The 144,179-nt window shown below is 37.0% G+C and overlaps 1 protein-coding gene across 2 annotated transcripts; it reads right to left on the reverse strand.

Annotated features, from left to right (window-relative positions):
- Positions 1 to 33,396: 33,396 nt before the first annotated feature.
- Positions 33,397 to 119,302, reverse strand: LOC149801051 (zwei Ig domain protein zig-8-like). 2 transcript variants are annotated; one of them, XM_089955087.1, is made up of 7 exons: positions 119,170 to 119,302; positions 56,076 to 56,197; positions 46,085 to 46,298; positions 44,521 to 44,541; positions 38,045 to 38,335; positions 37,242 to 37,265; positions 33,397 to 36,163 (listed from the first exon to the last, which is right to left on the reverse strand). In XM_089955087.1, the coding sequence occupies exons 1-7, from the start codon at positions 119,189 to 119,191 to the stop codon at positions 36,030 to 36,032; spliced, it is 828 nt and encodes a 275-aa protein (XP_089811213.1). In that variant the 5' UTR covers positions 119,192 to 119,302; the 3' UTR covers positions 33,397 to 36,029. The 2 variants fall into 2 exon arrangements, with proteins under 2 accessions (XP_089811213.1, XP_089811212.1); XM_089955086.1 differs by lacking the exon at positions 119,170 to 119,302 and adding an exon at positions 66,565 to 68,209.
- Positions 119,303 to 144,179: the final 24,877 nt, after the last annotated feature.

Here is a 144,179-nt window from a genome sequence, read left to right on the forward strand (position 1 = left end):
TGTTCTTTATTCTTATCGCAGTGACTTTACTGGCAATTGTATAATGTATATTCTGCAAACAGATTGGTACCTAATTAGGTCAGCCAGTCAAATCCTTTTCATGTTTTGCGAATAAAGATATTACACCGAGATTGTGAAAACTGTAAATTCTTCCACTTTTGGAAAATGAAGTTAAAGGCATCTATAAAATAATTTTTCAAGCAAGGCCAACATATTTTGAAAACCTCACATGCAATGCCGTCAGGGATTGGGCTTTTTTTTGGTATGCATATTTTGTAATGCTGTAATGTATTCGTTGATAATAGACCTTCCGCACCAAAGAGTCAGATACTCAGTTCAGTAACGAGTGTTCCAAACTCAAGACTGTTAAAGGATTGAAATTCCATCAATAATACAATGTCTCTAATTTGCTTCAGTTACAGATAGAATAAACTCTCAAAAGATTCTTTCTCCTAACATCTAACTTTCATTATCACCAATCCTGGCCAGCAAAACCCATATATGCTCTATTTTATCTTCAACCATTTCCTGACAGGTTCCCATTTTTGATGCAATTTGTACCTGTGTCCTGCAAACAAATAAGCTTAATATGTCCCAAAAATGGACGGGCTAGGTCAAGCGAAAGCGCGCCATGAGAATCTTCCATCCTAGGTTCTCTTCTAGTCTATGCAAGCAGAACGGTAGGAAATTGTGAATGAGAAACATTTGAAGTTGACGAATTCAGTCATGAACGATTTAAAAGTATTCATCGAGAGAGAAATCAAGCACCGTGTGCAAAATATATCCGAGCAGTATAATGGTTGTATCTTGAGAGTCAGTGTAAAAATCTGTCTGTCTATCTGTCTGTCTATTTGATCTCTTTGACAGTACATGTGCTTAGTCATCCACTCATATTTCTGTGCATCCATCGATTTTCTCTCGCTCAATCGCTTTATATATATATATATATATATATATATATATATATATATATATATATATATATATATATATATATATATATATATATATATATATATATATATATATACATACCTGTGTGTCCGTCTATTTTAGTCCAAGTGTCGTTAAGTAGGGATGCCATGATACGTTGTTGTATATCACTAGTCTGCCAGAAACCTATATTTGACATCATGCACTGGCAACAGACCTTGTCGATTAATTAGTACAATTACACGTTAATCTTGCAGATATGAAAGACGAACTGCATAGAAGCATTACATTTAAAAGATGATGGACAATTTTAATCATAAGCATTAGAAGGTATTTCCTTATTCTGAGCAGGTCAATTATAAAATAGTCTCATGTTCTTATTAATTTTCTCCATCTCTATCCTTCCAGGGAATCAAATTGCCATAGATTAGAAGCCAATTTAGATATTCCGCATTGAGATAATTTTTATTAAGTTCTACTTTAAGCCTCTTTTGATTCATTTTCATCTTGGATTGTCTGTCCCAACATACACGAATATGATGAGCGATGTGACCGTTTGGATTTTGATCCCTTAAGTGCCGAATGACGTGTCTGACCATTCAGCATAACAGCAGTAGAAGTTTGGAAAAGAAGAAACAAGGGTCATTTCGAAAAATCCAGACAGTGGGAATCTACGGGATTAACTTCATGAAGTAATGGACTTTCTATGTCTGTAACATATTTACTCTTGAACACAAGGAATAATTTCAATAAACATGAGAAGCTTGGGAAAGCTGTAAGATATAAATGAATTATTTAAGTCTAATTTAAAGAAGAACAACATCTAAATTAGGGCAACACACAAAATTGGTAGTCTCCTGCCTGATGAGATATATGAAAGTTTGCACAGACTTTTTACTGTTGTTAGGCCCTCCACACTTGTGTTGGCGTATTTGGTTATCGTTATCTAGAAGATGATCGATCACGTTGTTATTGCCGAGATAGAGTAATTAAGAACATAAATTATGAAAGTAATAGATGGAATAACAAGGATCTGAGCAAATATATCGAATAGAATAACACGAGTCTACGTATGCAAATTATAACAATTTGATAAAATGCATACAAAATTAAATTAAATATGACATTTAAATGTTCCACTTTCTCTTAGAATATTATTGCAAAATTACATTATCAAATGTTCTATCGTATATATATATATATATATATATATATATATATATATATATATATATATATATATATATATATATATATATATATATATATATATATATATATATAGTTTAGTAATGATTTTAATTTATTTATTCGTTTGCTATTGGAAATAATTCAATAAGTAACGAATCCACTATTTTTTTTTTTATTCTATGTATTTAATTGCATTTCCTTTTTGTCTTAAAAGCTTCAGAAAATGGAGGAATAAAATAATGTCATCATCATCTCTCTCCACTCTTCATGGTCATCAACCGTAACCTGGCTGTCTGCACTCTTTTCCCACTTGGGTACACATATGGAGCTATTTTTCCTACGACTTTCAGACACCCATCCCTTAGAAAATTTAACGAGAAAAACGTAATTTGCTGATCACAGACTCAACTTCTTGGCTTCCTAAAGAAACTTAGACTGACTTATTTCGCGATGGAAATTACTTATAACCTTGAATTGCGTCTGGGAAACACCCCTCGCCCCCCATTTAGCTTAGCCAGTCCGGATAAACGTTCCCTAACAACCAAAGTTTTATATGCTCGTCGAAGCTACAATAATTCTTTCTTGTCCGCCTTCATTAATACCTGTTTTTGGTAAATTTTATTTTTTAGCACTTATTTCTAAATGTCACTAACTGTCTCTGGACTGTATTTTGTCGTTTTCCTCTATTTAACCCAATGTTGTTATCTCCTCTTCTATATTTCTAACCGTTATGATAGCATGTCCTAATTAAAATCGAATTATGCCCTCAAACAGAGCATATTCCATCTTGCGAAGGCAGTAATTTATTGCGGGCCGCGCCCATACATCACACTTAATTGTTACATGTCTTGCTGACCACGTCAAAATGTGGTACGAGAGCATCTACAAATTTGTAGCACCCTTACAGATGTAAAGAAGCCAGTGACCAGACCGTACAACAGAGTGGATGTTCTAAAGGAATAAAAGAAGACAATGACCAGATTGTACAACAGAATGTATGTGTTAATGGAATTAAAGAAGCCAATGACCAGACGGTACAACAGGGTGGATGTGTTAATGGAATAATGAAGCCAATGACCATATTGTACAACAGCGTGGATGTGGTAATGGAATGATACTAACAATTCTTCTTGAGCAGGATACCTCACTAAAAACAGGGATCATTTTATATTCAATTACTCATTTTTCACGTTTTTCTATTTGGAGCGTGTACATCAGTATCCTCGAACATCATTTTGGGTGAACAGACCAATTTTGGTGCAAGTCTTCTTTCAAAAAAGTTTCATCCAAAAAAAATGAAAATGCATGGTCAATAACGCCAAACCTAAGCCTTTAATCGACCGAGATTTTCTCTAATTGAGTTAGCTCATTTTGTTACTCTATCTTTGCTGCTTGCGTTTTCAAATTTGTATGTGTGTTTTGCTTACCTTTCGAACACTCAATTTTGGTGGCACCATCCCTGCAGCTGTAGTGTGTGCGCAATTAAATCATGAATAATATAACATAATAATGAGTAATTGTACGCCAGCTATGGAATCTCGCACAGCTAGAATAGCTCGAGAGCGATTAGAGGCAATTAATAAATATATTCCAGTCCGTGATTCGGTCAGTCAAAAATTACAAGCGCGTCAGGAATCTAAGGTGGAATTTGCAGAAGGTGCAGAACAATTATTTAAACCAATTGTCTAACCAGGAAAAAAAAATTGTTACAGCAACTGAGGCGACCCAAAAAGCTCTTGAGGCATTGCCTGTTGATATTGCTGGACGTCTTCAAGCATCTAAACCTCCACCACAGCAACTTCCTCAGCCACAACCTCCTCAACCACAACCTCTGCCAGGAGTCAAAACTAACTAAAATTATTGATAAATTTACGCCTATCAACGACCCAAACCAAGTAAATGATATTGCCGCGGATGGATATCTTTATAGAGATAATTATGTAAAACCCGAATATAGGAAAACTATGAGATCTGCCGATTGGATTAGGTATATATATGGCATCTCTACTGATACTCAGCAGATCAGATCTGACGAATATGTTAATAATTTTATCATTTTTAACCAGACAGTAGATGAGCGTATTAGACGATCAGTTCTGGAAAGGAGACAAAAAGAAGAAGAAACGAAGTTGCAACTTGAAAACGCAAAATCAGAAAGGAAAGGAATCCATGAATTTGAAGAAATTAGACGATGGAGGAAATTATGTTCTTCACCAAGTAAAGAAGAAGAAAAAGAAACAACTGGAAGTGGTATTGTTACTCCTGGAAGCGGTCCTATTACTTCATGCCCCAATAACGTTCTTGCCGATGTTGATCGACTAGAAATTTTCATTGGCGGAAAATGAGTCGGTAATAATTCCGCAGAAATCATTAATGAAGCAGCTGATATTTGTCAACGATTATTTACAGGCGGTATTATGGACATTAATGTTTATCATTCTCTCATCGATGAAATCGTTGATAATTATCACAGTGATCAAGGGTATGTAATTAGATCAGTGACAATAAAAATGATGATTATACATAATGCTCAACATGGACCTGTAATGGTCTGGGTGATAAATTCACGATTACCAACCTATAAAGCGATCTACGGTGATGGACTCGGTGATGCTGTTCACGGTCTATTTGGAAGGATAGCCCCAAACGCAATACCAAATGCAAAACAATTATCAATGAAAGCCATTGACGTTGTTCGTGATAAAGGTATTGGGCTGTTGGTGATGTTGCTAGTAAAGCATTCTCAGCAATCAAGGATAGACCTGCACAATTAATACGACGAAAACATCAGCCAGTAAAATTACCCAGTACCGAAGTTATGCCTGCAATTGTTAGTAAAATAAATCAAGCTGCAATTTTTTTTAGAAGAGTTAGCTGGTGTACCACTATCAGAAAAAGAAAAAAAATATAACTGCTAGCCTGATAGCAGTAAGTGGTCTTCGTGGTAGACGATAATAATTATAATAAAATGTTTAAACGCGAATCTGATCCAGCATTTGACATGGATGCGCCAGTTCTCAAAGATGAGTATATGCGCGATTATCAATATTATTCTTATGAAGCACGAGAACTGCGTGGACGAATCGAACTAAAGTTCAGGATACAAGCAGATATTTCTCACCAGCTGAAGCATTTTACTGAAGTTCAGGGTAGACATGTAAAAACAGATGGTAATCCTTACTGTGATGGGCAGGGTGGGTTTGTTAATAACCGAATTATGGCATTATTTAACAGTGAACGATATATTAGGTTTGCCATATTGATGTTGATGTTGCTACGAAGATTTTGGGGTTATCGCGATACAGCGTTGATTATGCATGGTCTGCTGGTGCGTCAAAGATGTTTGCGAAAGATACTGTTGATCGCGCTGAGGGCAGATCTTATTCTTTTCGGAGACCAAAAAATCACACTGCAGCTGCAGACGTCGACGTTGAAGATTTATACTTAATAAATGCAAATTGTAATCTGGGATTCGCAGCACGTAAAAATCAAATTGATGCTCAGGGAAGATTTAGTTGTGCAATACCATTGTCACCTATCTATGCTTTCTGCTGAAATGTTAGAACGGTTATGTTCGGGGCAAAACATACAATTATTTTCGTTCGAAAATCCACGGACGACGAGGCTACCTGACACGCTGAAGGAGTTGATCCAGCTGCAAACGTGGCACTTCATGGAAATGTGGCACTGACAAAACTTTCGTTGTGGATGCCAGTAATGTCACCATCACTCGCTGAAGGACAACAGTTCCCTCTCTTTTATGAACACCACGACATGTATTTATAGCATTTCAAGATATCCGACGACGGGGTTCTCAAATACAAAATCATATATAGTATCTGACCCACTTGGGGTTAGTGAAGTTTCTTTAAAGATAAATAGACATCATGAACCGTCTGAATGAGTGTTACTAGATTTTGGAAATAATCACGTTTCATGTGCTTATCATCATATGATGATATCTCTGGGCGTGGTCAAAATGTGGATTCTGGTTTGCAAATATCTCATCGGGATTTATCAACGTTGTATCAGAACCAAACAGAACTAGCACAATTACGAGTATATCATATTTGGCCAAATATTAGATCAAAATCATTCGGGGAGTTGCAAGCAAACAATTCACTAGTATTTGCACATAAAATTAAACCAGATGGAACCTCCGATTAGCAAGTTGTTGATATTCCCACAGGTAGTTAGCACACCAACGACGACTTCCAACGCAGAATTAAATCTAAAAACGAATCTAAGATAGCTATCACTGTTCGCGAACTAACATTATCATCAGCGATAGAAATAAACTCCCTAGATTATGCCGTTGATATATATCAGTCATCGATCCGAAGTGTGCTAGGACGGCCTGATATACCACCTGTTTATGAAGGACCGCAATAAACTAAACGAGCTGATTTTTTGCAACAGATAAAAAGAGTATTATGAAGTAACTCACATAGAATATAGCCTCCCCCCACAATGCTGAAATATGGTTGTTTATAAGAAAAGATCTAGCTTCTTAAACCGTATATATATATATATATATATATATATATATATATATATATATATATATATATATATATATATATATATATATATATATATATATATATATATATATATATATATATATATATATATATATATATATATATATATATATATATATATATATATATATATATATATATATATATATATATATATATATATATATATATATATATATATATATATATATATATATATATATATATATATATATATATACAAGATAAAGGCTAGAATTTTCGATTTGATCATTACAAAACATACATATAATTATATATAATTTCGATATGATTAAAGATATATATCTATATAAAGACATAGGCTGGAATTTTCAATTTGATCATTACAAACATACACATAATTTCGATATGATTAAAGACATTTTTAACAAAATTAATTCTTTTATAATATGAGTATACATAAACTGCACAATAATTTTTAAATTACGTAATAGAATATCCCAATGTAAGACGTCGAGAAGAAATTATTTCACAGATAGCGCATATAAATAAAATCGAAAATGATCTTAAATTTTCCAATAATAAACTAATGCTGTCTACTATTGATTTGACATAAAACAAGCAAGAGTTTTTCAAGAAAATGGCAGTATCTGAGGTTGATTTACCATAATTCAAATTGTATAGAGATCTTGACAAAATCAGCGATATCGTCTATAAAAACTACCCAAAATCGTTGTCGCATGGAGCAAAATAAATCCACTGGCTGGTATTCTCAAACATAACAATGATCCATACGGTGGATCATTTCACCAGGGATTGTAAATATAACATCAACGATTGCAGTCAATCTTGTATGTGATGCAATTGATGGCAGCTATCAAGTAGCTCTTGAACAATCCAGTCAGGTCCAGCAGGGATATATTGTATAAACATTTACACCTCAAATACCTCCTGGATATTTGATCGTACAAAAACCCATTAATGCGGTTTATCTGCGATGTCATAGTCCTCTTTTATTAAGGATAAATTTCAAACTTACTGACAAGACCGGACACTTTCTTGGCTTGAGATATGAAGTTTTGAATTTAAATCTGTGTATAAGATCATATCTCCTTTCGTTCAGATTTCAGGTAAATGATACTCAAATCAACGAAAATTAGTTAGATTATATAATTTGATGGGATAAGCGACACTCAAAAGGACGACAATTAGATTGTATAATTTGATGGGGTAAATGATACTCTAAATTGTAAAAATCGTACTCAAAACAGAAGAAAAAAACTACAGTTTCATAAATATATTATAACAATTTATTATTTTACTGATGATCAGTCAGATTTTAGGTAATTGGTACCCAAAGTCGTTAAAATCAGTCAGATTGAATAACTTGGTGTCTATATTACCCATAATTTTTCACATTATGAAATAATTTCGTCAAATTGATGAGTATATTACTCAAATTAAATCAAATTATTAGTCAAATTCATTAACAATCTCATATTCAATGATTTCATCATGGATTATAAAATGATTATATCGTTCTTAATATCATATCAGATTAATGGTTAATTTCACAGATTACACGGGTATATTACCCAAATTAAATCAGATTATAAAACAATATCATCAAATTGACGGGTATATTACCCAAATTAAATCAGATTATAAAACAATATCATCAAATTGACGGGTATATTACCCAAATTAAATCAGATTATAAAACAATATCATCAAATTGACGGGTATATTACCCAAATTAAATCTGATTATAAAACAATGTCATCAAATTGATGGGGTAAATGAAACTCAAAATAACAAAAATCTCATCGAGAAAAGAACAATTAAAAAACTACATAATACTAATAATTTCATTGTTGACTTTTGTCGAGGAACAAATAAATATATTACAACATAATTTGTTTTCCTGAATCTCGTTCAGATTTCAGGTAAATGGTACTAACAAATATGAAAATTAGTCAGATTTTATAATTTGTTGGGGTAAATGCTACTCAAAAATGTAAAAATCAGTCAGATTTTATAATTTAATGGGGTAAATGATACTCAATATTGTGAAAACCTACTGAAAATAGAACATTATATAATAAATAGTATTATCAGAATAAAAAATAATGTATTCTGAATAAATGTTGTAATCTTAAAAATTAATATAGTCAAAGAAATATTATAATCTGAAAACATCTTGTAATCTAAAAAAATATTATGAACGTATTCTTCTCTGATTATCGAATTTGATGGTGTGAATGGTACTCAAAATTGTTCAAATCAGATTTTATAACTAGATGGGGTAAATGGTAATGGTACTCAAGGTAATAATTAATGGACTAATTTTATAGTTTTTCGGGGTAAATACAAATTCAAAATTGTTAAAATCAGATTCTATAATTTGATGGGGTAAACAATACTCAAAGTAATGAAAATCCTACTGGAAACAGAAAATTTCATAAGAATGATAATTTTACAAAATAAAGCTAAAAATATTTCTGAATAAAAATAATTTTTGATTGGTTGTTGACAAATTATAATGCTGTGATTATGTGTAGTGATGATGGTCAACCGCAACCTTATGTTGGATTGTCTCTGCATGAATGGCTGAAAAAGTTTGTGGATTATTATGAGGAAATAACTGATGATGATAGAGCGCTTGATCCAGAATTAAGAGAGCTTAAGAAATTAATCAGACTACATCCAAATAAAATTCACTAAGAAATAATGCGTGAGATAATTTCAGAAAGTTTTGGAATATTTGAAATTCAGATGATTTAATAGTTGCAAATAGAAAGATAGTTTGTGATACACTTCAACACCATTTATTTCTGTATCGTAAAGAAAAAATTTCAAATTTGCCCGTACCATTATGTTATCGCTCAGCAGATACTCGACGGCAAAATATTGACGTTGAAATTCCAGGTTGTGGTGGTAAACAAAATATTGTGTTAAATGATATTGTTTTAGTTCCTGTTCGTGTTGCTGAGAGCGCGTTAGAGATGGACAAATCTACATGGACGCTATGATATGCTATAACGATTCATTCGTCACAAAAATTAACTCTTTCTGATACAAATATTTGGATTGTTGATGATCGGATCAAATGGTCAAGTTTGTTTATCTCGCAGTGTCTCAAGTCAGAAGAATATCTCAGCTGCGGTGGGTTATCGTAGACTTCGCAAAGAGAATAAGCAAAATCAGGAAACCATTGCTGGCAATAGCGATGATGTAGTAAGAAAAAAATTAGTTATAAACATTGTGATAAAAAAATAAACGCGACTTAGATCTCGATGCTGAATTTATCGCGACATTGAAACAATAACAATATAATCATTGTGCGAGCTGTAATACATTAATGCTGTGACAGTATTCAAATAATACTCCAAGAGAGTTTACCGTAGATAGACTTAATGTTAATCTTGATCACACACGCGAAAATGTGATGCTGGCCTGTCTTGAGTGTAATCGACGTCGAGGTGTAAGTATACAGAAGTGAATGCGGCGGTAATTGTGTGTCTCAAGGAATTACTTGTAATTGTTCACGTAGAAATCCACGTTAAGGAGCAGTTGAATCTAGTTTTTAGGTTGCAGGTCAACCCGTGGATCTTACCACGCAGGAAACTGTATGTGTCGTCACACGCCAAATAGGATTACTTGTTATTTTTATACCACCTTCAAGTTCACCAGGTTCATATAAAATATCTTACAGTCACATTACCTAGTACTGGTTGTTTTGAAAAAGGGTCATGAAGTTGTATTGTTAAATGTATTTTTTGTGATCGGATTGATAGGTTTCATAGAAATTGCACGAGTAATATCATTATTTTACGCAGCTATTACACGTTGTAGTCTTGCAACCCATTCACGAGATATCCGAACTTTCTGAACTTTGTTCCGGGATATTTACTGCACATACTGATATCCAAAAACCGCACAGCGTTCGATTAAATCGCTCAACGAATTCCTGATCGCGATGAGTTGCGGCATGTCCTCGTCTGATATTGATGTTATGTTTTTTCATCAGAGATGAAACTGCACCAATAAATTTCTAGCCAGGATCAACCTGTAGCAACTGTGAACATCGCAAGGGTCCTCGTTGATAAATTCGTTCAAGCGCAGATGTAATTTCAGTTGCTCTTTTAGTCATAGTGGTTCTGCTTCTTTATATCTACTTTCAAATCAGTTAACGCGTACTTGTATGTGCGTGATTGACGTCTACAAGTTTTAACGGTATCATGTGGTAAAAACAAAATATCTGCTTGATTAACATCATTGGGAGTACTGACATCAAAATGTGAGCACTGAATTATTTTAAGTGGTGGTATTTAATTTGACATATTGCCTGTCGTGTTAACCATTTTGCAGCAACAGAACGTGTGACATTTGCTGCATCGGCAAGTTTAATAACTGGTGCTCTACCACTCCAATGTCCTCTTCGGCTATAATAAATTGATTACATTATTTTAATAATCGGTTGATTAATTACCGGCCCCTAGCACTAGTTTACCTTTCATCGCAGATTTTACTAGGAAGCTAGCAAGTTTTTCTCTGAGAGATTTATTTTTATGGAATTTAACGAGTGAATCAACTTCACATCTTCAATATGTCGTTGTTGTAAATCCTTATTTTTATACGCTACATCACGAACGTGACGTGCTTGATCAATCACATTTATTGGATACTCTCCAGGTTTTGGTTGATCTCGCAGGTCAAGTCGAATATCAAGTCGGGTTCCAGGACCACACTAATTATATCCAGAAATATGTTTTTTCTCCCGGATACTTAGCCCATATAGCTCCTGGTAATTTTCCTAATGGAGAAGCGATATCACCATCAGCCTTCATACAAGACGAAATAAATGTGCATTTTTTTACCACATTTTACACTTACCTGTAAATGCACGCTTTCTATTTTTTTATATTACTTTTGTTAATCGACTTGCGGGGGTGCATGCTCTGCATCGAACACAATACAAATCCATATTATATATTGTATTTGTATAACATGGATGTCATTGACTTTTCAGCGACACGAAAACAAGAGCCAGTCAAACATCATCCAGCGCTACCAAATTCTATTAGAGCAATTATCATAGGTCCATCTGGGTCTGGTAAGACGCAATTATTACTTAATCTGATAATGAGATGGCTCAAGTGGGATAAATTATATTTAGTGGCACCATCCGTAGATGATAAGAGATGCAACGATGTGCTTAAAGATTTTAATGAAAATGCAAAAGTGTTGTCGAGGACGGCAATTATATTATTGATTTTATCACCGATATTGTTGAAGCCCCATCTGTAGATGGCTTCGATGAATGTATTAATAATATCGTAGTGTACGATGACGTGATGCTGGATAAACAATCAAATCCAGCTCGGATATTTTTTAGAGGCAGACACAAAAAACAGACGTGATTTATGTTACTCAGCGATATACACAAATACCTAAAGTGATGAGAGATAACTGTAACATTTTAGTTGAGTTTAATGGAGTTGACTCACATAGTCTGTGAAATATTTATCAAACTTGGTGTTCAGGAGAGATGGGCATGATTAAATTTAAAAATATCTTCTCAAACGCGCAATCTACCACACACCGATTTATCACAATAAATTTACATGATCATCGGTCACGATATCGTGTAGGTCTTGATAAAAGTTTTGGTTAAGAAACAGTAGCAGGGAGGGTGCGAATGAAAAGGAGTGTCTGAAAGGTAAACAAAACACACAAATTTGGAAACACAAGCAACGAAGATAAAGTAACAAAATGAGCTAATCCAACTAACCAAGTGAATGGAAAATTACTTACAGAACTTGGGAAGTCATTCGTGGAAGATAAATGAAATGTAAGAACTATATTATTTATTAAGCAAAATTTATTTCGTCAACTTAATATCAGATCACATGTCTCTACATTTCATATCTGTATTTTTACATCTAAACATTTTTAATAAATATCACATGGACAGTTTTCTTTATCCATTGCACCCATGACCATGTAAGTACTGGCAAAACTATCATGTCAAACGGATACAAAGTTTAGACAGTTTTCTTACGTACATTTTCAAATCATTTGTGGCAAGGTTTAATATATTTGTGCTACATTAAGTTTGCAGAGTACAATATAAGTATGGCAACTTATTTACCAAAGATAAAAGTTTATCGCCGTGAAAATGATTAATCTGGACACTAATATTCTTATCTAATAAAAATTACAAAGACCTACCATAAAATAGATTCAAAACGATTGATTTGGAAGAGTTTGTACACCACATGGATACAATTAAGTCCAGTAAACTATTTACGGCATGTACAAATATTGATTTTGAAGATGAAATCTTATTTGACAGACTTTAATTTGGCACCTAATAAAATAATAAAATACATAGGGCTAATAATCTTTTTGTTGTTGTTGTTGGGTTTAACGCCATTTTCACCACATAAACGGTCTGTACATGGCAACTGAGGAAGAACCGGGGAAAACCCCGGAAAGAACGACTGATCCACGGGAAGCTTCTGGCGAGCTTTCCCATATACCCACGTTGGCCGAGCCGGAGCATCAAACCTACGCAGATAGAGGTGAGATGGCAGTGATCCGTAACGGTAAGCGCTTTATTGAATCTTGAACATAGAATTACCTGTACAATGTTGTAGATACAAACGATACAAAAATGATGGAGGAATTGTAAAAACAAAATACAAAACACCATGGATGTAGAGACTGTCTTAAAACTCAGAAGAAATGGAACATCAAAATATAAAATACCAGAGATGTAAATGGTGTGCAAAAACGAACGGGATTATAGTGATATTACAGTGCTAGAAAAGAAAATATTAAAGAGAACAATGAACATAAAATAGCATGCGAATGTGAATACGCAGTAAATATAGAATCAATAATTTGGCACAAAAAGCATTCCGTTATTTTTATCTTCTTAAACTTCTGTAATGGACTTAGCTAGGATGTTACATGTGCAGACACGATACTGGTTTTGTAGACCCTATTGAAACGGTGGGGGAAAAAAGTCATACTACACGGGAACTCAATTGATCGCATGCAAACTATTATACAATTTGGGTAATTACGTTTAAAAAGTCAACGATGATTTAACTCCATGAACAAAGACCGTGTCGCAGAATAGAAACCAAGTGGGTCTTTGGACCAAATGAATAAGACAAACACAATGTGAGAAAGATGGAAATTTATGAAATGAATTAATAAAGAAAAATATATGATGTAAAAATACAATGATTCTCTCACGCTCTCAACATACGATTGAGTCAAATCACTCTACACAACATTCACACATTGAAAATAAACCAAAACTATGAAATCAATATGAAGTACAGATCCAAGAAACTTCATGGACTGCAAATACGTTTCAAACAGTATTCTACTCTACAAGAGAGATTCACATATCTCAAATATGAACTCCGATTAAGATTCAAAATTATCTTATGAACACAACTAAGATTCAAAATAACCTTATGAACACAACTAAGATTCAAAATAATCGTATGAACACAACTAAGATTCAAAATAATCGTATGAACACAAATAAGATTCAAAATAATCGTATGAACACAACTAAGATTCAAAATAATCGTATGAACATAAAAATGCAATTGGAACAATAATTGAACCACACGTATGCTTCTAGACCCCTTGTACAGTCGCATGATTCCTTGGGTTGGCCAACACTCTTATCGGCCGCTCGCACCCTTTATGGATCCACCACATGTACAGTCATACGTATACACACGTACAGACAGCATACAGCACCCTTTTGAATTTGCTACGTCTACGTCCGTGGCACAGACATACGTACATACATACGTACGTATCGACAGTACGCAGCCTTAAATACTCTGGAAACTCCAGACAGCTCTAAACAACTTTAGACAGCTTCAGACATCTCTAGTAAACTATAGTCAGCTCTAGTCATAGTCACAGTCACAATCCCAGTGACAGTCACAGTCCCAGCGACAGTCACAATCCCAGCGACAGTCACAATCAGCTACAATAAAACCAAACTGGTCATAATAATAGTTTCTGTATAATCTCTAGATATATGCTAATACATTAACCTCTAATAGTGACTTGTAATTCAAAGTTCAAATCCGCGTTGTAATACATGCATTATTACGCGATAAGACATTACAAACTGAATAAGCTTCGCATATCAAATGAAATGTAAATTTAACACTTACCCCTATGGCTGGAGAACAATGGAGAGGGTACACTCCTTGACGTGATCCAAAACGACCACGTCGGTTTAGAAATCGATCTTACTTAAATCCATTGGAGAGTGAGCAAAAGTCAGGATAAAATAGCCGTGCATATCATGTTATTAATGTTCCTTTGTCACAAGTAATTTCTGCCGAGGTACATGTTAATACAGTCGCTTACCTGGAAAAACACGTATTCACCCTAGATAACGTTGTACGCATGTACAACGAGAAATGGTCAAATAGTTCTAAGGCAAAACCAAGTTATTTTTTTTTGTGCCTAATTCTGACATGAGAGTTTGAAAGAATAAACTAAATTGGGTAATGTGGATGGCAACACCGGATTGTTGCTTTTCTTACTGACATTTAGATGACACATTTGTAACAGAATGATTCAAGTCAATATTATACACATTCAATGTTTATTTCCAGAAAACTGCTGCATGAAGGAAAGATACATTTCCTTGATAATAAAACAATATCATAGATATGAAGCAATAATATAAAACTATTCCACCAAAATATGAGAAGGAAGAAACGAAACAAAATCAAACAAATACTTGATCAATACTGGGCCATAGGAGTATATAAATGTATAAGGTGATTTTGCGGAGCCTACTCTTTCTGAATTAAACCTTACAAACATCATTACAGCTACGGAACTGGTACTGTTGAATACTGCATGACACAGGCAGCCGATAAAATTAATTATATGGCAGGCAAAATGATTCTCCTGGCAGGACTGACTTTTTTCGGAAAAAAAATTGGCAGAAGAGGGAAATGCTAGATTGGATCGAAGCATACGGACTTATGTAATCCTCGTATCAGATACTGAACATGCGGACTTATTTAATCCTCTTATCAGATACTAGATATACGGACATATGTAGTCCTCATATCAGATACTAGATATACGGACCTATGTAGTCCTCATATTAAATGCCCAGGTATAAAACAAAAACGTGTTACACAGCCTATTTATTATGACACCGTTAAAAGGTTAGGTCCCCTTTGTAGTTATCAAATTTCGGACACCCAAGCTAAACTTATATGACGAAATTTCAGGAATATATATATATATATATATATATATATATATATATATATATATATATATATATATATATATATATATATATATATATATATATATATATATATATATATATATATATATATATATATATATATATATATATATATATATGTATGTATATATGTATATATATGTATATATATATATATATATATATATATATATATATATATATATATATATATATATATATATATATATATATATATATATATCACGTTTACTAAGCCTCAGCTATAAGTCATCTATAAGCTATAATCTACTTGTCTTGGGAATATTATTGTGGCCATGTGTTTGATGTCATAAGATTGTCGCGGGATAGTAAATCTCTTATGCAAGATTACCTGACCGGCCTGAGACCAGAACATGAATCGGCAAAGGCGATAGATGGCACCATCGAAACAAATGCTTGTAATGATTATACCTCTGTGTTACAGCTTAGTCCTAAAATCAGAGGGAAGCCGTAGAGTGAGCGGGGCGTGTTATCATTCGTCCCCATGTTGACAGACATCGAGAGGGACATTGTCCGCTAAGTTTGATTGGATCGGTTGACAGCGACATGCAATCGGAATTGAAATAGAGGTTGTGCTTACGATTCCGGTCCGAAGAATAACTTTCCGAACTTGTAAATGAAAAGTTAGTATTCGCCTTTGAAGATTGCTAAGCAATAGGGTTAATCCGAGAGAACCACTCGTAATTTGGCGACAAAACCTAGAAGTAGATTCTAAGGAAAGAAAAAGCTTCGAAAGGTTCATTACGTTATTGCTCCATTTTTGTTGAATATTACGGCATCATAATTGTAATTATTTGTAGTATGTATACTTAATTACTAGCATCGTTTAGTACGTAGAATTGCCTTTGCAGTGTTTCATTTACATGTGTATTTGAGAAATGGGCTCGAGCCTACGTAGAAAATTTTTATATGTAAGGCGGAATTATGTAGATTGTTAGCTTGTGGTCAGGAATACATTTTGTAATTCGCTATTAGGTTACTTCGTGGTAAACCAGTGCATTTATGAATGCGTTATGTTAGAATTTACACATGCTTGAATTGTGAATTTGGAAAATGGTTGAAGTATGTAAGATTAGTTACTATGGACGCATGCATATATCAGAGCATGGATATTAGAATATTTATGTACTTTGCATGAGTGTAAGGTAAAGGAATGCGTCTGATTATTGTGATATTGTTTAGTATAACGGGATTAAGAATATATACTTTTGTGACGGAATTTCTTGATGTATGTAAAAGAAGAAATTGATGCCGTGCTGTAGTATGACGTTAGTTTTACCATACAAGAACGTATGGGCATCTCGATGTGAATGAATGTATGACCAAAGGAATTTAATAGCCGTTATCTGATGATAGGCTGTGTGAAATGTGAGATGAGAGAGCTAAGGGAAAAGACTGTACCGTCCTTGTGTTTTCCCATGAAGCTTTTTAGGGGACACAGAACTTCGAATTCGATTAAGTCCCGAGTCTTCAAAAGTTGGAGACGGAAGTGAGACTAGCTGAAACAGTCGAAGTCGACGGAAGTCTAATGGGTGGAGAGAAGGTGGAGGAGGAGGAAAAGGAGTCTGGAGGAGAAAGTGGATGTGAAGGAGAAGGATTATAGAGGTGTTGGGCAGGAGAATAATGAATTTGGAGAAAGTCGGGGAGGAAGAGGAGAAGGAATTGGGAGAAATAGGAGAGAGAAAAATACCACAGATGAGTAGAATACAAGGACAGGTAGAAGTTGATCTCACACTGGTAATCAAGTGATCCAATAGGCTATTAAAGGTATATATAAAAAAAGTATGTGTTTCATCGTTAACGTCTACCTTTGACCTTTTACGTGTTATTCTTGTTCCGTTTCCTTGAAAGTCATAGATGCTGTTACTTACTCTGTAAGTTAATTCTCAGCTTAGATATAACATTATTGACTGTTGCTCATAGTTTGCAGGGCCGCGGACAGAACTGTGAGCCCGATGACAAATTCTTCAGTAGGCACCTATGAATTACAAACTGTGACGGCGGTAGGTCCCCTGACCGTTGTGGCCCCCGGAATTTTGTCATGGTTGTCCTGCCATATCCGCGTTCCTCATAGTTTGTATTCACTTCGTATCTTTAATAACTGTCAAAAGGTAATGATGCTAAGTATTAATAATTCTATATCATCTTTAAAAAAGAAGTTTATTGGGTTTACTGTACAGATGCTAATGCCGCAATGTGATTATCAATTGGCTGCTGAATAAATTTGCATTTTGACCCCGGGAACAGAGGTCAATGGAAAAGAAGAATGAAATGGAAAATGAGAAAAGTATGATACTTACAGTGCTATTTGATAAAAATAAATCTGTCAATTGGACAAATGCATTTTGCTTGAACGGATATAAATTCAATTACAAAGGTGCAGAAGTTATTAGGCGTGTATTTGCTACACGCTGTGGGTAACGGATCATCTAAGATTTACGACTCATTGACATCAAAGTATGCACGCCACGCGTGAGACCTATCTCTGGTTTTTCAAGCAGCTATGATGAGCCGTTAATTCTGAAATAAATTTGATATTAAACTCTAGACTATATTCACTACAAAAAGGATTGATTGAGGAACCCAGTTTAATTAGATTATTTGTATTAAGGGCATTTCTCTGGAGTAGAAGGTTTAATATATATTCCCGTCCATAATAATCCTAATATCCATCAATATATTCTTAGATCAACACCTTACCCTCACACAAACATATATATTTTTAAAATCACTACCTCACCCACTAGCAAGTTTTTAACAAATATTTCCTCGCCAAGAACTCTTTGGCTAATGAACCGTGTTAAATATTCGTTTACAAATATAGCATCATTTGCTTATTGCAACCAACACTAAAATTTTACACGCTCTCCGAACACAACACCACACACTTCAAATCTTCGAACCTTGCGTGATGCAGCTTTAATTCAAATCTGAGTGCAAAGCGCGAGAACCAGAGCGCAGGCTCTGACAAATTTGCACTGATAAGCTCAAACGAAAAAGAAAAACATCTAAAAATTGACATATAAAACACTTATAAAATGTTTGTTAAAATTAAAGTTAAATCAGACATAATTATAACAAGTTTCCAGCATTTCCCCACGAACTATATGCTACTGCACCCGTAAAATAACAGTGTGAAAACACCAACATCATATGCTACAGCACCCTTAAAATAAAAGTACGAAAAGCCAAATCTTATGCAACAACAATCACAATTGCAAATTTTTAAATCAACGTCCTGCTCTCAAAGAAAATGTCACAACCAGAAATACAAGTTTTGACTAAAGAGCCGTGACGAGGACGCCATCATATGGAGATAGCTCTATCTAAGACAAAATTATAGTGATTATTCAAGATACTAACATTATTGTCTACAACACATGAAAATTTGGATATTGGTTTTATTTTGCTGCTGTTTGTTTTTTCCTTGCAGCAAATGAATACGAGTGTGTTACCAATCTTTATATTATTTAACGATACCTAGATAATTCATAGAATGCCGTATTTGCGCACCTATATGTATATTGTATTATTCATAAAGGGTTTTTGTTTTTGCTATCGTTCAACTGCATGGTAATTACTGTATTTTCTATTATAGCGAAGCCCCATCAACCCCAAACCCGTGGCATCCCGAAATTCCCTTAAGATCGAAACTTTTATTCCTCTCTAATTTTACTTCATTAAAATCATCTTTTATTCCCAGCAAACCGAAATACCTCTGTTCTGAAAACCGAAAACAAACAAAAATTCTGTCTCTGATTACTATTTTACACTAAAAGTAAATCCCTTAAAACCGAAACACACTTTAAATTTGGAAATGTAGTTTACCTGCTAAATTCCATAAGACGTTGATATTAATAAATCCAAAATAGACAGTGGTTTTGAGTTGACAAATACACACACCTGAAAAACACAGTGGGTCAGATTAGTTAGGGTTAGTAAATATTATAGTAGGCTTATTGGTGTATTATTCACACAAAAAAAAAAACCAACAGTAAAACTAATATTCACCGCAAGCGCCTAGACGGAATAGGGCCAATTATAAGTTAACCAGAGACAAGAGCCAATATATCTGGCCAATTGCTAATAACTAATCGCTTAAAAAAGATTTTATTTATCTGCCCATAATCAAACTCTGCTTGATATTATTTAGTTCTATAAATTATCAATAAAGCAATTTGTCTTAAATTAAGTACCCAAGCTTTCATAGCCAAACATCCAGCCTTGCTTATCAAACCGACACAATACTATACAAAGTAAGGTTTGTTGTTTAGCTAATTTTTTTAAATGTTGATAAACAAAGAGTTTTCTTAAATGTCACCCACCCCACCATGTGCTCTTTCATAGTTACATCTTTTCTCTCTATATAAATAATTGTTTTCCTTACACATATGTACATAGAAAAAATTGTCGCACTGCCTCTCCAATCACATTAGGGGCCCGGGGAGGCATAGTGGCGTTCTTTTATACAGATCACTCACACCCCACTTCTGTTCGAGTGGGTTTGAGTCTCGGGCTCGGTCAACTTTGGTGTGTGAGAAAGATTGCCATAAACTTCCCGTGGGTCAGTAGTTCTTCCCTGGGGGTTCTCGGGTTCATCCTCCACATGATACACTGGCCGCCATGTATAGCCTATCTGGAACTAAGATGAATTATGTAGTTTCATGGCAGTATTGTGTAATAAACATGAAAATGACCTAACTTTATTGGTTCATTTTAATGATCAAGACTCAAAGTTCATACGTCTGTTAAAAGTCTTTAACTATGATGGTGATGTAAATGTGATGGATTTATGATCATAAACTAAGCCATCAGTGTTTCTTTGTGACCATTTATAAATGTAAATGATTTTTTATATATATTTAAGTCGACATATCGGTCCTGTCTCGTCGATTTCTTATAAATATGACACCAAACTGATAACAATGCTATGGGTAAGAATTGATTCAACGATGCACTTCAGTACCAATATGGAAAAGATCACTGCACTAAAGCCTGACTGACATCTGAAATGTTTAGTCTTACGATTCTCATAAGCCCCCCATGGGATTATAGTTATGTGTGTAATCGACTCAAATAAAGTGACATCATGGTAAATTTGACACGAAAAGAAGAAAAAAGAAAAAAAGAAAAAAAAGAACAATATAAATGAAAAGTGGACCCGAGGACGGCTGCACGCACTATAATCCCATGAGCTGGTTGCCCTCGGAATTAACTAACAAGAGTGTTCGCGGAAGGGGTTTTGCCAACAAATTAATTCATTGCCAAATGTCATAAAACGAAGCAAAATAGAAAATAGTATTACTTTGAACTACTTAAAATACTAAATAAAAATGACTAATAAAGCGGTCTATTTGGGAAATGTATATTACGACTAGAATGTCCAGTTACTTACACCCATATTGATACAATCTGGGAACGTATTAAACTGGACAGAATATATAATACTTCGAATTAAATGAATGGCCAGTCGAGCATACTACCATGACCTTCACAAACAAGAGAAAAAAATATTTGTTGAAAAGAGTCTACGCTAGCCATCTAGGTGACAAGTAGAAATGGGATATGGTTTGAGTGCAGTCAAATGAAAATATAAACGGAGGATATAAGTGCGCTGTAAAAGTGATTCTAGAAATAAGCTCCGGCGAAGAAGGTTAAAACCAAAACGTGTATGAAATATTACAGGCTGTTTTGGAGCGAAAATCGGAAAAGATATAGTTTTGACCAAGAGATATACTATTATAACAACATGGTTACAAAGTTATTGAAGAAAGAAAATATCAAATACTGTATATAAATTATTATTATTTGAAGTATCTGTAATACAAAGGATTAATAGAACTCATATGACAATAACGTAGAAAATTTTACTCTAAAATGAAATTTGAAAATGAGTTGGTGCATTCTCTGGAGTTGATGAGGATAAAATAATAGCTGAAATAGAATAACTGATATAACGCCAATGATTGCCGGATTGCCTAAAATCAGGTCAAAAGTAGATATTAATTTATTAGTTTACAGAACAAATGATTCCTAAGTAACTCCATAATATAGGACATGTCAGATGGTTATGATTGTACAATATAAACTATATTTGCAAAAGGCCATCTGCCTAACTTTATGAGAAAAAAATATTAAAATCAGGAAAGAGATTTGTAAACTGGAAAACAAACGTAAAGTATGTCGATGGAATATTTTACGAAGAAGAGTTGTCTTCTAGGTCAAGCAAGATGACGTAAATAGATAATAACCAACTCGGAACACCAGACATGTAAATGCAACACATATGTGTTAATGACATGGAAAGTATTTATGATGATTCTGTAAGTAATTAAAGTCAAAGGAAAATATTGTGTCACTAAAATAATTGCTTTCAATATTAATATGCAAAACGGTTTGGTGGTAAAAATAAAAAGATGTTACAATTGTGGAACAAATATACCCGTTGACCAGACGGAACGTTGAAAAATGTAAATCATGTGCATCGATCCATAACTCTTTTGATAGGGCTTAAAGAATATAGATTTTTATTGGAAATAATCATATTATCGAGAATTGAATTCATCAGGACATGCTCTTGCTATTTAATAAGACCAACCGTACTTCAAGAAGATATCAGGTAGAGCAAATGATCAGTTTGGTTCGGTTAAAGAAGAACTTGACTTATGGACACTTTGAATGCGAAATTAGGTAACAATCTACACATCGATCAATACCAATCATATAATCCTTATAATTCCAATTTACTTTCTTTCTGTCATCATATCAGAAGATTTCATTATCAACGCGTTCTTTTATAGGTAGCTCTAAGTTTTCTTTAATAAGCCTCTACACTGCCCCATCTTCATTAGCCAAGAGTGTTCGATTTTTATGTAGTAATATGAGGTAGAGTGTCACAGCGGGTCATGCCAGTTATCTAATCAGCTTGGTATGATCATTGCATTATTGAAAAGAAAATGGCTGATTCGTTTATATCATGTTATTCCTGTTTTTAACATAACGCTTGCATATTGCATCTGTTGTTATAGCATACGTTGTTTTTACTTTCTGCGCATTTCGATCTTTCAAAAGCAAACTCGTCCATGTTTAGTGAGATTCGTTGTTCGTCAAATGACCCTGACCTTTAGTAACAGCTGCTAGAACATGTTATCGATGCGAAATGCAATAAATTCTAAAGATTAGCTTGTAAAGCCTGCCATATGCCATCCTCGGCAAATGGAGTGAGAGTTGTAGAACAGGAAGGTCTGTGGAATTACAATGTTATAATTGATAATAGACGATTTTAATCTGGGGGTTTTAAATTTTGATCATAAATCACGAGGGGGGGGGGTGTGCTTGTTGTTGTTATTATGAGTATGGTCTAAAGCGTTGGTATAGATAAAACTTCGCATAAAATGACATGGAAACAGGAAACCACCAAAAGTAGTCTACAAAATTTATCGATCTGTAAAACGTTCGATATCAGGATCACGTGATCGTTTACACGTGCATGAAAATGTTATATGAACATGTTCTTTTCAGTTGAATTTTGAATTTTGGTAAGGAAATAATGTACATTGGCATCTGACCATAATAATGATACTAATATTTTCAATGGTTTTAGAGTTACAGCAAAGGACGTAACCTTGAGATGACTAAACTGAACGTTATAGACAGGATTTTGATAAGGCCAAACATCTAAAATGTTACATAGTCGTTACTTAAACCGCTTCTAAGCTACAACCCAGCAATGAAATTTGAATTTGAAAAATGGATCATAAAAATGTACGATGTGCCAAGACCTCAGGTCAAGATGCATAACTATATCCTCTCATTTTGATTGGAATTTGGAATTTCTGAGCGAGAGACGTGACACAAAAATAATGTTGATCAATGATCCAATCCTTTGTGGACATACCACGAAAATTAAATGACATATTCGGAAGTTATGATGTAAACATAAGTTTCATTACACTACCATCAGTGGCTTAACATCTATGGTAATAACACAAAAGGTTAATCAGCTTAACATGTGACTTTGATCTTGCTAATAAGATCATAGCGCTGGTACACATAATCGGTACAAGATACCTCCTCAGGCTATCACCTTAATGAGTTAAACGTTCGATTTCGTTATATGTAACAACTTAATAACTTCTAGGTGACAATCTGGACACACCGAAATGATATTTACCTGAGACCTTACCTGACATATTGGTGAGTAAAAGTTCTAAGTAAGAACGTCAATTCATGATGTATAGATATATCAGTTTTATGTAGATTACTTTGCTTAAACGTTTACTAGTTACGGAATCAAACGCAAATAGCAATGTTCACATTTGACCTTGAGATAAGAGCCATGAAAGTAGTAAATGCGATATACTTGTCTTACATTAATTAACAGTTTATTAATAGTCAAGCCGCTAATTCTATCAGTTTCAGAAGCGCAATCAGCTCTAAAAGTTAATTTTTTGATTTAATTCATAATACTGAAATTTTTATACATGACATTGACCTTCAACATACGATATCAACGCGTCTTTTAGTTCGAACGGGCAGCTGACAAAATGTCATCCAGCTAATACGCTTCCATTAAACCATCCCATACGCTTTCATTAAACCACCCAATCAGAACGATTTAGAAGATTTTGTACACAATTTTGCTAATAACTTTGTATAAGGATTCCAGATTTTCCTCAAGAAACATTTGAGCAGTGTTACTCGTGTGGTTTTCACATTTGATAGTTGCTTCCGTAAGCATGATATTCGCTGCAATCCAAAATGATTTATGTATATTTAATTTTATATTGTTTGCTTGACCTATGCCTGCGAATGATGGAGATTTTTCCCTACCTGACTTTTGTCATGTCTTTCAAGATGGTTTTTTTTTACAAACTGAGTTAAAGTCCCAAACTTGTTTACGAGTTTGATGTGTTCGTTAATGTAATACAATATCTTTTTGATCGTTTGATTTACAATCTCTGTTATCGTTTAGATTTGTAGAATAGATTGCTTTCCGAGGATGACCTTCTATAGTAACTTTCCATTCATATAAAGTAAATGAAATTAGTTAACATTCAAAAAGTCATTATACACAGATTTTCTATACATGTTGTATTCTGAAACTCTGTTCTAATTTTAGGCTTCTATAAAAATTTAGTTCGCCTTATTTTCTTTCTCTCCAGTTACACGTTAAGTTTAGCTGTTAGTATCTTCACTTTCTGTGTTGCCAACTGTCTTTCGTGTTACCTTTCTTATCTCTGTGTATCTCTTGCGCTTAGGAATATATCAGATTAAATTCATAATGAATTTGTTATGCTTGTGCTTTACAATGTCATCACTGGTGTTCAATTTACACATGTCGAGTTTACAATATCATAGTGTTTGAACATTTTCATGTGTATCGACCTTTTTAATGCTTTACCTACATAACATAGAAAATTTCCACCAAATCCTCCAAAAGTCAAAAGAGTAATAAATTTCAAAGATATTCTTGCGATTCTCGGATCAGCAGCTGCAACAGTATTCTTTTCCACTTTCAATCGTCAAAATTTCAAGTGTTTAAATCTTGTCTCTATGGTAATATTGATCCAAATGATAGCAAGGAGAATTGTTACTCCTTGTATTAGTATTCGTGCATTCGAGAACGATTTGGGCAGTTTTGCTGATCTTGCATTTTCCAGAAATATTATGTTTTCGTAAGGCGTTTCCTTTCCATTGTTTCCCGTAAATTGTTTGTCAAAAGGTTTAACCAGTTCTTTTCTTCCATGTCCCATTTGCTTTAAAAAAAATTTAATTCATGTTCCCATTTATCTTCTTCATCGCTTCTCGCACTATTACTTTTATCTGCTTAAAGTACCAAGAACATTCCGTTTGTGATTTTGTTTTCACCCATTCAGATTTGACAAAATGGCAAAACATGCTTGAAGGATATTTAAAGATGTTGATGGTCTTTATCGTAATGATTACTCACGAATTGTTTATAAATACACTTATTGAAGAATAAATGTCAAACCTATAGTGATATAATGGTTTAAGAACATCTTGATTTCTTTACTAGTACAACACCTTTATCAAAAGCCTTTGGTGTCGAATAAAACTACTAAGCATGAGGCTTATTAGTCTTATTTATACATTAGGGAGGGAATATTTCATTACATTGATAGAAGTAATGGCATAATACAAAATGTCTAAAACGGATATTTCAGAAACTATGTATTCAACTGAATGTATATCTTCACAAACAGTTTCAAGTGATTTTCTTAAGACTTCAGAAGATAACGTATGGAAATATTTTTCAGGGCACATATTTATCAACTCTGCACGTAAAACCAATGTTTCCTGCACTAAAAGTCAGAGACTAAACACTATACATACACAGGATCAACATCCACCGTCAGACGGCTAACAAAACCTTATGGTGATACGGAGTTGGAAGAAATTTTAAATGATGCAAACGAAATGCATAAAAATTTTAAAAAAGAAAATATTGATTTTATAACTGAACTTCACACACTAGAAAAAGTATTAAACAGAGAAAGCAAGCTATTTTAGAAAATTAGCGTCTACGGAAGAGGAAAGGAATTAAGGTGGCACGTTAATGATGTTGAAGTAGTACATAATTTGAATATGAAATAAATGCAATCATAGACTGAAAAGTGTGACAAAAATAAGAAGGAAATTTTAAGAAAAATATATCATTAAATATGAAGATCCAAATCACCAATCTAAAATATAAGAAATATTGCAAATTTATGAAAATGAAGACCACATCTAGTTGGCCATTTAACAGTTTTAGAGGATAGCGGTGTTAGAGAATAGTGGTATTATAGAATAGCGGTGTTAGAGAAAAGTGGTATTATAGAATAGCGGTGTTAGAGAATAGTGGTATTATAGAATAGCGGTGTTAGAGAATAGTGGTATTATAGAATAGCGGTGTTAGAGAAAATATAATTCGCTTTTATTCAAATGGTAGAGAACAGTTACCATTTGGCGAAACGTTAAAACATCTGTTTATAGGAAAAGATATTGCCATGGCTATAATTTTTACAACTATAAGCATGACGGCAGCAACTACTGGTCAACCCACACAGCAATGTATTAAATGTTTAACAGGAGGTAGAAGAACAGGTGGTGGTAGTAGCGATAGCTGTAGCGGTGATACAGGGGTACATTCGTTGAAAAGTAAACCGAGGTATAAAGAAAAAGATTGCCAAATATTTGTTTGAGTTAGCTAAAGAAGTCAAATCACATGACCCATGCCATTTGTAGCCTTCTTGTCTACTTTATTCTAATTCAAGTTTGTTCTTTTTCTTTTATTGATCCATCTTTCGACAAACTTTTACCAACCGCGTATCAGCTGTTGGTATAATATTCTTTACCATTTTGGTATTTACATCGTTTTTTATTCCATGATTAAATGTGTCAGATGTCTTTTTAAAAATTGTTGTTGTATCGAACAATTTTAATTACCATAGCACCAGGTAGCAATAATATATCATCAACACAAAATATCATACTTTATTCCAACGTTTGAATCTGAAATGTATTGCTGAAATCTATCAACCCCCTTTTCATCTGATTAATAGCCTTGATCACCCTAAAACCATATTTCAAAAAACTTTTTACAGTGTCTCGAACTGTAGAAATTAACCACTTAAGAATTGTTCTACTGTCTACCTCAGCACTTAAAAGCAAAAATCGCATACTTTGATTTCATTTGAATATTTCTTTCTGTTATTCCATTTCTATCTTTTAGATTTTTTTTAGCTCGTCCTCTTTCTGATCTCTTATTATTAATGAATCATTTCTTCAGCTGACATGTTTCTGCAGTATTCAACTCATTCACTTTCATCTCTCGAATCAGCTGTTATTATACTTCCATGAGACTCCGATGGATAGTTTTATATTCTTCATTATCAATAAGACGCTTTATCTTCCATTAGTAGATCTATGAACTATAATGGCGACGAACATTAAAGTTTGATATCTATCATTTAATTTTGAAAGTTATTTATACATAAACTGAAGCATGAACTTCTTAAATTTTACTTTGAATACTATTATACTTGACAATTTAACAATGTAATGTAAAGCATCTTAGAACTAATGACGTTTGATATTTTTGAGAGTGCAATGGCATTTGATTAATTGTAGGGAAACATTTAGAAACGTTTGTGTAATAGCACAAGGTGCTTATACAATAAAAACTATGTTGTATGTTGGGTGCTGTTGCCTAGGGCGTTGTTCAAAACACGAATAATTATACTGGCTTAGAAATGTTAAAAAAGTAGTATTGTATTTTGATTTTAAAACAAATGTCAAGAGAAAAACTGCTCAAGTTAGTGGATACGTAACGAAAATCCGTTTACCTACTTTTACTTATTGTTTATAAAAAACATAATTTAGGAAAACGTTTTAAGATGTATAATCTTCATCTGTTATTTCTAAGGCATTTCATTTTTGTTCCTTTACATTACACTGCAAGTGTGTCAGAGATCCTGATCAGGTTTGAGCGCAAACAACAAAGTTTATAATTTGGAGAATAGGCTTTTGTGACCGGGAAAGTTTCTAAACGTTGTTTGGTGGTTGTAATAGCATAAGGTGTTATTGTTGAAGGTGGGGATTAGTTGTTGATCTAAAAAATAAAATTCGTGGATAATAGGGTTACAGTGACATGTAATATTTATTTCCCAGCTAAACTTACAATGTTCATTTATAATTTCAATAATGCAAGCTATAGCTTAAACATTAGGAAGCGATTGTCTTTAATGTTGTTCTTACAAAATACTGCTTTACATTTTTATGCTGCCTTAGACCTTTTTAACTTGAATTTGCATTGGCAAAGTTAGATTTTACTTAATAATGTGACAGCTAAATTGTTACTATCATCGCATTTCAGTAATCTTAATGGGACTCTGTGTAATGGATTCGAACTGCAGGGATGCGCGTCAATAGGAATAAATTAGAGGGATTAAATAGCAAACTTTCCAACCTAAATCCATTTATCAGATAACTCGCTTGGAATTATATACTTTCTCGCATACTCTTTCATCCACTGAATCATGCGTTCATTCTCAATAAACGATTGAACTAGGTCTAAGGAACAGGTTCCAGGTGCAATTATCAGCATACAGCTAGGTGCACAGACCCGTTATATTTCTACATAGAAATGCAATGTACACATGAAGTTATAATAACAAAACGGCATCTTTATATCAGCAATTATTACGCCTGTTACAACTCCACGCGTTACACCTGTACACACGCTTACCGTCATTTGTCAGCCAACAACTTGGACTCTGATGTTATATTATATACTGTCTTCATTTAAATATTCGCCAATCGATTTGCGTCTTGATTAAAGGCGATAAAAATGCCGCAGAAAACTACCATAGTGTTAAACGCATGGGGTCTCTCTACTGAACGAATTAAACATATGCGTGAGTATGCCTTGAAGTCCATTCATTGTTTTTACACTTTATTAGGACCTCAAGATAACAGTAGCTGGCAACTGAAAGGCTCTTAAACGTGTGAATAGTAGAATACATTTCTCTGACCATCTTATGTTCACACATCAAGAAACTCAAATTTCACATTTGCATGTTCATTTCAAGATTCACATTGAATATTTAAACAGTACGCCTTTCCAAGCCAAATATTAGTATTCAACTCCATTCAGAGGTAAAACATCTTCAGAACTACTTAAATGTTATCGAAATAAACTTAGGCTAAAGGCAAAACTTTAGGTAAAGGAAGAGAATAAGGAAATAGGATCAAAAGCAGCCTACTTTTCTCTTGATAACGAGTAGATGACAGATCACTTAATCATCGAAATACTCTAATACACCCATTCTGTGATATGATTAGTATCTTGTGTGATTAACTTATAACTCCAAAAGTTCTGATACAAGTGCCTGATTTTCCATTTGTTCGTCTATAAAACTGCTTTGCACTTTCGAAAGTATATACATTTTCACCTAAAACACCAACATTGACATCCGAAATTATTATATTAAAGTTAGTGAGCTGGTCATCCAAAAGTGAACTTTCAGACAGCTACCGTTGTCCATGGCTACGCTAAGTTCTGGTGTAGATGCAATTAAACAAAGAGTAGTTCATGCGCTTGTTAGAAAATTGAACAATGAGCACTGCTGTAGGTGTGAGTCATAATCTTAGGCAAACGAGAACCATTAAAATGCGACACATGACTACGTATACGTTCTCTCAAGAATGGTCCTTCAAAACAGATGCCTTCCTCTCGACATATCTCTATTAAATAAATTTAACAATTAAAGACATTTTATAATGGAGTACTAGTAACGCGTTTAAATATTCCAAAGCCGATTATTTAAACTGCCAATTTTGTCTCCGACAGAAAGGATGATTAGCAGTTGCTTTTGCATAATGGTCATGCAAACTGCGTAACACAGAGATGGTGAAAGAAAAGAGACATTGAGAGAAACGGTAATTACTTATTTGCCGATGTTCAGGACGGCAATGATAAATCGGCAAGCAAGTCAACACTGTATATGAGAGAGAGAGAGAGAGAGAGAGAGAGAGAGAGAGAAAAGAATTACAAAATGCAAAAAAAAGCTAATGATTTGTAACATATATCAATTTTTTAGAGTTAATATAAGAACGATTGATACATGGATAGATGAATGAATTGAATAATGAACGGACGAATGAATGGATGGCTAGACAAATAAATGAATGAATTAATAGATGGAATGAACACATACATAGATGGACAGATATGTAGATAGTTATGTATATCTGTATTTTGTACTTGATTTTTGTTCTACATCAAGTTGATGGTGTACCTAACCAGTGACATGTATTTTGTAAACAATTAATACATAGTTATTATTTATCTATGATTGCTGATTAAATATTCAAATCAGTATCAATGGAATTGGGCATGTTTACTTCCATCTGAATGTATGATATGGGATTTTCACTTGGAAATTCCTACATTTGTCGACAACATTTAATGTATCGGGAGCGAAACTGACCTACATCATGGTTTTATTATTGTGTCTTAGCTCTATAATAAATGTTGTCTACTTGAAAAATGAATCTTTCTTGCCTTAACATCTGAAGCACAAGCAGGTAAAGAATATTTTCTTTATCGTATACTAAAACTTTGAACATTACATTCACGCTCCAGCACACAACCCATATCGCACTTTGGTACGTTCATCTCAGTTCCGATGTTGGCTGATAAATAAAGAGATAAAACAAAACTCAGCTATTTGAGAGAACGGTAGGTTTCCGATGACTTAATATGTTCATTTTTACTCAACTATTTTACCCTGTCTGATCAGCATAAGTAAGTGCAATTGAGTAATACAGCATACAAGATGTATTACATTGTTCTGACGGTTTTTAAGGGGATATCACTTCTTAAAGAAGAAAACGGTGTCGGGTCAAATATCTTCGGCAAAAACGTAATTTCATTGTATGATAGGCTATTGAGTTTCTCTTTCTTGCTCATGTTCAATAAAATGCTTGTTTTTCTTCAAGTATAACATCAATAAGCATGCACAATCAAGCGTCGCATGGCATGATTGGAATTCTTGTGTTTTTTGCATTTGAAAATATAAAGATATGTGAAAATGGAAGAATGATAAACTATGAAAGACATTTCACCATAACTGTCTATATTTTACATTTGAGTACATAATATGCATGTTTTACTGTTGTGTGCGTGAATTCGCTCGGAAATATTAGTTGTAGCCTCTCTTTTTCTTAGTAAAGGCAAAATCCACATTAAAAACAACAACAAAAATCTAAGAGTCCCTGGAAGGGAATGACGCTGTACTGGGCGAAAGAAGACTTTCAAATTAGCTGCTGTGCAGACATGTTAGAGTTCAGTCTGGCAGCATTTTAATTAAGGACAAAGTAGAGATTATTATAAATCTTGTGGCGACAACCGTATGTCATCATGATCATCCATTCAGGGACAATAATGACAACATGATATTTAATAAGTCGTCCTGGTAGTCATATTAGACGTACGACTGGTGCCATTTTCACTTAGGAAAATCTTTTTAAAATACAATGTCTATAGGTAAAAACCTTATGTTGATCAACCATCGATTTAAAGAGGACTAGGACAAACACTATTTTTAAGATATCACTATCAATTCAGAAGGAGTAGCAATAAAAAGTGTTTCAAGAAGGCTGCTTTGGCTGCCATACTCGATGTGAGATCGGTGCCATTTATTTTACTTAAGACCATCAGAACATCATCATGAGTTTTCTAGTGAAACATGCGCGTCAAGATGACTTTCTGTTCAAGTAGAATATTGATAACAAGGTTTTTAAGATGGCTTCCATGGGGGCCTAATTGTTGTCAGATCGACACAAGTGTCATTTGAAACAAGTTAAACATCAAAATGAATTTCAGAGCAAACCCCATGTTGATACGCCGTCCATTAAGGAGAAGTAACGATAATAAGATTTTCAAAATAGCTGCCATGGCGGCCATATTGGATTTTAAATCGGCAAGTGAAAACTGATATGACCATCCATTCAGTAGGAGTGGTAATAACTACTTAACCAATATGGCTGCTCTGGCGGAATTATTGACATCTTGATTTAGGACCAGCTGGAATCGTACAAAGTCTTTGAGTGAAAATTTCAAACTGATATGACCTTCCATTCAGGAAGAGTAGCGATAAAAAAGATAAAGGTTCTCTTGTGGACAGATGATCATACTTCCAACTAGACCGAGCCAGTAATCAGATGTTATCGTCATAAGGTTGTCGATTGGTATCGAGTGAGAAGAAAAAAATACTTTTTCATGATTCACTCCAGTGAATCATCACAAATATTTCTATTGGAGAATCTATTAACAGACTCATATATTTTCAAAACTAACTTAGTAGGTGTTGCTCGATCAACTAAGCTATCGATTGATCAATCAAAAGAGAGAGACTGATTAGCAGTCTTATCCAGCTTGTTGTTCAGTCTTTGCCATGTGTGCCTTTAATTGTTTCTGCTGCAAGGGCCTTTGGCAGTAATTGTCTCCGAAATACCCCACAGTGTATTGATGTGTCTATGTAAACTGAACAATGTAATTGCCTTCTTGAACTTCAAGTTCAATGGACAAAATAAATTGTATGTGATGAAATATCTGGAATGAGCCTAAACTTGCCACTATGACAGCATACATGCACGCGACTCAATACGAATTGGACTGGCAATGACAGGGTGAGTCAAGGCTTAGGAATCGTATTATGTATAAAATTATTTCCGTTGCAGCTGAGACGGAGAACAATAGTACTTGAGGGTTTTCATGATTTGTAAGAATCTGAAGTACTTCACAGATAAAAGAAAATCACATTTTTGTGCCATGACAATTGAGATATATTATTATAAGACTCGGTATAATTAAATGCAAGTTGAGACATCAACTGAAGAATGCAAGCAAAATAACATTTGTTATATTGTTTTTATTTTTCAAAATTGTCTTTGTTATTATCAAAAAATGAATTTCAGAGTGTGAAAACGTGTGAGAATGCGACCTTTTGTTACATATGAAGACTTAAATAAACTGATTCCAAATAATGTAAACGATTTGTCAAAGCAAACACGCAACATTATGCTGTGTGTGTAGTACAATGTAAACCTTTTTCTCTCAAATAAAATGATGATTTTCATGCTATCTGTGTAATAAGCTCAATTAGCCTACCACATTTTAGTATACCACGTCATTTTTCTTCGGACTGACATATCTGGCAGTCAAACTGTATAGCTGATTGAACCGATAAATTGTTATCAAAACAGGAACGATGTAAATATGTGCAATGAATAAATGAATAAAAAATTATCATGCTAATACAATATCTGACATTTATTATATGCTCATTTTTTTCTCCGTTAACTTTACATTGTCAGAATCGTTCAGTATTTTACGATATTGCACACCTTCATATTGCACTCACGCGCAGGATGCGTGTGCCCAATAGTGTATCAGGAACTACTTTGTAAACAAATCATGTACTCTAGTGTAGCAGACGCTTTACGTTTTGGTTGATTAAATTTGTTTCTGAATGAACTACAGCAGATATTTTGTGGACTGCAACATACCAGCTGCTTTGCTACATTCCGCGTTAACTTTTTTGATACAATGTCTCCTTTAGCTGGTAATAAGAATGGCAAAAGATATACTTACAGTTTTACATTTTGAATTTCCTCAAAATGTACATTCTTAGTTCTGTAAATCCGAATTACATGAGCCATGTCATGCGTTCTCAAGCTTGATTACACATTCAAAATTGTACTGTAATTTCGACTATATTCCAAGTGCAAATACATCCTCCTTACTGCAATCAAACTGAAATAAACACTAAATTCAATAGCGTCTTTCTGATAAATGCAATTAAAACACTTCATATTTTCCCCACATTATGATTTCAAATGATCAATGACAGAAAAAAACACACTTGCAGATATAAACACGCTTCTCCAGGGCTGCTTCAATCCCAGTATTTCATGTACAATTTGCACAGATGAATCCAGTCCATAATCACGACATTTCGTAGAATCGACAAATATATCAAAATCTATTCATTCCAGATCAAATGGAAAACTTGTTGCGATGCGTATTCATACACAATATGACTCCAAATTTCAATTTTAAGTAGACAAAAACGCCTTTTTCTTTCTCCCGACAATTATGTCTAGCGTGCGACAAGTTCATATTTATCTGGGCGGAGTTATGTGCGCATTAATAATGTTGTGTAATGATGAATCTGCGCTTGTGTATTTAGTTTGGAATACGGCATACATTCATTTACATTGTTTCTTGTATTGTATTTTGTTTACATAATTAAGCCTTGTGTAGAATAAGAAAATGAGCATATAATAAAAATGTTACTGCTTTTGTATGGGAAAATATGAACTCGTTTTGTCGGATGGATATATTGCACTCACAAGGTCGTGCAGTATTCTATCCAAGAAACTCGTTCATATTTTCCCATACAAATGCAGTAACCTATAAATCTAGCACAATGAATGCCGTTAACTGATTCAAAGATGTTTTTTCATGCATGTCGTGTGATATCTCTCATACAAAATGAATTTTCAACTGATTTCATACTTTCGCCTTTGATCCTAAAATAACAAAACAAACTTGTTTTAATAAAATATGGGGTGTTATAACACAAGCAATAGCACTTACAAAAGTTGATAAAAGAATCATATTTGTCATAAGTTATATGTTGACTGTTTCAGAATCTACTATTTCTTCCCAACATCGGTCATCACATGTACGCAATAAGGTTTGACGGCTTTTTAATCAAAAGTATGCTACACGGTCAAAATGAAATATGTACAAGTGCGGCGCTGGCTATTGGCCACCACACATATGTAATGGTATTGTATATCTTTTTCAAAACAGTTTACGGTACAAGGTAACTACCTATACAAAGTGTCTCCAACCGCCAGCACTATCACGTATTAAACGACATTCCCTAGCGAGATTTGACATTTGTCTGTTTTATCGCATATCGTAAAAGGTAAAACATGCAAAAGTGTCGTACTCCGCCATCTGCCATCACAAATTCGTTTCAGTATTTATCAGCAAGATTTGACATATGAATGACTCTTCCATCACATAGTGTGCACCACACGGTCAAAATATCTTCAAGTGTCGTCTTATGTTAATGCTCATGGCTAAATATCCATCTAACACCTAAACTGTAACTACCCAGGCTCAGCGAATAAAACTGCATCGATATTTAAGCGATTAAAATTAATAATGACAACCAATGATACCTTAATCTAGACTGGGCATTACTATATCCAGTCCAAATCCATTATAGGTCTTCTTGGTTTTTTAAGCATATTTCTGTTATATGAAACACGGTTGAAACGTCCAAAACCATTTATCAACTGCGTAGTCAATCCCACTTTGGGACATATTTATCGGAGGGGAATTATGTTACATAATTAGCCCGTAAGATCTCAATAAACTGCACGCGAACATCATATGCAGTGTATACCCTGATTTATGAAAGGAAAGGCACAGATGGTGGTGGAATTCGCACATGGTACTGGATGGATCAGTACGATGACGTCACTCCTATACAGACTGAAGCTGCAGTCAGCGAGAGCAGGAAGAACATCCCCAAGTACACACTTTGATTGGACTCAGTAGAACTAGAAAGGGATTGGGACGATTTGCCATCATTTGCGTCTGAAAATGTGAAATATAATGTATTATTGTTATTTTTAGCATATTATATTGCCAAGAAGATCACACGTATGGGTAAAGGACATAAGGGATGGAAACAATTTTTTCAACTTACAAGTTCCTATCTACAATGTCTATTTGTATGTGTAAGCCTTTGATGAAAGTATACATAATAGCCAAATCACTAATATGCAGCTCTAATCATACATACATACAATGCCTAAAATGATTTTTACTATGCAATACGGGTGTGATTATCTTTATTATACGAAAAATGAGAAGTAAAAATTGGAACAAGCAAACCAGCAAAGTAAGCAATCGTCTGCAGTATATCTAGAAAACTTAGAGGCGTATAATTATAACTATCTCATATCAGTTTGCCACCCAAACGACATTCCATATAAATCTCTTTCTTTAGGAAGTGTTTCCTCCTTCATTCACTTTTCTAATCAAACTATGCCCTTACAGTCAAAGAATGTTCAAAAAAAATTATACTGTGCAATAAACGTTTATTCCAATCACAATATATAATATATCGTTAGACAGATGGGTTCCAATCACATAACCATATATACATTTAAAAAGGTGGGAAACAGAGGTAACAGCATTTAGAGAGATAAAAATGTAAAACATTTATATACAATTGGAAACGAAAGGACATAAGCAGAAACAGAAGGAACATGACATCTCTGGTGATTATACTTTCTGTTTTATTTGAAGGATATGATCCGATATTTTTCCAAGGCGTTGGGACTAAATGAGAAAAGAATCGAATACCGTCATCTTGTTAAATCGATAAAAACTAAAATGATGTAAATAGATTATGATCACTTTTTTATTTTCGCCACATTTGCTATTTATCTCACTTCGAGAAAATAAAAGTCGCGAAAAAGGGATCAAAAAGTTTAAAGACAAAAAAAGAAAGAAAACAAAAGTAAGACTCGAAGGGTATAATTTTGGCATCTCGAAATAAACGGGTACACTTTATGATATGTTGTGTCGTACACCAGTTAACCATTTACGAAATAAAACAGATTATCATTGTTTAAAGCGGCAGTAAACCGACTAATATTCGATATACCTCTTTTTACGTTGTAGGTACCAGCTGCAATAAAGAAAATAGAAAGTAATTAGTATAAAGTCATTAAAATAAATAATAAGATGAAAAGTCATGAATTATTAAACATTATATTGAAACGTTCTCTTCGTACCATAATCCAGATGTATCACTATAACAAATTCCTTCTAAAGAATTTTAACATTTTTACCTATTATCTTGTTTAACTATTATTTTAGGTTTGTTTGAAAGGGTTCTTCTTGCTAAACATTTTGCATTTTTCTCTTTGCATTTTTGGAACACAATATTTAATTGAATTTATTGTGGCCACGATTGTAGTTAAATGCCTTTAAAACACATCCATCCATCCATCCATCCATCCATCCATACATACATACATACATACATACATACATACAAACATACATACATACACACACACACACAAACACACACATACATACATACATACATACATACATACATACATACATACATACATACATACATACATACATACATAATTTCATTCAAGAAAGATTAAAGGTTATGTCGCAGTAAATATTTGTCGTATGAATTATCAAATGAGTGCGAAAAATTGAACAGTAAAATTAACTGATCCTAAAGAAGCCACTATGTTTTATAATTGGATACTCGAGGACTCAGTAAATATGTGTGATTGAATATTGTCAAAGAGTAGGGAAAATAATTCAATTAAAACGTATGGCTGTTATTTTCTCTCTCAAAGATTTTTTATTTCAAATGATTATAAAATTGAAAATCGGACCTGAAAATAAGACTCAATAATTGTGTCACGGAAAGCATACCATTCAAAACGATGAGTCTTTTGCTTGTAAGTTGCAAATCTGAAGACCGACAGACATACATGCCGTCATCTTCCGGGGTGGCTCTTTCAATTTCCAGGGTACTGGTTATTATTTTTAAAGAGATAGATACCCTTTCATAAATATATATCCCATTTTCAACGTCAGATGACACCTTCTGGCCATTCCTGAACCAGTCTATCTCCTCCGGTGGGTAGTTAATGCCGGAAGCATTGCATGTAAAAGTAATCGTGTCTCCTTTCTCTACATAATCAGGACCGCTGATATGTATGTCTGCAAATTAAATATAGAAAAGAAAATACTGTCCACTATCCAGTTGATGTTAAAAGGGGGAGTCCAGCATATACTGTAGAGTACAAATGAGACAATAAGAGCCTTGCATCAAATAAATACTTTCATAGAAAAACTTACTGCATTTAATAATATTCACTATAATTCAATTCTAATGTTACAGCATTTTATGTGTCGCATTGTAAGTATAAAATCGTGCCATCATGATATGGGTCACTACTTATGTAGTTATCTACATATAGTCATACAGATCTTCACAAGTGGGTCACTACTTATGTAGTTATATACATATGGTCATCCACATCTTCACAAGTTTTTATCTCTCTTCATAAATACAGATTAATACCAACAAAAAAAAAACACATTCAGAAAAAGATGTCGGTATACATACGTGTACACATATAATTATTACTGAAGAGGATTTAAATATGCACTTGTCCCTGGGGACGAGTTAGAAACAATTGTTTGTATTAATGACAAATATACACAATAAAAGATCATGTGAATATTATTTGATTCAATAATAATTTATTTAAGTTCAAAATAATAAATGTCTCGAGATCAAAAGGTTCAACTTCGGGTTTTTGTATAAATTACTGAAGAACAAATTGGTATATTCTAAAATATCTTCTTGAGTTTCGGTTACCGATCCATTATGTTGAACAAGTGGAATCATCATTTGAATAACGTGGTTTCTGTTTTACAGAATACAGGATGATTTACCAACTTATCGAATTTTGTTCTTAAAAAATGAACTGGTATTATATATGTTTGTGAGTCCCGAGAGGCCGAGTGCTCTGTCTCTTTGAATTCGAGTCTCTGCTCGACCAACGTTGGTATGAGAGAAAGCTTGATAGTAGCTTGCTTTGGGTCAGTGATTCATTTCAGGGTATTCCAGGGTTCTTCCTCCTCCAAAATATACCGAGCCCCCACATATAGCTTATAATGTGCTTATAATTTCGTTAAACCTCACAAACCATAGACGCATATGTTGGAGGGTTTCGTTAACTTTCTTTATGTCTACTGGGTCTTTGAGCAGTGAATGAGTAAATTATAAAATTTCCAGGTATGTGTACTTTGATACACATTTTGTTTGCTTCAGTCAAGAAGGGTATAACCAGAAGACGAATAAAAATTAAAAACATGTTAATTTCATCAATCTGACCATAATTCAACAATTCAACTTCTCTAGAATGCGGATCTCTCTCTCTCTCTCTCTCTCTCTCTCTCTCTCTCTCTCTCTCTGTTTTTCTTCTTCCAGACATCTAGTTTCTTTTCATTGTTGATGGGAACTTGCAAATATTCGACCCACTGGAGCCTTCGTTGAATCTACCGAACCAGTGGGAGATAGTGATATCGCTGTGTGTAACTGTTACATCCAAAATACTTTTAAAAAATCCCGTCACTTTCTCAATGCAGTGCTCATTGCTTTCTATCTTTTCTCAATCGTTCTGACCATATATCCTTACTGAGTCCTTGCCAAAATATTGTTGCAAATAATTAATTTTGTTCTTCATTATATTATCTATACCGTGTTAGAAACTAGATGTTAGCCTGTGATTAATTTCTCTTTCGAGGGCCTTGATTCTACTTGATATCTATTTAGGTTTGTGCTGCGGTGATATAATCTCTAACGTTAGGCCTATAATCTCCTCCCATCTTTAAAATCCATTCTCTTCGACCCGCCAGAATTATTGCGTAATGTTCTGTGATCTATTCAAAATCTGCATAATCACACGTTGATTTACATTGGATTCATTTTACTGTCATGAGACTGGTTTTTTTTTTAATTTTCAGGAAAATTATAAATATTGTGCCTCAACTAACTCCATTTTCTTATCTTCAATCCGTTAACGTCTGAAATGACACACTGCGAATTGCCTGATAGATATCTGTGATGGGGATGAAAGAACCTCATCACCCCTTTATACCTTTATTTAAGGAGTTGCACCCGCAGGTTCCAGCTTCTCTCTACCATTCTGGATTCAACTACTTGTTCTTGCATGACATATTTCCATCATGAACTCAAAATACACACTACTATTATTCAGAAACCTGATTAAATTGTTGCTGTGTTGAGACAGGTTAATTTTGCCCTTTCCTAAATTAGACCCAATTAGTCAGGGGTATCAGAACGCACCTGATAGAAAGTGTGTCAAGAACATGTATATGAACATTGACTCAAACAAAGTAACACTTTTTAATACGAATATTATTATTACAAAACGACTTTATTTGTAGGTGCCTACTGAATTGAATTATCTGTTCATCATCGCCTCTGCTCTTTAAACATTTTGTGGACGATCTCAATTAATTTACCAGGTCTGCTAAATTCAGTTTATACCGGAGATTTCAAGCTGTTATGGATGATGGCAAGTCGCAAGCGATCTTGATTTTCTGGAATCACAATTATCGTTTAAACTCAAACAAATAATTAAACAAGTTAGTGAAAAGCGCGGACAATTTCTCTCAGGTAACGTCGGATTTACCATTCTTGAATCTGGTAGTGATAGTAAGTGTATTACTTGGAGACTGTATCCTAGTCATCTCGCTCACAAGTTGATTATGAAAATTAATCCTGGATACTAGAATGTGATATCCCGGATACCAGAATGTGATATCCCGGATACTAATATGTGACATCCCGGATACTATAATGTGACATCCCGGATACAAGATTGCAACATCCCTTATATCAGAATATCACATCCTGGATACCAGAATGTGATATACCGGACACTAGAATGTGACATCCGGGATACCAAAATGTGATATCACGGACACTAGAATGTGACATCCTGTATACTAGAATGTGACATCCCAGACACTATAATGTGATATCCAGGATACTAGAATGTGACATCCCGGACACTAGAGTGTGATATCCAGGATACTAGAATGTGACATCCCAGACACTATAATGTGATATCCAGGATACTAGAATGTGACATCCCAGACACTAGAGTGTGATATCCAGGATACTAGAATGTGACATCCCAGACACTATAATGTGATATCCCGGATACAAGAATGTGACATCCCTGATATCAAAATATGACATCCAGGATACTAGAATGTGACATCCCTGATATCAAAATATGACATCCAGGATACTAGAATGTGACATCCTGAAGACCTGAATGTGGCATCCCTGACGATCTTGAGCCTCTAGTTGATGGTGTTGTGGTGGTGGTGATGCATATGAATTGATCATCTCATCTCGTTTCTTACTAAACCTCCATCATATCTGCTCTCATTACATATATACCAGAAATAAAAAGGATACACTGTTCCGAGAAACATGTGGTTTGTAAGAGCGAGTAGTTGTTTCCAGTGTGTGTGTGTGTGTGTGTGTGTGTGTGTGTGTGTGTGTGTTAGGGGTTATACTGTGTATTCATTTTTTATGCATTTATTCACCAGTATATGAACAGCGATTGTGTGGGCAACATATACCTTCATTTTTTCCCAACTATGGAAAAGAAAAACATCCAATTAGTTTAGAAGTACAAACATTAAATGTTCAATGCCTATCAGAAATGACACTTTAGTTTTGCTACTTTAGAAAAAATAGAACTATAACTTTGCAACAGATATAAAAGTACACAAAACCACACGCCAAATCTAGAACTGGTGACCTTCTCCATTAGCCACGAAAAAGCATCACAGGATCGAACAGTAATATGCAATTTTATCTTACATTAAATTTAGAAGCATAGCCTTACGTATTGTAGGCTTATTGTATGTTTTGGATGTAACTATACTTGAAGGTAAACACAAGTCAGATATTGTTGGCTTAAATATGCTAAACCACGATAATATTTGACTTGTGACTGAATATAATGTGGTAATTTGGCTATGTTATCATTGGCGCATTCTTTTATTGTTATATTTTTTTCAGTTTATTTGTTTCTTAATTAAATGAGTGTCACAGGTGCGAATCCAAATATTAATAAATAAATAAAAACAGTTTAAATACACGACCGTCACAAACGAATATTTTTATACTTAAGAATTCCTTCGCTGCCATACCTAAAAATCCTCGTTAATGGATTGCATTTCGCTTATATATATATATATATATATATATATATATATATATATATATATATATATATATATATATATATATATATATATATATATATATATATATATATATATATATATATATATGCACATGTGAAAATATGCCTTGACACCATCTGCAGTTGTATATGAATGGATAGTGAAATAGTTGAGTTACGTTACATAAACATGAATGGGACATGACAAATCAGTACTTTCACATACAGTCCTTAAGAAGTATATACTGAAAACTACAAGCATGTAACGGAAATATTGAGAAAGAAAAGTCCTTCAGTGGGATCGACGCTCTAGGGAGCGAGAAGAATTTGCAGGATTTCAAAATAAAACCATTTCTTCTTTTCAACTGTCGAGTGTTGAAACCATTTCAGACATTCTTCGGCGATTTCAAATTAGATGATATGCTTTGGTATACATATTGGAAGTCAGCTTGGCACCATTTTCATTTAGGACAAAGTAGACAAGTAGACATCATTAGAAGCCTTTTCGTGAAACTCCCTGTCATAATGACCAACCATTCATTTTTTAAGAGAGTCGTCATGGCAGACATTTAACACTTGGTAAAAAAAAAACCATCTCATACTTATCATCCATTGACCTTTAAATTAAAGTGGACATGATAAGAAATCCCAACATTATTACAACTTTCTGTTCAAGAACAGTTGTGAGAACAAGACTGTAATGGTGCGAATTTTTATTAGATGTTTTGTCGCAAACCATTTGGTCCTGGTCAGCGTGACATGTAACCAATAACCTTTACGTATGGGCTAGGCTCGCAATTAACTGCTGCCAGAGATGGAATGGATATGCTCTGTTTGAGGGCACGATTTGATTTTAATTAGGAGCCGATATGATGGCGGTCCGACGGATATGTTAACGTAGGGTCAAGTAGAGAAACGACAAAGTAGATACAATCCAGTGACATTTTTTGGCCGTTTAAAATAAGTGCCATAAAATGAAATTTTCCACGCTAGTTATTAATATAGGTGGAATAGAGAGAATTATTGTAGTTTCGATATTAGTGTTAAAATTTTGGCGCTTGATGGAAGTTAATCCTGATTGGCTAAGCTAAGCGTGGGGTGTGTTTCCCATACGAAATTCAAGGTTTAAGTAATTTCCCTCGCGCAATTAAGCAGGATTAGGAAAGCACGGGAAGCAACCAGGTTATGCTGACATGCCAACAATTTGAGTTGGATAAGTCATTCGATTCTGTGATGAACTTCGTTTAATCGTTATAATAGAACGGCTTATTACATTTCGCATAAATTTTGTAATTCTTTTTTCTGCGAGAAAACGTTTCATTTTCAATTTTATTTTGTTTATGTAATCGATTCAATTGTTATATTTTCCATATGGGGGCTCATGTTGTTCTATTCTGTATCATTTCTCAGATCTCTTTGTTCCATCCATTAATTTTATATTTTATTTTACCGTTTGCTCGATCGGTACAATAAAACAGAGGTCGAATATCTACTAGATAACGATAACCAAAACACCACAACAGGTACGGTATGATAACTCCGCCCTAACAAAGGTTTTCAAATGGCTGCCGTTGAATTTTATGATGTCTACCGTATTGTACGGTCAGATCTTCAACATTTTCATTCAGATCAACAATACACCATAATAAGTCTTTTAATGAGATCCCCATGTTGAAAACACCATCCATTCAGGAGGAGTAACGATAACAATATGGTTAAAATGGCTGCCATGATTGCCATGTTCTATGTGAGATCAGCACCATTTTTATTTAGAACCAAAAAGACAACATCATAAGTCTTCAAGCGAAAACCACATGTTGATATGATCATCAGGAGTAGCGATAACAAGATTTTCAAAATGGCCTCTATGGCGGTTATACTGGGTGCCTGAACAGCACCATTTTCACGTAGGACCAAGTAGATCATAAGACACCTGTGTGTAAAGTTTCAAGTAGTTTAGAAGGTGTCGCGATAACAATCGGATATACAGACGACTGACCACTGACAAACAACGGACAACAGACCACCCATAAGCTTTACTAGTTTATGACCAGTTATGCTGAACATGAATATCACACGAGCAAATTTTGTATTGATACTCACGTGGTGAACGGCTTTTCCAGTCTGAAAGATTATTTAAAAAAGACATAGCAGGTTTAGTATAAATACAAGAAAGAAAATTCTGATTTACATGATGTATATTAATTTGTTACATATACATACTCATTTGAAAGTCACACATCTTTTATTCTACAATTATTCTGTTCATGAATGAGCGATTGCTAACTCATAAAAACAGAATACTCTGTCCCCGTACATCAGTGAAGAGCGGGGATATTGTCGTTGTGTCAGATGGCACGAGATATAAAAACATACGAAGACAGAACTCATTCTTGGGGCGTATGAATACGTGTCGATCCTACGGTCTCGATATTCAAACTCCATATAAAACCTGCTCTTTCTTGCGACTCAAAGAAATAACCCAAAACACGTATGTAGTTTTGTGTATATTCGATTGCCTACGGTCTACTGGAGATTTATTAGCTCAGTCCTAATGAGCTTCATTACATAATTTGGAGTGTTGACGTATGGGACTATCTCTTACAAACAGAACTGAAATATATGTAAAATGATGAATCGAAATATTAACTGTTAAATAAATAACCAAGAAGTTATTATTTAGACTTTAGTCGTATCTGAAGATTTATTCTCATTTATTTTAAGCAACAAGTCTCACGACTTGTGATAAATTAGATAACATTTTAATATGCATATAAATTTAATCAAGTGTATTGCCCAAGTACAAACTTCCTTAGCACAGGATTCAAACTTCTGGTCACATGTCTGTGTTAATCACTGTACCACCGCAGCTGATGTCATCAAGAAACAAATAAGCTTCGTGTGAATTAGTCATCCATTGATATATATTTCCCTTACTTACATCATCATCATGACTTTTCAGATAATAAAAAAAACATTCATGTATGGTATTTACTTCTTATCCGATACAAAAGTACAGTTATCATAGAGAATTGAAAAATGAGGAACCTGTCGAGTGAACCATATTTCTAATATCATGTAAACTAATGCTAACTTGAACTGTATTTTGAGGTAGTCGGTAGGATGGTTCCCCGACGTATTGCTACCTATATACGGGGAATACAAAACATACCCAAAATTAAAAAATAAAATAAAATATAAAAAATTATTTCTAAAATTATGTTTAGGATAAAATGACAGTATGAAATGGAAAGAAACCGTCGTACATATCATAGCTGGATGTCACTGCTCGAATGCCAAAGGAAGTCTTAGGAATTTATCTTTTTCTTCCCAAGTTTGGAATGGCGTCTGTACAAGTTATCAAAAGAAATATTCTAAACAGCCTAATATAAAATACATATCTTTCTTGCATCATATAGTCCTATTTGAGGACAAGATTGACACCGATGGGTATATAATGACCAGCATATTATATATATGCGCATAAATATGTGTTTGATTGATATGGAACGGTGTACGTATAATTTATATTAGAAATTTGTTTTCGCTATTTTCAGATTTAAACAGAAGATGGTAAGGATGACACATAATATAACCTACAAAGCTACTCATCTATAATTATCAAGATCGTCTGCTGATGATGACTATGAATGATCCTAGTGTTTACCTTCTACTGTCAGAGTAAGCAATCTTCGACTAGTCCTGTCTTTTGAGCTGACCTGACATTCGTATATTCCCTCGTCTTTAGGCTGGACATTTTTGATGAGCAAATCCCATTGACCTTTGTAGGGCACGTGATTTACCAAAAATCGATCGTCAGGAATGTATGTCATCTCAGCTATTGTGATAGGCCCCTGGTCATTTGCTCGTCGCCATACCACCTGAAAAGGGACAATGCTTGTTCATTGTAAAACATAATATGTATTGTAAATCAAATAAACAAAGGGGCGGAGGCAGTTGGTAGCTATGGCGAAAAATGCGAATACTATATGTCTGTCTCATTTATGTCCTTTGATCTTTCTAAACATGACATCATCAGTAGAGACTGCTAACTTTGCATTTGTTTGTGGATGCTACTTATTTTGTCTGGCTTTTTTTTTTTTTTTTTTTGGCTGTTTTTTTTTCTTCTTCTTTTGTTGTCAGGTCCATTATGGGATACAAATAATAAAACTGTGTCATTATCATAATATCTCTTCTCGAAAAGATTGTTTGTTTGGCAGAACAATAAAGACACGCTAATACATTACATCGTCAGCTCATGTAACCCGTAAAACACATGTATTGTTTTAATGACCTTACTTTCACCCATCCCACCCTACGCTGTCCATCAAGCCAAGCTGCAAATCTCCTTGTTGAGCTAAAGACTACTGTTATGACTTGGCTAATTGGTCGGTTGGTTTCTTCACGGCACTGTGAACAAATTACAGACCACATACATCGTGCCGAGCAATAGAGAGCTTAGTGCCTTGACCAACATTTCATTGAGGCAGCCACCCAGGCTGGCCTATGAGAGAGGAGGAGGAGACTGAACCTGCGACTCTTGGATTACTCTCCACTAACTAAACTAAAGTAGTTCTCTAAATGGATACATTTTGTCAAAGTCTTTGTTATCTTTTTACTTTACTTTAAAATTATTATCCGTAACGGAACAGTTTGAGGAAGCGAGGATGACAGCTGTGTCATTCGTTTTGTTTGAGTCATGCTCGGGTCAACTTTGCAAAGTTCATTCTCTGAACCTATGCTACTTAACAGTTGATCTGTTACAAGTGTGTTCAAATAAGTATATGTTATGTGCAGTGCTAAAAGTTGCAGTAACATCAAACCATGATTTATAGACAGAAGGTCCAGAATAAGCGGTGTGTAGGTGGAAGTCGTTTTCTATTTATTATTGTCCTTATTTATCTAGATAAGTGACCTCAAAAGACCCTAAACCTCACCATCGAAACAGACACTGATAAAACAAAAAGAAGAAAACCAGTGAATAACGAATAATTTATTATACCATCACAGTTAAATTAAATATAAGATATTATTGAATACAAAACGTTATGTTGGTAAGGTTTTTGATTGTGACTGTTCGCAGAAATAACAATTTATGGAATCAATATTTATTTTTAACATAGCAGCTACATGTCAGACTGATAGTAACAGAATTTGCAATATGAACATAAACAGATGCCTGCTAAAGAGAAGCAAGAGTTCCTTGAGGCGACTGACACTCTAATGGGCGAAAAGAACTTCCAAAAATTTCACGAAAATACCCTTTCTTCCTTTTTGCTGTGTCAAAACTATCTCTGATATTCTCCAATCATAATATGATCTTCAAATTAGACGCTGTGGTACACATATTGTACATCAGTTTGGCATCATTTTCATTTAGAACAAAGACGACATGATAAGAAGTGTTTCGTGAAAAACCCTGGCATAATGATCATTCATCTAGTGAGATTAGTGACAACACGATTTTGAAGATAGTCGTCATGGCAGCCATATTGGATGTACGAAAAGCACCATTTTCATTTAGGACGAACAAGTTACCAGAAGACGTCTATTGTCGAAAACCGTATGTCGATATACCATCCATTAGGGTTGATTAGAGGTACACAGTTTTCAAGATAGGGCTTTACAATTTAGCACTTAGAGCAATAACACTATTTTCACAAGATAAGCCTTAGTGGAAACTCCATGCTAATATAGTCATTCTTATAGGAGTAGCGATAAAAAGATTTTAACGATGGTCACTGTGGGGGTCATATTGGAAGTCCAAGCAGCACCATTTTCATTTAAGACCAACTAGAACACGGAACGAATGCTTGTTTAAAGTTTCGTAGTAAACCGTCGAGTAGTTGAGAAGGCGTAACGATAACAACCTTGTACTAACAGAAGGACGGACAACGTACAACAGACATCTCATAAGCTCTTCTGGTTTATGACCAGTACAGATGAAGAAAATATCCACCTTGGAATTCAGATTGTTATGGTAATAACAACTGATATTCACACAACATTATACACTACAGCCGCAAAATTGATAATTTAGCTGGTGCATCCGTTGTAATCTTGGCTAATTATCTCAATTAAGCGATCAATGCCATTGTTGATGCAATTTACGCTGAAAATGAAGCTTCCTGGTCTCGGGATCTCATTTACAAGAACAACCGCATTGCAGCGATTTAGGTAATTAACATCGTTACCCAGTCAATCTGAATGTTCTCTGTTCCGTGGATCGATGTCACAATTACAACCCAATTTTCTAGTCTTAATTAGTGCAGTCTATTCCTAAAGGCTAGTGAGTTATTTCGTCATACTATGCGAGAGGATCTACTGTTATGAAACGGTGATTTTGATCAGGACAATCCCAAAATGTACGTATATGGTATATTTAATTTTAGGGTTTAACGGCACATCGGCACAATCCTGGCTATAGTGCCTATTTAAAATTTAGTTCTTTAAATATCAAGGAAACAGTGTGATTAACTTAGAAATATAAACGGTACTAGGACAAAATGGTAGCGGACAAATTGGTACGGACAAAATGGTATGGACAAAATGTTAAGTGGACATAATGGTATTGGACAAATTGGTATGGATAAAATGGTGCGGACAAAATACTACGGACAAAATGATATGGGACAAAATGGTACTAGGATTAAATGGTACAGACAAAATGGTACGACTACAATTTTATTAATACGAAATGTAAAAAAAACAGACAAGTATTTAATGAATAACATTAATAGACTGCTGTTGTGAACTGACCATGCATGATTTATAATAATTACCTATACTACCTATACAAACAATTTTTTTTTAATTTTAAAATAAAATAGCAAATCAAGAAAAATAAAGCGCAAACTATAAAGCTACATGACAAAAGACAAGAACAAAACCTCTGACTACTATAAAATATTTTAGAAATAGAAAAAATAAACTAAAAAATGTCACAATTGCTGCAATATATTGTCGGCGCGTTTTTGACATGCGCGCAAACGACGGGATACCAAAAATTAAGTGTAGTTAGAAGAACTTTTAAAGGCAAGGAAGAGCATGGAAGTGTGACACAAACACTAGATCAAGTTATTCCTAGGCTTCATGGTAAATGCTTAATTTCAATGCCAGAAAGCCAGGATGCTGAAGGTCATCATAAAGTTATTTTTAGTTGTCTGATTTAATAATGAGACCAACATAAACTATATCTCAGATGATATGAATAACCATTGTCCATTAGTCTATGTCTGGGTTGATTGCTAAGGTATATTGACATAAATTGCTTTTTTAATTGTTGCGATTTTTTTCAGTCTTTAAAATTGCATTGAATTACTATTTGATATCGTTGCATTTTGTAAATTCGACATAAGTTATTTGCAGTTTCACTTGATTTTTTAAAAATAAAATAAGATTAACATTTCCAAAGTTACACGAATTTAATAAAAATCATTTGTATTGGTATCTTTTAGGGTTAGTTTATGATGCATGAATATTTTAATATGTGCATAAAAATTAAATTTTATTACGATTTTAGGTAATTATTATTTTCATTAGCAAGCGAAATTCTAATATATGTACCATTTTATTCTGTTTTGTCCCATACCGTTTTGTCTGCAACATTTTATCCATACCATTTTGTCTATACCATTTAATCCTAGTACCATTTTGTCCCATACCATTTTCTCCGTAGTATTCTGTCCGCACCATTTTATTCATACCAATTTGTCCAATACCATTATGTCCACTTAACATTTTGTCCATACCATTTTGTCCGTACCATTTTGTCCGCTACCATTTTGTCCGGCCACCATATAAACCCTTCCAAAGACATGTAAGTATATATTCCATCAAGATCAAAGGCAAAAGTCTTAAAAATGTAAAGATTTGAAATTGCTAAAATGTTTTTTAGGAACATAAAGCCTTCCCATCGTGTGAAACATGCTTGCCAGTAAAATAATTTGCATAATTAATCTAAACAGATGGTAGTATATGACTGACCTAATTATCAAATGTATTTGCATAAACAATCCATAGTTAACACTATGCTCGATTCTAATCTAATTTAGTGCTTTTGGAGCTTTTATGCTAAAACGTTTCCACCTAGATATAGAAAACCAAAGTAAATCAAATGCACAAAATAGCAACAGATCAAACAGTTTTACCCAATCATGACAAAACCTAAACTGAGAGAGAATACAATTTCCAAATTATTTTGCTCAATAGAAAATGTCTCAAATGTCAAACGCAGCAATATTTCCTTTATTCTAACTTATTGTGTCTCTCATCCACACAAGAATAACAACAAATCCAGACGTTTAGAAATAATTATACACAAACTAGCCTATATAGATATAATAGGGCCTTACATCTGGTTCATCTCAATATCTGCTCCAGAAACTTCAAAAAGTTCAAAACACAGCTGCTCGGATCATACTTAGAGTACCACGATCAGAGCACACCTCCTTGCTGCTCTGTACCCTATACTGGCTATCCATTCGATCCTGAATCAAACACAAAATTTGTTCTCTGTTCTACTATTCACTGTCGAACTCATGTCCAACATACCTATCCGACCTCACCCATGTGTACATACCAACAAGATACTTGCGCTCCTCTTCTGACAATCGTATACTCATTATTCCCACTATGGAAACAACGTCATATGGACAGCGTTCTTTTGCATACCAGGGCACAGCAACGTGGAATGAATTGCCCACTGAACTTAGACACAAAGACACAGTGATCACATTCAAGAGTGCTCTCAAAACTCACTTATTTCGACTGCAAGAACAAACTTAAAGACCTAATATTGTTTCCTACCTAAAATATTCTCAGCATATTTTTTATGTTTTCTAATTCCATGGTGTTTGTTTTTGTAATCATATCATTATATATTTTTTATCTTATAGGTGTTGTCTAAAGTTGTAAAGCGCTTAGAGCTTGTAAGATTATGCGCTCTACAAAGTCCTCATTATTATTATTATTATTAGTATTATTAAGTTCACAATGAAGTGCATGGACATGACGGACAACATAAGCTATAGTCTAACTCATATAATTTAGTAATGGGAGAACACTGTACACGAAAACTATTTCACAAACGTTTGTGCATCATTATCCAGTTGGAAAAAATTTATCAACACTTCAGGAAAAAAATTCTTTGCTTATAGTCATCATAAGTGACTTTTGATTACCCGTTTTTTTGATGAGGGAGAATGTTTTTGATTGGCTTATTTTCAATGAAGACTTACCTTTAAGAACAATGTTTTTCAAATAAAGATATCGGTAGACGATAAGAAATTAGTTGTTATGAATCTAAACTTTCTCAAAGTTACCTATCTAAAATTACAATGACGTAACTTAGCTGTTTTGTGTTCATGCTTTTAAATTTGGTATTCATGAACACTGTATCAAATGAATCATGAACTTTACAGCTAAATTTTTAATTACAGTTGAGAACATCTACTCTTTCAGCTATAAAGACATAGGTGTTTGTCTAAGTCTACATATATACAGGCTATACCCTTAACGTCTTACTTTCAAGGCTACTTTTCTGGCTACGTACAGGGATGATTTTTTTCTCGATAGGTTTATATCCGAGGTAGGTTCAGTTTCGAATTGATATGTGATCTTGTTATTTTGAAGAAAAAAAGGACCTCGCTCAATTTGAAAGATAAAAGTTCGAAATATCTTCAGATATGAAAATATCGAAATATCTTCAGATATGAAAATATCAAAACGTAATTTTAGGGTTGCAATTTAATTGTTTCAAGAACCGACCCATGTTAATAAGGAATGGGTTATATCAAATTATATAACCACGTTACCTTAATTTAATTAACTTAAGTTTGTACTTGCAAATACAATATACGACACTAGAAGAGGTCAGTCTGTTTTGTTATATCGTACGTTTTGATACAAAAAGCAGCGTTACTAACAAAACGCTTTTGATTCTGGCACTGCATATCTAAATGTGCACGGGTCTGCTATAGCGAAATGATACCATATGTCTTTCTTCTATCTGAAATACCATGCTCACCCTTGAATGGCTCTAATCAAACTGCGAAGAACGTAGACCAAGATATGCTGCCATGTTCTGTGTTGGATGCATGAAATCATTAGGATAACTAATGGCAAACACCGTTATCTGCCGATGCGTAGGATGTGACACCAAAAGTAGTTCCGCGCGCTGTTCATTTTGGGGGCACGTTATTTACGAGCACGTAAAACTGGAATCCGAAACCTACAAGTAGCGATACAGTTTTAACCTTATATGTGAATCTGATTTGAATTTCTAAAGTAGCTTTAAAAATGTTTCAGTCATATCTCTACGATGTCTGCTGTGTGGCTGTTTATAGTGATGTTTTACACTGGGGCATCATGCCGCAGACATGTGGCATTATGTCCCACCCTATCACATTATCCTAACACCAGGACGACCATTCCCAACACTACCCTTTAATGCTGTGAGCCTAGCGAGGCAGCTGTTAGTACCATTTTAATAAGTCTTTGGTAAGTCTTTCGAAACCTCGACCTCCCCCATCCGAGACCTTTAATCTTATATAAATTTCTATTTCATATCACTACTCATCATTAAAACAATGATGTAAATAAAATTATCGAGTATTGAAATTTAAGTGGAAGAGGAAGCGAAGCAAAATGGATTTAATACAAGTGCCTTGCAGTTCGTTTGAGCTGGGCACAATGGTTTTAATACAACTGGCTGGCAGTCCATTTTAGTTGGGAGTATCGAGTATGCTATTAATAGTTAGCGTGTCATCCGCAATAGATGTACAATATATTTGTGCCCATTGACGAGTATACATGTATGCGGAATTGACAAATATACATGTATGCAGCACTGACAAGTATACATGTATGCAGCACTGACAAATATACATGTATGCAGCACTGACAAGTATACATATATGCAGCATTGACAAGTTTACATGTATGCAGCATTGACAAGTATACATGTATGTAACAAGAATACTGCACACAGCACTGGCAAGTATATATGTATGCAGCATTGACAAGTAAAGATGTATACAGCATTGACAAGTATGTATAGAGCGAACACATAACTAAATATATGTTACATTATTAGTTATAATAAGCACAGGATTGGATAGTTGGTTTGTCTTCTTGAACAGTTTCTAACTGCGTTCATAGTTTAAATATTCAATTTGTTATCCCACATATTTGTTTACCTGTATTTTATATATTCATTTGGCTTGCACCCAAAATAATGAAGTGACCATCATATAAGCTTCGAGTATTAAACTTTATTATTACTCCTGATTTATGTTTAAAGTCAAATTAGTTGATTCAAAATAAACTGATGTGTAAAGTGTTAAATATGTACGAATGTAGTTTGATTTGCAAGTCTAAATATTAGTTACCGATCAACAACGATTGCCTTTAGTTTCTGTCTATATTGCGTTTATATTTGTTCTGCATATCCTGTGTTTATATTCAGCATATTCTGCACACGTTGTGTTTATATTTTTCATATAATGTGTTTATATTCAGCACATACTGTGTTTATATGCTGGATATATTGTGCTTATATTTTGCATATATTGCGTTTATATTTTGAATATATTGTGTTTATATTTTGCACATATTGTATTTATATGCTGGATATATAGTGTTTATATTTTCAATATATTGTGTTCATATTCTGCATATATTGTGTTTATATTCTGGATATACTGTGTTTATATGCTGGATATATTGTATTTATATTTTAAATATATAGTGTTTATATTTTCAATATATTGTGTTCATATTCTGCATATATTATGTTTATATTCTGGATATACTGTGTTTATATGCTGGATATATTGTGTTTATATTTTAAATATATTGTGTTTATATTTTAAATATATTGTGTTTATATTTTGCACATATTGTATTTATATGCTGGATATACCGTGTTTATATGCTGGATATATTGTGTTTATATTTTAAATATATTGTGTTTATATTTTAAATATATTGTGTTTATATTTTATTACTAGTATAGACTAACCTTTTAAATTTTACACACTGATATGAAAAAAATATATACTGCAATAAATATATTTTATAAATGATATTTTAAAGCATGACAAATTTGTTTCTGTAAATTTTTAATACAATAAATCATAACAGCCAGTAAAGTATTTAATACGAAGAAGAAGAAAAAAACGAATGACGGGTGTCTAATCCTTTAGATAGCATTCCCTTAACGTCAACGCACTGAAGCTGGGGACAATAACCTCAACAAAATATTTTAAAGCTCAGATTATTCAAGCCATCTTTTATATATTTATCTTATTTACACGTTTCCCATAATTCTGTCTTCATTTGGTTTTGTAAGTTATACAGCAAAAGGGCTCTCTCATCTTTAGAAGAGTTCCACATATAAGGGCAAACGGTCAAAAACTGAGCGTTCTTCTCAGCCAATATCACGACATTTAAAAGTTTCATTTAAGCTTTGTGTTTGTTGTAAACCTAAGAGTTTTATACAAATTGTTAGAACTTAAGTCAGATTGTCAGTATTCGTTGATAGTGGACAGTTTGGTTCCTCCAGTTAGCCATGACCGTGCCATGATTTTGAACTTTGCTAGCTTTCCTCTTACGATCATTGACGAGTAAGTACATTATAGGTAGCCATGATAATGGGGTGTAACGCACTACTTACGCTTGCAGATGGTAGATAGCATAATGACATTCATGGTAACTATCCTCTTCTATCAAGATAGGAAAACTTACTATAACCCTAAAATTAATACATATAAGGTGGTCCAAACCCTAAGGACTATCAGGCCCAGCTGCACAAAGCGGCGGACCATTAAGCCTAGGAAAGTTTAAATAACCATACGCAAAAGGGTGAACCCAAACCAAGAAAAAACCCACCCAAATCAGACTCAGTAGATAAAGTTTAAATAACCCTATAGACTATCACTATTCGGTCACTGGTGCAGTATTATATTTAAAAATAACGGCACAGAATATATCTCCAAAAATCGACCAAGACGTCAATTCATTAACCTTTTGGCAAGGGAGTCAAAAAAATATATACCCCGGATAAACCAAGGTGCCTTCCTAGTGAGCAGGCTCCTCCCTGACCGAACTTTCCTCCTCGACACTGTAGGCCATTAAATTGATAAACGTGCATAGCACATATTAAATACATGAATGGAGAGGTACGTTTTCCTCTCTTCATGAACAATTAATTAACCCTCCACATGGGAATAAAAACCTAGGTGTCAAGATGTGACGTCATAGTGGCGACCAATCGCTACTGGCATCACATACTGCATGGTTGACAATTAGCGAAGCTAATGCAGACTGAATTGCTACCTTTAACTCGAGTGTGTGCTGGGTCTATCCCCACTCGAGTATCGCCTTACATTCAGGTCGCTAGGGTCTATGAAGCCCGTCATATTGACCCAAGACCTGACGGTTCAATTAAATAGTGCCTTTTATGTACAGTAATGCCTGGGGGATGAGGCTGTAATTCCTTCCCCCGGGATCAATTAAAAAGTCCGCCTATGGACATTAACCAGACGTACATGCCCGTATGGGCGAAGACGTCTATAATTTAAAATTTAAACGATGATGATGATGATGATGATGATGATGATGATGATAGACTAGTATATTAACATTACTGGACGTACCGTTTTCGTGCCGAGGTTATGAATAGAACAATATAGAACCGCTAGCTCCCCAGTTCTGTAGGTCACGTTCACAGGAGTATCCAAAAAATCGGGTGTTTCGGTACTTCGTATCTGTCTTATTCCTGAAAATGTAAGGGTAAACAAATTGTACGAATCAAATACAGATTGAAATAACCTTCTTCTTTGTATAATCAATTTTGTTTCAATTGCAGTAAAGAAAAATATTAAAATCAAACATTGCAAAATATTCTATGCCAACAATTTTGACTAATTATGACTAATAATATGAGTTCATTATGTTATTGAATAATAATAAAACAATATCAAACAAAAGCGGAACATCTAATAGGACATAAAGAAAAACATATCATTGCAAATTGGTCTTTCTGGTTATTCGGCTAAGTTGGTGAGGAGGTAATAAAAAGAGTATGTCATAAGCTATCATGTCTAAGCTTGCGCAAAGCTATCCCTAGCTAAGTCAAGTTATTACAACTTTAATATTTAACAGTATATTAAAATGTAACCGTTCGGACGCAGAGAAAGGGAATCGAGGAAGCATACTTAGCTAAGAGGAAAGGTACTTTATATGATCGCTCATAAAAGAGGTCCAACTGCACACTGCACAGACCTAGATCTGCTTAATGCGCGGGCAGATACAGGTCTGTGCGGTCTGTTAGGACTCATCACTAAAACAAATAACACAGACGCAATGTGAGATGGCAGATCGGTATCTATGAAATTTGCAATTAGACTCATCGTATAAGCGAGTCCATAAGGCATACATATTGCATTATATTCAAGTGTCAAATGGTTACACGTGTGAGTTGTTTGAGTACAACACCATATTTTAACTCCCGTTCAATAAATATTTATATTCAAATGTCAAATGCTTACACGTGTGAGTTGTTTAAGTACAACACCATATTTTTAACACCCGTTCAATAAATATTTATATTCATGTGAAAAATGCTTACACGTGTGAGTTGTTTACAACACCATATTTTTAACTCACGTTCAATAAATAATTCTATTTAAGTGTCAAATGCTTACACGTGTGAGTTGTTTTGAGTGCAACACCATATTTTAACACCCGTTCAATAAATATATCCAGTCAAAAACCTTACCCAAATTTTGACTTTAAAGTATGGAGTCAAATGGCAGTTGGAACTTAAAGGGCGTATGAAATAATCCACGTTCCAAAACTTCCGCAAAGAATATTAGATTTAGTCTGTTGAAATGGCTTATGTTAAAACTTAGTCTTCGTGTTATAAATTATATTATTTTACACGAGGCATATAACTTCCTATCTAACAATAAACAAATAAGTTACTGAATACAGCAGTGTGACATGGATATACCACATATCGGAAGGATCGGAAACTGTGTATTAAATTAAATAATATTTTTTGCTAGTTAGTAAATCTCCTTTAAAATAAATTTGAAATCTTTTCTTATGAAAAACAATAGGATGCAATAACAGCTCATTGACTCAACAGTTGTGTGACACCTTGAAGAGATGACAAACTTTGCAGCAGTTTTATAAATCTTCTTTCTCTTTATATGTGGAAACATAGCAGCATGAGCGTAAACGTTTAATTGCATTTTTACCAACGTAGTTTGCACTAGTGAGCAATTTATCTCACAATACAGCGCTGTAAATGAGGTGTCACTTTATTCTATCGCTGAGAAATATAAGACACAAACACAAGGATTTGCTTGCCAAACATATGAAAATTTGAAGCCTTTTGATAGGTCTGTTTACTTTTGTTGGCGCTGATGGCCTTTTGAACACACTAATGGCTGTGTCATGCCAAGGAAATGAGGGCTGTATCCAATCAAAAATTGAGATAGAGGGCGTGATTACAATTCAGATCCAAATGATACCTTTTGAAATCGTAAAGAGTAATTTATTATTTGCCTGGAAGGATCGCAGATCTATCGGCTTTACTCAGAGAAAGAAACCACTCGTAATCTGTTAGAATCAACACCAAATTGCCCTTTTGCTTATTGTACTAAAAGCTATGTAATCACACAATGCGAAAAAAGGAAAGACTAAATAATACAATTAATTATAGAAATCTGCAAAAGAGAACGGTACTGAAGGTATCACGTACTTTTCCTAGATGAAGATTTTGACAAAAGCACAATTTTTAAGGTCATTGAATACATAATTGAGATCATGATGGCATGCGGGCAAATAATACAAATAAACAAGTAAGCTCAATAAATCTATGTATAACTTGTATGGAGATGGTGTGAGACACCATGAGGGCGTGGGTGGGAGAGGGAGTTTTGGTTTGCTCCCCATTAGGATTGTGCTACTGCCAGTGTGCGGACCAGAGACCCCACCTCATCCCTCAACTCAGACAAGTGTTCTCACTCTCTTTAAGCATCCAAATGATCAAATTAAGAGCCAATTTAAATCCCGTCGGTAATATCTCAAATTTTAAAATTACTGAAAGAAAGAAAAGGAATGGGATGGGGGATGGGAGGGGAGCTTCGGTTTGCTACCCATTAGGGGTGTGCCATCGCCAGTGTACGGGCTAGAGCCCTCACCGGACCAAAATTAAAATGTACTTAAGTTTTATTAGGGTTAAGAAAAAGAAACCAGTGGATGGGACAGGGAATCTATGTGGAGGAAAGTACGAGGCAATGACGTCATGGGGCTATGTCACATGGCGCTACGCGAAGTGAACAGGCCCAGGAAATAGTCTAGGAAAAAACACCCCACGTAGAAAACTAGCAGACCATACAGAAAAACAGGGGAATAGGCGTGTTGGCAACTAATAATCTTCTATAACCCTTTCCTGTCTAACTATACAGCTCTCTTACTGTATAGTTCTTTTCCCTCCTATGGAAATTTCTTTAAACCCTTTTGGTTAATGGGTTAAATAATAAAGAGGAGGCCAACTCGAGTCGGGAGAAATACAGTTAAATAAAGAAAGTATGGACCCCCACTCAAGCACAGCCGGCATCATTCTAGAATTTAACTAATGCGAGGAAAGACACATACCAACACACATATAAAACAATAGGTTTATTTTTTAATGATAAACCTGTAGTACACCGTTCACTCGCCAGAATTCAAAAATATTAATTAAAATTTTATATATCAGAATTTTATCAAAATTATCAAATGGATCTGTGATACCCAAATAAAAACGTATATTAAGACAACTGGGATGAATTGAAAAAGTCGTGCTGTCCCGACACGAAAACTATATAGCACACACACAATATAGCATATATACACAGCACACACGGGACGAAGGAGACCTCTAGCCAAGGTCAACTAAGAACTCAGGGGAGGGATTTCGAGTAATTACTAGGATAGTTTAGTATGTGGAATTACCTCTGAAGTGTTTCATTTACATGCGTATTTGTGATATTGGGGTTGAGCCTTACATAGAGAATTATTTGATGCGAGGCGGATTGTTAGCCTTGAGGTCAGAATTAACCTTGTAATTCGCTATTAGGTTACTTTGTAGTAAACCAGTGCATGTATTAATGCTTTCAGTACTGAAACTACTCTTCTACAAGTAGTTAATGACATTCACTCCGCTTTGGATAGCGGAAAGATTACAGTCCTCACCCTCCTTGATTTGTCTGCAGCATTTGAGACAATATACCATGATATATTACTTCACCGTCTCCAGCACGTATTTGGCATTCATGATACAGCCTTATTGTGGTTCAAGTCCTACTTGGTCAACAGGACACAAATTGTGTCTGAAAATGAAATTCACTCCATCCTAGTTCATCTATGTTTTGGTGTTCCACAGGGGTCTGTTCTTGGACCTGTTCTCTTCATTCTATACAATCAGCCGCTCTCAAGCGTCATAGATCATCATCCAGTGTCTCACCAATTGTACGCTGATGACATCCAAATATACAAATCTAGCCACCCTACTGAAGTTGATGCTACCATCCAAGGTGTAGAGAGGTGCATTTCTGATGTGAAATCATGGAGGACATGTAACAAGCTGCAGATGAATGATCATAAAACTGAGGCCATTCTGATTAAAACACAACGACTTTCTCATTCACAGTCTTTACCTCAAACAATGAATATCAGCAACACCAACATTAAATTCACACAATCAGTACGAAACCTAGGTGTTACTCTGGACAGTACTCTCACACTGCACCAACATGTCATGAACATATGCAAGGCTGCATATCTTGAGCTGAGACGCATCAGCTCCATTCGCAAATATCTTTCAGTTGATGCCACTAAAACACTTGTGTGTTCGTTAGTATTTTCAAGACTGGACTATTGTAACTCACTTCTGTCTGGTTCATCTCAATATCTACTCCAGAAACTTCAAGAAGTTAAAAACACAGCAGCTCGGATTATACTTAGAGTACCACGATCAGAGCACACCTCCCCGCTGCTCTGTACTCTACAATGGCTATCCATTCTATCCAGAATCAAACACAAAATTTGTTCTCTGTGCTACGTTTCACTGACGGACTCCAGTCCAACATACATATCCGACCTAATCCATGTGTACATACCAGCAAGATACTTATGCTCCTCTTCTGACAATTGTATTCTCATTATTCCCACTATGAAAACAAAATCATATGGACAGCGTTCTTTAGCATACCAGGGCACAGCAACGTGGAATGAATTGCCCACTTAACTTAGACACAAAGACACAGTGATCTCATTCAAGAGGGCTCTTAAAACTCACTTATTTCGACTGCATGAACCAACTAAAAGACCTAATAATGTTTCCTACCTTAAATATTTTCAGTATGTTTTTCATGCTTTCTTATTGCATGGTGTTTGTTTTTGTGATCATATCATTATATATGCATTTATGTTATAAGTGTTGTCTAATGTTGTAAAACGTTTAAAGCTTCTAAAGATTAGGCGCTAGACAAAGTCCTCATTATTATTATTATTATTATTATTATTATTATTATCATGTTAGAATTTACACATGTTTGAATTGTGAATCTGGAAACATGATTGAAGCGTGTAAGATTAGGTACTATGGACGTATGCATATATCAGAGCATGGATATTTGAATATTTGTGTATTTTTTATGAGTTGTAAGGTAAAGAAATGTGTTTGATTATTGTGATATTGTTTAGTATAACGAGATTAGAAATATGTACTAATGTGACGGAATTTATTGATGTATGTATAAGAAGTAATTGATACCATGCTGTATTATGACGTTTTCTTTACCATACAAGAACGTATGGTTATCTCCATGTGAACGAATGCGTGACCAAAGAAATTTAATAGCCGTTATCTGGTGATAGGCTGTGTGTAGTGTGAAATGAGAGGGCTAAGAAAAAAAGATTGTACCGTCCTTGTGTTTTCACAGGAAGCTTTTAAGGGGACAGAGAACTTCCGGTTCCATTAGGTCCCAAGCCTTCAAGAGTTGGAGGCGAAATTCAGACTGTAGCTGAGACAGTCGAAGTCGACATAAGTGTAGGAGGAGGAGAAGGTCTCTAGAGAAAGTCGAGGAGAAGGAGGAGAAGGAATTGGGAGAAACAAGAGAGAAAAAGGATACAACAGATGAGTAGAAATACAAGGACAGGTGGAAGTCAATCTCACACTGCTAATCAAGCGATGCAATATGCTTATTAAAGGGTCGAGCGGAAGGAGTGTAATTCGAAGTTTGAATTATTTGATTACTGAATTGTTATTAAATTGTTATTCATTGAATTTCAACCGTTTTTGTATATTTAATCATCTAACCGTCGGCATTGCTGACTGGGGGCTTGGAGCTTTTCATCTATCTTTCACAAAATATAACTTCCAACAAAATAGAGCCTGGGTGGGACTTCTATAATAGTTTAAATAAAATACTGAGATCACCCCACACCAACCATATAGTTCGTCACAACGTTTATGCAAATAAACCATCATTTTACTTTTCAAGACCATGTTACGCAATTTGGATATACCTTTTAATAATTAATTGTCAAAAATTAATAACCTCAAGTTTTATCTACGATTTCCAACAAAAGTTGTTACTTTGCAAGTTAGACACCACCACTACCCACCTACCTTGTTACAAAAAAAATAAAAATAAAAAATAACAAGTCAAGAACAAAAAGAAAAAGATTAACAATTAGAATGGTACCTCTAATCTCTCAATAAATATTTCTGGAGAAAATGTATTACTTGTGTGAACCTATAGCAAAAACTTAGAAGCTTTGAGATCCATTCATCATTTCCGGAATACAAAACTGCAGAGATATTACTGCCCTTAACACTGTCATACATCATACACTGTAATCTAAAATACTATCATATAAGCATTAGCATATTGATTCCACTTGTCATACTATACTTAAAATGCTGCAAATGGTGAATTTTACGAATTGATCTGTTCAAAGCCGTAATAGTTGTATATTCCTCAAAACTGACAAGAGCGGTAACTCTTATGTACCGTATGTACTCGTTTATAAGTTCAGTCCGTTTGCAAACTGCATAGACCCAGATCTGCCGGCGCATAATGCGCCTGCAGATCTGGGTCTGTGCAGTTTGTTAGGAGTAATCAGTAGAACAAACAACATAGACCATGATCTGCAGACATATTATGCTGCGGCAGATCAGGATCTTTGTTGTTTGCAGTTTGACTCGACTTGTAGGCAACTACTGATGGTATACCTTATCATGGCTCTGTGTCATCTTGAATGAAGAATAAAAACGTTTTTGTTATAGAAAATGGTCAAGATACAACTGAGTCCATTATTCTTTTAAAGACGGGCAAAGTGTTATACCGGTTATTGCATTAGGCTCATGGACGATTTTTTTTGTTCTCACAGTAAATTCAATATAACAGATTCACGGCATTATCACTGGCAAATACATTTTCCGAGCCGGAGATCCTAACCCACGCGGATAGAAGTGAGAAGACAGTGATTGGTAAAGGCGAACGCTTCAGTACACTCGGCCACCCGGGGTCCCAATAAGTACATATATAAAAAAATATACTACACATATGTGTACATATTTCAGCGTGTCAGAATTAATATACACATAAACAGAATTGTTGTTGTTGTTCTTGTTGTAGGGTTTAACGCCATTTTTCAGCACACGATATGGCTATACATGGCGGCCAGTATTAATGGTGGAGGAAGAACCCGGGAAAACCCCAGAAAGAACCACCGACCCACGAGACATAAACAGAATAAAACATGTTCAGATTATCTCTGAATACAATGATACAATTCTGCATTGCAATGCTTCAGTATATCATTCTAGGTGGTCAAGAAAGAATTTATTTAATGAAGTTTTAAACGAAGCAAAGAAATGTTAATTATGTATCCTCGGGCGTGTGGGATTCCAAATAGAAGATAACAATACTGTAAAAGAGCTTTGGCAATAATTGGTTCTTGACTCCCGTTGTTAGATGCTGATCGGCGATTACGCTCGGTATTTGATGATCACAGTTCAATTAGATTAGAGGTATAATCTGTAAAATGATTGCTTACAGAGCTATGTGTAATTATTCCTTTAAAACAAAAAGAAATACTTTTTAATACAGATACCTGTTGTAGACGTGAATATATTACATTCGATTGATTCGTAATAGATTTCAGAATTAACTGCGCGGCCCATTGTCTGGAGTTTCTCAAGATTACGATTGAACATGTTTCTATATATCCAGAAAACTAAAGTTAAAGAAGCAGAAACTTCGACATTTGAGAAGACTACTGTGCAATCTCATTTTGTTTGCATCCAAATCAATATTTAAATAAATTAAAATCTACGTTACCATGAGAGAAAATCAAGCGCAACAGGTGAATATGTAAGAAAGGAATCTTATGTTCTAAGCTGAAGCTGCTAACCTATAAACATGAAAACGATTTATATTTCAGCATCTCATAACTGATGCATTAAATTATGTCATTTAAATGCACACAATAATTAAATATAGCTGCATCTATGAGGATCAGTTATTAAACCAAGGAGTTCGCCAGCAGTTATCCTTTGCATGTTAATTAATTAGGTTGGACTTTTCCGCGCGTGCATATAAGGTTTCTATATCGTGGCGAATACTTAACTGTCAGCATAATTTACCTACGCACCTTTTGGCACATCATATTTATATAACTTTGTCGAAAACTATCGATTATGTTGAGTGCCTTTGCAACATTCTACAAATGTTTATTGCCAATCATACAAGTCCATTAATCCAAGGAACAGCAACGACAAAAACTCCCTTCCAGTGGGAATCACTATCTGCGTATGCTAGAACGTTATTGATATGGCGATAAAGTTTCCATCTAACCGGTAATTGTAAATCGGCAATTTGTCTTCTTGGTCCATAATTATCTTAAAACGTCAAATCATATCGACTGTACGACAAAATAATGTGAACAATTTATTTGAAGAAACAAAACAATCGGTCTGTTATAAATTTCTGTCATCAAGAGGCATCAAAGAGTATTTTCTGACAATATATAATGAAAAGTGAATCATCGATCATAGAAAAGCTTAACAAAATGTGAAACTCTTCTGATTTTAAATTCAGCTTGATGCAAATATTCATAACGCTTTTAAAATTCAACCTTAATTAACAATTAGAAAATCAAATTCATTAACTAAAATATTTAACTATACTGGTCTTTTTTGCGCCTAATTCACAGACAGGGGGAGATAATCGTGGCCACTACAACCGAGGACGGCTGACACTTGCTCGAAGTGTTGAGTAATAGACGATGACATTTTTTTCCTGTTGTCTGTTACATTGTCAAGCATTCAACAGCTTATGCTCAATAAATGCACAACCTTTGTAACCCTGCTGTGTATATGCAACTTCATCAAAGGAATATTTGTTGTTGTATATATGTATGTATGTATGTATGTATGTATGTATGTATGTATGTATGTATTACATCATATCACAAATAATTATTATTACACATAAGTAGCTTCATTATTGACAATATGCCTTAACAATGAGGGGGTGTGAGGTTATGTACTTAATGCAGTATTAAATTTTCTTATATTTTGTGTACGATATGAGGAGCCCCGGATGGCCGAGTAGTCAAAGGCCCCGGATGGACCCAGTGGTCTTAAAGCGCTCGCTTTTACAGCTCACATCTCACCTTTGTCAGCATGTGATCGAGTTTCAGCTCTTCGAACATGTGCACGTAAGAAAGCTTTGCCTGTAGCTTCCCGAAAGTTTGAAGTTCTTCTTTAGGTTTTCTTATGTTCTTCGTCCACAAAAAATACTGACAGCCATGTATAGCCTATCATGCACCAAAAATGACATCGAACCCACAAAACCAAACCAAACCCTATACTACAAGAACATAACACTTTTCTGCTCATAATTCTTGCATACTCTTGGTAAACAGTAAAACGGTTTGTTGACAATAAAAGACCACATATTGTAATGTACATGTGACGTAGTTAACGCATTTCTTCCTAGTTTAATTTTCTTGATACAGCAAGCCAGCCTATACTTACGAGAAACAAATGTCCCGCGCATAAATGTGATGGAAATAGGAAACGCAAGATAAATATAATTAACTTGATTGCCAATGTTTTATGGGACAATATTTCAATAATTAGTTGTAATAGCAGTATCACCAGCGTCTGTTGTTACAAATATTACTACTGCTACCACCACAACTATCAACAAAACCAACACAACTACTAATACTGCAATTAGTACTGATACTGCTGCTGTTATCATGTTGGTGTTTTTCCTTTTTTGTCTGTAACGTTTTAATAAGTAGATGTACCTTTACGCCATTGTAAAATGAGACTCCAAAAGCATATTGTAAAGTCAGCATAAATCTCGTACACGTTTTATAGACAATTTGCCTCGTATATCGGTCCATCTACTGAAGTCAGTTTACCAAACGACTTGCCGTTCTTGAAACCCATCCCCGTGTCAAATCTTTGTTCTTATTCCTGTTGGATAGCAGGCATAAAACAAACAGTTGTTTAAATTCTAAATTCATTTAATTTCTATCCCGTCTGATTCTCGAACAAACTAATATACTTGTACCACTTTCTTTGAAACCTTCGTCTATTACTGTGTCGTTCTTTGTTATGATACCGTGCTATGAATTAAGAAAAACATAAAACTAAAAGTAAATTCGTAGAAATTATTCGGCTGCCATGTTGTACGCTGTTGTATTGCCAATGTATTGAAAAAGGCTTGCAGGTATCTATGAACAGTTTTAACAAAGGCATGTTCCCGTATCGTCTTAAAAGTGGTAAAAATATATAGCAACAGAGTAAACCAAAGGTTTTATCATTTAAATTCTGGTTATGAGAACAGACGACATTGATTTGGTATGTATCAATTAAGTATCGAGATTTATCATTTCATATAATTGTTAGTTGCCTCTAAATGAACCATTATGATGTATAACCTGACACTTTTTGATTGCTGTTGTGATAGGTTCTGTGAGAGTAATTAAAACAAAATTAGTATCAGCGACAAAGCGTTGTGAGATGATTCAGAGAGAGTGAGTCACAATGCCAGCTTCACCTACCTGACGCATGTCCCAAGCTGATGAAGAGAAAAGATGTGATCCAACACTGGGAATACAAAAATATCCCCACCATACAATGTATCCAGGTGGTCACGGGGATGATATTGTCTAAAGAATTCATCTTGAAAATATTTTCCAGTTCTCACCTTCACACTAGGGTCATCTTACAAGTATTCTATTAATATGTTATAAGTCTCCAATTAGTCGGGAATGAAAACAACACTTTGATAATACATCTCAGACAAGATCACACAACTAAAGAGAAAAACAACTCCGGTTTACTTTCTCCTGTGCAAGAACTAATGTTCATGAAAAATGACATATCCCACGCGCCACAAAATTGGCGTCTTCTCCACTCAGTGTTATAATAATATTATCGATATCACCGATTTATACAAATGAACATCGAATTAAAATATTAGTAATATATTATTGGTTATGAAAAGTTGAGCGCACTAGCCAAACTGTAATAATCTTCAAGCACATCATGTATATTTTTCAGAAATATTCCCGCTTTTCCTGTGAAAAACGCAAGAGTTGACTATGTGGCCGGTTACGGGTTTACCCATGTAATAAATATTACTTCAGAAATCTATTCTATTCTGCACCATCGCTGCTTGCTTAGCGCCTCTGATAAGGCCAGCCACTATACAATCATCTATATTATCCCTACGCCGCGCAGTCAAGCTGACATATGTAGGTTAAGAGTCTAACAAAATAGTTCCACACTTTGGACCCATTTAATTATTTTATTTTTGTTTGTGTTGTTGCTACTGTGATGACTTGCTAAAATCATTCTAATTTATGTCATTATTGCAAATGTAACTAACTAAATTCCTCACAAATATGTGCTAACATGCTTTTCTGTTAAACTTCATATTTTCTATGCTCATTGGAGCACTTCCGATTTCAAATTCGTACGTTTCGTAGGTGAGTAGTTCTACCAAGATGTTAAGCTTTTCAAGTTCGGAATAAGCCTTAGATGCATATAGTTCACAATCCCATACTCAGTCTGAATGGAAGTGATCGGTTTTGAAAACCACTGGAGTTTTTCAAGATTTGAATCCATTATAGACGATTTGAATCATGGAGCGTCAAGATTAAACAGTGTTATTCCAAGAATAAAGCGTGTATTAAAACTCTCTTTTTCTGTAGTTTACATATAACACGAAGAAGATTGTCCATCACGTTCTTAGAAGTGACAGTCATGAATAGAAACAGGAAAATGCAGTTCTTGTTATATTAAGCATTCGGATCATGTAGATATTACTGCCAGAACAGCGGATATAAAACATGGAGTGTTGAGAGGAACCACGCGAAATTTATAAACCGTCTCCGGGTTTTCTGTTCTCGTCCCAACTATTCCTAATAACACGTAACAACACAATTAAGGAGCCAACAAGATCCTTTTGCACAAATGGACACCCTTAACTCTGTGGTCCAAAGAAGTAATCACCACACAGTATAATGTATTGCAAACAGTTAATTAGTACTGTGGAATACCCAACGCATAAAACTGTTTTTCCTTAATTTCTGTTAGCGGCCAGTGTAACTTCATACACATTTATCAGATATCATTTCAAGCCTCTCCCAAAATTTTGCATTTCTTCAATCGAACCTGCCTGTTTCCATTCTTTGCTGTTGTTCGGAGTCGTAGGTCATGCACATATCAACCAGAAGCAGCGCTCACTCCATTCAAATTTAGATAGTTTAAGACAAAATCCTTTGTTTCTATATCAATGTAATACTGTTTCTTTGTTATCACCACATCGCTCAGTCGACTGAGCGGCTAACTAAGATAGGGTCGGGATACAGTACGATATCAATGCGAAATGTTAACAAAAGGAAAATCTATAACATATTTTCATGTTAGCATGCGCATACGTCTCTCTCTCTCTCTCTCTCTCTCTCTCTCTGTCCCTCTCTCTCTCTCTCTCTCTCTCTCTCTCTCTCACACACACACACACACATCATATGTTTTGTTCATATGTTTTGGTTTTACATTATCGATTGAAGGCCTGAAATATTGAATAATAAATTCGTCATATCCCTAAACAATATCGTTTCCTCCAATTTCTTCCATAAATGTCCTTTTATGGCCTATTTTACGGATCTGAGGAACACAATGGCAGTAAACCAACATTCTAATATACGTCTATAACAGTAAACCAACTGTCTAATATACGTCTATAACAGTAAACCAACAGTCTAATATACGTCTATAACAGTAAACCAACTGTCTAATATACGTCTATAACAGTAAATCAACTGTCTAACATACGTCTATAACAGTAAACCAACTGTCTAATATACGTCTATAACAGTAAACCAACTAATATACGTCTGTAATAGACTGGCAAAAAAACACTATCGTTATTAAATGCAATAGTAAATACATTTATAAGTCGCCAATAAAGAAAAAAAGTATGAATTAATGTAACACCTGTGCCTTCCCAGAGTACCTGTTACCTGTAGTAAAAATTTAAGAAAAGGTACCATGAACGCAATGTATATAGGTATATTTCCACACTTGTTATAACATTTAATATAATTTCCAAACTTAAATGGCTCTGAAATGAAGAGTAATTTCAAACTCTTTAGTGTGTGTGTGTGTGTGTGTGTGTGTGTGTGTGTATATATATATATATATATATATATATATATATATATATATATATATATATATATATATATATATATATATATATGCAGTGTGTATGTGTATCGTGAACATGTACGCTACTCTGTGTAAGAAAGACCGTTTTTCAATTTGTTCTTTTTTCCCACTTTTTACGTACTGCTTGCATATTCCTTATTCAAACATGTAATAGTCCATGACTTCTGTAAGCCTTTGTGTATAGTGCTTGTCCTGTAAATGTAAGTTGATTCTTCCCCTGACAAACAGCTTGATTAGCTCGAAACGTGCTGAACATGTTTTATGGTTGCGTCGTTATCAATTTATGTCTCGATTATACCTACGATTTTAACCAATAAGAAATAGAACGAATGTACGTTTCGTACCCTGTGAATCCCATTCCCCGACCAACCGTATATTCTTTCTGATCACAATTTTCTTCTTGCAAGCAATTCTGATATGAAAGAGAGAATCTGTATTCATTCCGATATCCCCAAAGGAACTCTGTGGATAAATTTTCAGTTAACAAAATTGAACGGTGGATATTACAATGAACAGCAAATTATCAGCATTATTAGTAAACACTACAGCACACCACAGCACACCACACAACACCACACCGCACCGCACCGCACCTCACCACACCACATTACACCACACTACACTATATTACACTACACTACGCTACACTACACTACAATACAATACAATACATTACACTCACAACATAGAAACGATACTGCACCAACAAGACAAAGATATGTACATTCTTAAGGCTATTAATACGAGGCTAAACTCAGATGTCATGTAACTGAAATTCATATCTAAGCAATGGTCAGTTAAAATTCTTTACAAGATAGCTGAATATAGGATGGTATTATTTACCGTAAAGCTTTATAAATGCAAGTAGCCAGACTTTTAACAAAAAACTCTAATATTCTGAGTATTCATAAGTTCTATAAATTTAAATATATTTTTATCGATATATTTGACTCTAAGATCTGTATAAAACGAGCTTTCGATTGCTAAATGATATAAATCATCCTTTTGATTGTAAATAAAACTAAGCCATATATGAACTGGTTTACACGGCCTCACCTAGCTACCAGCTTCAACTTCAAGCCTTTGAATGTATACCCCAAGTTTAGAAATCGCATTTCCATATATCAAAGAATGTAAAAGTGAAATTTTATGCCGAAATTTTCAATATTGAAATCTGAAGATAAACTATCAGTTTTTTCACTTGCCTAGCTAATGTTGTCTTGTGTTTTATTAAAGGAACAGCCTAACGTTATAACAAGTCCAAGATATGTAAACATGTTTGCATTTTCAAGTTTTTCACTCAAGTTTAACTAATCTACGGTCTTACACTAAGTAACACAGCGAAGCTAACTAAACAAAGTTTTCTAAAATCAACAAATAAATGTATTTCTTTAAGTTACAAAGTGAAAATTCAAGAGGAACTTACAAGCATTACAGGTATTGTGCATTAAATCCCAGATAATCACAATGTTTATATCACAAGCTTAAATGTATAGAGTGTTCCAAGCGAATTCCAATATTGAATGTGCTGGCGTATCAGCAGCCTTGAATAGTTTGATGTGCCAACCGTCTTGATGTATCACAATCATATAATCCAAAAGGTCCTTAAATTAATTTACAATAATGCCAAAATAGTGATTTAGTTCAAAATGTAAATGATCACTTTCCAATTCCAATCATTAGCTTCTTTTTTAATTATAAAATATGGTTTCACTATGATTATATAGGAACAAAACAGTAACTAATTCAACAGACTGAACTTAAAGGAGGAATGAATAATTTTTTTGACCACAACCTTACATAAAAACCTCAGACGAAATAAAATGACCAAAATGTGGGTCAGATGTTCTGTTCCAGAACATTCTAAGTTTCTAAAATATCAAGATCTTGAATCATATCGTAGTAAATGGCCTATTTATAAGTTACAAATATGACCAAAAACATTAGTCAGGTATGCCAAACTTCTACCTTCAACTACTGAGAATGGTCATGAGTAAAATACAAATTAAATGTACATAAAAGTAAGTGAATTCCATATTTTTTACGTAAATCTTTTCTAAACATTATAGCTTGTGATCTAGAGGTGTTCACCACTTTTCCTTCCTGGCGAACATAAGTGGTTTTTAGGATCTCTACATTTAAAATTGCAATTGTATCCTTTTACAGCGAATCCCCTCCCTCATCCCGTTAAACCTCTTCGTCTACGCCATAAAGCTAGTACATGTAGTAATTTAGCCGAGTAATTATGTCACGGATACCCTGTAATTGGTTTTCAATTTAGTGTGTCAGGTTACTGAAAAGCGTGAGTAACACGTGCTGCTTACGACATTGAAAATGTTTGTACTGAAAAGGCGGGAATCATATAAAGGACAATCGACTTTGATTACAATAGTGATTAGATTACAGCCGACAAAACACAAATTGCAAGTGAAAATTTAGTGTTTCTAGAATAATGAAAATTATCATCTCATACATAAAGAAAACAAAAAATATCCATTTTTATTATGCCATACAAAAAGTGAAACTCATTATCTGAAAGAAACGTCTTTTTGAGCTGGTTGTGTGTATAAGATTACCAACAAATAAAAACAACAAAACGGAAAAAAACAAAACACATAGGTCTAAACGGTCTATTCACCAATGGGGTGTATATGATTCCATCTGTAATGTATGTATTTATTGTAAAATGATACACAAGTATGCGTTAATGCAAGCACTACTGTATTAATTGCATGCATGTTTGTAATATGTGTTATTGCATGAACATTTCTAATGCCATTATAATTACTAATTGCAAACAGTAACACCTCACTGGCATTTGAGTTTAGCATGTTTTAAGCATATGCACAGACATGAAATAAATCTGACTTGACTGATGTTAAGTTATATCAGAATATAAATACATATAGTATTCCTATCTGAGAAGACTGGCTGAGAAAATGTACTAATCCCTGTGATTACACAGATTTTTTAATGCTCTGATTGAGTACCATTAGCTTAAGTCATGTATATTGTGTATTCAAAGGATTGCACACGTTTCTTATGCTGCTTTTTATGACGCGCGCGCTCGCGCGCGCGTGTGTGTGTGTATTTTTAACGTAGCTTTAGCAATGTTTCAGTCATATCAATACGATGTCTGCATTGTGGCAGTTTAAAGTGATGTCTAGCACTGGGATATCATGCCGCAGACATGTAGCATGATGTCCCACTCAGTCACATTATCCTGACACCAGGCCGACCAATCCTAACACTAACCTCTTAATGCTGAGCGCAAAGCGATGCAGCTGCTAGTACCATTATTGTAATGACATTAAACGAGCTATAAATATATGTCTACCTATGTTGTTTTTTTTTTTTTTTTGTTATTCATAGACAACTGTCTTACTTTCCAGACGAGTGTAATTAAAACACTTCCAATATTCTGCAGTATTACTATTTGAGTAAAACGTATACCTTAGCATTTTTTGTGTTACTATTTATTTCATTTTTAAATCACAAATGGAGTCTGTGTTACCGTTTATTTCATTTTTTAAATCAGAAATGAATTATACCACCTTTCGTCCTCCTATAAAACATATGTCGAAAAATAGTAGTTTAACAAGTTCTGCGTGTAGAAATATCCATCTTTTAAGAATTGCAATAAAAAAGAAATCAGAGTTGTTTATTTATTCACATTTGATTGAGGATATGTGGTCTAATTGTGCTTTTATTTAATCGTCAATGAATTGAATGGTATGTTGAATATCGACAATCTTCATTGTGGTAATATCGGTAATTCAGTATTTTGCAATTCAACCTCCATGTATACAGTTACGTCACAGTTGTAAGTCTAATGAGCAAACCTCTCCTTTCTTCATTTTAAATTGTGTAATATATGGTATCCTGATTACTTATTTAATATGCAAAATGGTTGGAGATACTTTGTTAAACAGACTTAAGGAAGCTTCATATTTGGATGACGAATAGTCACTGTAATACATGCTCGATGTATCACCTTTCTGAGTATGTTTTATCGAGTGATCCATAATTAATTTCATTTTGAGATCTCCCGATCTAGCACATATTTAATTCATTTATCGGCAACTTTGCGATTTACCATCCTTACTCGCTTGTAATTCGACTCAAACGGCAAACAACAAAGATACCGATCTGCCTTAGCATAATGCACCTGCAGATCAGGGTCTGTGTTGTTTCTCTTTTGATTACTCCCCTCAAACTGCACAGACCAAGATCTGCTGGCACATTTTGGGACGGCAGATCTAGGTCTCTGCAGTGTGCAGTTGGACTCGACTTCAAAGCGAGTATAGACGGCATGATGCCAAAGAAGCACGCGCTGTTTCATGTCAGGTATGGCCTAGTATTAGGAGCCAGGCGGAATTGTTTGATAACCTTGGATGTTCTAGAGCAAGCTGACTGTGACCCCAAAGGTTTTCCAGGATCTGTCCAATTAACTAGTACTTCCATTTTGGGCTATAGTACATCAAAGATGTTGCTTAAATCTTCTTCAGGAAGATCAGCACCATTGTTCAATGAGGTACCGCCTCCCTGGATTTGTAATTTCCTGTTACATGGTCACCTTTTATGGTTATTGACACCGAGATTCTTTGCGTCGTTGTTTTACAACTTGTACTAGTCACATCACTATGGGTAGTTTGAGTTAACTGTGTTCTTTCTTACAATTGGCCGGATACCTGACACAATAAACCTGGGACATAGCACTGTTAATTTTTCTTAAGTGTGTACACCTTTTTCAAAATTACACAGGTGCTTCGAATTTTGATTGGCAAATTAGTGTCAGCTATCGCGCCTCATTGCCCCTGAACGAAATGCTGTATGCGGCATGGACCCATCCTACAGCTTGGCTAAAATATTATTCAATGGTCAACTTTACTGTCTGAAATTTGGTGGCTTCATTTTTTAAATCTATTATGAACATTTAATTTATACGGTTAAAAAGTAGCTGAAAATTGACAATTTTAGTTTTAATTCTATGAACAGTACATGTATCAGTTTTCTGACACTTAAAACAAATTTTCAGCTATAAATTATGATACTTCAGAATTAATTTATTTGACAGACTTGAAAAAAAAGTTAACGAAGGAAGATGCGGTAAATTTGGTTTTTGGGTCTCAGAAGGATCTGAACACCAACACTACCCACTCTTCCTACCAGCTGTGAAACTCCGAGGTTCCCTCGACAGTTAATTAAATTTGCTGAGTAAAGGTGAATTATATGTGGCATGCATTATATCAGTTTGATTAAAAAATACTTTCCACATACACAAAAATGCATACGTGTTTTGCTCTGTGTCGGCGGAAAGAAGACGTTTGATTCGGCGGAAGGATGAATCTGGGCCGTCAGACCGAGCCGTATTTATATGCCATATCAAACGCGTTTCCCCCCCCCCCACCTCAGACTCAATTTAAAATACGAAAGTGTGTTTTTTTGTATTTACTACAAACCACCGTTTTACACTTTCTATATTTTTTTTACCTTACTGCATGAATGAAATTCAAAAGAAATTGAGATTCACAAATGTGTGAAAGACTTAAATTTATTTCGTCTTCGGCTATATAGACACGTAAGATGTAATCACTTCAAAGAGAGCTACTTAGTTTTTCGTCGGGTGGTTAGCAAGCAACTACCTCCAACCCCCACTTTATTAATTTTGTCGGGAGGTGGGAATGGAGCCTCACACCTGACGAAACCCCAGTGCAATGAGTGGGAATAGAACCACGCACTTCGATTTGATGTGCGGAGGTGGTCAAAGAGGGGATGGACAGTCCATGGCAGCAATGTCACAGGTTGGTTTTACTCGATCCAGGGATCGTTGCGTCTAAATGTGTTGTCTTGCATTTGTTTGGAAGCTAGCATAACTGCTTTTGGTTGTTAAGACTCAGGAAACAGAGGGTTGACATAATACCGGTTCGTGCCCTAACTTTTTGAGATTTTATCCGCACCTTCTTTAGTTATTTATTTATGGATATGTTCAATCGTTTTTTACTTTGTGTGACTGGGCCTGATGGTTAAGGGTTTTAACCACCATCAAATTTATTTCAATTAGCTCAGATGACTCGGATAAGACTGTGCTTCGGCGAATATTATATATTTATAGGATTTACCTCCTTGGGAGGTTGGGTTGGTGGGTTGGGATTATACGACCATATATTTTCTAATTTAAGAGATCAGTTTTATTGGACCCTATAATAGTATAGTAATTCCCTTATGAAGCTAACCTAAATATGCCGCTTCTTGGCCTGATGGGATTGGATTGTAGTATTAATTTTGGGGGGTTCAGTTAACGTATCTCAAATAGGGGTAATATTATTTGTTAAATTTGTTGCCAGTTTGTGTCGCTGGACCTGATGGTCTGGGCTTAGGATCTTTTATGCTGAATTACGGATGCTTAAGGAAGTGGATTACATGGGCCATTATCGGGCACTACACTGATACCAGTGTAAGGAGGTTTTAAATTAGTGTGGTTAAGAACAGAATAGCAGAATATTTAAGCAGTTTTAATTCCTAATTTTGCAAAACGTATTGAATGTATGTATTCAGTGTCTGCGGGGATATTAAGTTGATATTATATTGTTGAATTTTTTAGTGTTAGTAATCTAGTCATTTCTTTAATTTTGTTTTAGTAATATTGACAGGGCGTGGAGGGAGATATTATATGTCATGATATGACATATGATCCCCGACCGCTATGGTGCTTTCGTTATCGTTTTCTAGGAGATGATCGACCACAGTGTTTGTTTCCCGAATCGAGCAAACAATAAATTATATACGAAATTAATGGATGGTTTGACAGAGATCTGAACAAAGATATAGAATAGAACAACACAATCCCCCGACTGTAAAATATAATAATGCAATTTATTACATAAACGAAATACAACTGAACATGACATTTGAATGAAACACATTCTCTTAGAAATAAAATTACAAAATGTATGCGAAATACAATTAGCCGCCGTTCTATTATGATATTAAAACAAATTTATCATAGAATCGAGTGACTGATCGAACTCAAATTGCCGGCATGTCATTATAACCTGATTGCTTCCATCCTTTCCAAATCACTGTTGGTGACATGTCATCGTCTCTCTCTCTCTCTCTCTCTCTCTCTCTCTGCCCAACTTTTTTGGGTGCTCAGCTGAAATATATGGAAATAGTTGTACCTTTTTTTTTTTTAGCTTCTCTCTTTGTATGCAGCCTCAGGGTCTCCCAATTTCCTCCAGACCCACGTCCTCTGGACGATTTACTCAACGACAAAAATTACTTATTAATTTCCTCGGAGTCCCTCAGATTTCCCTTTCGGCAGAAAAACTTAGACTGCTATTTTCGCGAGGGACATTACAAAAAACGTTCTTCTGGGTATACACACCTCTCGTTGAGCTTAGCCATTCATGATTAACTGTCACTAACAGTCAAAATTGTAACACTCTCATCGAAGTCAGAATAATTCTCTCTAGTCCGCCTTTGTTAAAAACTAGTATGGAAAATATCATTTTACGACACCTATTCCAACTGGTTCAAGATTTCCCCAAAATTTGTCTCTACTTTGTCAGTTCTTCTACTTAACCCTTTATTGATATATCTATCGGACAGTTATCCTAGAGGGTTCTAATTAAAATCCAATCGTGCCCCAAAACAGAGCATCTATTAACCATCGCAAGCTATCAATTTATTGCGAGCCTAGCCCATAACCCAATCTTAATGTTTCGTGTCACGCTGACCACCACATAATGATGTGCGAAAATATCATCACAATTGTGCATCATTACAAATATAACATATCATTTTATTGTAAATTTATCTTTAGAGGCGTACCTTGATAGTCTAAGTTACGGGATTCGATGGTTTCCTTTTCCACCAGAGTTAGGAACGTACGCACTTGCACTGCTACGCCCTAGCGGCCAGCCTCATTATCTTCCCCGAAGGATTGGTTCCCCCAGCCCCGCCTAGACTGATCATGATTGTATCTATTAATAAGCTGTATGTTACGTTAATCTGATTAAAATTGGGTTTTAAGCTTTTTCTTTGAGCATATTAATTAATGTTTTGTTACTTTACTTGATATGATATTAAATGCATGAAAATTAATTATTCCGTTTTCTCTATCTTTGAAATATACTCTAGAACATTTTGGTATATTTTATTGATATTTTTGTTTTATAGTCAAAGGAATTCAAGATGGCTTGGTGGGGCTTTGAGTTTTATGTTTTAATTGGAATTTTATTTCCTCTGTATTAATTAGTTTGGGCATTCATTAAACAAATGCTTAATGTTTCAAGGATGGGACAGTGAGGGCATTCGGTGCTTGCTATTTTGATTATTGGCAAGAACACTGCTTGCAATTTTTTTCCAAGTTCTTAGTCTTACAAAAGTTCGATTCAGTGCGTTTAAAAATATCTACTCGTGAATATCATAGAGGACACCTAAGTAGTTGGAATCTGGGTGTGTGACACGGAAATACGGATTGACGAGAGTTGTAAGAATCATTGGGTATGTAGTTAAAAACTACTTATCTGATGACTCAGAACGCACATTACTATTTCATTCTCATTATCCTGGAATATGGCCACCATATATTTTTAGAGGTATTTTTCTCTCATTTGTAGGTGGTGACCATGGGTTCATACCGAGGCTTCCTTCGTACAACTGTAATGTCAGCTGTTTGTTTTTTTTTCAGAGTACAAGTAATAGAGTGTAATTCTCTGCCTGCGATTTGGCTATAGTGCACAGCGAGTAATCGGACATGAGGCAGCCCAGGAAGCGAAATACTTGACAGGTAGAACCTTACTTTATTTACATTTCTGCCTCTCCAAAAATGAAAAGTACCCGGTTAGTTATGAAAATAAATTTACTGTACTTTCGTCCTGGAAGACACTTTGTCGTAAATTATTATTACTTTTATTCATCTTTTTGGGGCGGGGAGCGGGGTTAGATGCACAAAAAGGTTCAATACTAGAATAAAAATAAATATAATATATAGGGTAAGTTACGTTTGCTGAGTCTGCGTTGCACATTACTTAGTCCACCCTATCCCACCTCACCCCTTGGCAAACCGTGTAAACGCTAATTTACTTAGTTTTATTGTGTCATAATGGAAGTAATCTGTAGATAAAAGTTCATTTTAGTATGTACATTATACCTGTTTTAACTGAAGAAATTATTTTTCACACTACACGCAAGCGTAATGAAAACTTTGAACATTTAAACATGTATTTATCAAGTGTAATATATACCGCTGTTGCATTTTAATTATGTTAATTATATTATATGTCAAACGACGGTCACAGTTAAAAAAAACACGAATAATCCAATTAAATCTTACATCCTGTCACCGCTTGATTACGACAAATGAGTTGAAAACCAGTCTATATCAATGAAGAAGAATTTGCTTGTTTCCAACTCGTGTACATTCGTGTAGGTGTACAAACACTCGGGAATGAATATTGAATTGTGTATGAGAAGTTATATACTGATGCAAACTCTGTTATGGTCATGTATATATCATTGTGTGATGAAAATTAATTTAAAAATGGCTACACACCTTACTTTAGAACGAATATGACTACATATTTACTGAACTACATGAAAGTCTACGTATATTTTCTAGTTCTCATTAAAAACGAATGGCTGTATAAAATAATAGAATCCAAAAGTTAGGTGAATACCATACCAGCAGATCTCAGACCAATTTCGAATGCGATTCATCACACACACACACAACCATACGCTTGCTCAAGAGAGAATGGGGCGGGGGGATGGGAAGCACACAAAACTGACAGCTCTCTAGAAACCAAAACACTATTTTAATCTCTTACGTCCTATTTCTCTGTCCTTGTGGCCAAGCATTCTACGAGTTGCTTTTCGTGACAACTATGACCATCAAAATCTCTCATCCCTCCACCCCAAAAAATAAAAACAACAGAAGGTTCAGGATGTGTTGAGCCATTCCAACAATAAAGAGGACAACAGCCCAATTCACTTAGCACATCCTCCATGTATGATTACCTCAGGGTCATACAACAGAACAGACATTACCCGATCTGTGTCTCTTTAACCTTGCACGTTCCTATTGTTTGTGAAGACACTTCACAGCAGGTAGCCGCTTTGGATTACAGTGCATGTGATTTCGTTTTTCAAGTAGAAAGGTGGCAGTAAGTGAACAAGATTGATTTCAAAATTAACGTTTGTTCCATTTCTAATTTCCATTTATCCAAACCGAGTTTATTGCTTTAATGGAACTATTTTTGAGCCACGTGAATTCATTTCAACAAACTAAACTGTAACCAAGCTGTTGTTATGTATTACTCCCTATCAGAATGACAATGGCATACTCAACTGTGCGAATAAAACTTCAAAGTTAACTTAAATTTGGTCATGACTAATGGCATAAATGTTTTTGTGTTCATAAGAAAATTTAATTTTTGGTGAAATAATACTAATACGTTTCTGAAGGTTATTAACGATGTTTAAATTTGTTGATTAAAACAAACACGCACGCACGCACGCACACACACACACACGCGCACACACACACACACACACACGCACACACAACTGTATCAAATTGTAGCATGATAGCAATAGCGTGTTGACATCAATGATCCACTGACCATCTATCATTTCTCGTCGACATTTATAACTCTGATGGTGCTTCAAGGTGATGGCTATCGTATATACTCGCGTACAAGTGGACTCCAGCTGCAAACAAAACGCACTGCTCTGTTGTTTGTACTACTGTTCTCTCATAACAAACTGCAAAGTCCCAGATATGCGGGCCCATTATGTGACTGGTCTTTGAAGTTTCCAGTTGGACTTATCTGATAAGCGAATATACACGGTATGCAGTCCGATAGGCTTTTGATAGTAATATCGTTTATCAGGGAATGATGCCAATAATTGCAATGATGACTGCAAGAGGGAATTTTCACAATAGCTATTGCACTGATAATTAAATCGATGACAATATTGATGAAATATGAAATATCGATGACCATATTTCATCAGGAAAATCATAAGATGGTGTTTTGAAGGCGTTACTGGGACTGTGTAAAACAAATATCAAAATATATATATTTTATACTTGAAAAGCAACAACATGGAAAGGCATTTAAGTACTTGCAACATGTTTTTCACAGTGTACACGCTTCGAACAAGAGAATCAAGACATATTCGAACAACTTCTGTAATTGTTTACTAATTTCCCCATATTGTGTCCATACCAAATGAACTTACAATGTAATCTTTTCAGCTGTTAGTTATGCAATTGATTTTTATGCTGTATTTGGCCACATATTTTTCCGTGTGGGATAAATGTGTTTTACAAGCATCATGCTAGATTAATTCAAAATCATACTTTATTTCCGATAAAACTAATTGCTCACGCATGTTTCTGACTCATTTGCAACACACGAGCTCTAACGCCTTTGTTTACCATTTTCCTTGATGTATGATTTCATACATTTTTTTAATAAAATGGCGCCAGCTATTTTAGCATCAAAGCCGACAGAAACAGATGTTCAGAGTTTTCCTTCTAGCCTTTCGCATGCCATTTTCTTTCACTTTCAGTTCCATGTCAGCAGAAGTTGCTTTTCTCTATTCTTTATGTCACCATCCCATCTAACAAAAATACATTTTAACAATACACAGTGTTGAAAACAAGACCTCTTCTTGTTTTTGTCATAATTTTATAGAACCGTCTAGTTACAGTTAATGCTAATTGACGCGAAATCCAACAAACGATATCAACAAAATATACTATCTGCTTAACGAGTAACATAAAGACAATCGATCGATTAGGTATTAAATTTGCAAGATGTAGCATCCACATTTAGACTAATATAAATTTAGCCAATACTTGAATAGAGAAATAAAAGGAGTATATATGGTATATTTAGTTTACATACACTTACATTTCTATGTAAAAAAAACATATTAAGGAGGGATACAGAAAAACAGATATTCCAAAAAATTCAACTCAATAGATTTCAAATCATCAGACTTCACGTACACTTTCTAGGTTGATGTCTTTGTGATAAATCAACTTATCTACTTGCAAAATTTAAATTAAAACTAGGAGATACACCCGTCAGACAAAACACACCATGTGCAAATCAGTTGTTTCCATGCGATATTCTAAGAGATTTTCCTGAAGGTAAAAGGTACACGAAACCAAATCGAAACGGATGTTACACTATATGCACAACAACGCCACTCCCACCCCCACTCAACCCCACCCCACCCCACCCCCGTATTACAGAGGGAATGGTCTGGAGAATTCCACCGAAGGGAACATAAATTACGTTCTATAAAACAAATACTTGTAATTTTGCAAATATAAAAGCGTTTACTGGACAATGTTAAGGCTCTTTTCACAGTATTCATGCGATTTGGAAGACATAGGCTCTTCATGCTCCATACTTTTTCAAAGATTAATCTGAATGCAGGGCAACTCAACAACGATAACTGGGTGTTTGGAGAAGTGGCGGACGTTTTACACTAAGTCCTTGACTGGGTTAAGGACTTTGTAATTGATGAGGTTGATTTTGTTGTGGCTAACATAAAGACCTCGTTGTGAATAAATATGTCTGGCTCTCTTCACAGAAAATCAAATTAGAAATGTATGCCAGTCCAAGGGAGTGGCAGATATAAAAACCAATTCTTCCTATAGGAGCAAAGACAGGTCGTGAATAACAATTCATCAGCTTATCATCTCAGAAGTAGCTTGAATTTGAGATGGAGTCGGCCGGAAAAGTGAAATTACACACACTGATAAGGATAGAAAATGAGGAACCCAAACGAAACTCAACTGTTTCACGGACCATGCGTGCTTTAAAAAACAGTCAGAATAGATCCATGGGTAAATTGATGCCTGTATAATATTATAAATAAATTTACACATGGAACTATTCTGACTTTTTGAAAGCAAAGTTCTATATCATGCACACATGGGCCGTGAAACAGTCGCGTTTTCTTTTTCTGGCAAGCTTTCTCATACACACCCTGGCCGGGCCGAGACTTGAACCTATATGGACAGAAGTGAGATGTCAGTGATATGTACAGGCGATCGCCTTATATTACTGGACCATCTCTGGCCTTACTAAATTAACAATCTAGGCCATCTGGGCCATCTGGGGCCTTACGAAACTAATAATATGGGCCATCCAGTGCCTTACGAAATTAACAATATGGGCCATCTGGGGCCTAACGAAATTAACAAGAGCTAAATTAAACACCCATAACATACATATCACTTGTCCAGAAATCAGTGAACTTAATATCAAGTTAAATTTGTGCTGGCTTGATGTATTCCGTATTTATTTTGTTTCAGTTGGTGCTACGCAAACATTTAGAAAAGGTAAACGTCAATTTGTCCATTTGGTTGATTTCAAATTATTGAAAAATTCAGTGTTGCGTAGATCAGCTAGATCGATTCATGTCCTACCGTCTCGTCTGTCAAAAAAGTGTAATGTAATTGTAGCCAGTTAAAAACAGTTGCTAAAACTGAGTTGAAAAGATACAATACACTGTTTGCATAGAGTAGGAATTGTGGTTTAATATCTGGAAAGTTACCTCCATCGATAGTATTGATAATTATTACTACAATACGATTCTACTTGTGTTGTCTTCATTGCCGTCTTTGTTGTCATGGGTTTGCATTTTGCTGTTATCTGATTTACTCCCTATTGTTCAGCTAGTTTGGACTTTTCTCCATTATTTAAAGCTACAATGGAAAATAAATCTTCTGTGACAGCATCTAAACGTCTGATCTTTCTTGAATAATTTCTATCCTAGTATTTTTCATGTTTAGTTTGCTCTTTATGAAAGAGGTAAGAATGTGGCGGACCGTAACAAATGCACCTCAGATTCACGACCAAAATAGTGACATATGCTATTGTAACTTGGCATTTAAACTGACAATACACGGTAGCAGAGATGGCCCGGCTATATATTAATGCCAGGGCTTCTGGTGCCAAGTGCCCTAGGCTTAAACAAATTAAAAGCAAGAACCTAACAACTCCATTAGCATTACGGTCTTAAACAAATAGCGTCCGTTGGATAATCAAGTTAGATGGCGGTCCTATGCAGATACACAGTCCCTTAAAGCACTTTTAATATTCGGAAAAATTAGCTCCGCACCCCCCCCCCATCCCCGTTAAAACTTAGAAGGTTATGTAAGAAGGTAGGCAGGTAGATATAAATCATGCTCAACCCGTAATCTACACTAGTAGTAAGGGGGGTCACATTACGTACAATGGGAATTAGCATTAAAAAACACCCTGGGTCACTTTACGTACAATGGAAATTTAACATGGAGAAAAATCGTATAGCACTTTACGTACAAGGGGAATTAACATGGGAATAAATTGTGGGTCATTTTACGTACAAGGGGAATTGAACATGGGATTTTTTTTTTTTTAAATTTTTTTTTTTAAAAAGGGTAGGCAATTGAAAAGTCATTCTCTTTTCGAGAAATATGGGGGGCCCTGAAAAGGGCCTTTGGGTTTATGTTAATGTATTCATTAACACAAAGGGCACCGCATTGGTCTTCTTGTTCTTAGGCTGCGTCTCACTGTTGGTCCGTAAATCAGCACTCTTTTCAGGCATCCTTGTCTTTCAACGTAGATCCCACGTATCCACAGGCTGGTGTTTGTCCTGTGGACAACGGTCCACTTCGATCGGACATACATGAGCATGTCCGTCCTAAACATCATGGAAGACACAAGGGTGGATGACTCAACTGTGGTCCACATCTTGAAGCGACGAGAACAGGTGAATCAATGCAGTGAACTGCGCTTATTTATAGGTAGAGGAAGGATTGAAACGGATTGAGTTCATTCACCAATCCAAACTCGCGTTACAAAATTCAGTCAGCCCACATCCAATCCGAAGAGAGCAGTCTGTGACGTCACGTGGTCTATATAGATTCGCTAGTGCTTGTGTACAGTCAATTTATGCGACAGTGATTCAACATGACGGAAATTCAGAAAACGATCCATTGGGGTGCACCAGCAGGGGAGACTGCCCAAGGGAACCCGGACTCACTTTCAGAAGAGGTGAATTGGGATTTTGTGGATTTTCTCTCCTCGCAAGAATTTGTTCCGGAACCTTCGTTACCATCTTCATTACCGCAAGTGGAGAATTTTAGACAGAGACAGAAAGAAGAATTGGAGAAATTTATACAACGACAAAAGGAAGCGGAACAAGCTTTTCTCCTACAGCAACAGCAGCAAGAAGAAGAGGTAAGAAAAAAACAACAGCAAGAAGAAGTAGCAGCAAAGAAACAAGAGGGTGAAAATCAAACGGTCACGGTACTGTTGGACATTTTAGCGGAGTTAAGAAGTCTGAAACAAATGTATCAGACTTCTTTATTACGACCGAAGAGAATACGACCTTCCCGAGCTAAACACGTTAACCATGTGACTAAGCCTACCGTACCACCCTTAGTGATTTCAACCCAATCATCATCATCATCAACATTACGCAGTCCAGAAGTAGGCCTTGGCCGTGGCAAAGGCTTAAGGCAGTTAAAGTTGATTGCTTAAACTCACCCTTACACCAAAATAAAAAGGCCCTTTTCAGGGCCACCCACATTTCTCGAAAAGAAATACAATTTCAATTTGCCAATAACTCAAAAAACCCACTCATTTTACCCTTATAGTACTTGTCTGTGTATGAGTGCGTGAGTGTAGCTTCTTATTTTAAAATCAAAACTCAAAGACACTTACCTTGTATCATTAATTTATTCTTTTCTCCATTTTTTTTACAATCCAATTCACAATTCACAACATAACACTTTAATTAAAAGTTCATTGACTTCTTCTGTCTCCTTATTTAGTCTCTCTGTTTTTTGAATTTTTTCACCGTCACACTCTTTTCCTCTTCTTCTTCCTCCTCGCTTTCTTACCTTCTTCTTTTTTTCTCCTGTTTCTTTTTCTTCACCTGTCTTCTTCCTTCCTCAGAAGAATCCCTCTCTTCCTCTGAGGAATCCCTCTCTTCCTCTGAAGAATTCATCTTTTCTTCTGATTCCTCTTGTTTCTTTTTTGGGCAATCTGGAGACCAATGTCCTTTTTCTTTACAATAATAACAGGTATCTTTACTTTTGTCTTTTTTAGCCCCTGTTTTTTTTCTTTTTTGACGGTCTGGACACTCTGAAGACCAATGCCCTTTCTTCTGACAGATATAGCAAGTATCTTGACTTTTATCTCGAAAGGAAGGAGAGTAGTCCGTGGGCTGGTCTGAAGAGAATTTTCTAATGACCCCTCGCAAAGCTCTGACGAAACGTTCGATTTGGTTAGTCTCTTCCATCGTTGTACTCGGCTTGAGAGTGAAATGAATAGTGAAAAGGACAAGACACACACCCTTTTATATACGCTGGTTTGCCATGACTATAAATTAGTCTATGGTGTTTAAACTTGAGTCATTTGACGTTTTACACTCAAGATGAAACGATCCTATTCATTTGAGAAGAAAGAAGAAGAAGAAAGTAAGAGGCAGAAACGTGATCTATCGCCTCGAACCAGGGCTGAAATCTTGGCACAAATTCATGCCAGTGATTTTGAAGAGGACATGAGTGAACCAGAATCCGAACCCTCTAAACCAAGTTCACCACCCTTAGTCAACCCTGAAAAGTACTATTCCATTCGAGAGACGGAAAGGCGCTCCTCTAGAAAATTTAGAACCACGGCTTACAAATACACGGTGAAGTTTAAAGATTTCAAGGCTGAAGTGCCGTTAGAGAAAGCAGAAGTGTTCATCACTGGGGCGTGGGATTCTTTGCTCACTGCACTCAAGCGACAATGTCAACCCAAAGAAGACGATCGCTTGAGACTTTCCATACAACACGACGCTTTGAAATCCCCTGTTTGGATCGAGTTTAGCACCCCTGCAGAATTGACTGCTTCCAAAGTCATGGACAAGATTCAACACGTACAACAATCTAATGATCAGTTTGACATCACCGATGGAAAAGCCACACTGGACATGACCCACGTCTCTCCTCCTCAAGGAACTGGACGCAAAAAGATGTTATTGGTGGACGACCTTCGCAACACCAAAAAGAGTCTCGTCCGAATTAACAACCCTCATGACCAGATGTGTTTAGCTCGAGCCATCGTGGTGGGACGAACCTATGCCAAGAAGAACGACACGGTAGAATGGAAAAGAACCTGGAACACTATTCAACGTTCCCATCGAGCCAAACAACGAAACGAAGCAGAACTGTTGCAACAAGCTGGCCTCTCTAAAGACGCACCCTGCGGCATTCCTGAGATGCAAACATTGCAAGATGTCCTAGCTCCACGATACACCTTGAAAGTGCACCCTCAAGAAATGCGCGGGCCTCTGTTGTTTCGAGGCCAAGATTTTAAGGACGGAAAATACATTCACCTTTATCATCACGATGACCATTTCGATACCATTACCACCATCACTGGATTCCTGGGATATGTTTATTACTGTGAGAAATGTGATTATGGTTATAACAATCGAGAGCAACACAAGCATTGTGGAATGAAATGCCCAGGATGTTTGGCCTCTCCACCCTGTCTGAGCGAAGAACCAGTGCCTTGTTCAACTTGTCTGCGCACGTTTGTCAGCCCTACCTGTTACCAACATCTGAAGACGCAAGGTTCACAGAAGAAATGCGCTTGTCAACTGCTGAGATTGTGCCCTACCTGTGGACAAGGCATACTTACCAATAAGGCCAAGGCACACGTATGTCGAGGAAAGAAAAAATGTCACATTTGTCACCACATCGTCGACTTGGAACACCAATGTTACATGCAAAAATACCAACCCCCACCAGAGAAAGAGGACGGTCACAAGAAGAAAGGCAATTTCATCTTTTTCGATTTCGAATGCATGCAAGAGACCGGCATTCAAATTCCTAATTTCTGCGTGGCTCATCGAGCGTGCGAGAAGTGCATTCAAGAACCTATCTTCAATCAGTGCCCTCACTGCAGCAAGATTCCTGGAGGGCGTGAAAAAATCTTTCGGGGACCGAACACGTTAGCCGATTTTGCCCAGAGCCAAGAGGACATCGAACGTTACGGAGATTGTCATCGTCATGCCACGGTGATGACTCACAATTTCTCCGGATACGATGGACAGTTTCTTTTGAGGTATTATACGGAACATGGCACCGAACGTCCTAAAGTGACTTTGAACGGAGCCAAAATCATTTTCATGCAAGTGGGACAAGTACAGTGTAAAGATTCGATGAGCTATTTGGCCATGCCTTTGAGTCGAATGCCTAAAACGTTTGGAATGACAGAAATGGCTAAAGGGTACTTTCCACACTTTTTCAATACGGAAGCCAATCAACACGCCGTTCTACCCCATTTACCTGAGGCTCACTATTACGACCCCGACAACATGCGTACCGAACAACGAGAAGCTTTCTACGCTTGGTACCAGGCTCACGCCTCTGACCCTTTCGACTTTCAGGAAGAAATGCTAAAGTATTGTCGTTCCGACGTGGACATTTTACGACGTTGCTGTGGAAAATTTCGAGAACTGTTCATGGAACACGGAGGGGTCGATCCTTTGAAAGAAGCTTGCACCATTGCCAAAGCGTGTTCCTTAGTGTACCGACAACGATTCATGCCTGAAAACACCGTGGCTGTCATCAGCCCTCAAACGACCCACTTTGTCAAACGTCAATACTCGGTCAAAGCCCTACGTTGGTTACATTACTTGTGCGACAAGGAAGACAAGTGGATTCAGCATGCCCGCAACGGACGGGGTGAAAAGACCATCGGAACGTATTCGGTCGATGGTTGGGACTTAGAAAACCCCAAGATCGTGTACGAGTTTAACGGTTGCTTATTTCACGGATGTCCCGTCTGTTACCCTGACCGTGACACTAAAAATCAGTTTTTACAACGGACCATGGAAGACCTGTACCAGGACACTTGTCAGCGACGCCTAAAGTTGAAACAGGAAGGATACCAAGTGGTGGAAATGTGGGAACACGAGTACGATCACCGTATGAAAACCGATCCCGAGTTTAAACGCCTCGTGGAAAGTTACCAGTTCATGGACCCGCTGAACCCGAGGGATAGTTTGTACGGAGGAAGGACTAATGCCACCTGTTTGCTGTACCAAGCCGACGAAGAGAAAGGAGAAGAAATCAAATACTTGGACGTGTGTTCGCTGTATCCCTACGTGTACAAATATTGTCGCTTTCCTGTAGGGCACCCGCAATTGCTGACGGAACACATCGACCTGAAAAACATTCGACAATACGAAGGCTTGATCAAGTGTAAAGTTTTGCCTCCCACGAACCTATACCATCCCGTCTTACCTCACCATTGCCAAGGCAAACTGATGTTTCCCTTGTGCCGTACTTGTGCCGAAACGTGCAGCCAAGATCAGCCTTGTCAGCACATCCAGGAAGAACGGGCCTTGACGGGAACCTGGGTCAGCGTAGAATTGTTCAAAGCTATGGACATGGGATACCAACTGTTAGAAGTGTACGAAATTTGCCACTTTCCCAAGACACAACAGTACCACAAGGGTGATCCCAGTCAGAAAGGCATTTTCGCCGACTACGTGGATGCCTTTTTGAAACTGAAGCAAGAAGCCAGCGGCTATCCTTCCTGGTGTCACACTCCCGAAGACCAAATAAAATTCAAAGAGAAATACTACGAACAAGAAGGCATTTCTTTAGACCACATCGAAAAAAACGAAGACAGGCGATCGTTTGCCAAAGTGATGTTAAATTGCTTGTGGGGTAAAATGGCACAACGACCGTGTTTACCCAAGACGGAATATTTGACAGAACCTTCCCGCTACTTCCAGATGATTCACGACAAAACCAAATACATGAAACACGTGGACGTCGTTCGAGAGAATTTGATCTTGGTCAATTACGAAGAAGATCTGGACTTTGTACAAGACGACCCTTTTGGAAATGTCATCATTGCGGCTTACGTGACAGCTCATGCTCGCTTAAATTGTACGAAGCTTTAGAACTGTTAGGGGAACGCGTCCTGTACTTTGACACGGACAGTTGCATTTACATCCATCACCCGATTCAACATCACCCTGACATCGAAGGAGACCGTTTAGGAGCCTGGACAGACGGGCATCCCGACGACAAGATTCTAAGTTTCGTCAGTGGCGGCCCCAAAAATTACGGCTACGAATACCGGGACAAACAAGGAGAAGTGCACACGACGTGCAAAGTGAAAGGACTGACTCTGAATTATCGTACCAGTCGAGTGGTCAACTTTGGGGTATTGAAAGAAACCTTGCAATCGGGAGAGGATGGAAACTTTAAAGTGACCACCTATCAACCGAACAAGATTGTACGTTTACCCACTCACCACATCGTCAGTCGACCCTTGGAAAAAGTCTATCAAATCGTGTACCAGAAGCGAGTGAGACTTCCCAATCACTTTACGTTGCCGTACGGTCACGTTGGTATTGGTCTGTATATAAAAAGGAACCCTAGGCAAGATCGATAGTTCATTGTGACTACCAAGACCGAGCGAACAAGATGAATACTTTCAGAGAAACACAGAACAAGTTGTTTAGAAAGGCACAATTCAAGTGTGAGGCTTCGGAAGTGGAATGCGATTGTGAGCCTTGCGATGGGTACGATGCTGTACGTTGTGACCTGAGCGATGCCGTAAAGCATCATGGGAACTTTAGTGTCCCTACCCCTATCATGGAAAGTGATGCTGTGCGTGTCAAACCTGAGGGATGCGAAAGTGATGCCGCTCGTCCTCTTGGACATTTTACTGGGCTTCGTTTTAAAGGGGAATGTTCACCTTCACGTCTACCCCCCTACGGATGTCATCCAGCCCTGAGCAAACTCCTGCCCATGTCACTCAACCCTCATCGAAACGAACCTGTGAAAGACGAATATTCGTTTCCTGTGCGTTTGTCGGAATACTGCGACTTTGAAAATCGTCTTCAATCGTTCAAAGGAAAATGGCCTAAGTATCTTGGAGGACCGACCCCCGAAGAATTAGCCAGAGCCGGATTTTTCTACTTGGGCGAAGGAGATAAAGTCAAGTGCTTCAGTTGCGGTGTGTCACTTCACCACTGGGAACCGCAAGATTCGGCCTACGTAGAACATGCTCGATGGTCACCGAATTGTCATTACTTACCCTTAGTGGGACCGAGACATTGAAGTAACTTCTTACCATAATCTGTTCATGGATACTTTACAAGAGAACATTCGTGCTTTGCCTGTGGAGTTGAGAGAATGCATTTACCGAGAGCTGGTGAAAATACAAGTGAAACGTAAAGAACAATTGCATCCGTTACGTCACCGGTGTTTGAACCACTGGTACCTGAAGGCTATACAAGGATTGATTCAATTGAAAGTGTTCCATCGGACAGACATTGATGAACGATCCTCTAGTTTCAAAAAGGATTGGTTTGTTATGGACGATTCTACCTACATCATTGTAAACTTACTGCATCGAATTCCAGAGGAAGAGTTAACGAATTACCAACATCTTGAACACAATGTCAACTTAGTGAAAGAGGAAACTTCTGAACGAATTGTAATGTGCAAATTAGTGACTCAACGATTTAAATTCGACACTGAAGTAAAACCATGTTTGTGCAAACAGTACATTTCTTGTGTCAGACCAAAGAGGATTTAGTATGACCTATTCATGGATACTTTGCTAGAGAACATTCGTGCTTTGCCTGTGGAGTTGAGAGAACGCATTTACGGAGAACTGATCAAACTACAAGTGAAACGCAAACTCAAAGTGATTCGTCCGTTTTTAAATTATGCTCTGTTCCAAAGTACAAGAAGACTGATTATGAGTGGATATTACATTAGACACAAAGTTAAACGAGGCTATTGGCCACCACCCAACGATTCCAAAAACAGTGTATATACTTATGGATACTTTACAAGAGAACATTTTGGGCTTGCCTGAGGAGTTGAGAGAAAGGATTTACCGAGAGCTGGTGAAAATACAAGTGAAACGTAAAGAACAATTGCATCCTTTACGTCACCAGATCTTTAACCACTGGTACCTGAATGGTATAAGAGGACTGATTCGTCAGAAATTTTTTCAGTGGTCAGACCTTGTTGAACACTTTCAGTTTGGGGATGATGATGGACTAGACGTTCGTAATTTTGGTTACTTCGAGATTCACTTACTGCAACGTATTGAGGAAGACGAGTTAAAGGATTACCAACATTTGTTACATGGAATCTGCTTAGAAAAAGACGAAACATCTAGACAAACTCTGACGTTTCAGTTACAGTATGTAACATTTAAATTCCCTACTGGAGAACGAACATGTTTGGTTAGAAATTACCTTTATTGCTTCCGAAACAAAGACACTATAAAATCAAGTTGCCACGCCACGGATTATGTCACATATTATTGAACAGATTCCGTGGAAGAAACTCAATGACCATATTCAAACCGTGGATCATTACCATCGATTATTACAAGAACTGTATCCATTCAATTTGGGACGAAAAGTGGTGTGTGTCTTAGTGACTTGTTTTCTGGGATTTCGTTTACCAGCCGATTCTTAGTGGACTCTTTACGATCAGTACTTACCACCTCAATGGCCTTAAATGGTCACGAAAAACTCCTTTTGCTCAAAGCCTTGCGTTTTCATCTGGATCCTTCTCGACCTCAACAGGAAAAAAAGATTCGTCAACTTTTAGCTACCCAAGACGTGTATGACGATGTGTGTGTAGCTTGTGACTTACATCCCCATTGGACAGATGTCCGTGCCTGGAAAGAATGGGGTTTTGAGGCTTGGACCCAAGAAGTGGCCCAGTATGCACGAGAGTTGTTCAAGGAAAAAAAGTTACTTTTCAACCCGTGTTAGTGACGGTGCCAGAAGAACCCGTCACCCAGGACGGGACTGTCGTGGACAGACCTGAAAGACCCTTTCGGGAGGACACTTGTGTGACCTTACCCCCTACTATAGAACTGGTTAGAACATTACCCAAAACATCTTGTTGTTGTACAGACACTTGTTTTTATTCCACGTTCATGGTTATCATGTGCCTTGTATTCTTGTACTTAAGCCTTTGCCTTTTATGTATTTTTGTCTTTCGTATTCATGTTTGAAAAAAAAACATTCAATAAACGTGTTCTGAAAAAGTATATAAACTCTTGTCCTGTTTGTTTTCGTGTCACAAGTGACATTTCTCACACAATGGCTACCTCTGCTATCTCTGCTCCCTCTTCCTCTACTGTCAAAGTCATCGACGAACACTTAGATCGTGCCAGTTGGGAGGCTTTGTATCTTCGCCATCCCTTTAACATGCTCATTGCTGGACCTAGCGGTTCAGGCAAAACCGAATTCGTCAAACGTTTGATCGAACATAAACATCATTTGATCGATCGGCCACCTCAACGGATCGTGTGGTGTTACAAAGAGTGGCAATCGGCGTACAACCTCTTGCGAGAAAGTCAAGGCGATTCCATCGTGTTTGTAGAAGGCATTCCTAAAGAAGACGACGGCATCGTCTCTGACTCCCGTCAAACCCATTTGGTCATTTTTGACGACATGTTAGGAGAAGACGAAGAAGAAATTAAACTGTGGTTCACGCGCAAAGGGCATCACCGTAATGCCAGTGTCGTTTACATCACCCAAAATTTGTTTCAACAAAGTAAAGCCCATCGCACTATAAGTCTCAATGCGCATTACGTGGTCTTGTTTAAAAGCCCTCGAGATAAATCGCAAGTGCATGTCTTAGCCAAACAGTTAGGAACGCCTTGGCTGACTCAGGCGTACGACGATGCCACTCAAACGCCACATGCCTATTTACTCGTCGATTTGAAACCTACGACCCCCGAGGATTTGCGATTTCGTACCCACTTGTTTCACCACTGGTGCCAAGACGGAGGGCCTGTCCTGTACACGTCTCCGTCCTCGACTTCATTTCACTCCCCATGAAAAAATCTATAAAAACCTCAGACCCTTTTTCGTCTGTCTCACACAGTGTGAACATGTCGTCCCTTCAGTCGCATCTTCCCGTCAAATTGATTCGTGCCTTGTATGGCATCAGTCGAGAAAAAGATCCACAAACACGAGCTCGTGTCTTAGAAGCTAGTCTCAAAGAAGTCTTACGATGGTTCACGGTGACGGCACGTTAAATACTCCAAGGAATCATTCAGATTCCTCATCAAACCAAACGCTTTTTCGATAGAAACAAAGTCGCTTTGGTCCAACTGGCCGATCCCCGCATCGACACTCAAACCAAAAAACAAATCATTTTGAAACCTGGAGGGAGCGGTACTCTAGGAGGGGTCATCATTCGCTCACTCTTAAGATGGGATCGTAATGCCCCCAAAGTTGTACCCAAGACAAAAGTCCAACGAAGCCCCAAGAAGAAAAAGAAAAAGACCAGGTCCCCACGAAGAACTTCTCCAGTGGCGGGACCTTCCTCTGACCAGACACCACCCCGGAAAAAGAAAAGAAGCCCCCAGAAAAAGAAACAGAGAAAAAGTCCCCAGAAAAAGAAAAGTCCACAGAAGAAAACTAGTCGCAAGAGAGGCACTTCGGCCAGGACGCAACCTTACACTCGCAAACCACGATCTGCCACGGCAGTGACTGCGTCTCCGGCAGCCTTACGTTTATCCACTTCTCCGTTGATGACACCCAGAACTGAAGAGTACTTGGAGACGTTGATCACACCAAGAACTTCTCCGTTGATGACCCCCAAAAGAACTTCCCCAGTGGCAGGACCCTCCAATTTAGTGGCAGTGGCTGCTGCTCACAAAGTACCTTCTCCCAAAATCAAAGTCCAAGAAAGATCGGGCATGTTACAAAGTTTACTGGATTTGTCCAAGCAAGAACTGGCTCGATTTAGTCCGTTACGTACCCTTGCACGACGTGTCATGCCTGTCCACAAACTGATACGACGTAAAGACAATCAGTGGCGACGCGTTCCAGTATACAAAAGGCCTGTGACCGAGTAGGGTATCAGTGTTTTTTTGGTGCTCCTGAAGACTCAAAGATGTCACCCTCCATAAAACCCCAAGGAAAGAAAAGGAAAGGACTGCCACCACGTTTAGCCAAACATGGGGACATGTTATCTGTCCTGTCCAAAGCTTCTCCACCCGTACGAAAAAAACTCATTCAAACGGCCTCCAAAGAGGTCATCGATACCGTGTGCGAATGTTGTTTGAACGTTTTGAAAGGCACGATCCCTTTGTCCAAACACCAGAAACAATGCTTAGGCAAACATCGTCACGTTCTTCGCCAAATGGTTCAAAAGAAAATTCCCATTCGTCAAAAAAAGAAGATGTTATTGCAACGTGGAGGTATTTTGCCTCTCTTGTTAGACCCCATACTGAAAGGAGTCTTGGGAACCATGTTGGGAGGACTGGTGGGAGCAAGATAAAAAGGCCCTCGGAAGTCCCAAGATCTCAGAATCGACCCCTGACAACCCCATGGAAGGACGAAAACTAGCTTTAGTGCCTTACAAACGATGGATGGAATACCATCGGTGGCAAGAACAACGCACCCCGCATTTACCTCCCAATCCCAATTTGAGCGAGATGTCCCAGTTACAACACGAATTGCAGTCCTTGATGGATCGCCAAGATTTGTCCGAAACAGAAAAATCGCAAAAGTACGGTCAACTCTTGCAACGACTGCAACTCTTTCACCAGAAAGCTTTAGACGAAACAGCTCTACCCACTCTGAAAGATTTTAAGACCTTGATGAAAAGTCCAGCACCATCACCAGTACCAATACCAGTACCACCAGTACCAGTGACCAAGACAGAAAAAGGAGAAGAAGAAGAAGGGTTTCAAACTCCACCAGAAAAAGTACGCAAGTTAACAACACCACCTACCTCCAGAATTGGATGGATTAAAAAGATGATGGCCACCCCTTCTTCCTCACAAGAGAAAAAGAAAGTGAAGACAGAAGTGAAACAAGAACCGATATCCCCCGCTCAGACATCATCCTCTTCGACACCTATTGCCGGTCGCACACGCAAAGCATTGCAATCCAAGAAAATACCTCAAGAGAAAAAGAGTAGCATCCGCCAAGAGTGGGTGCCTTATTAACACACAAACACAAAAAAAATGGAAAAAGTCTTAGCCAGCATTTACTACGATCCCTCGCATCCTGCAGGTTACGCAGGAGTTCAAAAATTGTATCGTGCTGCCAAAACGCGACTGAAAAGTCTCCGTTTACCTCAAGTGCAACGATGGTTACAAGAACAAGCTACCTACACTTTACACAAACCCATTCGACGCAAGTTTGCCAGAAGTCGCACCCGAGTGGAAGGCATCGATCATCAATGGCAAGCCGATTTAGCCGATGTCTCTCATTTGGCCAGCTACAATCGTGGCTACTCATATTTGTTTTGTGTCATCGACGTCTTTTCCAAATTTGCCTGGGTCGTGCCCTTGACTTCCAAATCCAGCAGCGAGTTAGTGCGAGCCCTGCAACGGGTGTTGAAACAAAGCGGTCGTCACCCTCTTCGATGGCAAACGGACAAAGGCACCGAATTTCTGAACCAAGCTTTCCAAAAAGAATTAAAGAAACGTGACATTCATTTTTTTACCACCGAGAATCCCGAAACCAAAGCCAGCATCGTGGAACGTTTTCAACGCACTTTGAAAGAACGCATGTGGAAATATTTTACGCATCACCACACTCTGAAGTACATCGACATCTTACCGCATCTGGTGCAAGCGTACAACCAATCTTACCATCAAAGCATCGGACGTGCCCCGCAAAGCGTGCCTTCCGAGAACGAAGTGCTGGTGTTTGAGCGCCTGTTTGGTACGTCCCCGACGAGGGCTGTCCCCAAGAAAAGTGGAGAGTTGACCGTAGGAGACTGGGTGCGCATTGGCAAACCAAACGCACTTTCGACAAAGGTTACTTACCTAACTGGACGACCGAATTGTTTCGCGTCACTGGACGAGTGCATGGCCGTCATCCTGCCGTCTATAAATTGGAAGACATGAACGGAGAAGTGCTCAAAGGAACGTTTTATTTGCCCGAGTTACAACGTGTGACCAAAAAAGGAGACGACGTGTACGACATCGAAAGCATTCTCGAACGCAGAACCCGTAAAGTGGGCAAACGACGTGTCAAAGAAGTCAAAGTACGTTGGAAAGGATATCCACCCAGTTTTGATTCTTGGATCGACGCTTCGCAAGTCATTGACTATAAAAAGAAGTGACCATCATTCCCTTTCACACAGCAGACGCAGCTACGTCGACCACTCCTTCTTCACCTAGTTCTTCTGTGCAAGATTTACAAAAACAACCCTTGTGGGTGTGGTGTGGAGAACGTGTGCCTAAAACGCAAATCGTCTTTTTCTGCCAAATCTTCGTGGTGTATTGTGTCATCGGGGCAGCCATCGCCAATTTGAGTTTGCAACAAGGAGACAAACAATTGTGGACCATTTTATTGAGCAGTTGCATCGGTTACCTGCTTCCCAAATCCCTCCCTGAAATTCTCCTCGAACGGGAACCTTGTGTCCAGTGCCAGTGTCAGTCACCACTCCAACCACAATCAGAACCCCATTTTAGACGGAGACACGCCTCTGACGTCCAGTAATAACCCATCGGACAGCCACAGAACTCTGGAATTATGAGTCACGAAAACCAATTTTACTTAACCTTACCCAGTGACAGTTCCATGGAGGTGTTTCCCCACAACACGTTGTGCTGTTACACGGCCAAATTACCTCAGGCCATCCCCTTAGATCACGAAGCCCATTGGGAAGTGGCTTTAGTAGAAATGATTCACCCGACCCAAGTCCTCAATGTCGTTCCCAATCAAAATTTTTTTACGGTGGAAGTTCATGACGAGCAAGTGCAAAAGAACTTGAGTAATGTCAAATATAATCTCAAAACCTATGATGACAAAACTCAAACGTGGACCTACAAGATTTTGATTCCCCGAGGCTATTATTTTTGTGGTCAACATTTGGTCAGCACCATAAGCTCCAAGTTTAATGCCGTGTTTGGGAAAGCGTTGGAGCTTGCCCAACAAAAAAAGGTCACCATGGAGTACCACAAAGCAGCTCGTCGCTTCTTGATGAAAATTGAGCCGAGTAAAATCGTGTCCATTTTATTTTGTCCTGAATTGTTTGACATGTTGGGCGGTGACATGGAGGCGAGGAAGAAAGTAGAACAAAAACTCGAATCAGCAGTCATTTTTGACAACGAGTCTTTTGCCGAGTATTTTCCTACCCCGGTAGAACTGAACCAAGGGCTGAATTTGATGTTCGTGTACTCCGATGTGGTGGAGTACAACGTGGTGGGACACACCTCCGTGCCGTTACTGCGTGTCATTCCTTTCAAAGTGGATTCTGCCACGGCCGCTGACGAAGAAGGTGGAAACACTTACCACGTCCATCGCGAATTTGTCCATCCTCACTATTTGCCGGTCAGCAAGTCGTATTTGGACACGGTCAACATTACTGTAAAAGGAGATTTGGGACAAAATATTCCATTCACCAAAGGAAAAGTCACAGTGAAACTCCATTTTCGTAAACGGTTCTCTCACGATTCGTAAGTAAGTCATGTATCCAGTGTACCGAGGGGTTGCACGACAGCGAGGACACGGTTTAGGAGACATGTTAAAATCGGCCTTTCGTTCGGTGGCCCCGGTGTTGAAACCGATGGTGACACGCGGATTACACGCCTTGAAAGATGCGGCACTGACGCAAGGCAAAGAATTTCTCCAAAATGTCATCATCGACAAACAAAACCCTAAAGAAGCCTTCATGAGGGCAGGCAAAAATGTCTTGCTGCAAACGGGTAAAGACATTTTAGGCCGACGAGACACACCTATAAATGCCCTGCAAGCTACCGAGTCAGGCATTCAGCAAGGACAAGGCAGAAAGAGACGACGACGAAGAAAACACCCTTTCACCAGACTTCAAGCTAGAAAGGCCAAGAAAAGAAGAACCGTTCGAGACTTAGACGTTTTCGATTATTGAAATACAGAAAAAAAAATGATGCACCGAGAGTCTTGCACTTGTTCCAAGACGGAACTGGATCTGTTTGCCATGCCCCACACCATGATGACGATGCAAGAATCCCAGTGGGTGGAATTTCACCCCGTCTCCTCATTGACCGATTCCGCTCCCATCGAGTTTGAAATCAAAGGACAACCCGAAGAATACATCGATCTGAATAGCAGTTACTTGTACTTGAAAGTCAAAGTTCTAGATAAGGATAATGGTGCAGTAGCAGACACTGAGAATATTGCTCCCGTCAACAATTTCATGCATTCCTTGTTCAGCTCAGTGGACTTGTACTTGAATAACAAACTGGTCAGCAGCAGCATGGATACTTACCCTTACCGTGCCTACCTGGAAAATCTCTTGACGTACGGAATAGATGCCAAGGATACTCATCTCAATGCTTGTGTGCTGTGGGAACCTGACGAAGCGAAGGAGTTTGACGAACTAGATAAAGACAATAACGGCTTTGGGGAAAGACAAAAGAAAATCGTAGGTGAACACAGTTTAGAACTGATGAATCGTTTGCATTTGGACATGTGGTTGCAAGAGAAATATTTGCTGAACGGGGTCAATGTTCGCTTGAGACTGAATCGTAGCAGTACCGCTTTCCATTTGTTGGCTGATAGTGATGCTACTACTGGTGGCAATCCCAAAAGCAAAATCGAGGAGGTCAAACTCTACGTACAACGCGTGGAAGTGTTACCTAAAGTAGGTAACGAAATCAGTCAAACGTTGAGCAGAACCACCGCCAAGTATCCCATACGACGTGTGGAAGTGAAAACCTTCACCATTCCCGCTAACCATCATTCCATGATCGAAGATCATCTGTTTCAAGGACAGTTACCCAAACGTTTAATCCTTCGTATGGTCGAGAATGAAGCCTTCAACGGAGCCTTCAAAAAAAATCCTTTTAACTTTCAACACTTCAACGTGAAGAAAATCGAAGTCAGTCGCGATGGCAAGACCTTGTGTACCCGACCTTTCGAACCTGACTTTAGTGACAAGAAGATGAATTACTTGAGATCGTACTTGTCCCTGTACGAAGCCACCGGACAGTTAGGAACCAACACCAGTCACGGCATTACGTACGACGAGTATGCAGGAGGCTATGATTTGTGGGCTTTCGATTTCACTCCAGACCAAGGCAGCGACGAGGGACATTTCCACCCTATAAAATCCGGCCAGATTCGTGTGGAACTTCAGTTTGCAAAGCCACTGGACCAGACAGTGAACGTCATCCTGTATGCAGAATTCGATAATACCATAGAAATCAACAGTTTGAGAGAAGTCATTCTAGATTATTAGAAGCCATGGAAGACTGTTATCCCTCTTTACCTAGTGGAGAAACCTTAAAGACAGAATGTGAGGAGACCGTGGAAAAAGAAGAAGAAGTGATCATGATGAAGTCGAGATGGCCAGAACAAGAAGCTCATTTAGTCTCCTGTTTTGCCAAACACTTGGTGGAAAAAATAACGGAATTGATCAAGAAAAATTGTTATGGATGTCAAAACGATCATCCCAGTCAAATTCAACACGATAAATGCCTGATGTTGAGTCAAGAAGAAAAATTGGACGAGTATCTGGACGAAGCTTGGAGTCTCATCTCGAACAAAGACGTGTTGCACCAGTGGTATAAAGACTTGCGTGAACATTCTTGTCCACCATTAACCACTCAAGAGATCCATCGTATCGAAGCTCTCCTGAATCAGAGTGAGGAAACAGAACGAATAACCGTTTATTCGTCAGACATTTTCAAGCAAAAAGTCAGGATCGAATTGACGACTTATTATTACCTGTGAAGAAGAAGAAAAAAACACACACAAATCAATGGATACCTGGGAACTTTATTACCTTTTGAACCACAGTCCGTATACGGCTTCTTGGAATCCTGTCGTCTGTGCTAAAGATGAACTCCCTCATCGCAAACCTAAAGACCATCAAGCTTACGTCATCAACACGGACGACAGTCATCTCCCAGGAACCCACTGGGTAGCCGTCTACTTTCCTCAAGAAGGATGTGTGGAATATTTCGATTCGTATGGATTGCCCCCTTTGGAAGACGATATCATTGACTTTATGAGAAGAAATGCTCAAACCACCCGATTCAATAATGTGAAATTACAAGGCACAGATTCCTTAGTGTGTGGACAGTACTGTGTGTATTTTCTGCATCATCGCAGCCTGGGCTATTCCTTAGAACATTTGTGACTCATTTTGATCCTCGTTCTTCTTCTAGAAATGATGTGAAAGTAGATCGATGGTTTTGTGACCATTATGCTTATCTTTTGTCTCTAACTAGGAAACGAAGTGTCCATCAATGGCCTAATGATTTCCAACTGTGGAAATCACAATTTCATTCACAACGTTGTCAGCCCTGTTTAAAGTAGACTGTCAATTGAGAAAAAATGTGTGTGATTTGAAAAAAAATTGTTTGATGTTATAATGTTGGATTATTGTTAAAAATGTTAGAGTTGTTGTTTAGTGCTAAGTGATTATTGAATAAAAAATGTTGTGTTTTGAAAAAAAGCCTTTGTCTTTTGTTTAGCTAGAAGAATGTTGGATTGATGCTCTTTCATTTCTTACTATCCCTCTCATGACACTCACTGAACGTTGCGGCTCGAAAACCGTGTGCGGGATGTTTTCCTTCACGTCCGCGCTTTGACTTTAAAAACTGGGGGTTGTTTCCAGTCTAACCATCCATTGTCGACTCATCCTCCTACGAAGATGTGCTCCAAACTAGCTAAGCTCAACGAAGCCTACGTGAATTTGCATAGGGTCAGACACAGTCTGATACCGAAGCCAGAAGAAATAGAGAATGTGAGAATGTTAAAAGTTACTGAAGACCTGATAGAAGAGCTCTTCAGAGAAGAAATGAACAGGGAAAAAGAAGAATGGACAGAGAAGTACAGACTTCAGAGACAGCAGCAACAGCAGCAGCAACAATAACAACAACAACAGCAGCAGCAGCAACCTGAACCTGACAGAGGCTTTGTCGATTGTCGTATCGACACCAAAGAGTTCTTCTTCTCTTTCCGAAGAAGCAGACCTATCGCCAGAAAGTCTATCCTCAGAGGACATCGCATTCTTAGAAACTAAAAAAAAGATTGCCATAGCAAACAAAAAAAACCCAGCCCTTTTCAGGGCTACCCAATACTCTAGAAAAGAAATAACGATTGATTTGCCAATGTGTGTAGGTAGAGTAGTGTGAATATAAACACTAACTCTTTTTTTAAAAAATGTGAGGGTATGTGTTTGTGTGTTTGTGTTTGTAAGTGCTCAAGTATGTTGGTATGGATAGTAGATTAAAATGATGCCTTTTTTGGTGTTTGAGGTGTATATTTGGAGTTAGATTGGATTGCTTTGCGTATGTAAATAGTCTATTGAAGTGATTTATAAAAAATTTTAAAATAGTGATGGGTAGCATAAAAAGTGAGTGAGTGTTTCTTTTAGGTCCGCGCGTTGTTGTTTCTTTGGTCATGATCTAGGTAAGATCAATTTTATGTTTTTAGGGGAATGTTTTCCATCACGTCCGCGCTTTCAGTATAAATTGAAACTCGCTTGGCAGTCTAGCTACCCTTGTTGATTGATCAACACCACCAGAAGAATGAACACCAGAATTGTGAAACTGTTAGAACTCCAGATGCACCTGGAATATGCCAGGCGCATACTAAATGAACTGGCCGCGGAGGCCATTGTCGAAGAAGCAAGAATGAAAGAGGAGGAGGAAAGAAGAAGAAAAGAAGAGGAGGAGAGAAGAAACAAAGAAGAGGGGGAGGAGGAGGAAAAGGAGAGAAGAAGAAATTTCAGAATCCCAGAAACCGAAAATTGGGATTCTGAAGCCACATATCCTGCCTCTGCACTCCCAAGAAGAAAGGTGAAAGGAGACTGGGGAAGAAGATGCGTGTGTGGCGCCAGGCCAGGAAGGAGCAACCATTAGATAGGTGCATCTGGAGTTCAAAAAAAAAAAAAACCAACAGCCCTTTTCAGGGCTACCCAATACTCTAGAAAAGAAATAACTATTAATTTGCCAATGTGTGTAGGTAGAGTAGTGTGAATATAAACACTAACTCTTTTTTCATAGTGTGAGGGTATGTGTTAGTATTTTTGTGTGTTTGTGTTTGTGATTGTAAGCCCTCACGTACGATTGTGTGGATAGTAAATTATGGATTTGTTTATTGTTTCTTAGCGTATGTGGAGAGTATAGTTTGGGTTTTATTATATGAAATGAGAAAAAGTGGGGATGTTTTCTTTCACGTCCGCGTTGTTTGGTCATGATCTAGGTAAGATCAATTTTATGTTTTTAGGGGATGTTTTCCATCACGTCCGTGCTTTCACTATAAGAACCCACAAAGTTTGATGTTGGAACCATTCTAAGGAATAACTGAGACAAAAATGACTCAAGTATCAGTTCTATTTAATCTATTGAGAGACATCTATTTCTGGATAATGGATGTAGAATATGTTTTAGGAAGAATAGAAGAGGAATGGAGGCATGGAGATATGAAAGACTTTGTAACGAGTCAAGTTCAAGGCCTAAAGACAGCAAGAGATATCATAGCAGGGATGATTGAAGAAGAAGTCAGTAAGTCAAGAGGCTTCATTAACCCACCTTACTTCAGAGTGGGAAGTTTGAAGGAAGCACTGGATAATGTCATCAAAGTCCGGTGCTTCCTAGAAAAAATATTGTACTGGACAGAGTGGAGAAATGTAAAATGGGGATTGGAAAAGGTGTAGAAAGGGGAAGATCTGATGAGAAAAGTAATGGAGGAAGAAGTAGAGAAGATTAAAGAGAAATGGAGGGAAGAAAGAAAAGATGTGGAAAACAAAAAGAAACAGGCAGAGTTTGAGAGGTTGAATCAGAATTGGATAAAAGTTCAGGAAAAGTTTAGAGCTCTAGGTCATCCTGACTGGATGCCAGAAAAGGAGAAAAAGAAGACAGGAATAGTGACAAAAGTGAGAAGATGGTTGAAGAAGTGGAAGTGTTAGAAGAAACCCAAAGGCCCTTTTCAGGGCCCCCCATATTTCTCGAAAAGAGAATGACTTTTCAATTGCCTACCCTTTTTTAAAAAAATTTAAAAAAAAAAAAAAAAATCCCCTTGTCCCTAAACAAGCCCAAACTCTATTCCCCATGTTAAATTCCCCTTGTACGTATATTGACCCACGATTTTTCGCCATGTTAATTCCCCTTGTACGTAAAGTGCTATACGATTTTTCTCCATGTTAAATTTCCATTGTACGTAAAGTGACCCAGGGTGTTTTTTAATGCTAATTCCCATTGTACGTAATGTGACCCCCCTTACTACTTACACTTCCGGCATTTAAATGTTTCTCTGGTTTAAACATGGACCACAAATGTTTAAGGCAATTCCCAGAACAGACGTGGAAAACAATAAAGCAACAATTACACTTACTACTGGGTTTAGTGTATAAACAAAGTACGTTCCTTAATTTTATTGTAAGTACATGAAACTTTATCGTTTCAATGATGAAATGTTTTGCATATCATCATTCTCTTGCAGTTGTCATTTTGAGAATGCCTCGGAGAACAATCTGGTTATGGTTTAGCGTACCAATGCTTTTGCAAAAGAAATCTACATTGCTATTTGCAACCTTTGGAAAGCACCACAGTTTTTTTTCAAACGTTCTTCGTTTTTCTAAACTATTCATGAAACTAATGATATGATTATAAGTTCGGATGCACCAAGACTATTTTACCTATACTATGCACAAAGACCTAATAATGTTTCCTACCTTAAATATTTTCAGCATGTTGTTTATGTTTTCTAATTTCTATGGTGTTTGTTTTTGTAATCATATCATTATATATGTCTTTTTTATGTTATAGGTGTTTTCTAATGTTGTAAAGCGCTTAGAGCTTCTAAAGATTATGCGCTATACAAAGTCCTCATTATTACTGTTATTATTATTATTATTATTATTATTATTATTATTATTATTATTATAACGGGACAAATCATGCAGAAACACTGAGCTTAGGAAGTGTTACATTTTCTGGAAGTAGGTGCTTTTTCTACAAAATGTATAACATTTTGAATGCAAATGACATTTCTGGAATCGGCCGAATTGGAATGTAATTCCAATTGGCTCAGCTCTTTTCATTTTCCATTGAAACCTTTCCCACTGCCTTAATTTAACGCATGTAAGATTTCTCGGTAAAAATCTACAGGAAACAGAGAAAAACTATTATTGAATTTCATAGAAACAGCACGAGGATGCAATAACATCTGACTGTCCCAGTTTGTTTTGTGATACCAGGCACAGGAACACATGAATGTATGTAGTGCTGACCCAATCGGAATATTGTGCATTGCCCAAGGACACACCACACTAGCTGACCCAGACTGTTCCGATGGTATTTTCGATAATATAACATGTGAACATATCACTTTATTTGATTCTGATTTTTCTAAAACTCAGGGTATTAATCAGTTGATAGCGGGAGTAGTATATGGGGATACTAGAGCGTCAATGGGACTTAGCATTAAAAACACCCCCTGGGAACATATAGCGTCAAGGGAAATTTAACATGGAGAAAAATCGTGGGAACATATAGCGTCAAGGGAAATTAACATGGAGAAAAATCGTGGGACTGTTGAGCGTCAAGGGAATTGAACATGGGAATAGGGACTGTATAGCATCAAAGGAATTTAAACAGGGTGGGACTGTATAGCGTCAAGGGAAATTGAACATGGGAAAAATTGCTGGGTCACTCTAGGGACAAGGGGAATTGAACATGGGAATAGAGTGTGGGTCTGTCTAGGGACTAGGGGAATTTAACATATGGAAATTGAACATGGTGGGTCTGTATAGCGTCAAGGGGAATTGAACATGGTGGGATTGTCTAGGGACAATGATGGTAGAGGGTCAAACACAACAGAGACAGAGACATACATACACTAGGACAAGCGTGAGATTTATATATAAAGCATTACCAAGACCTGAAATCTTGCTGGGGTGTTCAAAAATTTGCATAATTACAATGATGCAATAAATAGCTATAATCAAGGAAATGCTCAACGACAAAATGGATGTGACTGAAAGTAACGCTAAAATGACGAAATTGTCCCAGAATTTAAAGGAAAATAAACATATCCCCGAAAATTAAGTTACAACGGTTTAGAATAAAATGTATAAAATTAGTAACTACTTACAATATCAACTTGTGTGACGATCAAGGATAAACACCCATGTATCTATTTATAGCTATAATCAGCTAAAATTCCTATGAAATTCCACTATCTATTTATAGCTCCAACTTGTGGGTTATTCCTTTGGAAAATCCCATTATCTTTTTATAGCTCAGCTTGAGTGACGTTCCTGTTTATGAACTCTAGTACATATATATAGCTACAACCTGTGGAAATCCCCAAGTCCATATTTATAGTCTTAAAATTTCCAGCGTCAGTGACGTCACTGTACTGAACACTAGGGGATAAGTGTCAACAGTGTTGCAAGTGGCTGACCTGAATACGCGCTACTGTAGGTAGGTAGGTAGAATGTATTTGATAGGGATAAAGGGAGTTTTATACGGACAAACAGAGACCACACACACACACACACAAGCACACAAACACACACACACACACAACGTACGCGCGCAGACACACACACACACACACACACAAACACACAAACACACACACAACGTACGCGCGCAGACATACTCACACACACACACACACAGAGAAACACACAACGTACGCGCGCAGACATACTCACTCACACACACAAACACACACACACTATAAAATAGATAAAAATTAGTAACTACTTACAAAATCAACTTGTGTGACGATCGTCGATAAACACCCATGTATCTATTTATAGCTATGATCAGCTAAAATTCCTATGAAATCTCACTATCTATTTATACTACAACTTGCAGGTTATTCCTTTGGAAAATCCCACTATCTTTTTATAGCCTCAGCTTGAGTGACGTTCCTGTTTATGAACTCTAGTATATATGTATAGCTACAACCTGTGGAAATCCCCAAGTCCATATTTATAGTCTCGAAATTTCCAGCGTCAGTTACGTCACTGTACTGAACACTAGGGGATAAATATCAACAGTGTTGCAAGTGGCTGACCTGAATACACGCTACTGCAGGTAGGTAGGTAGAGTGTATCTGATAGGGATAAAGTGAGTTTTATAGGGACAAACAGAGACCAATACACACACACCCACACACCCTCCCAACGTACGCGCGCAGACATACGCACACACACACACACACACACACACATACATACATACACACACAGAGGGAAGAGGAAAAAACAAACCCCAAATATACTATCAACACAGAAGGGAGATAATTCAAACCCCAAATAAACTATCCACACAAACGTACGCGAACGCATACAAACCCCAAATATACTATCAACACAGAGTGAAGAAGAAAAAGTTTTTTGAAAGCACCTAAGCCCTCACCTGCAATGACCAACTCTGCCAAACACCTACACCCCACCCCACCCCACCCCCACTCCCAACACTACAAAACCCATTTAACCCGTTATTTTATGGCATCAGTGTGTGATTTAGGAAACATCAAGGCACAAAATGATGGATGAATAGACTGACTATTGTTTACCGACTTGCATGCCTAAAGAGCGTGCGTGAAGGAAAACATCCTTCCATTTCAATTCTAACTAAAACATGATCCAGAGGGATAGAGAGAGGTGAACGAGCACAATTTCATAAAGTGTGAGTAAAAACAAAACACGCCATCCTTATTATACAATGTCACGACCAAGAGACACTTACGTTTTCTTTCTGGTCTATTCTCTTTTAGAAGGTAGTATGAAATTTCACATCAGGGCCAACGCATCGGCTCACATTGTCAATTTTTCCATTTCCATGTCTTTACTGGCACAAGTTCTTCATCATCTTCAATTTCTTCTTCTTTTGAATCCCTCTTCTCTGTTTCGTCTTGTTTTTGTTTCTTCTCTTTTCTCGTAGGGCACTCTGAATTCCAGTGTCCTTTCTCCTGACAACGATATTAGGTATCTTGACTTTTGTCTCTCTTTCTTAGACGAAGCAGGTATTCTGGAGACAAATACCCATTTACCTTTGCAGATATAGCAAACTTCATTAGCACTTACACACTTTCGTATGACTCTCATCAAATCAACGATCAAAAGAGTAAGTTTTGTTGCCACTTTCGCATGTGAATTATGCTTTCGTATGACTTTTAGCAAATATTTGACCAGCAGGTCGATCTGTGCTGACTCTTCCATCTTCTTGATCGTTTGAGAGCGGAATGAATACTCTGACGCTAAGACACTCTCCTTATATACAGAGACCTGCTGCGTATGAAACCTAGTCAAATGGAATTTTGCAATAAGATGAAACGATTTCATTGAGGAAGTAAAAGGCAATGATGTACCGTATCGCCTCACACAAAACCTGAAGTGTTAGTTCAAATCCGTGTCAGCGATTTCGAAGACGACATAACTGGGCTTTAATCAATGCTCTCCAATTATGCCACAAAACCACAAGTCCTGATTCACGCCAAAAGAAATTTCGTTCGGTCCATAAAAAATAGTATCAGATCTGATAAACGCAAAAACGAACTTCCAGAAAACTGAGAACGACTGCTTACACCTACAACGTAAATGTATGAGTTCAAGTAGTGCGTAAAACTTAGTCAAATTAAATTTTTATAGTCAAGACGAAACGATCTCTTTTCGAAGAAGAAAGCAGACACCAAACGACAATGGCGATCCGTGTCACACAACACTTTTCAAAATGTGTATTATCAAAGGTTTGTTCTAGCGATCTGCACGGTTAAATTAAATGTTGATGTATTTTGCAATAAGACGGACACAATTTCCATGGGATCGCCCATGGTACGATTGTTCGTGCATTAGTTTAATTTTTAAAAATATCTTTTTATATAAATCGCCTATAGAATAGACCCAGTAAAGCATGGCCATTCTCGTCACTGTCTGAATAGCTACTCAAGTCAATTCGAAGCGAACGCGGTAAGAAAATAAGTATAGCCAATGAAATGGCTTACAACGGGTGATGCATTGTTTTGTTCTAGGACTGTGTGGCATAATAATCCCTATGTTCTTGCGTTGTTATCATTACAGTGCAGACACTGAAATGTGAACTTACAAGCCCTCTTTGTGTGTGTGTTGTACCATTTCCTCTTACCACATCAAAATACTGAGCGTCACAGTATTGGTTCGCGTTTTCAAGCTGACCATTTTTTTATATCTCGCTTAAACATTTCGACATAAACACTCACACTCACATCGGTAGAGTCAGAACAGACGTGTTACAGTATTGAGGGGCATGTTATCTTTTTTTTTCAAACTAATAAATTTGGGGTTTGTATGAAGTAAAGAACCGAAAGTACAGTGAAACTCAAGGATGATGACCCAATCTGTCTGTCTATTGATGCGTGTATTTACTTAAGAAGAAATATGACCTCTAAAACACAAAGAGATACGGCAAGCATGATTAGATTAAACACAACGATGTTTTTCCTTCACGCCCGTGTAATTTAGAGTTTCAATCGTCTTTGAACACAAACTTGGTCTCCTTTTGTAGGGCTTGAAATAATAAAAAAAGCTGAAAAATCTTAAGCACTTTGCTATAGATAATTTCATCAACAGACTAAACAACATAAATACGGTTACAACAATAGAAAGCCTTAAATCTTCTATCAAAAAGAAATGCATGAAAAAAATTAAAGATTAACGATAACTAACCAATGAAACCGAATTTAACAAAGGCAGTGACATGTGAAGAAATGCCTCTCACTTTGGAAAGGTAGGCGAATGTACTCTGTCATGCACCATCAACTTGAAAAAATTATAAACAGAGAGAAACCTGAATTCAAAATTCAGTTGTTTTTTTTTTCTTCAAAATTATTTCGTTTCTTTTTTCTTTTTTTTTTTGTTGGAACAAATCTAAGCACTAATATAGAGTGGAAAAGGGAAAATGCACATACAAGCTTTGATATTTCTGAAAAAATGAGGGGATATTCCTAACGTTCATAACCACCTATATATGCTTGGACTTGTCTGTGACTTATCCACAAAACAAGATGTACATATTTCTGGTCAAGCTGCAAGTGTGTGCGTGTTTTTGAAAATGGTTAAACTTGGATATACAATTTTCTCGTGACACTTATAAAGTGAAGAGTCTGTGCAAGTGTCAAAAGCCAAAGTCATATAAGTTTTGTATTTTGTACGGCTTGTAAAGATTTCCACTTTAGGAAATGTGAAGTATCACAAGTTATTATCACAAACAGAAGTGGAACATAGGGGCTTGCAAGAAAGAAAATAACCCAGACAGTTGGTGTCATCAAGAGTGCTAGAGACGGTACCCGAACTTACTTGCTTGCTTACTTGAATTAAAGTGATTTTCGCTCTAATGGAGCATGTATCACTGGTTTAATAACGCACCGCGTGATTTTTAATTACTCCTGGGGAAGGAAAGAGAGCCTCATCCCCCAGGCTTTTATGTACTCACAGACTATTTTTAAATTTAGCCACTCAGGTGTAGGACTAACTAGTCCTTAACAACCTGACTGAAAGGCTTTAAACATGAGTGGGAATTGTCTCACCACACACTCATTTTTCTGTCCGAGCGTGGTAAAAGAGTAAAAAAGGTGCTCAGCAAGACAGCCATGGATGTTAAGTACTCACCAAAACGCTAGGCCGTACTTATTTCAAATCAAGTCGTGTTACCAAAAAAGACGACGTGTACGACATCAAAGGCATTGTCAAACGCAGAATGTCTCAATGCTAACTGGCTAGGTCTGCATTTCTTGCTCCCGCTGCTGTTGCGTATATTTCTTCCCTCCACACCGAGTTCTGGGCCTAATTCTTTTAATTTCGTTGTACCCGAACTTACATTGTCCATATTATCACCAACAAAAAAAACCAAAAACGCACAGACCTAAAAGAGGCACTCACTCACTTTTTTACAGAACATTACTATTTTTAAAATTTTGATAAGCGACGGAAACGAACAACTTAGAGTCACACTTTCTAACCAAGATAAAGAAATCATGTGCTGATAGACTCACTTCTGTATTTTTTCTTCTAACTGACTAACATATCATAGGCAATGGAATGTTATTTCTTTTCGAGAGTATGGGGTAGCCCTGAAATTTTTTTTTGGGAACTTGAAGCTATGGCGATCGCTTAGGTTATAAGATGGCGGCCTCCTCTGACGACAGGCTTTCCCACAGGATAAGGTCTGCTTCTTCGGAAAAGAGAAGAAGGACTCTTTGGTGTCGATACAACTGTTGACAAAGCCTCTGTCAGGTTCATGCTGCTGCTGTTGCTGCTCTCTCTGCCGTTTATGAAGTCTGTACTTCTCCATCCATTCTTCTTTCCTCTTCTTGAATTCCTCCTTGAAGAGCTCTTCTTTCAGGTCTTCAGTGACTTTCAACATTATGATATTGTCTATCTCTTGCGGTCTCGGTATCAGACTTGTCATGACCCTATGCAAATTCACATAGGCTTCGTTCAACTTGGCTAATCTTGAGCACATCTTCGTAGGAAGATAAGTTAACAATGGATGGGCAGACTGGAGATTACCCCGTTTTTATTGTCAAAGCGCGGACGTGAAGGAAAACATTACTACACGGTTTTCGAGCCGGAACGTTCAAATAGTGTTATGGGAGGGATAAAGAGACGTCAAAGAGCATGAATCAAGATTCCTATAGCCAAACAAACCACAAAGGCATTTTTTTCTTCAAAACACAACATTTTTTTATTCATACTAACAAACAACTCTAACATTTCTTTTTAACAATAATCCAACACTATAACATCAAACATTTTTTTCAAATACCAAACATTTTTTTTCAATTCACACTCTACTTTAAACAGGGCTGACAACGTTGTGAATGAAATTGTGATTTCCACTGTTGGAAGTCATTAGGCCATTGATGGACACTTCGTTTCCTAGTTAGAGACAAAAGATAAGCATACTGGTCACAAAACCATCGATCTACTTTCACATCGTTTCTTGAAGAAGAACGAGGATCAAAATGAGTCACTAAATGTTCTAAGGAATAGCCCAGGCTGCGATGATGCAGAAAATACACACAGTACTGTCCACACACCAAGGAATCTGTGCCTTGTAATTTCACATTATTGAATCGGGTGGTCTGAGCATTTCTTCTCATAAAGTCAATGATATCGTCTTCCAAAGGGGGCAATCCGTACGAATCGAAATATTTCACACATCCTTCTTGAGGAAAGTTAACGGCTACCCAGTGGGTTCCTGGGAGATGACTGTCGTCCGTGTTAATGACATAAGCTTGATGGTCTTAAGGTTTGCGATGAGGGAGTTCATCTTTAGCACAGACGACAGGATTCCAAGAACCAGTGTACGAACTGTGGTTCAAAAGGTAATAAAGTTCTCAGGTATCCATTTTTTGTTTGTTTTTCTTAAGTCATCAATTCGATCCTGACTTTCTGCTTGAAAATGTCTGACAAGTAACCGTTTTCTTCGCCTTGTCTCCCAACTCTGATCCAACAGAGCTTCGATGCGATGGATCTCTTGAGTTGTTAATGGAGGACAGTAATGTTCACGCAAGCCTTTATACCACTGTTGTAACACGTCTTCTTCCGAGATGAGACTCCAAGCTTCGTCCAGATATTCGTCCAATTTTTCTTCTTGACTCAGCATTAGGCATTTATCGTGTTGAATTTGACTGGGATGATCGTTATGACATCCATAGCAATCTTTCTTGATCAATTCCTTAATTTTGTTTCTGTCAAGACTATAGCATAACAGGAAACTATATGTGATTCTTGTTCTGGCCATCTAGACTTCATCATGATGACTTCTTCGTCTTTGTCTTGGGGTTCTCCTTCCTCAGGATCTTCACATTCCATGTCCAAAGAATCCCTACTATATAAACATTGATAAAAGTCTTCCATGACTTCTAATAGTGTAGAATGACATCTCTCAAACTGTTGGTTTATATCGTATTGTCCAATTCAGCATACAGGAGGACGTTCACCGTATTATCTGCGCGTAGATTTTCTGCAAACTGAAATTCCACACGCATCTGGCCGGATTTTATAGGGTGAAAATGTCACTCGTCGCTGTCTTGACTTACAATTCGTTAGAGAACCGTTTTCGAAAATGGAGTTTCACTGTAACTTTCCCTTTGGAGAAGGGAATATTTTGTCCCAGATCTCCTTTTATAGCAATGTTGACAGTGTCTAAATACGACTTACTGACGGGTAAATAGTGAGGATGTACAAATTCACGGTGTACGTGATAGGTGTTTGCACCTTCCTGGTCATTGTTTGTGGTACTATCCACTTTGAAAGGAATGACACGCAGTAACGGCACAGAGGTGTGTCCCACCACGTTGTACTCCACCACATCGGAATACACAAAGATCAAATTAAGTCCTTGGTTCAGTTCTACCGGGTTTCCAAAAGCTCTGTAAAAATCCATATTACTTTTGATCTTGGGGCTCATATTGTTTGCGACCATTTCTGCATGTCCACCCAAAATTTCAAACAAACTACCATTGAACCTGAGGGACAATGTGTCCGTATCTTGAAATTTGATCACGAGACGATGAGCCACTTTATGGTACTCAATCTTCACACTTTTTTTTGGCTCTGTTCAGTGCTTTGCCAAAGGCAAAGTTGAACCTGTCCGCAATAGTGTCCACCAAATGTTCACCACTAAAATAATAACCTGAAGGAATTTTCAAGGTGTAGATAATGAAGGCTGGATTGCTGGCTGGTCTTGTGTCCCCTAAAAACCGAATTTTATTGATTTCTTCCTCCAATTGGGCATTCAGGATTTCCACCTCGAAAGTGTTTTGCTTTTCGGTGATGTTTTGGATTTGTGTAGGGTGAATCATTTCTACTAAAGCCACTTCCCAGTGGGCTTCATGATCTAACTGGATGGCTTGAGGTAATTTAGCCGTGTAACAGCACAACGTGTTGTGGGGAAACACCTCCATGGAACTGTCACTGGGTAAGGTTAAGTAAAATTGGTTTTGGTGACTCATAACTCCAGAGTTCTGTGGCTGTCCGAGGGGTTACTGGACGTCAGAGGAGTGTCTCCGCCCAAAATGGAGTTGTTGTTGGAGTGGTGGCTGGCACTGACACTGGACCCAAGGTTCCCGTGGTTCCCGTTCGAGGAGAATTTCAGGGAGGGATTAGGAAGCAGGTAACCGATGTAACTGCTCAATACAATGGTCCACAATTGTTTGTCTCCTTGTTGCAAACTCAAATTGGCAATGGCTGCCCCGATGACACAATACACCACGAAGATTTTTCAGAAAAAGACGATTTGCGTTTTAGGCACACGTTCTCTATACCTCACCCACAAGGGTTGTTTTTGTAAATCTTGCAGAGAAGAATTGGGTGAAGGAGTGATCGCAGTAGCTGAATCTGTGTGAAAGGGAATGATGGTCACTTCTTTTTATACTCGATGACGTGCGAAGCGTCGATCCAAGAATGATAACTGGTCGGATATCCTTTCCAACGTACTTTGACTTCTTTGACACGTCGTTTGCCCACTTTACGGTTTCTGCCAGTTAGCACTCCACCCACCTCGAGAACACAAATAACATCTAGTCAACAGCCGACTATACCTAACAAACAACCCCTCCCGGAAAGAGTGGTGGCAAAACAAAGGTCCACTTATGTTAGACAAACGGTATGGCAAACTCAAATGTAATTATCGGAGGCACTACGTTCTTTTCTCACTCCGATACTACAGGCAATCTCAGCTGAAATAACAACCACAACAACAATAACAGCGACAGACACCATAGCAGCGGATTTGAAACTATCTACCTCAACTGAAGAATTAGTATCAGAACCAGAAAAGGAAATTGAGGCGGTTGAGGAGGAGGACCATCGTTGAAAAGAACACCGAAATGGGGCTAGATCAAGCATTGTATGACGTCAACATAGCAGGGCAGTTTATTAGAGCCATACAATACGTTGCCTACAGATCTCTAGACACCTTTAAACCAAGACCTTCTCAATGGGGATTAGGGGTCAGAGTTCTTCCCCAAGTCTACAGACAAACCTACACTGGATACCCCCTCAGTCAACTGGTAGAAGCCGCTGCTTACATTACCGCCCATCATGGCTACGCATTTCCTGATATCAAGAATCATGAGACTAGGAGTGCGGGAAAGAACGTGAAAGCAAAAGAGAGACGTGTTACCTTCTAACAGAAAAAACAGACTTTTTTAGGGCTCCAAAAGATTACTTTTTATTAAATAGGGAACCATATTTGGCTTGGTATCCCTCCTTGACTAAACTATTCTCAAAACAAACTTGACCCATTGGAACACTGCAACAAACGTAACTTTTTAAACCTAACAGTGACCAAACTGGCATATGTCGCTTAGACATAATAATTTAAATAAGATCAGTATGGCTATTTTCATGTACACTAAGTACTAATATTAGACAGATATGTTAGGAAATTTAACAGACTCGTTAGATTTGAACTAATTGCACAGGTGGTTAACACATTATTGGTACTTATTATTGTCGATTAGCAAAAAAACGGGACTTGATTTGAAATAAGTACGGGCTAGCGTTTTGGTGAGTACTTAACATCCATGGCTGTCTTGCTGAGCACCTTTTTCCTCCTTTACCACGCTCGGACAGAAAAATGAGTGTGTGGTGAGACAATTCCCACTCATGTTTAAAACCTTTCAGTCAGGTTGTTAAGGACTAGTTAGTCCTACACCTGAGTAGCTAAATTTAAAAATAGTCTGTGAGTACATAAAAGCCTGGGGGATGAGGCTCTCTTTCCTTCCCCAGGAGTAATTAAAAATCACGCGGTGCGTTATTAAACCAGTGATACATGCTCCATTAGAGCGAAAATCACTTTAATTCAAGTAAGCAAGCAAGCAAGTTCGGGTACCGTCTCTAGCACTCTTGATGACACCAACTGTCTGGGTTATTTTCTTTCTTGCAAGCCCCTATGTTCCACTTCTGTTTGTGATAATAACTTGTGATACTTCACATTTCCTAAAGTGGAAATCTTTACAAGCCGTACAAAATACAAAACTTATATGACTTTGGCTTTTGACACTTGCACAGACTCTTCACTTTATAAGTGTCACGAGAAAATTGTATATCCAAGTTTTACCATTTCAAAAACACGCACACACTTGCAGCTTGACCAGAAATATGTACATCTTGTTTTGTGGATAAGTCACAGACAAGTCCAAGCATATATAGGTGGTTATGAACGTTAGGAATATCCCCTCATTTTTTTCAGAAATATCAAAGCTTGTATGTGCATTTTCCCTTTTCCACTCTATATTAGTGCTTAGATTTGTTCCAAAAAAAAAAGAAAAAAGAAACGAAATAATTTTGAAGAAAAAAAAAACAACTGAATTTTGAATTCAGGTTTCTCTCTGTTTATAATTTTTTTCAGTACATTCGCCTACCTTTCCAAAGTGAGAGGCATTTCTTCACATGTCATTGCCTTTGTTAAATTCGGTTTCATTGGTTAGTTATCGTTAATCTTTAATTTTTTTCATGCATTTCTTTTTGATAGAAGATTTAAGGCTTTCTATTGTTGTAACCGTATTTATGTTGTTTAGTCTGTTGATGAAATTATCTATAGCAAAGTGCTTAAGATTTTTCAGCTTTTTTTATTATTTCAAGCCCTACAAAAGGAGACCAAGTTTGTGTTCAAAGACGATTGAAACTCTAAATTACACGGGCGTGAAGGAAAAACATCGTTGTGTTTAATCTAATCATGCTTGCCGTATCTCTTTGTGTTTTAGAGGTCATATTTCTTCTTAAGTAAATACACGCATCAATAGACAGACAGATTGGGTCATCATCCTTGAGTTTCACTGTACTTTCGGTTCTTTACTTCATACAAACCCCAAATTTATTAGTTTGAAAAAAAAAGATAACATGCCCCTCAATACTGTAACACGTCTGTTCTGACTCTACCGATGTGAGTGAGAGTGTTTATGTCGAAATGTTTAAGTGAGATATAAAAAAATGGTCAGCTTGAAAACGCGAACCAATACTGTGACGCTCAGTAATGAAGTTTGCTATATCTGCAAAGGTAAATGGGTATTTGTCTCCAGAATACCTGCTTCGTCTAAGAAAGAGAGACAAAAGTCAAGATACCTAATATCTTTGTCAGGAGAAAGGGCACTGGAATTCAGAGTGCCCTACGAGAAAAGAGAAGAAACAAAAACAAGACGAAACAGAGAAGAGGGATTCAAAAGAAGAAGAAATTGAAGATGGTGAAGAACTTGTGCCAGTAAAGACATGGAAATGGAAAAATTGACAATGTGAGCCGATGCGTTGGCCCTGATGTGAAATTTCATACTACCTTCTAAAAGAGAATAGACCAGAAAGAAAACGTAAGTGTCTCTTGGTCGTGACATTGTATAATAAGGATGGCGTGTTTTGTTTTTACTCACACTTTATGAAATTGTGCTCGTTCACCTCTCTCTATCCCTCTGGATCATGTTTTAGTTAGAATTGAAATGGAAGGATGTTTTCCTTCACGCACGCTCTTTAGGCATGCAAGTCGGTAAACAATAGTCAGTCTATTCATCCATCATTTTGTGCCTTGATGTTTCCTAAATCACACACTGATGCCATAAAATAACGGGTTAAATGGGTTTTGTAGTGTTGGGAGTGGGGGTGGGGTGGGGTGGGGTGTAGGTGTTTGGCAGAGTTGGTCATTGCAGGTGAGGGCTTAGGTGCTTTCAAAAAACTTTTTCTTCTTCACTCTGTGTTGATAGTATATTTGGGGTTTGTATGCGTTCGCGTACGTTTGTGTGAATAGTTTATTTGGGGTTTGTTTTTTCCTCTTCCCTCTGTGTGTGTGTGTGTATGTGTGTGTGTGTGTTTGTTCGCGTACGTTGTGTAGATCGTATATTTGGTTGTTTTTTTTCTTCTTCCTCCCGAGTGTGGATAGCATATTTGGGGTTTGTATGCGTTAGCGACGTTGTGTGGATAGTATATTTGGGGTTTGTATGCGTTCGCGTACGTTTGTGTGGATAGTTTATTTGGGGTTTGTATTATCTCCCTTCTGTGTTGATAGTATATTTGGGCTTTGTTTTTTCCTCTTCCCTCTGTGTGTGTATGTGTGTATGTGTGTGTGTGCGTATGTCTGCGCGCGTACGTTGTGTGGGTGTGTGGGTGGGTGTGTATTGGTCTCTGTTTGTCCCTATAAAACTCACTTTATCCCTATCAGATACACTCTACCTACCTACCTGCAGTAGCGTGTATTCAGGTCAGCCACTTGCAACACTGTTGATATTTATCCCCAGTGTTCAGTACGGTGACGTCACTGACGCTGGAAATTTCGAGACTATAAATATGGACTTGGGGATTTCCACAGGTTGTAGCTATACATATATACTAGAGTTCATAAACAGGAACGTCACTCAAGCTGAGGCTATAAAAAGATAGTGGGATTTTCCAAAGGAATAACCCACAAGTTGTAGTATAAATAGATAGTGAGATTTCATAGGAATTTTAGCTGATCATAGCTATAAATAAATACATGGGTGTTTATCGACGATCGTCACACAAGTTGATTTTGTAAGTAGTTACTATTTTTATCTATTTTATAGTGTGTGTGTGTGTGTGTTTGTGTGTGTGTGAGTATGTCTGCGCGCGTACGTTGTGTGTTTCTGTGTGTGTGTGTGTGTGTGTGAGTATGTCTGCGCGCGTACGTTGTGTGTGTGTGTGTTTGTGTGTTTGTGTGTGTGTGTGTCTATTGGTCTCTGTTTGTCCGTATAAAACTCCCTTTATCCCTATCAAATACATTCTACCTACCTACCTACAGTAGCGCGTATTCAGGTCAGCCACTTGCAACACTGTTGACACTTATCCCCTAGTGTTCAGTACAGTGACGTCACTGACGCTGGAAATTTTAAGACTATAAATATGGACTTGGGGATTTCCACAGGTTGTAGCTATATATATGTACTAGAGTTCATAAACAGGAACGTCACTCAAGCTGAGCTATAAAAAGATAATGGGATTTTCCAAAGGAATAACCCACAAGTTGGAGCTATAAATAGATAGTGGAATTTCATAGGAATTTTAGCTGATTATAGCTATAAATAGATACATGGGTGTTTATCCTTGATCGTCACACAAGTTGATATTGTAAGTAGTTACTAATTTTATACATTTTATTCTAAACCGTTGTAACTTAATTTTCGGGGATATGTTTATTTTCCTTTAAATTCTGGGACAATTTCGTCATTTTAGCGTTACTTTCAGTCACATCCATTTTGTCGTTGAGCATTTCCTTGATTATAGCTATTTATTGCATCATTGTAATTATGCAAATTTTTGAACACCCCAGCAAGATTTCAGGTCTTGGTAATGCTTTATATATAAATCTCACGCTTGTCCTAGTGTATGTATGTCTCTGTCTCTGTTGTGTTTGACCCTCTACCATCATTGTCCCTAGACAATCCCACCATGTTCAATTCCCCTTGACGCTATACAGACCCACCATGTTCAATTTCCATATGTTAAATTCCCCTAGTCCCTAGACAGACCCACACTCTATTCCCATGTTCAATTCCCCTTGTCCCTAGAGTGACCCAGCAATTTTTCCCATGTTCAATTTCCCTTGACGCTATACAGTCCCACCCTGTTTAAATTCCTTTGATGCTATACAGTCCCTATTCCCATGTTCAATTCCCTTGACGCTCAACAGTCCCACGATTTTTCTCCATGTTAATTTCCCTTGACGCTATATGTTCCCACGATTTTTCTCCATGTTAAATTTCCCTTGACGCTATATGTTCCCAGGGGGTGTTTTTAATGCTAAGTCCCATGGTATCCCCATATACTACTAGCGGGTGTATGGTTGGGGGGGTGGGGTTTGGGGCGGTAAACCTGTTGCATGGAATCCACCCTATTTATAAGCGTGGTTTAAATCTTAACTTACAGCAGAAAATAAACTCACCTTTGTTCACAGAAGAATGCATTCATAAACCGGTCTCTAAACTGACACAAGTTTATCAAACCACTGTATATTTACGAGGTAAATATGTGATGCAATTCCGACTCAAAATGAAATTTGTTTACATATTCTGTAGTCACTATTCCAAGTCATGTACTGCACATACATTACAGTAAATATGGGAATTTCTGCATGCAGTGTACCTTCTTTCAAATGAATATTGCAACAGTGTAATGTTTGTTGTGAGAAGTGACATGTTAACTTACGTAAACATGAATAGTCTACTACACTCGATCGCTCAACCAATGCGACATCAGGCTCATGTGACATTCTGTGTTGAAAATGATTTTTTTTCTCTGTGTAACATGTTATGTTTATTCGGAAGGATGTTTGTTCTTAGACTTACAGTTCAACTTTGTTTGGGACTAATTCTTACGCACAACAAATGAAAGGTGCAACGTCTGTCAGAATGAACGAAATTATTCGTTCTTCTTTCAATCTAAATAATTTCCACTGAAATTAAAACTATGTGATAAAAATAATCTCAAATGGGTAACGATTAAGCTGGCCATTATTCAATTCATTTAATAAATTCAATATTATCCATTTGAGATCCTGTATATTCAGTTTCACTTGGTAAAGAAAAGCAACATTGAACTGATCAGAGGGTTTATGATGACTCTCAAGTCCTGGAAGCTATTCCATGATCCAAACTGCAAAAGTTTATTTGTCATCTATTCAAATGACCTGCCAATGTAATTCCACATGCGTCAATACGTTAGTTCACACACACACACACACACACACACACATACAGAGTCATTTGTCACTTGAAATTTGTCCATCGTTTTATTCTTGCGCACGTTAATTTGGTATTATGCACACCTTGAGTAAATAGAAACATAGACTTTTACTTTGATGCCCTTTCGGGAAAAGTCCTTTTGAAATTTTGGAAACCCACCCCAATACATGACCTGATCCGGCCCTGCATTACTGAGGTTTACGGTCATTTTTGAGCTCAGAATATTAGCCGGTATATGGTACTAGCACTTCATCGATAACTCATTTCTTTCGCCGGATCACTATAAGGAATCGTTAGAAACGAATACAGACACAAACGGTACTAAACTATCGATTTAGTTTTCTTAAATGTGTGAATAACTACAGTCATTCATAATGCTTTCAAAATATTATACAAAGAAGGAAATTACTAATCGCATTTATAATAGCGCGCCTGCTGCGAATGATTGAAACAAGACGTGTGAAACATATGTGCTTTCAGCAGGACGAACAATTGTGCATCCTGAATCAGTCAAGCACGAAGAGGATAAAACATAAATCTTCTAAATTGACAAAATAATGCAGCGCTAAATTTGATTTCATCCGGGGCTAGCAAGTAATAAAAGCTGTCGACATGTGTAGATAATTGAGTTGCTTTTGAAACATCACACCAAAACATTGGGGAAAGAGACAAAATAAATAAGACATGTTGTATAAAAGCAATGAATATTAAACAACCAGGTAATACTTATGACACGAGTCCCTTAAAGGGACTGATATTTTACTGAGAGAAAAGAATTTCCGGGAATTAAAGATAAAAACATTTCTATCTTTTAACTGTTGAACGTCGAAACCATCTGATATTCTTCAGCGATAAAAAAAAAATTTCATGTAGCTACCGTGGTCGGCATTTTGGATGTCAGACTGGCACCAAAATTCATGTTGGATAAAACAGATGTCATTAGAAGCCTTTTGGGCTAAAAACATGAATCATAATGATCCTACTTTCGGGGTGGGTGTAATGACAGGAAGATTTTCACGACAGCCGTCCTGACAGCCATATTGGATAAAAGATTGGTACCATTTTCATTTAGGACCATTGAGGTATCATACAAAATATATTGGTGAAAACCCAATGTTGACGGTCCTTCCGTTTGATAGTAGATCTCACAATATTTCCAAGATAGGCATTGTGGTGACCATAACGAGGGGTATTTTCATTTAGGGCCAAGTAAACACCATATTAACCCTCAAAATGATTTGTCAATTAAAAAGAGTAGCGAAAACAAGATTTTTTTAACACGGCCACAGATTGGACGTCAGATCAGCGCTATCTTATTTTAAGATCAACAAAACATAAGAATTATTTTAGTGAAAACACTATGCTGTAGTGCTGTCCAACCTTTTTGACACAATGGGTCACTGAAAAATGTTTTTCTTGAAGCCGAGGGCCGCAGCAGAAAACTGAAAAGCAACGACTATAAAGATGCTCGAGCTCTGGCGGGCTATTTAAAATCAGCCCGCGGGCCGCGGGTTGGATAGCACTGCCGTGCTGATATAAGCATTATATCAAGAGAGGCAGTGATAACAAGATGTCCAAGATGGCCACGGTGGAAGCCATATTATACCTTAGATCAGCTCCATTTTCTTTTGGACCTTCAAGACATAATACATCTTTTTTGTGCAAATCGGATATTGTTAGGAGCATATATTCAGGAAGAGTAACTATAATAAGAGTTTCAAGATAGTTCCGTATGACGACCATATTCAATGTTCGATCGGCAAGGACCAAAAGGAAAATCATAAGAAATCTTTAGGTGTGAGCACCAAATCCATGTGAATTTATGTTCTAATTTAGTAGCAATAAAACTCTTTTCAAGATGGACGTCTGTATAACACGAGTAGCGATATCGAGACCATACTGATTACATAATCAGCATTATTTTCGTTCAGAATCAACAAGATATAATAAGCCTTTTAGTGAAAACCTCATTCAGGAGGAGTAGCATCAATAGGAATTACAAGATGGCTGCTGTGGGGCGAAATTGGAATGGATTTGTACTATTTTCATTTAGACCCAACCATATAGCATAGGAAATCTTTAAATGAAAATTCCATTTTTATATGACCATCCTTTCAGAAGAAATATCAAGATTTTAAAGACAGTCGCTGCTGTAGTTTGCAGGAAGGTAATGGGTTGACTAATAGATTAGCAGCAAGTACATTCTCTCTAAATTATCCAAAAGATGGGTGTCTGGAAGTTTGAGGGAATGGAACTTACAGGAACTGAGAGATTCTGCTGTCTAGAAGCCTGTGAGTCTCAGAAAGCACAAGAGGAAATAACTCTATACACGTACTCATACAGAGACAAAGAGAGGAGAAGAAACTACGATTAATGTCATGAAAGGAGGCTGGACAGAGAGAATTGCAATTTAAAAAAATAAGTTTGCTAATTGTATTTCTATGAGAAAGTGTATCATTCATTGTCATGTTCAATTTCATTTTGTTTATAATTGATGAAATTGTTATAATTTGAATACGGGGGTTCGTCTCATGTCCATAATTATTCCACACACGAAATATTTATTTGGGGAATATTATATATATATATATATATATATATATATATATATATATATATATATATATATATATATATATATATATATATATATATATATATATATATATATTGTAATTAATTTGACAACCGTTCGGCCAAGTAAATACCCCTGTGCGTGTATATATATATATATATATATATATATATATATATATATATATATATATATATATATATATATATATATATATATATATACTATGTACTCTGTATGAATACTATACCACGAGATGTATACATTTTTCATTAAAAGAAAACGAGGCTTGTAATGACAAATTTATACAACATGTGGTATATCATTTATACAGCGTACTTAATATTCATATATTTTATTTATATCATATACAAATACACATACTTGCCCTTTGAACGGAGTTAAGATTGATCACAGGCAATTGTGCATTGACCGAATGAATGAACTTCTCTTTTCCCTACTGAGTGTGTCCGCTACAAAACGTAGTTTTGTGAATTTGTTGCTATTCACAATCACCATTGCATATTGATAAGTTGGTTATTTTCATTTTTGAGTTTCTATTTTGTTCCATATATTAAATCAAAATAAAACACGCTAATCATTTAAACACGAAGAATGGTTTTAATAAAGAAAGTAGAGAACACAAACACACTGTTAGCCTTTATGCTCTTTAACACTGAACGCTCAGCCATTCACGTACCGGTGCAGGGATATAAGAGGTAATTAAAATATTCAATATATTTACAGATGATCTAAGTTATTATGCTGCTTTAATTAACATTACTATCTACCATACAATTCTCTCTCCCTCCCTTCTCTCTCTCCGTCTGTCTGTCTCTGTCACTCTGTCTCTCTCTGTCTCTCTGTCTCTGTCTCTGTCTCTCTCTCTCTCTCTCTCTCTCTCCATTTGGTCAGTTTGTCTTAACTTTATCATAATGTGACCCAAAACGGGACATCAACTTTCTTTTCGGCAATAACCCTGGCAGGCGGTTAATTGGCTGTGGTATGTCCTAACATTATACACACCAATTGCGATTAAAATAATTGAATCGGTATATCGAACAAAATGACATAAATGGTTCAATAAATCAATATAAATATAATTTTAATCATGTCATAAAGGTTTTAATGCGATAGCAATATAGTTAGTAGCGGCCTTGATCAACATATTTTTATCCTACTGTCGACAAATTTAATTTTTCTGGGAACGTTAGCAGTCACTTTTGACGGTTTAAAACAAATAGACACTGAATTTACCATATGAGCATTTCAGTGTGCAGGGAAATATTCGCCTCTTGCGATTGCTAACAGTTCAATTTGCAGGTATTAAAATCGAATGGCTCGACGACTTTTGTTTAATATTAGTTTAAACAACAAATTCAGTTTAAGAGCAGACAATTTGAAATGAAACATACTCTATCTCAAATAAGATTTGTTTACTTTCTCCCTAACTCAATATTTGCAGTGCAATACTGCAAACTGTAACCCGTTGTGGCTGTCAAATTGTATAATAATATCGAAGTAATAGGAAAACACATACATAAAGAGCCGCTAACTGGTCAGTTTTAAGCACCTTTTGCATGACACAATTTATCAGATGTAATACCTTTGTGAAAAGTTTTGTTTGCTAATATCCGCAATCCATAATATATTTTCACGAGCACTCTTCACGTCGAGAGTTGGCAAGGAGCGTGTTTTGGCTTCACCGTGCAGTCCTAACTGCCCTTATATCACTAAAACACAGCGAATTGTGCCTTTTCAAGTGTACACAAGAGAGGTTTGGAGGTTTATATCTCTGTTTGAGTTGTGGAGTGATTATTTCTTGTTGTTATGGGGACGTTGTTCAACATCTTTTTCTGCCTTTTTTAAAAGTGCAGGAATGTTTGTGATTAACACTCTTGAGAAAGCAAATTATCTATTTTCTCACTTGATGATCACCGTATTTTTCTCAGTAGCATACATAAACCACGTAAACAATATATTCAAGTATCTAAGGCAATTTATAATTAATTTTAACACGATAAAATATGTCGAAGGAATTAAATTAATAAATGTTGTATCCAACAATTCACGTTATATTTCACTAGTGAATTAGTAAATAAATTACGTTGCTTTTGATAATGTAAATATTTATGTCAGAACGAAAAAAAAAATCGCAATATCGGGAAATCGGGGATCATTTAATCGACTGAGCGAGTGTAAATCACGATTCTGAATGACGAATGCGTGTCACAAATAAAAACCAGCGTTTGACACTTAGAGTTTACTATGCAAAATCTTAATGACTCTCATCGACTGCATTTTATAAATTACGTATATATCAACATGTAGCAGCGAAGTTCCTATAAATTTGTAACATTTCAGATTGTGCGTGAATATTATCTATCGTCAGAACTCGCAATGAAGGAGCACCCAATTGCAAACATCATAAGACCCTGATCTGTGTTGTGCAATGCACCTTCAGGTCAGGGTCTATATTGTTTGGTTTACTGATTACTCCTATGCTCCTATGAAACGCAGATAATGCGCCCTCACATCTGGGTCAGTACAGTTCGACTCGTCTTTTAAGTGAGTATATTGTTAGCAAGAGGCAGCTCGACGTCAGACAGTACAATGGCACAAATCCATCTTTATTTCCAGCCTATCGTCTTAGATCGGAGCGATAGATGAAGTTAATATATCAGCTGTCAGTGAAAACTTCCGATCTAATCTAGAATGTTTACTGTCACATTTTATCTTCCAAAACAGACAACTGTACACTAATTTTGTATATAACTGGTTGGTTGGTTAGTTAGTTGTGGATTATACGTCACACACCAACAATGTAAGGCTCTATAGCGCCACCAAAAAGGTTATATGATGAAATGTTGTTGTTGTTGTTGTAGGGTTTAACGCCATTTTTCAGCACACGATAGGCTATATATGGCGGCCAGTATTAATGGTGGAGGAAGAACCCGGGAGAACCCCGGAAAGAACTACCGACCCACTAGAAGCTACTGGCAAGCTTTCTCACATACCCACATTAGCCGAATCCGAGACTCGAACCCACGCAGACAGAGGTGAGATGGCAGTGATCCGTAACGTAAGCGCTTTAGACCACTCGGCCTCCCGGGGCCACATGATGGAATGTTATGTATCTAAAAGGTTTATTACCAATGAGCGATAAAATTACAAAAACATATCGTGAGGATAATATATGAATGTTTCCAATCAAAGGGGGTTGTAAAATGGTATGTAAAATGGTATTATGAAGAGTAATTAGATAACCAAAAATAAGTCTGGGCCATTACCGGTACGCACGTTTGTTAAACAATACTTCAAGGGCTGCACTCGATCTATACCTAAAAATAAACATTAACTTTGCAAGAGACAACTCAGGCCGGTCTTCGTCCTTTAATATGTAGGAGTGGGAATAACCAATTCTATTTCTTGCAATGACTACCTCGTCCGAACGGATGGCTCTGTAGAAAGGAAATCATTTACCTAAGATAGATTTGTGCAAAGTTGAGCTTGTTATTGACAGAATCACAATGCCTGCCTTACTAAATCAAGGACTTTTTATACCATATTTAAAGTCAGTGAGACTGGATAACCAACATTATACTATATTATTATTGTGATATGTATATAGCTCGAAATGTTTTGTATAAATGTTGGTGAATAATGAGTTTTCCAACTTTCTGTTGTGACCGATGCACTAACAGTACATGAGGGCAGATGGCGGTTTAAATATATTTAGTTTAAATGTATGACAGGGCAAGGTTATAATACCCTGTTTTAAGGCTGAAAATATCAATGTACCTACCACATGGCAAGAGAACGATTGTCGTGTGATTTCCAATAATAAAAGCTTTAGCAGCCTATCTGCTAGACTTTGAGCCGTCAGTGTAAATTCTTGTTTTGCTCTTACATTTGGAGACACATTCCTTATAAAACACGTCAGAAATGGAAGGAATTGTCTCCATCATGCAGCGTAATAAAGTACTTTGGGTTGTTTTAGAAGTCAGGGAGATGTTACAGAAACAATCGACTTCTACAACATCGAAAGGTCCATTTTTTATTGTCAAGGCTGGAAGATATTCCGATGCCAAAATTGTGAAAGATATTTCGGTAGTATTGGTATAAAATGTTTATTTTTGGGATGGAAAAATCCCGCAAAAGCATGATTTAATGGGTTGGATGTTAATTTTAGAGCATATAGTAAAGGTAGTTTCTCTGCGATGTGATAAAGCGGTGGCTACTTTACACCATCCAAAAGGTTTTCATATGGCGATGACCTAAAACAATCCTAAATTAGTCATTTTACCTGACTGTAAATTGGGTCAAGCATGTTTATGGATGACTTTCTGGCTGAAGCATAAACAAAACAACCATAATCCAGTTTGGATCAAATAGAGGTCCTATATATAGGTTAACAACGAATTTGTTTTGTCACCACCTCAGTCAATATTTGCTACTGTACTTAGTACATCAAGAGCTTTAAAGCATTTAGCTTTTAATTTCTTAATGTGTGGAATGAAGGTGGGTTTTCTGTCAAAGACAATATCTAAAATTTTCGTTTCCTCGACAAACGTTAATGGTGTTCCAGCGTGAGTTTAAGATCATTATGGTGTTATTGTAGCTGACATAAATGCGTTTTTTGATTTTGAGTATTTGATATCCTGGACACTGGCTCAAGCTTTAACTATGTTTATATTTTTTCGCAATTGTCTTTCAATTGTATGCATGTGTTTTGATAGATAACATGTTAGGAAATTATCAACGAATAGGGAACATTGCACGCCAATAGCAAATACTTAATGTTATTAATTTTGATGTTATAAAGCGTACCAAATAAAAAACTGGCTTGGGGTACACTAAACTCTTGCTTGTACATACCATGGTGGGCGGGGCTCACTCGTACATTGAGGTCTCTATCTGAAAGAAAGCTAGATATAAAAGTAGGTAGACAGTCTTTTTAGACTCAGATATGCTAGTCCGATAAATCAACCCCAAAATCTACGTTGAAACTGAAACACGTACCTCTGATGTTACCTGTTCATTAAAATGTGCAATTTTACGGCATGGAAACTTTCCGGAACATACATGCGTACACCTTAGTCACTTAAGGATATTTGATAACAACCATATATAGCGCGAAATTTAAAATGGCCACAGGACAGAGGGTTGTGCTATTCCACGTGGATTTAATGACGAAATATTAGACTTAGGATTCTACGGATGGAAATAAATCAAAGAAATAGAATCGTAATATGAGTGTAGAACTCTCTGTACATTTGTAATCCACTTGGCCATAGGACAAAGTAAGATTATGGATAAATGTGTACCCCACTTAGTTATACGACAAAGTGAGATTATCAGTAACTGTGTAATCCACTTGGCCATAGGACAAAGTGAGATTATTGATAAATATGTACCTCACGTTTTACGCTTAAGATAGAGTGATATTATGGATAAATGTGTACCCCACATGGTTATAGGACAAAGTGAAATTATGGGTAAATGTGTAATCCACTTGGCCATAGGACATATTGAGATTATTGATAAATGTGTAACCCACTTGGTCATAGGACAAAGTGAGATTATGGATAAAAGATGTGCCTCACCTGGCCATATGACAAAGTGAGATTATGGGTAAATGTGAACACCACTTTACCCATAATACAAAATGAGATTGTGGATAAATGTGTACCCCACTCGGACATAGGGCAAAGTGAAGTTATGAAGGTGTACCCCCACTTGACCGTAAAACAAAGTGAAATTAGGTATTCTCTCGTCAGTTGTCCGTCGTTCTACGTTCATATTTTTGTTTACAAACAACAGTAATTCTAATTTCAACCAAACTTGGCAGTGAGCATTATGGCACAAAGGAATGTCTATATTTTCACAAATGACATAGATCCGCTACCAAATATGACTTCTACCTGTAAAAATCAAACTAAAAGCTTTCAAAAGACTTCTTATAAACCGCTCAACTGAACTGACATCAGTTTGATAGAAAGTAGTCTGGTTGATACAACTGTACAGCTCTGCCATTAAATATGGCATCTGTTACTAATAATACCGACCTTCCATTAAATATGGCATCTGTTACTAATAATACAGATCTGCCATTAAATATAGCATCTGTTACTACTATTTAGAAGGACAAAAATGAAGGAAAAATGAAATGACCTCTTAAAAAGATCTCAAAACCATCAACAGAATTTGTTCAAATTTGACCGAAGCCATACTGAAATAACGACCTTTGTAATTCACGCAAGTGATACCACTTTGCAAGTAATTTATGTTATTTATTATAAAGAATCTCCTATTTGGTTTACCCTGAACGTTTCTCCACACGGTTTACAGAAAATATATGAATTAAGTCACATTGACTGACATTCCTGATCCGAATTAGCAGATACATTTGGAAACATTAATAGATTTTATGATAGTTATGTAGACAAATAAAAAATATAATTTTCTACAACTCTGGTAAGATATATGGCTTAGGTTGTTTTTCCTTTTCCGCTTTGTATAATAGAGTTTTGAGTAAGTCGATCATTGAATTTTCATTCAGTCAGATATATATCGTGGACAACAAGTAGAGTGTGAGCTTCCTCTTGTATACTTCCCTGCTTCGTAAGGTGATGACGCTGACTATACTTGATAACTAGGTTAGTGCACTAGAATGCTTATATATGTCGTCATTTTTAAATTTTGTTATGATAGAGTTTCTTGCTGTCATATATGTGTACACACTTTTGGATGGGGGACTTTGCTGCAGCCAAGGTTCACCCACACTCCTTTGTCATAAACTTTATTCTTATGTATATTTAATTTAAATTGTTTGTTTGTTAGTTTTAAATGTTTTATTCCATTACATTTTTTGTAATGTAACATTGTTTACTGGACTTGAGTTCAGTTCTGTTTGACCTGACTGACTTCTTTTTACTTTTTAATATAAACAACTATTAATAGCTTCATGAAACGTTGTAACTAATTGCTGATCTTGTTTCAAAATCATGACAGTTTTGGTAAACAACTTTCTTAAAACTTTTTTCTTAATCTTTCTCAGAGTAAGAATCATTAAGTTGAGTCAAGGTCATAATGGAATAAGTGATATTTTATCATGTGCCAATTGGTAGCAAACTTCTATTTTTTTCCAGAAGAATGAACTTTTGACCCTCATCCGGGAATTTATTTTGCGTCTTAAGTAGTCGTATAACTGATGTTTCGATAAAAGCTAGCCAGTTGGGCTTAAAACACTTGACACGTTAAGTTGTATTTTTTTGTGACCAGGTTTGGCTGAATTTGTTTCTTCTTCAAATTATTTAATTCAAGTGATTGTTTGCCCTAGAAATACCGTAAGTTCTTTTTTCCTATTCTTCGCTTTGTATTCTAAGGTAATATATTTTTTTTGTAAAAGTTTACAAAGCTTGTTGTCTTCACTCTTTCCTGTTACTTATTTCAAGAGATAGACTCGTAACATTATGTAACAGTGTGAATTTTGTAAGATGTGATGCAACACATAACTGAGTGAGAATTGTAGGGTCGGCCTGACACAAAGCCAATTAAGCCAATGAATGTGATTAGGTAATGTGTTAAGGCTAGGGCTGTTCTTTAATGTTCCTGGTTTTATTGATTTTTAATAAGGTTTCCGTTTGATAACGGTCTGGCAGATTGGCAAAGGCGAGGTGAATTAGGTTTTAAGCATCGGAAATTCCTAGAGCTGAAATGAGGCAGAGACAACGTTCGTAATTATTAAAATATGTGTCATAACATGAAACTGTACAGCAATCGGTTTATTAAGAAAAACCGGAAATTCGAAGAATTAATAAACTCTCGATGAACGTGTGTTAATTACGGCCTTTAAATAAACCTATATCCTGATTATATTAGAATGGACGTGTTCCTAAGCAAACTTTTGTGTTTTATGAATGTTCTACATCGCAAACGTAGCCAGTCTAAGTTTTGCAAGAGGCGAAGTCAAAACTCTGAGAAGAATAGCGAGTATTTTTTGTCCTTAAAAAAAGACAGTACAAGGGTCGTGCATTGGAAGTCTTGAGAGACGATTCTATAAAATTGTAAAGAGACAATTCTGAGAGAGGGAATAGAGAGCAAGGTACCGTATCATAATTTATACAATTTCTCCTTGATATGAGTTGGAGATAATCGACCGAATTTATTTGTCTAAGAATTTCACAAACGTTCTCTTTGATATGAGTTCCGATGATAATTGTTTCAATTCATTTGTTTGGAATGTTATGTGGCTCGTTCATTGCAAGAATTTCATACATTGTTTCCTTGATAAGAATCTTGGGACTATTGTTTGAATTTATTCGTTTATATGCAATGCGGCAGCATGAAGCCTTTTAATTGACATTATCCTGAAGTTGGTAGGATGATATGCCAATTAATTGTTAGTTAGAAACAATTGTTGTTGAGTCATGAAGTAAATTTCGGTAATTTATTTGTATAACTAAGGTGTGAATTATTCAAACAGAATTGATAATATTAACATTAGAGCGCCTGCCGGCTTTCTCTTAATCGAGATAGTGATTAATAGCTAACACGGCAGGTTATGCAGTCATGCCGAACAATTGAGTTTGAACAGTCCAACTAGATTTTATAATGACATTGGTCTTATCTGTGTAAACAGAACTGCTAATATCATTTTGTAGTAGTGCTTTGGTAATTATTTTTCTAGTAGAAACGCATCCTTCAAGTGTCTTGTACAATTTTATTTTGTTTATATCATCGATTGAATTGTTATATTTTATATATGGCGTTCTTGTTCTATTTTATATCTCTGCCCAGATGTCTATTTATTCCATCTATTAATTTCACTTTTTTATTATCCATTCGATGCGGGCAATAACACCGTGGTCGTGCTGTTGGTAGTAGTAATTAACATTATAATTAAAACTCATACTTCCATTCTGCGACATATCTTGCTTCAAATACATTTATTTGTGAATACTTTGCACACACCAGTTTCTAAATAAAAGAACGATTTTATTTGACACATGCGTACCATAATTAACCAAAATGTAAAACTCAAGAGAGTTAATTATAAATTTTTTTAAAGTTTAAAGCAACATCATAAACTTTTTGACGCATGTGGAAAGTAGTTTGCACGTGAATGCAGGTCTATAACTGTTGAAGTTTGTCAGATGTTCTCTCTTAATTGGCAATAAACAGACTATCATATTTATAAGGCTTTCAACAAGCTTCATAGCTTTCAGCACAGGTTTGTAAAATCGGCATTAAATTTAAGTTCATATATTACTAGTGATAATAGCTGACTATTCAGTGATGTGCAATTTGTTGCATGGCACGTGCGAAAGGTCATGCTTCATATCAGAGAAAGCTTTATGAATGGGATGTATGAGATACATCCTCAGTACCACCACGCCATAATTAGTTAGCAACATTGTAAGTCTCGCCTCTCATTCTTGAGAACGTGCAGTTGTCTGCTGCTGTATACACATATTCAAGGAATTTTTCCCGGAAAGATAGAAGCAAGGCAAACCATAATCCGGAATGGTGGATCAAAGCCAAAGTGACTGACTGTCCCAATTGGAAATCAACATAACACTTGACTGAATCTCCAACGATGGCTGAAACTAAAAAAAAAAACAGTTGATTTGCTGTCAGTATGAAAGTTAAAAGGAGTTCCAAGATCAGACGTAGGTTTTTCAAAGGCCTCTTCTTGCTTTTTCACGTATAACCATAACTAGTACATAATTATCCTTTTCATAAGCTCAGCTCGCGAATCGAATTTTTTTCTGCATGCCTATGTTATCGGAAAGGCTAAGAGGAGCCCTTGGAAAATCGTACTTAAGGGCTATAGAGCGCTCATGATCCTAACAACGTATTATAGCTGTCTATATTCGTGGTTACTTAAAAATGATTAAAGATTATGATGCTTATATTATTATTTACGCAAAAATGATGGTAGATTATACAGATGGTGATAGTATATCGAGTTTGAATGAAAATAATAACTTAGCTGCAGACGATATCTTGTATATTTTTATATTTCAAAAAAATGTATAATTTATAGTATTACTTGGACATATTGGTACACATGGGATAATTACTTTGGTTGAAATCTATTTTTAGATAGACAAATATAAAATTTTGCATAACCATACAGTTACAAACGAAGTATAGTATTTTTTATATATATAAAAGGTCTGTTATATCTCAGGGTTGACCGCTGTGGGGATCTGGTTCAAACTGGCACCCTAAAGCGGTTACGCGTACGGGCTAACGTCCGCTGTGACCACTCGTCTCAGATATGGCTGGACATTTGAAAGTTTTACACTAGTAACCGGTTGCAGATGGATTAACGATTTCGAAATGTTCCTTATTTGACGGGGAACCAACATAGAAGAGTCTTGGTACGAACTCGATCTTATTCTTCTGTAATGGGAATCAGTGCCGGATTGAGGACAAATGAGGCCCTGTGCTAGTTAAGTTATGAGGCCCCTTACTTGGGCCCTGAAAGAGGTAGGACCGGTAGGCCTACACAGGTAGTCAGGCATACATACTCAGGAAGTTTAGGACGTTTTAACTTTTGAAAAACATTTGAAAAATTCATCGTAAATATTTTTTTTTTTTGCCAGGAAGATGGGGCCCCCTGGCCAACGGGGCCCTGTGCTTAAGCACACCTAAGCACAATGATAAATCTGGTACTGAATTGGATACGAAATAATTCTTATTATCCGATCAGCAACTTATGGCGTCTTATTCCTTTTGTACCTACTGCATAAGATTTGTATTATGCCTGTGTTAGGACTTAGGCCCTTGTTATGTTGTTCTTTTTAATTACACTTAATGGTCTGAATGAGCTATTAGAGACATTATTATATTGTAAAGGAAGCACGGATCACTCACCCAACATACACAAAATATGAGATAAATGAACTTGGTGATGCGAGGTATAGCAAACGCAAACTTGTTGCTTAGAATCACCCAAACAAAACTGGGTTCATAAATATTGAAGTGATTGGATTTGGAAGTGCGGGAAAGAACCAGAAAGCATACCGCTTTGTCTTTTAATAAATAAAAAAAAACGGCATTATACCAGAAAATTTTGTTATCAATCACTTAAATAACGATAAGATAAATAATCGTATATAAAATCCTTAACTAGTTACCCCACTCCTCCAGAAATGCCCTATACGGCTTGCACCTCTGATCGCCTTTGCCAACTAAAATTCAGCTCATGGCCATAGCGACTGGCTTAGATTCTAAGTCCGGCGGACCATGTTTCCACTAACAGGAGAAGGGGTGAGGGCGGCCCACTGGCGACTTGAAAGCAGTCGCATCGGGTGGACGTGATTCGTAAACCTTGGATGGTAGTTCATCTAGGAGAAGGAAAACTCCGATTCCAAACCTCCGCTACCTTGCGCCTATACCCACTCACTGGAAAGGCTAAGGGAGTAAACCCCGACAGAAAATCGAGAGACAAAGTCCCTAATGCGGTCTGACATTGACTTCAACGTCATTCCGGCAACGCCTGCAACGCTGTTGGTGCCAAGCTGTTTAGGCATTGGTCGTCCCCTTGGGTCCATCAGCTGCGTGGAGAGGGGGATCTGCTGAATGACAACAGCTGATTCCCCATACAACCCTGCCCATGCTTCGTAGCTCCACTGTAGTGTACACTTCAGCGTCATCGTAAGACATCTGCACAACATGGGAAGTAGCGGTTTACCGGTTCTAAGTTAAAGCTCGATTGGCGTAGAGCGTGGAGCCATGGGGTGGGAGAGATCACCATGTTTCACTGGACAGCTACCGCCCGCCTCAAGCTGGGCAGCCCTCAGTCAGTAAGCTGCTTCCCTGCCATGGCCTGCCTGCTTCACTGAGTGCGTGGAGCTTAGAAAACCATCTTGACAAGTGGTCTACAAGCTCCGTACCAGGCAAGATTTAGAGAAGAAATAAGAAGACTTCAGCTCTTCGTTTCGCAAGCTGAAACATCAGGACCATGTGTCCTGGATTCACCGCTGACCTGCAACAGATCGACGACGAACGGAAGACTGCCGTCATTGACTGAGAACTCTCCTGACAGAAGATCGACATTGCCTGCCTTCAGGACACCCGATTGGCCAACAGGGGTACCATCAGGGAAGCCAAATTACACCTTCCTTTGGCAAGGGAAGCCCTCGGACGAACCTATGCAGCACGGTGTCGTCTTCGCCGTAAGGAATGCACTAAACTCAGTCATTCAGCCTCCTTCATCCGACATTGAGATGATCCATGCCATCTGGCTGTCAACATCCTCAGGCCCAACTACCATCTTCAGCATGCACGCACCGAGCATCTGCTCCACCCACGAGGAGAAAGACCAGTTCTATGAGGCTCTGGATCAAGCAATATTCAGTATCGCCAACATTGAAAGCCTCTACCTACTAAGAGACTTCGATGCTAGAGGAGGAGCTTACCACGAGGCCAGGTCTACACGTCTCGGCTCTCACGGAAGGGGCTAGATCAACGAGAATGGTCAGCGACTGCTGAAGATGCGCTGCTCCTGTAGCCTACGTGTGAGCAACACCTTCTTCAAATGCAAAGAGATCCACCAGGTGTCATGGAGACACCCACGGTCCTGCCACTGGAACCAGCTAGACCTCGTCATCAACAGGCGTGCCACAATGCTGACTGCGACACGGACCTCTTTTCGTGGCCAGCAATGTACGAATAATACCCAAGAAGCTGCACCACACCAAGAAGAAGGGTCGCCCATGCATGAACACCTGCTGTGCAAAGAACCCAGAGAAAACACAGCAGTTCATCAGCAGAAGGCTCGCACCAAAGAGACACCTGATGACACCATCGATTCCAAGTGGTCCCACATCCGTGACGCTGTGAACAATTCAGACATCTCTGCCTACGGGAAGAAGGAGCACAGAAACGTCGACTGGTATGAGTCCAACTGGGCGGAGATGCGGCACGTGACTGAGGCGAAGAGGAAAGCCCTTCTGGCATACAAGGCTGTACCTAGCCCTAGCACATTACAAGCCCTCAGGACTGCCAGGAACAACACTCAGCAGACTGCCCGCCTGCGCGCCAACACCTACTGGCTGAATCTCTGCACCAGTATACAGACAGCTGCCGACACCGGGGATGAAAGAGGCATGTAAGAGGGTGTCAAGAAGGCGACAAGCCTCCCCACCTCCAAGACCGCCCCCCCCCCCCAAGCCTAAGACGGGCGAATTCATCACAGACAAGGGGAAACTGCTGAAGCGATGGGTTGAGCACTATCTCGAGCTGTATGAAACCCAAAACGTAGTCACCGACACCGCTCTGGACGCCATCCTAGACCTGCCAGTCATGGAGGAACAAGACACACCGCCCACCCTGGAAGAGCTCAGAAAAGTCATCGATTGACTCTCTTTGGGGAAGGCTCCTGGGAGCGACGGTATCCCGCCTGAAGTCTTCAAGAGCGGGAAATCAGCATTGCTCAAGCCCCTGCACGTACTCCTCTGATTCAGCTGGGAACAGGGACACATCCCAAAGGACATGCGGGATGCCAACATCTTCACTTTGTACAAGAGCAAAAGAAACCATAGCGACTGAAACAGCTACCGGGGCATCTCCCTCCTCAGCATCGTCGGAAAAACTTTAGCCTGTGTCGCCATGCAGGGCTTGCAGACACTAGCCTTCCGCGTCTACCCAGAGTGCCAGTGTGGCTTCCGAGCCGGAGGTCAGTTGTAGATATGATCTTCTCACTACGTCGGCTGCAGGAGAAGTGTTGTGAGCAGTAGATGCCCCCTACATCGCCTTCATACACCTGGTCAGTCGGAGCAGACTCTTCAGGCTCCTGCAGAAGGTCGGCTGCCCTCCCCCCCCCACACGACTTCTCGGTGTCGTCACGTCGTTCCATGCAAAGCACAGTGTGCTTCAATAGCGCAACATCGGAGGCCTTCTCAGTCATCAGCAGAGTTAAGCAAGGCTGTGTTCTTGCGCTGACGATCTTTGCCATTTTCTTCTCCATACTTCTCCAATACGCCTTCAAGGACTGCATCGAGGGAGTGTACATCCATACCAGGGCTGACGGCAAGCTGTTCAACGTCACCCTTCTCCGTGCTAAGACTAAAGTCATAGAGGTTCTCATCCGTTAATTTCTCTTCACCGACGATGCAGCCTTGACATCACACACGGAAGATAAACTGCATAAGCTGGTATTCCGTCTCTCGCACGCCTGTATAAAGTTTGGACTGACTGTCAGTTTGAAGAAAACGAACGTCATGGGGAAGGATGCAGACTACCCTCCAACCATCGCCATCGATGGGTACAGCCTGGAAGTTGTTGAGAACTTCACATACCTCCGGTCCACCATCTCCAGCTCGCTCTCCATTGATGATGAGGAGAACGGCAGGATCGAAATCTTCAGCCACTCGTAAAGTTAACGATTGGACACCCAACCGGAGGCTACACCATCGTCTCCCGATGAAAGTCGGATGCCGAGAGAGAGAGAGAGAGAGAGAGAGAGAGAGAGAGTTACAGCCAAAGAAAGTTGCAAAATAGCTCGTAATGGATACGTAAGAAAATTTAAAAAGCCTCGACCTGTACAAGCAACATACATGGAAACCTACGAGAAAGAAACATTTCATTTGATGTCTAGGGCTGGAAAATTTATAGATTTAACAACCGCGCCATTTACTCTTGCTGTACACTAAAATAAAAATAAATCTTATTTGCATATCACCATGTCAGGTACACGTTCAATTTCGCCTAAGGTACACACTATTTTTGCGACATGTATTTTGTAAAAAAAAAATTTAAATTTTTTTTAAATATACTATATCAGGTTCAACTCTGCAAAACAAAATGGGCGCTAGCACATCTGCTGCTTTGGCTCCGAAATGACCATGAGCGCGTGTGCCGACACAATCATTCAAACTAAAACGTTTGTCGTCTTAGCCGGAAAGTCCAATTTTGTTTAGCAAGACAATATTCAGAACGTGGTAATCTGACCTGAATGTATTCATCTGCACATATTGTTTTTCTCCATGTCCGCCTTGTAATCCTGATGCGTAATAATATTTTGGCACCATTTCTATTGATTCCCTTGGCACTTTTTCATTTTGACCTATCAGATTCAGCAAATGCATATTGGATGTTAGTGCGATGGTTTCGTCTATGACCGCCATGTGCTCTTTATCAAATTTTCCCAGTTGTTTTATTGATAATATCATTGAACTTACTAAGTGGGTTATTACTATCTCTAGGGCTACACAGAAGAATCAAATTTATTTTTCATGGCGAACATATGTCCGTAAACATTTTCTGCCTAATTTCATAACAGAGCCAGTCAGTATATTTTTCTAAGTACATTGGAATAAAAGTTACTTTCCATTCGAAATTTACAAAGTGTTTCACGATGAGATGCGATTCGTAGACACGCAGGTTATAAAAGACCACTGGGATAAATTCCCGAGTCTTCAAACGCATGGTGAAATTATGTGCAGCGTCACGATAGTTTCCTGTGAAATGAAGAAAGTCCCGAACTTTGTCCTCGCTAGTTGGTTGCTCACAGATCCAGCATGATGCTGATAGTTTACTATACCGATAAATATGGTAATGTGTGTCTGTATCAAGTCGTGATATTATTGTTATTGTAGCCTTTATTATAGAACAAGCATGTGTGGAAAATTTAGATGTGAGTGTATGAGTTGACCTAATGATTTAATTGTCATTATGCTGATGAAAGATCTGTGAGGGTATGTTAATTCTCGTGTGATTGAGAAGAGAGACAAAATTTTAAGTCCCTTCTAATCTACAGGAAGCTTTTCGGGTGGGATAGGGCTCCACCCGAAGATTAGAGAGAGAAGACGTGGAGAGCGGGTGGAAACAGGCAGTTATGCAAAGGCGCAGGGACGGGAGAATAGACAGTTGTGAGAAAGCACAGGGTTGGGAGAATAGACAGATGTGCGAAGGCACAGGTCCAGGAGAATAGATAGTTGTGCAAAGAAGCATGGGCAGGAGAACGGAAACAAGGGTACCGGAAGTACCGTATCGGATTACAAGGCGGAAATTGCAGATGAGTAACATAAAAGGGGCACGGGAAGAAACACTCTCACCTTTAATTTCGCGTTATGACAAAACTGGTAATCTGAATAGGTCTTTGTATATATATATATATATATATATATATATATATATATATATATATATATATATATATATATATATATATATATATATATATATATGTGTGTGAGTGTGTGTGTGTGTGTGTGTGTGTGTGTGTGTGTGTTTTTAAAGAGGTCCTCAAATTTCGATATGTTATTATTTTAATCTGCATGATCTCTCTTACAACACTAGTGCAGTCTCTGCCATTTTCCACACGAAGTTGTTCGTAAGAAAACCGTGCAGACACTTCCTACAATAATCTTTCTTGCAGTTATGTTTTCTGTATTGACCATATATTAACACTGAACATCTTGTGCTCCAGAATGGACGGCTTAGGTATTGTCGCGTACGTATAACAAGTCAGCTTCACGCGCAATTGTGATTGAAGAAATATGAAGATAATACTTATTTGCAGCGACGCTAAAACCCGCAATATTTATCGAAATATTATTGCAACGAATTTTCCACGTCATCTGTGTCAGCACATTTTAACATTTGTTGATAGCCGACATATTTCATCAATCTGTTAGAATTTTGGGCTACATTATACAACGCGGATAACACTGCCGAGAGGATTAATTTGTCATCATTATTCTGATCCGTATTTTGATGTTTTGCAATTTGCTCCCTATATGACCGACCTCTTAGAGGATTATATTTTGACCTAATTAACATATTTTCGGAAACGCCAGGTAGAATCCAAAAAGAATCATCACGTCGGAAATTATTCATCTTGTCTCGGGGAGGGCTGTAAACGTGTTTGAGGTATATGTTGCTGTCAAAGGTATGCACTGGTTTTGAAATAAAATGTGCTTCAGTTTCAGTGTTACCCATCTTTTCAAATCACAATTCTGGTTCTAGCAGAAAACTTTATTCCACGATGCAAGCGTAGTTCATTTGTCATACTCTTTTTTGTTAAGGTTTCATAACCAACATTTTGTCATAGCTGGCAAAGACCCATTCCATAAGATCAAAGTCATATTTTGTGCTCAGAATCGTGTTTGGTTTTGCAACATTTGGTTTTCCAAAACGAAAAGACGATGACGCGATTGCTTTTTGATGAATGCGACAAAGTCGTAAATGCTTCTTTACAAGGCCGGAGATAATTATCAACAAGCTGGCGCGATTTAACTTGGTGCATAAAGAATCGTCACGATGTATCAAGGTCATTGTCACGTTTGTCACACTGAATTTATCAGGACTATGTATGTATGTATGTATGTATGTATGTATGTATGTATGTATGTATTCTCTGTGTGTGTGTGTATATATATATATATGTGTGTGTGTGTGTGTGTGTGTGTGTGTGTGTGTCTGATTATTTTTTAAAATAATAATTCCTAAAGCCGCTAACAAAATAATGTTCTTAACACAAGAGACAATATAAAGCATTATTAAATTATTGTCACAGCAGAATAAAACTCTGTAAGGCGACCATCGTTCGCATATTTGTTTTTCTGTAAGCAGGATCTCTGTCAGACTCTTCTTAGTTTTGCAATATTTGGTTTTCCAACGTTGGTTTTGCATCCATGGGTTTTGTAACAACGGGATTTCAGGATTTCCCATTGTCGAAACCGCTGTAAGATCCAAATGAATTTTCGCATTAGTATTTATGTGCGTTTTGATAAATACGGCAAAGTTGTAAATGCTTCTTTACAAGACCGCAGAGATTTATCAAAAACAAGCTGGAGCGATTTAACTTGGCGCTAAAAGAATTGTTGCGATTTATCGAGATCTTTGCCACGTTTGTCACAGTGAACTTGCCAGGACTACAGAAATTTATCACGTTCGATTACGTCTTACAAACAATATTACTGACGTTAGTTATGCCAGATAATCCGGCCAGCTAGCAAATGTTAGGCGAATACGACGAACTTGTTTCTCAATATTTGCCTAAGGATAACAAAGGCGAGAAGCAGATAGGATTATTTGTCCCTGTGTTGTGAAATGCAGACATGATGCTACAGAATATCGTGATTGTGTCAGAGAGACGTTTCTGATAACTAAAAAGATCCCGAGATAGTTTCTCCAATAAGGTCTCCACTTCTGTGTCTCACGGGAACTGTATTTGAGGACAAAAACGTATGTATGTCCAGTTTGCTGCATGACCTTTTTCAAACGTTTTTTAAAAAAATATTTTTCTTGGCATAACTTGGTCGCCTACATTATAATTTCGTCTGAACTATAATGTATTTGCCACGTCCCCATACTCGTACGTTTCGTATTATTGTATTCGTCCTACCAGAGACTCTAGATCAATTTGATAGTGTGTTTAGTTTTGTATTTTATGAAAAGCGTTCTCCAGGGACATATTAAATCTCTTTATGACAGCCTTACCCGAAATAAATGCTGAATACGTATTCATTCTGTTTTCTTGTAGCCAGTTCTTGGATATATTATTACAAATTTCGCTGCAGTGATCTACCCAAAGCTTAGCCGACCTACATGACAAGGAGGCAAACGTGTCTCTGATAGCAGCGTTTGTTGTATATTTTAGTAGCAAACTCCAAGCGTACTTAATGAAAACGTCAATAACATTCAGCAAATATTTGACTCCGTCAGCGTGTTTGGAATAATTTTTATATCTATTAAAATTGGCGAATTAGTTCTGGCGACATCTATCTTATTTTGCTTGTCAGTCTTTGATCTGCCTGCTTTTAGTTTTCTGGTTTTGACTGTTCCTATGCCAAGCTTATATTTAAATCCTATAGTGTCGTTAGTAAAAGCTTTGTCGATACGCTTTATAATTCCTGTCGGCTTTATTGCCGCTAGCTCGTCGAAGCATGATTTTATAACTTTTCTTCTTCTTTTCGTTGCTCCTTATAGTAAATATTATGTCGTATCAATGTGGCGTCTGTTTGTTTGTAAAGGGACGGGGATGTTCTTTAGCATCAGGGTATTTGTCCAAAGGATTATTAGGGCCAGTATACTTATGTCATAGCAACCAGTACCAACGTTTGCATTTATAAACCTGGATTTATGTTTCTACGTTCTATACAGATTGACTTCACTGCAGAAAGTTTGAGATAAAGTTTCATCAATGCTCTCCGTATTATTCTTGCACGAAAAGTGCCACGATGCCATCATTATTCTTGCACGAAAAGTGTCACGATGGATGCCATCGTTATTCTTGCACGAAAAGTGTCACGATGGATGCCATCATTATTCTTGCACGAAAGGTTTCACGATGGATGCCATCATTATTTTTGCACGAAAAGTGTCACGATGGATGCCATCATCATTCTTGCACGAAAAGTGTCACGATGGATGCCATCATTATTCTTGCACGAAAAGTGTCACGATGGATGCCATCATTATTCTTGCGCGAAAAGTGTCACGATGGATGCCATCATTATTCTTGAATTTTTGACAAAACTTATTGACTTATACTGATCACATTACCCGAGTGCTTACTAAGCTCACTCAAAACTCGGTTGTCTTTTAAAGTTGAGTCGATGTCATAATTAGTTAGTGGAGCTGCGTTCCTGTGTACTTCAGCCCTGGCGTTTTCTCTTGTTTTACCTACACGCCTTTTCCTAAACGTTTTCCAATAATTCCATGCAATAAAAAACGGCAGCGCCAGCCAGCTTTGGCAGGATTGGATAAACTCTGCCCTAAAACGAGCTGCAGACAAATCAAGTATGATATCTTTTCCCGCTGGGCTTTGTTTCCTTACTTTGTCATGTTGGCGCATTCTCAACATAAGCTTGTCACCAACACCGTCACCGTCTGAACGTCTTATGGACGGTTGACTACCTCCAGAAGCGGCCAGCTACATTGAGCTACATTGAGATATGTACTAACTCCTCGATACGACATTTCTATGTAGAATGCTTAGACAAAACTCTAAGCAAAAATATCTTGTCTTATGCACCAAATTTTTCTGCCGCTTGTTGCTCTTTCTGTGGCGCCTGATATTGTTCCAGAGGCTGCTGAAATTCCCAACGTGCTGTTAATATTTGTGCTACTTTAGTTGTGAAAAAGAGGCATGATCGCTCGGAAACGCCGCTCATGCAATATATTTGTTAGATGATAATTTAAAGTTAAGCCTTTGCCAGCAATCCAGGCTACGGTAAGTTTATCAAGGCGTTTTTATGTAAGCGCCTCAACACGCTGTCCTTAGTGGATTTGGTTGTTACCAAGATTTATGGAGATATCAGATTTTACCTTGTGCCGTCTCAGTTGACTACTGTTGTGACGGCGTCAAAGTAACTCTTATAGAAATTCCTTATATGACACTTTTTTTTTACAAATTGTTTTACACGATCTCAGCTATCTTGCCGATAAGGTCATTCAGTCTGACAAATCTGTATGCGGTAATCACAGCGCAGACATTGTAGATTGAGCTGAATCAGGTACTAAAGCCCACGTGACTTTAAAAACACCGAACTTATAATCTATTGGGCGTATCGGATTTGCATTTTGGATCTTTTTTTAACGCAGCGTTATTAATTTTTCGGTCATATCGCTATGGTGTCTGCCGTATGGCAGTTTATAGTGATGTACCGAACTGGGGCATCATGCCGAGGACATGTGGCATGGTGTCCCACCAAGTCACATTATCCTGACACCAGGCCGACCAGTCCTAACACTAACCTCTTAATGCTGAGCGCCTAGCGAGGCAGCTGTTAGTACCATTTTCATAAGTCTTTGGTATGACTCGGCCAGTGTTGTGTATATTTGGTTTAATTATATCTGATTTAATATATATTTACTTTAATTTAATTGTTTGTCAGTTTTAGATTTTCTTTAGTTTTCATTACATGCTATTGTAATGTAAATGTATTCACTGGAGATGATATTTGTCCAGAAAATCAGTTGACCTGAATCATTCTTTCGTAAACAACCAAATTTTGACCTAGATCCTGACCTTAATTCAAATTATTAGCAGCCACGTAACATAAGATTGCTCAAATACAAAAACGAATCTAATTGTATGTCGAAGCATTTGAAACATTTAATATATATTGTCTTTTGGAAAATTACATATTATTAAGAATCTATATGTATCTGTAATCGTAGTATTGATTTATTGTAAAGAATATGTAGCAAATTACTTCATGCTCATTAATAATTAATTTAGAAATGAAATACCTTTGAAGCTTCAGAACATAATATATCGGTATTTAAAGTCAAACAATTAATACTTCGCAATTACTACAAACAATTTTGGAGTCCGTCTGAAATATTGAAATTAGTAAGATTTTTTTTTTTGGGGGGGTACTAATCGTTAACTTATTCGATACTTTATTATTTACATCATGTTCTAAAAATAAAGAAATTTTAGAACTGTATGAAGTTAGTAAGCTTGTAGTAATATAATCATTTTATATGTATCTTTTATATCCAAAATGTATGAATATACAGGCCACATCTTTGCTACTCAGTAAGTTCAACTCCGAAATTCAGAAGAAGAAAAAAATATTTAAGAGAGGAAGACTGACAGACAGAATAAATAAACATAACGAATCATCACACAAACCTGTATCGCAAATGCGATGCTGCCATTTC

Source organism: Sinohyriopsis cumingii, chromosome 4, assembly GCF_028554795.1.
Source record: "Sinohyriopsis cumingii isolate HCF-2022 chromosome 4, ASM2855479v2, whole genome shotgun sequence".
In the NCBI taxonomy this organism is placed as follows: Eukaryota; Metazoa; Mollusca; class Bivalvia; order Unionida; family Unionidae; genus Sinohyriopsis; species Sinohyriopsis cumingii.

Excerpts from the sequence above, each read along its gene's own strand:
- LOC149801051 (XM_089955086.1), bottom strand. The coding sequence starts at position 66,685 with ATGAATTCTTTAGACAATATCATCCCCGTGACCACCTGGATACATTGT. Across the intron at positions 46,299-56,075 it reads ATAACCTCGGCACGAAAACG|GTGGTATGGCGACGAGCAAA; the intron begins GTACGTCCAGTA and ends GTCCCTTTTCAG. Across the intron at positions 36,164-37,241 it reads TACCTACAACGTAAAAAGAG|ACGCAAATGATGGCAAATCG; the intron begins GTATATCGAATA and ends TCACATTTTCAG.